This window comes from Sabethes cyaneus, chromosome 3 (assembly GCF_943734655.1).
Source record: "Sabethes cyaneus chromosome 3, idSabCyanKW18_F2, whole genome shotgun sequence".
NCBI classification, from domain to species: Eukaryota; Metazoa; Arthropoda; class Insecta; order Diptera; family Culicidae; genus Sabethes; species Sabethes cyaneus.
Window position 1 is genome coordinate 217462120 of NC_071355.1, and position 144179 is coordinate 217606298.

The 144179-nt window shown below is 40.1% G+C and overlaps 4 protein-coding genes across 5 annotated transcripts; 2 read left to right on the forward strand and 2 right to left on the reverse strand.

Annotated features, from left to right (window-relative positions):
• Positions 1-5139: 5139 nt before the first annotated feature.
• Positions 5140-46356, reverse strand: LOC128744320 (protein Star). Of its 2 annotated transcripts, none has more exons than XM_053841214.1 (5): positions 45937-46356; positions 27865-28301; positions 7260-7693; positions 6972-7145; positions 5140-6701 (listed from the first exon to the last, which is right to left on the reverse strand). In XM_053841214.1, the coding sequence occupies exons 2-5, from the start codon at positions 28292-28294 to the stop codon at positions 6132-6134; spliced, it is 1608 nt and encodes a 535-aa protein (XP_053697189.1). In that variant the 5' UTR covers positions 28295-28301; positions 45937-46356; the 3' UTR covers positions 5140-6131. The 2 variants fall into 2 exon arrangements, with proteins under 2 accessions (XP_053697189.1, XP_053697188.1); XM_053841213.1 differs by lacking the exon at positions 45937-46356 and adding an exon at positions 40685-41472.
• Positions 46357-55494: 9138 nt separating this feature from the next.
• On the reverse strand, positions 55495-56625 carry LOC128740724 (WD repeat domain-containing protein 83). Its single transcript, XM_053836288.1, has 2 exons — positions 56389-56625; positions 55495-56330 (listed from the first exon to the last, which is right to left on the reverse strand). The coding sequence occupies exons 1-2, from the start codon at positions 56453-56455 to the stop codon at positions 55495-55497; spliced, it is 903 nt and encodes a 300-aa protein (XP_053692263.1). The 5' UTR covers positions 56456-56625.
• Positions 56626-57127: 502 nt separating this feature from the next.
• Positions 57128-59767, forward strand: LOC128744319 (zinc finger protein 808-like). The gene is made up of 4 exons (XM_053841212.1): positions 57128-57327; positions 57384-58572; positions 58630-58715; positions 58777-59767. Exons 1-4 carry the CDS (start codon positions 57196-57198, stop codon positions 59074-59076), a joined length of 1707 nt encoding a protein of 568 aa, XP_053697187.1. The 5' UTR covers positions 57128-57195; the 3' UTR covers positions 59077-59767.
• Positions 59768-110791: 51024 nt separating this feature from the next.
• LOC128740726 (uncharacterized) lies at positions 110792-116755 on the forward strand. Its single transcript, XM_053836290.1, has 2 exons — positions 110792-112958; positions 113031-116755. The coding sequence occupies exons 1-2, from the start codon at positions 110792-110794 to the stop codon at positions 116753-116755; spliced, it is 5892 nt and encodes a 1963-aa protein (XP_053692265.1).
• The last annotated feature ends 27424 nt before the right edge of the window (positions 116756-144179 follow it).

Here is a 144179-nt window from a genome sequence, read left to right on the forward strand (position 1 = left end):
GTACAGGAGCCCCTCCTCTTAAAGTGGGGAGGGGTCCTAATTCACCATAGAAAATTTTCTTGCTCTCGAAAACCTTCACATGCCAAATTTGGTTGCATTTGCTTGATTAGTTCTCGAGTTATGAGGAAATTTGTATGGAAGCCCCCCCTCTTAAAGGGGAGAGGAGTTATAATTCCTCTTATAAAGAGGGGATGGGTCTCAATTCACCATAGAATAAATTCTTGTCACCGAAAACACCCACATGCCAAATTTGGTTCTATTTGCTTGATTAGTTCTCGAGTTATGAGGAAATTTGTATTTCATTTGTATAGGAGCCCCCTCTCCTAAAGTGGGGAGAGGTTCTTATTCATCATAGAAAAAATTCTTGCCTCCAAAAACACCTACATGCCAAATTTGGTTCCATTTGCTGGATTAGCTCTCGAGTTATAAGGAAATTTGTATTTCGTTTGTATAGGAGCCCTCCCCCCCACTTAAAGTGGGGAGGGGTCCCAATTCATCATAGAAAAAAAAATTGTCTCCAAAAACACACACATGCCAATTTTGGTTCCATTTGCTTGATTAGTTCTCGAGTTATGAGGAAATTGGAATTTCATTTGTACAGGAGCCCCCCCTCTTAAAGTGAGGAGGGGTCCTAATTCAACATAGAAAATTTTCTTGCCCTCGAAAACTTTCACATGCCAAATTTGGTTCCATTTGCTTGATTAGTTCTCGAGTTATGAGGAAATTTGTATGGAAACCCCCCCTCTTAAAGGGGAGAGGAGTTATAATTCCCCTTATAAAGAGGGGAGGGGTCTCAAATTACCCTAGAATAAATTCTTGTCACCGAAAACACCCACATGCCAAATTTGGTTCTATTTGCTTGATTAGTTCTCGAGTTATGCAGAAATTTGTGTTTCATTTGTATGGGAGCCCCCCCTCTTAGTGGGGGGAGGGGTCTCTAACCATCACTAAAACCTTTCCTGGCCCCAAAAACCTCTACATGCAAATTTTCACGCCGATTGGTTCAGTAGTTTTTGATTCTATAAGGAACACAGGACAGACAGACAGACAGACAGACAGACAGAAATCCTTCTTTATAGGTATAGATTAACGTGCACAGTGCATGTGTGTGATATTCCCTAAATGTTCAATAAAACATATAACAAATGGTAAGGTTCTGTAAAGAAGAAAAACAGGGAATCCAAATAGAGTAATTAAAAATTTTGGCGGCCATCTTGGATTTGGTCGCCATATTGGATTTTATCAAAAAACGCCCAACCGATTTTCACAAGACCATCATTGGAAAGCTAAGAAAAAATGCTACAAGAAACGCTTTTAAAATTAGGTGTGCATTGGCATTAACTTAATGAAACAACCAATTATCTGTAGCAAGGTTCACAGTTTTCATATTATTATTGTGACATTTCCAAAATTTTCTATGAAATATTGTTGTTTACGATACGGTTTTGTAAAAAGGAAGGGTAGGACTTTCAAACGAAGTGAAATAAAATTGGCGGTCATCCTGGATTTGGCCGCCATGTTGGATTTGTTTTGTTTTAAAAATCGCCGTCTTCGCCATGACCTATTTTAATTTTAAACCCATCATCGGAAAACTGAAAAAAAATCCTAAAACAACTATTAACAGCGGAGAACGTCTTAGATTTTATGGTACCGAAATGAATACGAATGGGATGACGAGGAATGCCAGCAGATATTGGATAAGAAGAACGCCATGCGGGTCCCAGAATGCACTACGGCAGCTACCCGACTCTTCCAGGAGAAGGAGTACGAGGAACTAGTGAAGTTGTACCGTTTTCATGATATGCCGAAGTTCTGCCAAAGATAACTTGCAAGGGCTGTGTGCCGCGGGGAGAAATGTACAGAGATAGGATAGAAGTAAATATTCTGACAGATGACCGCGCGGTAATCGAAAGATGGAGGCAGTAATACGATGAACACCTGAATGGCGTGCACGCGAAGACCGTGATAGTAAAGCAAGTGGTGCAGAAAGCAACGAAGATATGGCATCTCCATCGATAAGCGACATTAAAGAACCCATTCAGCGACTGAAGAACAACAAAGTTGCAGGAAAGAATGGTATTGGAGCGGAACTTATCAAAATCGGCTTAAACAAGTTGGTCAGATGTTTACTTCAATTGATTGTTAAGATTTACGATACGGAACGATTACCGGAGGAGTGAAAAGACGGGATCTACACGAAAGGCGAAAAGCTGGATTGTGAGGGCTACCTTGTGATTACTATCCTGAATACCGCCTGCAAAGTGCTCTACCAAGTCATCTTTCATCAACTGTTACCAGTAGCCAATAGATTCATAGGAAGTCATCTTTAGCCGGGTTCATGGATGCTACAACGGACCAAATTTTCACTCTTACTTACTTACTAGGTGGCTTTCCGTCCTAAGACAAAGCCTGTAGCACAAAGTTTCTCCATGTAACTCGGTTGAGGGCTATCGCTCTTCAATTCCTCGGACACCGAGTACTCTCCGCCAGATCTCGCTTGCTCGCTGCGCTCCTGGTCCTCTTGTTCCTTCCGGATTTGAGGCGAACACCATCTTTGCAGGGTAGTTGTCCGGCATTCTTGCAACATGCCCTGCCCATCGTATCCGTCCAGCTTTAGCCACCTTCAGGATATTGGGTTCGCCATAGAGCTGTGCGAATTCATGGTTCATCCTCCGCCTCCATACTCCGTTCTCCTGTACGCCGCCGAAGACCGTTCTTAGCACTCGTCGTTTGAAAACTCCGAGCACTCGCAGGTCGTCCTCGAGCATTGTCCATGTTTCATGCCCGTGGAGAACAATCGAACTAATAAGCGTCTTGTACAGGGTGCACTTTATACGGGGACTTAGTCTGCTCGACCGTAATTGCTTGTGAAGCCCATAGCAAGCACGGCTTCCGCTAATAATACGCCTCCTTTTCACTCTGCGGCCTTCAAAATTTCCCCGAAATCCGCGAATCGGAGTCTCTACGCATCACCTGTTCATTGATTTCAAAGCCGCCTATGATAATGTAAATTGACAAGAGTTATAAAAAATCCTGGACAAAAGTCGCTTCCGGGGTATCTTATCAGATTTATCTTAGCTGCGATAGATGGGATCGAGTTCTGTGTGAAAATTTCGGGCGAATTGTCGGACCCATTTCGCAGGGGACTTCGACAAGGATATGCACTTTTCTGCCTGCTATTCAACATTATGTGGACCAGGTGGAGCACTTGATGTCCGTGGAATTACAGACAAACTGCCATGGACTGAATTAGATGGAGGTATTACGATATGCTGGCCTTGTCATGAGACGTAAAGTCAGCTAAGTAAGTAGGGTTTTCGGGAGGATGTTTTCAGCCTAAAAGACGTTTATAACTCACGTATTGGCTTTGTTTTGTGTTTGACAGATAACGAACACACGATCCCAATAACTCGAAGAAAACGAATGTTGCATTAATACTAACAGATACTTTGTTTATTAAAGTGGAATGGCATCTCGGGCCCTATTCTCACAGTCACCTCACCTAATTTTTTACGGTACGGATAAATTGTTACAGTCATGTGGACGTTACTCCGTTTATGTTAGCAACCGGTCATCAGCTCCCTTTTTTGTCCCACCATCACGTATGAAAGAACCGTCCAAATATTTCGGAGCCTCTTATTATCAATTGTCAACTCTCGGTGCTGATTCCCAGCAACATGTGTGCCAAGTTTGATAAAGAACGGTAAAGGCGTTTCGGAGTTATGACCTCCCCTCTATTAGGGACCCTTCCTTGTCCTTTTTGTTAACTTCCCAGTACTGATTCTCTTATATCAAGGAACATGTGTGCCAAGTTTGGTCAAGATCGGTCAAGGCGTTCTGGAGCTATGGAGGAACATACAAACGACCATACAAACATACTCACGCTCACTTTTATATAGGTTACGGGAGGGTATTTTACCAGGTTTCTAAATTCAGCCTATTTGCCTTTTCTTTCGCTAATAAACATACTTTGCCGACATACAATTTTAATATGTTATAACGATTTTTTAAAGGCTGTAAGTAATCTACTATTTTTTATTCAAAGAAAGTCAAAACCACCTGTTCTTCCACTAGAACTAGGCCATAGGCCGAAAAAATAGATGCAATCGCTTAATGGGACCCAAATCACCCTCCCGTGCCCTATATCGATATGCTCCGCCACTTTTGATCTAAGATGGTGCGACAGATCCTTTCCCGCACCCCTGGATACGTCGTCTGACCGATGAAAACCTTATCGCAGTGTAGGCAACTGATTTCATAAATCCTCAAGTTCCTCCCTTTCTCAATCGGATCCTCAGTTCATTCCAACTTGCCCTTCAGTTGTTTTTAGGGTTGGTGTAGACGAGTTCAATTCCAATTACAAAAATATGTCCTTGGATATTGGGCTTACAATTGCTAGAATTATTTCCTTTTTTTCTTTTACCACCTTTTTTCTCTTTCACCACCATCTTATTGGAAGAAACTGTTTTTGCTTCAATTTATTTTGAATATTTGCCTTAAATAGTTTGCACAGGGACGGACATAGCAAATAGCGGACTGCTGATTGGTGGTTGTTAAAAGTTACCGCGGAAAATGAAGTAGTTCTCCATAAACAATCGTGTCAGCTTTATATATACTCTTACTGTTTTCTTCTATGCTTTGTCATCATGTTATTTCAATAGCCAATCTTCTAAGATGCTTACGATTCTGGAAACTTATTAACCATTTTTGGAACTCGATTACCAACCATTTGGCAGTTTATACCATGAGTGATCCAATGAGTTTCCGCATTTCGATTGTTTTTTTGTTTGTTTTTTAACTATGGGTAGTGTCCCGAGATTGACTGCAGTTACTAGGGGATCCATTTTCTAAAATCTGTATGGGCCTTTGTTGATTTTCGCTGCATCCATCGGTGCGTCACAGTCCTTTTTGAGTATTATGGCCACCTTACTTTCTTTGACTACCTCTGTATAGCACGTTGACTCTTCTTTCAATTCCTTGACGACCCGGACTTCGGGGTTAATTTTAAGGCGATAATCTCTCATCTTAATGGTATCGGCGACCCATTCTCTGTGATGGTTCACATGGAATGGCTTTATATTGCTTTAGGTTGAAGAGAAAAGAAAACATTATAAAATATTCAAGAAAAACGTTCTTCATTATCCGTGCTTTAGATTTCTTACAAATTAATTTTCAACAGCAGTAAATTGATAAGTAGTTATTCAGTATAAAGGGCATGGTTGCCTACTCGTTTACAGATTACAATACGTTTTCTTCTTATTGATAAATGTATAAAACTACATTCATTCGAATTATCTATCAGGAATTTAATTCATTCGCGTTTCTATTAAGTAAAGTTTGCTGTTTCTCTATTGTAACCACTACATCTTAATATCTACTTGTTCGATGATGCTCGATAAGAAATATAATAATACTATTTGCGCTTTCATGTTCACATTTCAGTAAGTATAGAAAATTTACTTCTAGTAAAACAAATGCAAATGATTTTTGAACAGGACCTATCCGGTCCCGGCCCGTTTCTATCAGAATCCTAAAATGTCATCCTGCCAACAACAGACACGTTTTTTGTCATTACTGTCTGTTCCGTAAGACGAAAATACATTTACTCACTCAGTATGAAACCATACGTTATTTATTTTGTTTTTGTTTGGTTGAGCAATCGTTCTATCAAAATCAAGACAAATGACAATTTTGAAACTTCTCGAGTGTGTGTCTCATAAAAAAAATCAAATCGTGATCAGAATCAATCTGATGTATACTCCTGAATTCTATGATAGATTAATAAATATGAATATTCCTTCGTTTCTACTAGAGTTTCTTAACTTCTTTTTTCAAATCGCCTAACATTTCATAATTGACGCAGAGAGCTATGATAAAACTACAAATATGATAAAAAATTGATCATGTAATTCAGACTATTGTGAGGATACAGAGTATCAGTTTCTTTGCTTGTTTAAATGCTTCCTATTTGTTTCGTTTTGATATCTACATTTACCAAATGCACCTGCTGAGCTAATGTTTAAAGAAAGCAAATGATGAAAACATAAATTTACTGGAATGATGAGTTGGTAGCTTTAGTTTCATTGTAAAAAAAGTGTCGCAGGACTTGTTTTGCTACTGTCTACTGGAGATTACAAAGAGGTAACCATCGGCGGTGAACTGGTTGAACTGGTGCTATGTTCTTTCAAGTTTGTTATGTCGAAATCTTCTGCCACAATTGCTGCCCGATCTTTGCCGATGGCATCCGACACTAGCTCGGAAGCTGCGACGGATTTTACAGTCGAAATACTGCTGATAGGTTGCTGGGTTGGGGCGGCAGTAGTTCCGACATTCTTTCGCATAGCTTCGCCTTTCTCACTGGTGCTAATTTTGTTATTGGTTGGTTTGAGATTGTTCGAGTTCATGGTGCTTCCGCTACCTTCGTGCGCAGCAGAACTGATTGCGTCTGTCGGTCCAATTACGCTATTGACACGACTGAGACTGCCACCCAGACCGAGGCCGCTGTTGGCGTTAACGTACTGATATATAAAGTTCCGATCGTAGCTTCGAACCATTTTGTACGACTTGCTCAGCAGGAAGCGTGTGATGTTCTGGACGTACTCTTCCACGTCTATGATTAGTTCATCCTCTTCGTAGTAATGTACCAGGTGGATGGATATTACCTTGACATGGACACGATCGAATGGTATTGTTTGAAGGATCTGAAACGAGAGAATGACACTAAATTGTAGGATCTATACGGTTGGTGGCTTGATTAAGTAAGGCAACTTACGATGCACACAATTCGAATTTAATTAGTCAATAATCACAAAAGTAATAAGAATCTACCTTTACAATAATATAAAGCAGAACGCAAAAATTGTCTACAATTGACGGGTGATTACAGCAAAATGGAGCATAATAGATATGACTAGCGCGAGCTGAATCATTGTCCTCCTTTCGCTATGGTAGTACCATTTTGTACAACTTACCTGCAGTTCTTGTCCCTGGCAGCCAAGGCTGAGCAAATCGATTGAAGTCCTGTTGACAGCCAACATAAGCGTGTACACCGGAAAACACTTGACACGTGGGTGGAACCACTCTGTCTCCTCGTCCAACACGCTGTTAATTCGTACTTCGCTGTCGTCATCGTGGTGAAGCGTGACCTACAAATAAATAAACGGTTGTTAACCGGTTCATGCTCTAGCCAAACCTTTCCCCCGTGTAGAGTTCTGGCATGAAAAATGGCAGTCAATCAATGAAACCGAGTTGCAACTTACCTCTTTCGGGTAGGTGTTTGGCGATAGGCAAGCGTGAATAACCTGAACATTGGGGCGGAAAGCGTTTTGCTTTCGCAGAGAAAAATATTTCCTTGGGTCCGGTTCGACAAGATATCCGCCCCAGTTCATGGTTTCCGCCAGCCAGGGAGCCGTCATCATCGAATCACTGATACCGGTAAGCGACTGGAAGAACGTTCCGAATCGCTTTTTGCCCAGCAAATCCGATACAAAGCGAGCCATTTCCGGTGTCAGTTCGTGGCGGTTTGTGAAGTTTAAATGGTCCACTGGAGCGTTAGCATTTCGCATGAACGTCATCGGGTACTTTTTCATGTGGATATCACGGACGTATTTCACCAACGCTGGGTTATCCTGGGGAACGCCCATTAAATCATAGTCACGGGACATGTTCAAACGAAACTGTTGATGCCGGATTTCTGAAATGAAGTAACAGGAAGAATGGGTTTAGTCGAAAGATTTGAAGTTTTTTGATTCGCAATTTGTAAGCTGTGATTCGAAACAAAAGGTCAACTTTATCGGCCCATTGACATCGAAAGCTAGCTGCCTTAGCACCAGAAACAGGAATATATTAATCACTAGAGTTCGTGCTTATTTGCAGTCAGTTGCGGTCCGACTTGGCTTGACTGTGGATGCTGAATTAAATACATATTAATGTAATTACGTTAGGCACGAACGAGTGGGTTGCGAAACGTATTCGCTGCTAAGCCGGTCAAGCGTATCTAAAGCGCTAATCTAACCTTAATAAATGGCGCCGGTGAACTCCACGCTCCGGCAGTGGAAACGACAGCGAAAGCTAGCTCTATATAGATTGCCCCCACGCGTAATTAAAGCCGGTGCTCTGCTGGGCCAGCCTGTTTAAGAAAGTAACCCGTGGATATTACCAGTGTGGCTGTTCAGTAACGAAATCAATGAGAAATCAATTGAGATCGAATCTGCATTGGAACCGACTTTCAATGGAATTTAACCGAAGCAACACGATAGGCAAGATCAAAATTATATTTCAGGGAAATATACTATTTGACATAGGTAAAGTCATTTAAGATGTGCTCTAAACAGCTAGCTGTAAAATTTCATGCTTGAAAGTGCTGAACAAATTTTCTTCGGGGGGGTTGCTTTGGAATTGACTCCCATTGCAGGTTGGTTCGATCACCGGATTCCCCAGCTTGGGTAGGTGTTGTTCGCATTATAGTTTAGTTTCTGCGAATCTCCCAGTTTAGTAAAACGAAACGAGCTGCGAAACTATTAGTGTTGCTTTAATGATCCTTCCCCGAGGGCAAGACACTGTTGAAAATATATTCCTTTTCCCTATGGACATATATTTTCAACCTTAATATATTTATACCGTTCCCACCTTAATATAACCTAAAGCCCTATAAAGATATACATTTATAGGGCTTTAATATAGTGGCAAAATAAAATAATACTAAAATATTTGCCTAATATATTAATACCTATATCATGATAATATCGCCTAGAGTTCGCCTAGAGTTCTGAAGGGATGATCGCGAATATCGAGTGAAGTGTTATCACTGTGATTCTACGTTAAAATCTCGGTTCATTCCTATTCTCGCGATGCTGAGTTACTATCGAAAATTTCTTTAAGTGGTACTCTCTTGGATAAAAGTGATAGTCTATTGATTATTCGTCAGCAGTGTGCTAAAAATCGCTCGACAGTTAACTGATTATTCGCAAATTATCTATTGTGTGGCTACCATCTTGCTTATATCTGTGGCTGCTGTGGAACTCACCTACTCATCTGCACTATTTCGTGATCCACAAATGTACACTCGCTCAACTAGCACCAAAGTACCACTCACGCAGGCAGCACAAGCAATGGGTAAAAACAAAACAACATTACCGGTGTCTGTTAGTGCTGATGGAAATGCATTGAAACGCTCCAGAGAAGAACTGAATAGAAGCAACGACCATGTAGATTCGTTAGACGATTTGCTGCATCGTATGCAGCTAATGTTCGATGATACAAACGTGAAGATTGAGGTGAATATCGAGAGCAGTAAATGTGAGCTACAAAAAGAGATCGGAATTCTACGGGATGATATGCAGCAAATTAAGAATGAATTGTCATCTCAAGTTAAGCTGCTGAATGAATCTGTTTCAAGTATCCGTGATAATGTTCGTGCCAATGAAGAACGTATTTCTGTTGTCGAGAGGAGAAATGATTTATTGCTTTCGGGTGTTCCATTTCAACCAGCGGAGAGCCTGACGGATTACTTTATCAAAATTGCAATGGCTCTGGGCTACCGTGAAGAAAATATTCCTCAAATCTACGCTAAAAGACTGGCTAGAACGCCTATAGCTGTCGGAACTACTCCCCTGATCGCTTTACAATTTGGATTTAAATTTGCCCGTGACGATTTTTACAATCGATATTTGTTTTCCCGCAACCTTACGCTTGCACACTTGGGCTTCGATGTTAATAGCAGGATCTTCCTCAATGAAAGTTTGTCAGAGGAGGTTCGCAAAATTAAATCATTAGCGGTCAAGCTGAAAAAAGCTGGTAAACTGTTCTCCGTTTACACAAGGGATGGTGCTGTTTTCGTGAAGTCTAGTTCAGACGCTGCTGTTCAACGAATTACATCTTTGGGCCAACTGATGGAAAAATAAACCTTTCCTTTTTTCTCTTTTTTTTCCTTCATCATTGTTCCATGTATCCTTCCTACAATTTCCGTGATTAGTCCCCTCCTGAAAGTTATGATATATCAACCTCATCCATGAAGCTTTTCTTTATTCCTTTCAAGTCATTCCATGATTCCGATCATTATAAATTCCGTGATTCCTTCGTTCCTAAAAGTTATGCTGTTCGACGTTTGGACCACTCTGCTGTTGCTGCTGCTGCATTGATGATGTTGATGGGTGATATCGTTGCTGCTGCTGATCGCTATATACGGAAGTTTATTATCGCATTTTTTGCATATTCTCAGTTTCTAAATGAACCATTGTACTATCTAAATACGTGACGTAGATTCACACACTCAGTATAGAAATAAGACATCTTTAAAGTAATGTATTATAATTTTTTGCATATGTATCTTCACTCAATATTCGATTTTGCTGCTGATATTCTCATTTGGGTCTGGGTTACGCTGTCTTGCTTTTGTCCTCTGATTTATCTACCTTCTGATGTCGGCTAATAATACAAGTGTTCCACCAAATACTAGTATTGCATGTATACCGCGAGTAGTTATGAATTGCGCATTACGTTCTGACAGACTGAATATCTGTCACATTAATGTTCAAAGCTTATGCGCTCGCAACATGAGTAAATTCAATGAGTTAAAATTTATTATTAATGACAGCAAGCTAGATATAATTTGTATCTCCGAAACATGGCTTTCGGGCTGTGTTTCCGACGATGTAGTGTCTATTGATGGTTATAATTTGATAAGGAATGATCGTTCATATAATCAAGGTGGCGGACTCTGTGTTTATTACAAGAATTACCTGAATTGTAAAATTTTATCCCATTCAAAATTTGCTGGTGATGTTGAGGTTGCTAACAAAACAGAATATATGTTCATAGAAGTTCAACATAACCATGCCAAATTTTTATTGGGAGCAGTATACAATCCCCCACGTAATGATTGCTCTGAAATTTTATACGATCAACTAACTGTGTTGGCACTACATTATACGAATATTGTAGTGGTTGGAGATTTAAATACCGACTTACGTTATTCTACAACTCGTGCTATTGAATTAAATAGTGCATTGAACGCTTTGGGTTTAACATGCGTCAATTTTGAACCTACACATTTTTATACTGGAGGAAGCTCGCTGCTTGACTTGGTATTAACGAATGATACTGAATTTATTTTGAATTTCAACCAAGTATCAGCGCCCGGTTTCTCTAAACATGACATTATATTTGCATCATTAGGCGTACACCGTAATGAGATTACTCACCACCCTTTGCAATATTTCAGAGATTACAATAGTATAGACTTGGTTGCGCTGCGTATCGCTTTTGAATCAATCAACTGGTCTCTATTGTATTCTATTTCTGACCCCGATGTTGCCCTGGACTTCCTTAACCATAAAATTACTGAGCTCTATGATTCATTCGTACCCACAAAGGTTCTAAAACCCAAGAAAAACAACTGGTTTAATAGTGAAATACAACTTGCCATGATTGAGAGGAACATTGCGTATCGTTTATGGATTTCTAGCAGAAATGATTCAAATTTCAATCAATATAAGCGTTTGCGTAATACAGTAACTCAACTGATTTCCACTGCTAAAGCGAATTATATGTCTTCTCGAATAAATACTTCAAGTTCCACTAATGATCTGTGGAAAAAACTGAAGCACTTAAATATAGTAAAATCTGCCAACAATAATGTACAGTTTGAAAACTCAAGCGACGAAATCAATGAATACTTCGGATCAAATTTCATTATAGACGATAGCAGGTTACCGAATCCTTATCGAAATGAAAATGGATTTATTTTTTATACAATTAGAGAACATGATGTTTTTTACGCCATAAACTCGATTAAATCGAATGCTATCGGTGTGGATGGAATTCCACTCCGTTTCATTAAAATAATACTACCGTTCGTTGCTTCACAAATAACTTTTGTATTTAATCTATGCTTACAATGTTCCAAATTTCCCAGCGCATGGAAAGCTGCCAGAGTTATTCCGATTAAAAAGAAACAGAAAAATACAAATTTGAGCAACTTGAGACCTATTAGCATATTATGCGGTCTATCAAAAGCTTTTGAAAAAATTCTTAAAAGCCAAATTCAAGTCTTTATTAACTCTGTAGGGATTTTGAGCGAATTTCAATCAGGATTTCGATCCAATCACAGTTCTACAACCGCTTTTCTTAAGGTGCATGACGACATCAATAAAACAATTGACAGCAAAGGTACTGCACTTCTCTTGTTAATAGATTTCTCAAAAGCATTTGATCGTGTATCTCATAACAAATTATTACGAAAATTGTCGGAACAGTTTTACTTTTCTAGTCGCTCCTTCCGTCTTATTCAATCTTATTTATCCAATCGATCTCAAGTTGTTTCAGTCAATGGGATTAACTCTCGTTCTGTTAATATAACATCTGGAGTACCTCAGGGCTCCATATTGGGTCCATTACTATTTTCACTGTATATTAACGATTTACCGGCTATGTTAAAGTTTTGTAAAATACATATGTACGCTGATGATGTCCAAATATATTTATGCTCTATTGATTCTCCTATTGAAGAGATGGTGAGACTGTTGAATCACGACTTACAAAGGATAAATAGTTGGTCACTAGATAACCTATTACCTATTAATGTTGAAAAAACTAAGGCGATGTTTATTTCTAGGAATAGGAATCGTAATCTGTTACCGACCATATATCTTGGCCCGAGCACTGTTGAATATATTGACAAGTGTTCTAACCTCGGTTTCATTCTAACCTCTGATCTCGATTGGGACAGTCACCTTTACACTATGTGTTCCAAGGTGTACAATGTTCTAAGGCACCTATGGCTAACGTCTAGTATGCTTAAATCAGATGTGAAACTGAAACTATTCAAGTCATTAATTTTTCCACATTTTATTTACGGTGCCGAGTTCCTCTTGAATGTTTCCGCAAGAGCTTTCAATAAATTACGCGTTGCACTGAATAGCTGTGTCAGGTACGTTTATAATCTTAGTAGATATTCCCGAGTTAGCCACCTCCAAAAGCACTTACTTGGATGTCCATTTGAAGAGTTTTATAAGCTACGTGCATGTTTGACTATATATAAAATCAAAAACTTTCCTTCTCCTCAATATTTAAAAAATAAGTTGCATGCGTTTCGAAGCTCTCGAACAAGAAATTTTTTAATTCCGCAGTACAATACAGCGCATTACGGCAATACTATATTTGTTAGGGGCATTGCTTATTGGAATCTACTTCCAAACGAAATTAAAAACAGTTTCACATTCATTGCATTTCGGCGAGATTGCATGGCCTGGTTCAATAGAGAATATCAGCAAAATTAAAATTAGTTTTTACGTATAAAGTGTACAAATAGGAAGAACTGATTTAAAAACTAGTTGTAGTAATTTAAAAGGTTTACCTTACTCTGCAACAATTAAAGATAATAAAGATAATAATATTACGAAGTGTCTTACCCCTTGCCATCCCCTTATCGAATTTTTCGTTTTTCCCCTTCACGTTTTGTCTTGCCCTGGAGACACTTTTCACACCTATGTTTCATTGCTTTCTTCCTCCATTTCGGTAGTCTCTTGGCGACTTCGGTTTCTTGACCGATTTTACAGACCATGCGAGACAATCACTTTATGCTGGCTGTTTTTGGTATTCTGATTATATTTCGTCCAAAGCTCGGTTCAAATTGATCATTTGTGGTCGGTAGCGTCCATTACTGATAGTTTCACTAGGTTTGAGACGGTCATAGTACATCGAATCCGTCTGACCCTACTAAAAACAAAGTATCGTCTTTCGTTCATAGCGATTTGGCCATGCAACCGATGTTGATGTTCCCCTGGACTTATCCAAGACCTTTGACGCTGAGGCTTCTCGAAATAAATCCACTTTTCATCGTTAATCACAATCGGTCGAAGAAATGGAGATTTTTCCGTTTTCATATTGTCTTACATACAGCACATTTTCCGATCTTCTGGGTCCCTCCCATAGACTTCAAAAACATATGGAGATGGTTTCTTGAGCCACATTCAATTCATCCACGAGTTGTTGAGTTTGAGTGTCATCTTAGTCCAAAAGTGCTTGCAGTTGCAGTTTTCCGCGCACTTTTTCGTTTACGTTAAAATCATCATTTTTAAATTGTTTGAATCACCGAAAACGAATTTTCAAAAGCATGTTCGACAAGAATTCGGTCCGATTTTGCATCCTTTTTTTTAGAAAAAAAAACGGAAATAAAATACAGTTTTTGATGAAGTTTTAATTGTCAGTTTAGGTGTCAGTTTGCTAAGGTAATTGAAAATATTCGAATTAGGTAAATAACTTTATGGCAGAAAAATGTTAATGTTGGGTTTTGTTCCAGATAAAACAAAAGTACATAGAATCAGTTGTATAGTGAACACATCCTGGATAGAAAATCACCAATTATTTTCAGTCTGCAATGTAATCCAATGTGTTTTCAAAAGTTATCGGATTTATTTTCGTGATTAGCATTATCAGCGCCTATAGTTCTAAATATATAACCTATCAGTTCGTAAACATAAATACACTTGCAAAGCTCTAATAATCTCCCGAAACAGAAACAATATATATCAAATGAAAATAATTCTTTTTCTTATCTTTATTATCCATTTTCATCATTGCCACTGTTGTTAATACTAAAAAATATAACTTTTAAAGTTGAGCTTCATATAATTGGTGCCATCAAACATTTTGGCAATTATCACTTTTTTGCAGTTCCAATAATCACAACCAGGTAGCGAACGGTTGTTATTAGCTTTGCTCGAATTGGCCTATTGCATTGATTATTATGGTTTTTTGCAAAGTCAGGAGCACTGAAGAGCTTGTCAGTATAAGTCGATTACCCAGATTTTTTGTATTTTCTGTTGAAACATTGGAATTTCTGATTCTGCCAAAAAATGCCAGATGTGGATGCGAGCCCCACCTGCCATTAGATCTTATCTGAGATGAGCTTATGCTGAGTTAATGAGATTATTTAAGATTAATAGCATCGGAAGAAACACGTAAAGACGTTCAACGTGGTTGCTTTAATTCAGATACAAGCATTTGTAACAAAAATTTTTGAATTATTTTTTCCTTGATTTAGATCCCTTTGATGACCTTTGATGCCCGCCCAGTTAGCTTCAAGGTACGATGCTGGTCTAACAAGCTAGTCGTCGTATGTTTGATTCTCGGCTAGGCGGTGCTTGCTAGTTAGAGTCAATAGGATCGTTGCACTGGCTCCGTAAATTTCCTGTACTCTAACAGCCGACTGCAAAGTCTTTCGATAAAGAAGGGTAATGTCTAAAGACGGTATAAACCCATGGCTTTGCTTTTTACCTTTGTTATACTATAACAAAGGTTTAGGAATTGGTCGAAAAACACGAAATTGATCCGAGGCCCGGAGGGCCGAGCCACATATACCAATCGACAGGGTTCGACGAACTGAGCAATGTCTGTGTGTGTGTGTGTGTATGTGTGTATGTATGTGCGGGGCGCAACTTTTATATCGCCTGTTTCTCGAAGATGGCTGAACCGATTTGTTCGCTATTACTTTTGTTTGAAAGCTATTATTGCCTAGTATATCACTATTGAATTAGTTCGAGGTCCGACATTTCGTTTAAAAGTTATAAGTAAAAACGTGAAAATTACGTGACACGATTTTCTCCGGAACCAAATGACCGATTTCAACGATCTTGGTATCGAATGAAAGCTCTTGTTAACGCTAAATTTTTCGGGTAAATTTTATTGAAAACAAACGAGTAGTTTAAAAGTTATCCTAAAAAAACCTGTTTTGACAAGGTAATAATTATCGCCTGTTTCTTAGAGATGGCTAAACCGACTTAGGCGCTATTAGTCTCATTTGAAAGGTAACATAGCCTAATAGATCACTATTGATTTGTTTTTTGATTGGACGTTCAATTTGAAAGTTACGAGCAATTGAATACAACACATTAAAATTTATAATAATTTATAACCATTTCATCTAAGATGATTTATCTAGTTTGAATTATTTTGACATCAGATTAGAGATTTTAATGCTGCAAATATATCTGCAAAATTTCAGTAGAATTGGTTTTGCCGATCAAAAGATATTAACCCTCCAACACTCGCGCCAACTTTTGTAATACGGGTTATTCGCGCGCACAATGGCCCAAAGCCAAAAAGACATGCGCATTAGAGTTTTGACTGGGAAAACTTGGTTTTAGGTTTATGGAACCTTTGGAAGAATTTCTTGAAATTGAAAGTTCTATCGTCTGGTGCAATTTAAATTTTAATTAATCCCCCTAAAAGTGGAATAAAAAAATTATTTTTCTTCAGTTTCAATATAACACATTGATGTGTTCTGCAAAGTTTTAGAGTATATTATTACAAGAAATTTTGCTGAAGACAGTAACCCCCTATCTCCTCAGCGAAGCTAGAAAAATATTATTTATTGTATATGAATTAGTGAAATCAGTTTTTTATTTTAGCTCTTTTCGTAATTGTTGTATGAGTTTTTCATGTATTACAAAGTTGCACAAATAGTAAAAATACACAGCTTTGCTGAATATAGTATACCTCTATGTTTGCTTGTTTAGGAACTGTAGAACTTTGATTATAAAAAATACCCTAATTTTGACCCCGAATTACTCGACTACCAACAGACGGATTTTTAAACATTTTACATTATTGCTGATTGTTTTGATGCATACAGACACCATTTTTCCATATGAAGAAACGAGAGAAAATTCCAGGCCAATTCCGGTACACCTCATATGCTGATTGCTTCATTTCTGTGATGTCAGTTTATGCTGATCAATTTTCCCAACAATTTAAAGTATTAATGCATTGAATAATTATGGCATTTTGCCCATAACAAGTTTATTGAAGAATATACGTTAGTTACACAACGATTTGTAACTTTATAACAATATGGCGTTCAAAAACCTACACGTGTTATACAAAATACAACAGCGTGAGTAACCGAAGGTTAATAAAAATTGATGAAATTTATTCTAGAAAACTTTATTGGTGTGAATCAAATAGGCATTACAGGAAATTATGCATAGTTCAAAAATCTATAAACTAGACCTTTACTACGCAATGTATATGAATAATATTTGCTCTTACAACCTACTTTTACTTGCACTTACTCAAATTATTAACAACTTACTTATCCTTATCCAGCAATTTCATGAAAAAAGGATCTATCAAAATTTATAAGTGGTCATATTTTGTTCAAATTTTGTAAACGTCTTCAATTTTCAAAAATTTTATGTAAACCAACGCACTACGCAACGTTAACCAATAGATGGATTATACTCCAAAGACGTGTCGGTTTCTATCTCAAATAGCAAGTAAGACCGTATAACAAAGGTTCCTTTCACCACTAGGTGGATTAAATCGGGTTTTTTTACCTTTGATGGGTTTAATTGATTATTAGTATTTCCAACAACAATTCTTGAACTACTTACGACGCAAAACTGAAACAATTATGCCAGTAACTTGAAAGGTTGATAGAAAGATCATACAAGTAGTAACTCTTTTCAGTCGATTATGCCTTTCTAGAACTAAACTTCTAAAACTAAGTAGCAATACGAATTACTGGAAATGTTGAGGTATCGAGATGTGCACTGATATTTCCAGAGATAGCTTTTCTGGAACGTAGTATTAGTGTTATATTAAATACGTACACTTAGGACAAAATCCCTTTATATCCGTTATTTTACGTCTCGCCACGTGTAACCACTTTACTTGCAAAAAAATGCGCCAAATATAAAAATCGTTGAACGCTTCAAATTTATATTCTAAAAATAGAAACCACAACAGACTTTATCTCCACATGAGCGCTATTATATATTGATAGCACAAAATATACGAAACACCCCGCGGCAATTGCCTAAAGGTCGGCTCGATTTGAATGGAACCTAGTAATGAATTGTAAAATTTGCCATAGTCTGCGATTTGTCCATTATCTGTTTCTCATGCCGGCCGTCCTCATTTTGGAAGGCTGATTCGTTCAAACCGGAGGCTTCAACAGGTTGTTGCCACCACACCTCGCTGTACCGGGGCGATCCAGGGCGGTCACTTTGTACATAGAAAACGAAAAAAACAGCGGCGTCCTCGATTAAATAAAAAACAACGAAGCCGCAAAGGAAAGTATAGAAATCGTCTGGTTTACATCAGGAGAGCGAATTTCGAGGGCTTCCCCGTCACTCCAGGGGGCAGCAAAAAATACTGCTCGCTGCCAATAAGTGGCCGGATTTCATTAATGGCGCTTTTGACAGTTTCACACAAACTGGTGAACTGCCAGGGACAGACAGAGGAAGAAAACGGGAACCTGATGGAAGGAACTGATAAAATAGTTAACACCGGTAGTGAATTATAGTGATGGCCTCGGACCTCTATCAATTTTCCGATCTTTTGCTTTTTCAAGTGCTTCTCTTGATTCCGAATTTGATTAAATTAATTTTTGTTTCGTTAACGATATGATTCAGTATATTCGGAAGATGAAAAATAAAAGCTAGATATTATTGACGGACATAACGAATCAAACAATTGAAATTGAAACAATAACGTATTAAATGCGCACTAACTCACCAATTGTGCACGCTAAAATTGCTGACGATAAAGATAGAATTACCCTCTGCACAGTACTGATTCGTTGTCTGTTCTGAAATCCAATCACGTTTCGGACATTGAGACCGAATAATTATTGTAATAAATGCATTGTTTTAATTTTTGGCTACTCAGCTAGCACCAATTTTTTTTATTTCGAGCAACTGTATGCATAAATGTCTGCCAAAGATTATTCAAATATCTAATCAATCAACTTGTGCTCCAATAATCTAAACTTACAAGACTCCCAAGATGCCCAATCAATATTTGTGGACGCCTCCAAAGCATCCACATCTACTTGCCCATCCTTAAAACCTTCATTGACTGTAACGTGACTGCTCGAAGTCACACATCAATATTTCACCGTAAGCGAACTGACCGAAAGGGCACTGTCCTCAGTGTCCGAGGCTACGAGTGAAGGTTCATTCAAGAATTACGAAAACAAAAAAAAACGCTTCCCTTAGCCAATATTCCCGTACGATGAGTATGTAACTTTAAACTGAACCGGAAGAAGGCACAAGTCGTCGAGGCACACAAAAACAACCATCAAACTGAAACGACAAATGAGCTCGTCGGTTTGCTTTTTCGTTCGGTTTCAGTACTGCAAGTACGCGATGTAGAAATGTTAAAGTGGGAATTTTAAATGGAGAGACAGTGGGCACAAACAAAAACCGATACGCTCTGCAGCAGGTAATACCTTTAATGCTGACCCCGAAGTTTTTTTTGTGTGTGCTCTACCGGGCAATGATTAAATGCAATTCAAGCACATACACTTCTTTGATGCATTACCATAAACATAAAGAAGTTACGATTCGTTCAAACGATGTTGAAAACGGAACGAACTTTTGTATACACCGGAAACTACGCAGCGAAAAAGAAACGTACCTACGTTCAGTTTCCTTACTTCGGTTGGTTGTTCTATACAGTAACCAAATTTGATGTCATAATAAAATAAAAGGTAAAAACTACGTTTGCTAAACAATCCGCACGTTGGAAACCTTTCGTTTATTTTTTTTCATGTGGAAAATACACCGGATTAGGTGAAGTTGTGTTCAGTTAACGACAAGGAGCTGAGCCAGTAAACTGAGGTACAATTTACAGTCCTGTAAATGAATAATTTACTAATCTAAAGTTAGAAGCCCAAATTGCAGTAATATAAAACTTAAATTGCCCAACAGTAGGGTTTGTCGGATTCATTGTGTTTTGATTTTACTCATTTAAGTATGCCGCTTCAGTCTTCCAGGCGTCGTATTTAAAAATATTACCGGGCTCTAAATATCACAGTCCCGCATCATCATCGAGTACTTGTTCACTTGATTTTTTTGTTCTAAAAACGGTACCGAAAACGGCAATCTTATTAAAAAACTAGTTTTCAGGAAATTATTAAAAATTCGAGCACCGGATTAATCTGGAATACTGTGAGCAGAAAAGTTGACTTTTAAGAGCGATTTCGGGTTTTTTAAACAATAATTGCGTAAAATAAATTTTCCTAAAGCTTGTCGCGGAACCGAGCGGACTCAAACAACATGTCCAGCAGACAGCAGTGTACACGCATAATCTAAAAGGTCGTTTGTTTGGGTACCCCGCTAATTAAATTCTCAAAGATGATGTTCAACGCCCCAAAGCTTAGATAATCTAGAAAAGGCGCATTTAATTTTGGCAATAGCGGTGCTTCCAGTTGTCGGATATGCAAGCTTTTCTGTACAGCAAAGCCTTGGGCTTAAACCTCTTTCTAAGACTTGACCCTTCTTTATCGACAGACTTCACGGCCGGCTGTTAGAGTACGGGGCTAGTGCAAAAATCCTACTCACTCTATCTAGCAGCACCGTCTAGCCGAGATCGTACTTCGAAGCTAACTGGGCGGTCAGCTTTCCTGATAGACTACGAAAAAGTTACAGAAATGCTCACGAAGCACATGATTTGTAGCTCTGTTCATTTGTCAAATAATGCGGAAATCCGTACTAGTGCAAATTTTCACACTCAAGTACTTCAGAAATGTCGGGAATACAATATGCCCAAGCATCATGGCAGCATCATATTTTCATGGATTTTAGGGCAGCATACGATACAATCGAGATATTCAATAAATCTAGCCAATTTATCTGTTTCGCTGACGACGTGGACATTGTCGGAAGGATGTTCCAGGCGGTTGCCGATCAGTATACCAAATTGAAATGCGAAGCAGTAAAAGTTGGATTAGTGGTGCATACGTTCCAAACCAAATATCTGTTAGCAGCAGCAACCGAGCGCGATCGAGCTCGCATAGACAATAGTGTGGTATCGCCGGCAACGATACGAGTAAGGAGATTCAATGACGCATTCAAGCTAAAAGTCGGGTCTATTTTTCCTTTCGCAAGACATTTCTGTCAAAAAGCATACGCTACCGCAAAGTTGACGATGTTCAAAATGTTAATCAGATCGGTACTCCTTTACTGACTCTAGACCGTAGCTTTGCTTACGGAAGTGTACCTGTAATGTGTAAAATCAGTTTTTGAACGAAAGTTGTTGCGGATTATTTTTGGAGTATAAAGGAAAATGGAGTTTATGGACTTTAAGGCGGCGTACGATTCAGTCAAACGAAATGAGCTGTGGCAGGCAATGCTAGAACATGGTTTTCCGACGATTACGCTGATTTTTGTAACGATTGGTGTGTCAAAATCATGCATCAGAATAGGGAATGAGACTTCAGCCGCTTTTGTAATGTTGGATGGACTGAAGCAAGGGGATGCACTCTCTAACCTATTATCCAACATTGCCTTGGAAGGTGCAATATGAAGAGCAAATTTGTCAAGGAACAGGACTATCGTCACGAAATCTTACATGATCCTTGGTTTTGCGGATGGCATCGATATCATATTCAGGCCTTCTAAACGGGAAACAGCGAGATTGGGACTTACCACGAACACCGCTAAAACGAAGTACGTGGTTGCTGGCACGAAACGTGAGAGTCCAAATGGCGTTGGTGTCGAGATGGATATGACGCTATGTAGTAGTTGAGGAATTCATATGCCTTGGTACGCTCGTGACATGTGACAATGTAAGCTGCGAAGTGAAACGACGATTTTTTTTGTTTGATTATAGTCACTTTAACAGCTTAGGCCATTCGTGACTTCTGCGGGGTTGGGATTTGAACCCGGTTCCTCGGCGTGAGAGGCGTGAATGCTAACCACTACGCCGGGCTGACCCCAAAACGACGAATTACAGACCCATATATCCGGATTCCTAACAAGAATTCCGCAGTCAGCTCAAGTCCCGTAGTTTGCAAATTTGCAGAAAACTGGCACATCATGGACGCTAAGGGAAGCTGACTGACCAGTGTTTGGGGTTTTTGAGCGTAAAATTCTGCGATGGAAAACGGAATGTGGAGCAGACGCATGAACCACTAGCTATAACAAGTTTACAAATATCCTGATATACAGAAGGTAGTACAATGAGCAGGAAGCGGTGGGCTGAGTACGTGGCCATAATGTTCGACGAAAGAGTAGCCAAAACTATTTTCAGCAGAGAACCAGGAAGAGGCCGTAGGCAGTCGGGGACCGACAGTACTGGACGATCATAATCCATTCGGCGTAAGATCGATGATGGACTGTTGCCAATAAAGTAAAGTAAAGTAACTACAAAGGGAAAGTGCAGAGTGGCGCAAGCGTATAAACCACGATTTGCAGGCACTACTTGGAGAGATTATTGGTGAAACTCGCTAACAACATGCTACCGTGGGCGTGTTCTCTTCAAGGACACCTCCAAGGACCAGGAATAGAGAGGCCTAACGTGATCGATGTTCCGATCAAGTTGAAGTTCTCTTGCGAGTGTCGAGACGTTTAACCAATTAGCAATGAGTAACCCAGGACCGAGTACAATGGAGACAAATTCTTGATACTGCACGAGCTATCCCTAGCTTTAAGCTGCTAGAGGAGGAGAAGGAGAATTATACTATCTACCATGGTTGCTCTTGAGGAACTGTATCGTACGCTGCTTCAAAATCGATAACGGTAAGATGTATTTGCACGCTTCTCTGTAGACACTGCTGGAGCCATGAAGTCCGCTTGGTACAGTCTTACTTGACTTCGGTAAAATCTGAAAGAATACTTCGCAGACAGTACGATAACCAACGTTATGACGCGATAATTTACACCAGTTTTTACGTATATTCCAGAGTTTCCAAGTCATGAAAACGATCCGCTGCATGTGATAATCATATTTGTGTAAAAGTGTTGTTCTTTTCGGCGGTTTTTGAAAGTTTAGAACGGGCGGTCATTGACAAAAACTTGATTAATTTGGTTCGTTGTTCATTGGTCAACGTATCTCTAAATGGTTTACTGAATATCTCAGCGGAAAAGAAAGTACTTTTGAACATAGAGTACGGAAAAGCTGCGAAATTAGTGTATCGCTAATCGTTAAAACTCTTATCGACGTGTCAACCTGATGTCGAGATGACGCGAAACCGTCAGGTGTTTCTTTCAGCTGCGCATAAAATACCTGTTTATTTTCGACAGTATCGTCTTGATGAGGACAGGTCATATTTACGATGTTGTAATCGAACAAACAGTTTTCAATGTCTCTCGACAGTTGCCTGTTTTTCATTGGATGTACCTGCTGGTGCATTTCTAGTAAAATCAAGATTTCCTGCAATGACATAACGTCGGAATCGCCGGTCTCGAGCTGTTCAAGCTTACTTTTACCTTCAACCATAAAATTTCCATGCTTGTTTCGTAGCGCAAATCGTTACTGAAAGTTACGACCCGTAATTAGCTGATTGATCGCATATAGATGATTTGGATACGTAGCCTTACTAGGACCATGCTGGCGAGTCTAGTAATGAGCCTATGGTTTAAGTTTCAGTGTTCCAGACAGCGATTTTTTTCATTTATTCAAAAGTTTTTTTTTAATTTTATAGTGTCACTAAAATAGGATTTCTGCATAAAATGCAAGTTTACAGTTTCTTAAGCTCGTTATGATCAATTTGGTTATTTTAGTGCCAATAACTTCAGTACAATTTCTTTCAACAGTTTAATGTTGAGGTACAGACATTTTTTTTTAACTGTTTTCAAAATTCTTTACTAATCAAAAGCTGCAATAACAAAAATGACAAATGTTTCGCAGCTTCACTTGTTACAGGTGCTATCGAGCACATCGCCATCGATTCACCTTGAACTCATTATTCTCCATCTGATCCAACACATCATTAAACAAGCTTTCATTACGTATGGCGTGCGATAGCGCAAACTTCATCATACCCAAGTGTACTACCGCACGGTATCTGGCCAGACACACCAGAATAATAGAGTGAGCCACACGTCCATTCACTTTATGCCGTGTCATTTCACTAGACTATACCGAAGCAAATTGTTCCCGCAATGGTTTGATCGATTCTTCAGGAAAGTCCATAACAAGCAAAACGGCGCAACAGCTATAGCGAGGAAGAGTTCACCAACAGTTTTACCACGTGAAGAAAAATCTCTAATCAGTTCTGCTGAATTTTCCTACCCGCCAGATTTGCTCTTTTCAATTACGCAGCAAGAACTGAATTCTCCGTGAAGGAGTTCATTTAATAAGTAAACTGGTTTCTCGGTCTCCCTATCGAAGTTTCCCCCAGCGAACGAGTTTGCAGACTCATTGCGGACTAATCAGAGGGCTCGCGACGGGTGTCTAATTAACCGAAGGGCAGAACTAACACTTGTTGTTTCTTTCCTCGCCGTCTCGACCTGGTCGGGTTCCACCTTCGAGGCGGTATCTCCAGCCGGAGCAATCAACCAATTCTCCTGCTACACACGGGTATAATCTACCAAAACCAACCACGTCCGGGTCGTGTAATCTATAGGGCAATCGCAACAAGCTGCAAGGGAAGGGAACGCAGTTTAGGCCAGCCGGCGAAAATTACACCCAGAATTTGACCCGGATAACCACAAGGTGGAAACCAAACAACAGACCGAAGGCCAGTCAGTCGGACCGAAATAGACGCGGACAGAAAACACGAAAACCACAGAACATATAATTTTATAACTCAAGGATGCGGTATTTAAATTAATTTATTGGGCTTCTTTGCGCTTTCGATACGGATCTGGAACCAGACGAGTGCTGCGAACGTTGACCATGGAGCAAGTCTGGCGCAATGACGTAAGAGAGTGCTCGCACCCCGAGCCTGGTTTTTTTTTGTTATCAACTATTTTGCTCGATTTACACGCACGCAGACGCTACAGACATACGAATTAGGCAGAAAATGGTTTAACATATTTGTATGGTTTTTGAATTTTCTTCGTTAGATGTGAAAGTAATTAATTAAATTGGTTATTAGAAACTGAATTGAATAGTAAAAGTCACCTCGACTATGTTCTTCTCATTCATTCACATTGAAATGTAAAATTTTAATACTGGAACAAACACCAATTGGGCTTTTTAAAAAATGAAATGCATTTTAAACTTTCCATTTCCATTTCCTGCATAATGCGAGCTACAAAATAGAACAATCATCAGCGATCCGGTGGCAATCAAACACATAACCAAGCAATACGCTTTCCATTCGAGTATCAAGTTTTCTTACGTATTTGCACTGACCATCATAATCAGGTTGCAGAGCAACAGAGAAAAAAAAGAAATTTGCTTCGCGTCCGCTCTTTTCTACCTGCACACAATTTTTTCGATGACTCTAATTAGTCTTCGACCTGACAGGAAAAGTTTTGTTCCAAATTTATTCCCATCGCGTCATGATGACCACCGGCTGTGGCATGGCGGCTACTGTGTAACGCTGTGCAGCTACACGAAATTGTAATTTAGCGATTCTGTCCGTTAAGATCGTTAAGCATTTAGTGAAGATGAATAGCCGCTGGATAATTATAGGTTTCAATGAAAACATATTACTTTTCGCCACGAAACCTGTGCGTATCATGTTGTTTAATTTCGTAACTGTACTTGATACGACACTGGATGATGATGATGATAGTTTCCCACAAAACGAAACATCAAACCCGCCCAGGCCAGCACCGCGCCAGCGTGTTACAATCTTGCTGAGCTGCTGCTGCAAGTGACACCGGACATCGCTAAATTGCTGACCGCGGTCCAATTGCCTCCAGTGCTACAGCAGTCAGTGCAAAATAGGGTTGATCGATCGAATTTCGCTTCGACCTCAAGAACACCGCCAGCCAGCACAATTTACGGCATGTTGGCAGCAGACTATCGACCAACCGACCGACCGACCGATGCGGTGTGGTCCGAGCCGCTAGGTCGAGTCGTGTACCTACACTGTTTTGTACGTGGATGTGGAACGCGAGAAGTGATTTGAATAATGACCACATCCGGTCTTGCGGTTACACGGTGTGCTATTTTTCAACTACACTGTGCCAACGACGGACCGCACTACTGTTGTAGGGTTGGCTGGTTGGTTGACTGGCTGGCAGGTCGACGAGATGCAACCGAATTGGCCGATGGATAATTGAAGTCATTTTGGGCGATTATGCCCCTGTGGTTGGGATGCAGCAGCAGCCAATTTCTTTTATATGTTCAGTAATTTTGCAAAATTGGTTCAATGAAGTTGTTAAAATGTTCTCGAAATTGAGAAACATTTGCCCGTTACGTGGTGAATCCAAAAACGCATCTTTATTTTTGTTGGACTAGAGAACATAATAATTAAAACTGACCGACTAAATAAGTTTTACTACTTTATTTCTCTGAACATAGAGCGAAATAAGAAAATATATTAGGGTACATAAAGCCACATGTGTACACTCCAGGATGACAATGGTTTTATGAGAAAAAGTTAAACCATTTAAAATTTATACGAAATCAAAATTGTGAAAGCTTTTAATAAAAAGCTCTATTTGGACTCCTCGGAACGGAATGTTAACGATTCTAGTACGAAACAGAAGTGAAAATTAAAACAACGTAATAACTGAAAAGCAGAGAAAAAATATGCTTTCGAAATTTTCTTTTGATTTTCACAAAAGTAGGAAAGTGCTTAAAGTAGAAATACTAAAATATTTAGGTTTTAAAGTTTTCTTAAGCATTTTTTTAGATACTTGTATCATTTTTGAATCATTGTTGCGTCACTTTTGTGTGTTTTTGTGCCCAATTCCGTGTTATTTATGCCTACCTAATATTTTTGTATATTTTCTATTATTTTGTGTCACTGCAATGTCGAGATGTTGTCACTTTCGCGTCATTTTTGTGTAATTTTGGTATTAAGTTTTGCGGAAAATCACTTTGGATTGGTTTTGGATCCTGTGTTAAAATTTAATGCTTTTCTTAGAAATAACACCATATTTTGTCATTTTATATTCTGTGGAAAAAATATAACAAATTAAGGCAATAACATTTAAAATACATTTCTGAAATTCGGATTTTCAAAATTATCGTAAGAATTGTTTCAAAGGTACTCAGAATCCTAAAGTTTCTTTTCTTCATAGGCATAGTTTATGGACATTTCTAGGTAAAAATTCCCATTGGATCCAGAAGAAAATCAACGATCTTCTTCAGCAGCAAGATCTCATGCTTGTCTGATCACGACGGATCGTATTATAATGAAGCCAAGTCATAAATTCCACATTTTTTCTGGTGCTTATGGATTTCGAAAAAATCTTCGGCCGACTTAACCACCAAAACATCTGAGATGCATTAAGGTGTAAAAGAGCTCAATTCTTCGAGGTTCAGTATAAGGCGTTCCCGTGCATAGTGTTGCAGGACGGCGTCTAATCGGACCCTATTAGGGTCACTGTGGGAGTGAGACAAGGCTGTATACTTTCATCGCTACTGCTCTTCATTTTTATGGACAACATATCAATTATCTTAAATATTGATGTTCACCTGCAGTTGTTTTGCATGAAATTTGTATCAACTTGCATACACCTAATAAATAGAAAAGTATTGTCCATGCTGCAGGTGACTGTTATGCTCGGAATATAATTGAATTGCGGTCACACTCCAGTGTGAAATATTTTCCTCTTGCGATTCTATACTTTGATCTGTCACAACAGAAAACACTCGCCTTGCTAATTCATAGCACAAGCAAATTACGGACAGAGGGGCTTTTAGAGAGATCTTCGCTTACAATTCGCCCACTTGCAGGCCTCTCCTATCCCAGTTTACACGACAGCCGTTTTTCTACCGCTTCTGCTGCAGCATCGTCGCCGTCGTACTCAACCAAATAAAGCATCATTTTTTATTACTTTTTCCTTCTTCTCATACCGATCTCCGACGTACACCAATCCGTGCCGTGATAATTCATGGAAATTGCGCTAAACCGCGCAGGAATGCCAAGAATGTTCGAAACATCAGTCGGAATGCGTTAATTGACATCACACCGGATGCCTTCTCGGCCAGTCAGAGTCACTCACTAACCTGTTGTGTCCATGTAGATGACCAGTATGCTGAGCACCGTGGCGAACGAAATGATGCATAGTGCCACCGGAAGCAGCTGCCGAAAGGGGGACGGTCCAAGGGGTGAAATTTTGGCAGGCAGTTTAGTTCCGCCGGTCAGGGTGGACGGTGTCGAACCACCGCCAGTGCTGGTGAGCAATCCAGTGCTACCTCCGCTTACCGACGACGAAAACGGATGCAGCTGAGGTAGATGTGCGTGCTGATGATGCAATTGATAATGCTGCTGCTGGTGATTGGGCAGATATTGCGCGAGCTGCTTGTGACTGGCATCGATGATCGTTCCAGCAATGTTCGGAATCGGCTGCTGGTGTTGGTTGCTGTGTGTGTCCTCCAGGTTCTGCTGCTGGTCTGGTGTCATTTTATCCTTCTGCTTTGGGACCTTTGTCCTCATTCCATAACTGTAACACAAGAGAAAAATCGAAAAGAACGTTAGATAACTGCGACAGTCGGAATATCAAATTACAACTCCCGTTTCGGAAGGCATATGTTTTGTTGAAGATCCTATTGAGTCGATTTCAACCCTTTCGGGATGTTGCTACTTGATATCAAGAGAATATTTTTTTTTGTGTAAGGAATTCAACCTTCAAGCAACAAAAGAATCCTTAGAACATGTGAACTGAAAACGATGCATTTTATGCAGATGTCCTCTTGAGAAATATTCTCCGTGCACACAAAACGATGCATCAGCTGAAGAGGATGCCACTCAAGATAATGCCAGTGTTGATGGGTCGATACTTGCATCACAGCCGACAGATGACACTAATGAATGGTGACGGGACAAAGACGTGCTGTTAGGAGCGTATTTTTCACCTAATAAGATACCGGGCCAGGTGTTGATCGTACCTACGAGCCCGATAGAAACGAATGGCTTCTCAATGGTTTATTTAATGAACAACGACATCATGAGAATGCTTAAAATTGATGATCACTGTCAGACATGTTTTTCAGCACATGAAGACCAGAACAATTAACATCTATTAAAGTAATCAATCTACAGCGTAATAATGACCTGTTTCCTTTACCATTTTGCTCAGAGCAGTCATTTCGAATAACATGAAATTGCGTCTGTTTGTAATAAACAACCAGTTTCGTCACTCGATAGAGTGTTCATAAATAATTTCAGTGCAGAGAAATAATCATTAATGGCTGGTCGAAAATAATCACACACGAAAGCATGGGGTATCAATTTCATTTCATAATCATCTAATCATTTTCATCTCCTACCATCGTTAGTAGAGTTTTTTTTCTCTTATTTCTTACATATTACACGAACGTTCTACAACCATTCTTCCTTCCGGTTTTAATTCCGGCTGTCTGTTAAAATTATTCGAAGCAGTTTATGCCTTCCTCTGATTTTTTTTACATTCGAACCTGCCAGCAGCGGTTCTCTCTGTCTTGCTTCCCTCACACTGCCGCCGGTGTGATTAAGCCATGCCCAAACCCAGCGGCTTTTCATTCTCATTCGAGCTGTTGTGTTATTGTTTGCTGCTGTACACTTCCTCCGGAGAGGTGCAGAACCACACATTTGACCTTTTGGTTCCGGTTTTTTTTTCGCCTTTCGCCTCATCTACACCACCAACCGCCGAAGCGTTGGTGTTTATATATCCATTCCCGTGTGTGCATCGTCGGTTGCCGGTTTCAGATTTCATTGTTTTAGAACTGGACAAATTTGTTACGTTGAAATGTATGTATATTTCTTGTTCACTGTCTTACTTTCTTTGCCACGTATTACGTACGCAGCTGAAAGTACGCCAAATATACCATTTCCCGGTAGAACATCATTGCAGCTGTGACGACGTACCTAACGTAACAAACACACAATGATGCAGTGTAAGTGTGGTCATATATTTGGAGTGCGGCCTGACTAAACATATTATTAACGTGGCAGGAAAATGTGTCTTTTGTTTTTGTGACTCTGTTTATTAGGTCATTTTGAATAGCTTGAAACTTGGCATCTTGAAAAATAATCCAAAGTTTTTTTTGAGTGTCCTTAGTAGAATCTAAAATATGAGAAAATAATATTTTTCCATTTAGTTTTATGATGATAATCACAAGTCTGAAATTATAGCTGCAATACATTGGTACTAGTACAGTAAACTTATCTCTTTAATTCTAACGCTAATTAGGTACAAGTTTAGTAGTACGATATTGGATATACCTTCCAAATTACGATCAATAGTAAATATAGTATAATAGTACAAAAGTACGAAGAAACTAAAGCAACGGTGTTTGAGTACAGGCTAAATTCGCCCGTAGTCTGCATGTAAATCTGATTGTTTTGCCTTTTACCGAGTTTAGATTTCAATTATAGATAATAATATAATAATTATATAGCAATTATTGCTGAAATGCTTTAGGCAAAACATATTCAAAAACTGCTAAGGGTACAGTCACCGATGTGGCTTCAGCCTTACGTTAGTCTCGAAACAAAACCACTATTGATTTCACATAAAAACTTTAGGTTTAACTTTATTTAAGGCCCGAGAACCTGGCTGGTCATTTTCGAGCACTAGGTAAAAGCAGAACTTCTACCTCAAGAAAATTAGGGCCGACACGCTAGAATCCGTGTGTCGTAAACCAACTTAATTAACGTCTTGTCAGCCTTTATGCAGCCAATAAATAATCTTAAAAATTGATAAAATGGAATATATAATGGGATAGTTTTGATTTCGAATAACTTTCATTCATGGAAGTAACGCAAGTAGCACACTATAGGTCCATTTAGATGAAGCAACCGAATTACGACTGAAATTAGTCATATTTCGGTTATCACAACAACTTTATAACAACCGTGCTAGTAGGGAAGCTACTTAATAATATATATGTGTTCTTTCGGGAATTGAACTGCCATCTTTTGATCCATAAACACTCACTCGGGCAGCTCATACCCAATTTGTATCTGCAGGGCAGACAGTGAGAATTTCTTTACATCAGCAGTCGCTGGTTTGCAAAGCAGTCGATAACACAGGTCTGCAAAAAAAATTTTTTTTTCAGATGCATGAGATATTTTAGCTGAATTATATGTTTTTTGGGGTGCTGAATCCAAAACTGATTTCCGTTTTTCTCCATCACGAACAGATTTTTTGCAAATTATGCTTCTTATATGGAAAAGTCACAAATTAAGTGGAAAATTATTATCACAGATTCGTCATAAAAAACCTAAATAAGATCTGTTTTGTTTAGTTTTGTAAATTTTTACCTAATAAACACAGAAAAAATACTACTGGGCTGAAATATTTTATCTTTACTATTTATTTTTGTCTTCAACACAGGGTTACTGTACTCACGTACGCTCACTTACGCACATTCAACTGCAGTGCCTCACAGAAGCAAAATCTGTAAAAAACATGTATGAAGCATTTGTAGAACTGAATGTAATCTACAATTTTGCTGAATAGAGTAGTGCATTATTTGTTCCATTTATAATAGAAACGGCCTTAAATCTTGTTACATAAATAGAACGTTTGTTTGCGTTATGGATAAAGTTGCAACATTATTACTGCGTAAATACAAAAAATAATGGAATACTCAATTCAGAAAAATTGTAGATTGCATTCAGCTCTACAAATGTTTCATATATAACTTTTACCGAATTTGCTTCTTTAAGGCAATACAGTCGACTGAGCGCAAGTGGGTGTATTTGAGCGCACCAAATCTGCTTTAAAATAATATTCTCCGTAGTTTCTCCATCATATACGGTTTTCTTCCAAAACATGGAAGGGTTTAGATTAATAAATACAATTCTGATGTAAAAATTAGTTGTTTAATATAAATTACATCCGGGATATTTCTACTGCTTTATGTCTAAAACCAGCTTTCAAGAATATTCAACAAGTATTGCATGAAAACGTGACGTGATGGACAATTTTTATTATTATTTCTGAATTTAGCGGACAAAAATCTATAAGAATCAGTTGAAAAATCCTATGCAGTTTTTTTGATGCAGACCTGTGTAATGGCAATAATAGTCATAGATTGTGGTCGAAGAATTTGTTTGCCTTGGTACGCTAGTGACATGTGACAACGATGTGAGCCGTAAAGTAAAAAGGCGGATAGCGGTTGCCAACGGGACCTTCTTTGGATTACGTAGCCAGCTGAGGTCCCGTAGCCTGCAACTCCGTACAAAACTCGCGCTCTATAAGACGCTAATTCTCCCGGTGGAACTCTACGGCCACGAAGCGTGGATGTTGAAAGAGAGCGACCGACGAGCTCTTGGCGTTTTTGAGCATAAGATCCTGCGATAAATTCTTGCGGAATATTAGATCCTAGAATACAGAGGTGTGGATATTGTGAAGCGACTAAAACACGGCAGACTACAACGGGCTGGCCACGTAGCTAGGTTGCCGGATGGAAATATTTAGCAGAGAACCCGACAGAGACCGACGACTTCGAGGGAGATCCCGTACCCGTTGGATGAGCGCTGTTGACGTGGATGCTAGAGCAGCGGATGTTAGGGGCGACTGCAGAGCGACAGCCCAAAATCGAAAAATGTGGAGACGGCTTCTGGATTCAGCATGGATTTGATAAGCGAATCTACGGCGGAGTGCAGATGGAAGACGGAACGTGGAGGAGGCGAATGAACCATGAATTGCATCAGCTGCTTAGGGAACCACCCATCGCTTACACCGCAAAAATCGGTCGCCTGCGATGGGCTGGGCATGTCGTGAGGATGTCGGACGACTGCCCGGTTAAAAAAGTTCTCAATAACGATCCGACTGGAACGAGGCGGCGGGGCGTGCAGCGAGCAAGACGGATCGATCAAGTGGAAGGCAACCTGCGGACCCTACGTAGACTACGTGGCTGGCGAATTGCGGCCATGGAGCGAGTGGAATGGAGACGACTTCTTCGTACAGCAGAGGAAATCAAGGCCTGGAGCTGATTAAGTAAGTTGATAAGCGAATTTTCGCCGAAAAAGTAATGTAAAAAGTAAGTCATAGATTGTTGCTACCAACCGAATTGCGAAATTCTAAGCTTTGACAGTATCTCTGTGATGTGAGTCTAGTAGCCAGAAGTCGAAGTCGTAGCTTATTTGTTTATATTGAAAGAATACAAAAATTGGGCCACGGATGATTCGTTGTTTTGTCTACATGGTGCTTTTTATTAATTAGTACCACCATCAAATTAAGTAAACAGTACTTATTATTGGAGGGGTTTACTAAGTATCCTCACCGTAAGATCATCGCGAGACTAGGAAAGTTTTGTGTTTGATTTTGTGCACCACAGAATCTGAAATTTTTAATTTCAGTCATCGAACCGGCTGTTGATGTTCACTGTAAGAAAACTAGCAACCGTGGCTGCCACCATTTGTTACAGCTGAAAATGATTTTTGCTGGTACTAATCGTAGTTCTCGGACCGGTTACTGATGTTTGATGACATGGAACCAGCGACTGTGGTTGTCAACCACAGGGTTCGAAGGGTTAGCAGTAAAGTAGCCATATATTTTGCAAAAGTAGTTTTTAAGTAGCGTTCAAACCCAATTTGTCCAGTTTGGCTAGCAAAATATCATGATCGAGACGATCGAATGCCTCATGCAGATCAGTGTAAATAGCGTCGATCTGGTTATCGTGTTCTATGGCACGCAGAGATAATGAGGTTAACTACAGTAAGTTGGTTGAAACTGATCGTCCTTCGTGTGATCACACGACATGCCGGAGCGGCGGCAATGTAGCTTTTCACAGAAAACAACAGATAAGACAGTAGCTTCAAATAACTTTAGAGCAAGCAGACAGTGAAATATATTCTAAACATGGTTTATTTGATCCAAATGTTGTCTTCGACAAAGTTGTAGATAATAATTTGCTAAGAACACCATATCAATTCCACAAGCTGTTTTAGTAATCAAGCTTTACGTAGTGAAACTTTACAAACGAAATGATACAGCTCATTCCGCTCCGAATGCTCGTTAGAGTTGGACGTGTTTCGTGATCACTTCATCGCATGTACGAGTGATATCGTTACGATTTCTATACCTTGTATCCAATTCATCTTAAAGATCAACGCTTTAGTGTGATTAAGTTTTAGCTGAGCGCAAAGACCAATGGTTTTTCTTGCTTCCCCGTGCTAGAGATGGTCTAGTTTCATATTTGTCAAACACAAGTCCGACCCAAGCTCGAATATTTTTTTTTGCACACCCGAGTCCTGCCCAAACACCACGGCAATCTTTATCCTTTTGTTTGAACAATAGCCATTTCTGATAATCTGTAACCGTTACTCATCACTTTTTCCGCGCTTTTTGTGTTGTTGTACAAGATTGGTGCTGATATCTTGTGCTGATGTGATCTTCAGTTGAATAGTATTTTTTACCATTACCGATCCATGGGAAATATCTGATGGTCCCCTATACAAATCTCTTCTCCCGACTTTGCTAGTCCTTTGAAAAAACCTCGTGAAGAAATAAAGCTTCCGGCACAGTCACAGTCAAAGGGGAGGGCTGAACAGTGGGTTGTATTTTTCCAGGCCCAAAATGAAACCTTTCAGTGTTTTACAAATATGTCGTGCATCTAGCAAGCAAACGAAATTGCTGTTTATGAGCTCTTTTCACGGGTGAACCACGAATACACTCTTACACGCGTAGTGGAGATTAATGATGATAGTTAGCGATTCTAGTCTGACCGTTAAGAACATGCTAAACTTTAGAATTGATCAATTCGAGGATTTCAATGTCCAGCAGGTAAAGGTAGTGCAAAACAAGCATTGCATGAATGAAATATCATTTGACAACAATAAGGTAATAAGGTTAACAGTGTGTTACATTTGTACCGGATGACTTTCGCATAGTCTACTCTACATAGTCTACAAAACTACTTTCATAGTCTACTAAATGGATTAAATGTAAATTTGCTATGGTTTAATTTAGTGTGATAACGGACACTGATGAAACTAGCAAGTAAGCGAAATGGGTTTCAGACGTGAAAAAAATTAATAGTGAAATTTTATCGTTAAAGTTTTCTTTTATTTAGTTTTGTCTTCCACTAGGGCGCTCATAAAAAACGTTAGTCAACATTCTTTGTGCCAATTCCAATCTAAAATTCTACAAGTTTCTATGGGATTTTGATTTAAAAAAAAACTATTTTCTCATACGCTCCTTTGTCCACTTGTTTCCGGCAGCAATGGCGGTAAATTACACGATACAATTTCAAGCTACAAACTCGGTAACATCATAAGATTTGTGCTACATACCGGTACCTTCCTTTAACGACTTATGGAAGAGAAACAACCTAGCAAGCGGAAGAGATATAACAAGACAAGCGGAAGGGCACAAGAGTTAATAATTATCGCTCGCGGACGTGTTCCACCAAGCCTGTCTGGTTCTTACGGCGTCGATAGTGTCGTATCATTATTCCATTCACAAGAAGTGATCTCACTATTTCTTCGCAGGCGTTCGCAACGTAGTTGAAGTAATGTGCCGCAAATTCCCGCGTCCGATCGTATGGCGATCGTTGGCGCCTCACTGGAGCCAGTTCCAGACCGGACTTAGCCGTTCAGTAGGGCTGGCGGTCCGAGTCCGGGCCCCGTGCCTACGCTACGTATGGATATTATACCACAGTACGGTGCGTACACGCAACAAAATAACACAGCTTGAAGACTATGCGTCCCGATTTGACGATTTCTATTCCGGATGTGAAGACAGAACACAAAATGAGAACCGGATTCCATCCTATAAACACCGGAGGAGGATAGTCTCCATAGCGACAGTCGGCGGAGAAGACAGTTATAATGGCTGTTGTCGTTGCCGCCGCTGCTCAATGTTTTTCGAATAGTCCCGCACAGCAAGCGCAAGCGGCGCGTTGATCCCTTGATGAGTAGTTTGAGCACGCTCAGTGGGATCGAGCAGTGTGTGTTTTTTTGTTATTAATTACGAGGGATATAAGAGAATAATTAGCCGCTTCATGCTTTGAACGACCCGGCATGGCATTAGGGAATGCGCTATGAATTAACGTAAGCACACATAAAGCTCTAACCACCACCGAGATCGTTCAATGGTTCAAACGTTATTTTAATAAACAGAAATGAACCAATAAATGAGTAGCGATCGTAGATAGCGCTCTCATATGTTTTTTTGTGTGTCAAGTCGGGTTGAATCTGCCCAAACAGGAAACTTGTTTTCACGCAAAACTTCTTCATTATGAGAAATTCCAAAAACTATTCATTAAGAATAGTTGCCTTTTAACTAAGTTTTGTTAAGTTAAATAATATTTGCAAATTGTACCTAATAACAATTTTTTTGCTAGCTTTCTGTAATACAATAAACATTTGACGGAAATCAAAAATTTTATTACATCGGAAGCCGAAAGAGTCTAATCAGAGTGAGAACTCGTGCAGAGACAATGAAAGCGATGACGAAACATGTATAGTTAATCCAAATAGCTTTTTTCCTAATAATGCTTGTATACTGCAAGCATTTTTGATGGGATGTTTGCATGTCCAAATGTATCATTGTCAAAACCCGACCGTTTTCATAACATTTTATGATACAAATAGCATTAGTCAAGTGTCTATTGGCAGCGTATTTAATTTTCGCATCCGACGACAAACGATGGCTGCTTGCTAACTTGGTCCGATGCCAAACTGGAGTTGTCTATACGATCGACGTAAGCATTTTCAACAAATACACAAAACATCAACAGCTCAAAGCTCTGCTACAGCCGTCACTGACTGGCTTCTTTGGCAATCCACACCGCCATTCACTATTGAATTGTGTTCTCATTTCTTCAACTTTCAATTTTTACTGCCCTGCTCTTGTTGTTCGAAAACCTATAAAAAACATCCATCCTCCGATCATGCTGCCTCGTACTACAATGTTTATCTCTCGATTCTGTCTTCCACGTGTTTCTTCTCTTTTTTCTCTGCATTCGATGCACCATATGGTTCCCGATTACTACGGTCAGGCAACGAAAAAAAAGAATCAGACCTCTCAAATACACATTCCCGATGCCATACGCGACGATCATTAGTTGAGAAAAAGAAATACAAAAAGCCAAATCCTGAACGTTGCACGGCTCAACCAATGGCACTGCATTCCCTGTCCTCTCGTGGCCTGCGATGCATATAGGACGGACGCACAGACCAGGGCATAGATTTTTGTTCTTCGATAACATCCACGCAGCCGAGCAGCAGCATAAACCCGACAGGTGTTACGAAACCGTATGGTATGGTTGGTGGCACGAATTACGTTCTGGTTCTATGCCGCAGAAGCCAGGCGGCCGGTAGTGGAAGGTTTACCCCAACCGTGCATTAGAAGAAAAGGTCGTTTTTGGGTATATCCATGATTTGTTGATGACGATTCCATCTCGTGGGGTACGAAAGGAAAATCGACCAAAGCAGCGATTCACTACTGTGAGAAAAAAAAATGCAACAGATGTGTTAGAGCCATATTAGTAGAAATCTTACTATGTTCAAATTATTTTTTAGTCAGCTTTTTTTGATAAGGATGCTTTAATCCTATCTCGTAAACCATAAAATAAGCATATCTAAATAACCAATGGGACACTGTCATTGAGACCAGTTTAAGGATCCGCTTCTAGCTTCTACTAAAATTCAAACTTTCTATTTACAATTTACTAAAATTCAACCAAACAAATTAAATTGCGTTAACATATATTGACAGAAAACATTCGCAAAAATACACCGTACATGATTAACGTCCCCTGATTATAATTTAGATTCTTTAAAATTTTTATTTGGTCTAATATTAACGTAAACCCATTGAAAATTAATCAGTAGCAAACCGTATAGAATTTGTGTAAACATTTTTCCCGCGCAGGCAAAGGAAGAAAGTGCTCATACCGGCAATTACCGGATGTCTTTCAACCATCCTCTATGCGGCCGCATGTGTAACTATAAGTGTTCCAGGTGCATGATAAGAAAACAGGAATGCACACATTATGAGGTATACAAGCATCGCTGTAGTTACAGGCTTATTACAAATTGGTTGACTGCGACCGAAGTGCTTCTGACGTTTTTTCCCGCGTGCAGTAAATGATTGTCGTTTCCGGCACTTCGGAGAAAATGTGGGATTTTAAACGGATTTTATCAACCGGATAACCGTTTTGACGTATTTATAGAGTAATATTTTCTACATACAATGTTAAAAATATTAAATGTTTGAGAGTACGTTCTGAAAAACGTTCCTTTGATTATGACGTAATTCGTTATGAAAACAGAGGTAAAATAAAAGTATAAAATCTTAAGACCTAGAAGAGTTCAAATCTTTTTTCATTCAATAGAGAATTTCATATTTCAGTACAATATTTATATTTAACATAAGCTTTGAATCGGAGTTTGTTATCATACAGTATCACGCGGACGTGTCACATCCCATACTAATAAAAATATGTTAATTATATAGGAATTATTATGAAATTGAGTTTCTACCATTTATTCAACGAACTGAAATCTTCATTTGGTTGTACTATTACATTACACTCAAGTACTTTTTTTACACGGTTTAGTTTTTTGAGTATTAAGAACGGGGTAACTTAGAGACCATTCATTTATTTCTCAATACATTTGGGAGTAGCTCGACATTCCTCACGTAGATTGTAAATAGTTCCTTAGCTGTACCGTTTTCGAGTAATCGAAAAAAACAAACCGTGTAAAAAAAAGACTTGAGTGTATCGAATTTTTTGCTACAATAATCAATACAGTACTATCAGAAAAAAATACTCACAGAACCGTAAAACCCATTTCATGTCAATAGTATGTCAATAGTATAGTAATTAAATAGGTTCTAACAAACTTCCTCGAGCGACACCGATCAAGCGAACCTGGCAAAAATGTTACAATATTGTAACTCCAGCGCTATTGCTGTGTATTTGACAGGATTCCCCACATGACAATGCTCTAGTCGGAAAATAGTGGCTGAAAAGTTTTCCTCCACTCACCATATTTCCTACCTAGTACCCTCCTACTACCATTGCTTTCGATTGATGCTAAGCACACTCACCGGAATACATTTGATATCTGATCGAAAAACAGACTTGATTTGTTCTTGGAAAATCGACGTGTACCTATATGTAAAAGAAATTTAAGGAAGGTGGCGCAAAACTGCATATCAAACAATCTGAAGTTAAATAGAAGAAAACCTTTTCCAAATTAAATTCTACTACGTAGAATTAAATTCTACGGCAGTGAAGTTCGAAAACAGATACTGATGAAGCCTGCAAGTCGTAGGCGAAATACGTATCTGTCGTGAATAAATAAAAATAGTAGAATTTGATTTGGAAAAGGTTTTCTTTTATTTAATTTCCAGTTTCGTGTTCTACTAAGACGCTCCAAAAAACTTCAGTCATATCAAATAATGTTATTTCGTCGGTTGCTCGCTGACTTGATGTCCTCAGATTAAGATGATTGTCGATTCGATGATCCGATTGGCGAATGTCAATGGATCGTTCGGGGACATCACGGGAACTAGTGATGCGGTTGTTTCTCAACGAACGTTCTCTTTTTCCTATTCAACTGAATATTGAATCCATACTTTTTACAAAAAAATATAAATATAAGTGGATTATTAGACTAAAACAAGATGCAGACGATGCTTTTGGGGGTGACGAAAACTGGATCTTGGGGGCCGAAAACTGGTGCCTCAGCATGCATCGCAAATTGTACGTGTACATTGACTTTTCTGTTTATTGTAAAACTGAAAGCTAAAAACTGCTAATCGATATAGAACTACAAGGCAATGAATGTCGGTTGATTTGTTTTCTCACTATAAAAATTGGCTTGTTCTGGTGCCGGTACCCTTTCATGTGCACCAATTGTACAGAGTAGGGGTACCATTTCACACTTTGTCAGTACGATTTACTTTCAGGACATCATGCTAGTCTAGGTTGAAAAGAAACAAAGACCTATTGGTACATGAAGACTCAGTTAAAAGAGTGAGAAAATGGTTGTGAGTTCAAATTTTAGTGCTCAGCAATCCCTGAATAGGTCAGAAAGTCGAGAATAAGGTTGAGATACCAGGAGTAACGGTACTGGTAATAACGATACTACCGGTCGATTCTCCAGTTTACTGAATGGATATACCGTGGACCCCCGCTCGTTTGACCGTTTTTAAACTGGACACTTTTTAATTTGAACCCCGCTGGTTTGCACGGCGGGCAAATTAAAAATGGTTCAAATGTCAATCTCAACATGTCATCATTTGCTTATGCAGACAATGTACATAAACACAATTTATTTGTACGATAGACGATAGAAATACGATCGGAGAGTGAAATATTCGCTGTTTGCAACTGCCTACTGAATCGAACTACCAAAACAATAACAAAGAGCAGAGCGGCCGGTTCACACAAGTTCCAGCATATTTAGGGTTGCCAGTTGTTCAAATTAAAAAGTAACCCCGTTAATTTGCATGAGGAATTGTTCAAACGAACGGGGGTCCACTGTACATCACCATCGCAACTTAGCAGTTTGTTTTACCAAAGAAATTCCATATCATTTGAATTTTGATAAAATGATTCCTTCTGATGATTGAAAACGTTTAAATATAAGTTTCATTGAAAAAAATAGCGCAGTAGTAAGAAAACATCAACTTCTAATGCACAAATAAGAAGGGATGTCAAGCCAATTGATGTTAATTTTCGTTAATCTATCTCGGGAGACTGTTAATTTACTGACTTGCTCGTGTTTTTGTCGAAATTCAGCTTTTGTGGTTCGAGGCAAGCTGGTGAAGGCACCAATCTTGCAGCCATTTTGCGAAACGTGTTGTCCGAATCAAAAAAAAGCTGATACCTGCAGACACATCGCTTAAAGAATAACTATGTTATCACTAAAACTTACAAACTGAATATCGTCATCCTGGCTGCGGTTTCGGGACAGCTGTTTCCTCTCCAAAAAGCAATTAAATCTACCGAGATGAGGTAAGGCAGCCCGGAGCACTTTGTGGCGGCTACTGTTGGTGTTTGGAGGTAAACAAATAAACCACCGCCAATATCACTCTCGCTGCTACAAGCTGCAAACACTGGCCATGCGCCAGTTGCCAGATATCACCCCTTCACTTCTACTGCCCACTGGTACTTTTTAACGATCTACGCCGTTGGTTCGTGCGATCTTATGCATGCTATCTATACAGTAGCCACCACTGCGTAGGTACGTTTCAACTTTTAAATGAATGAATCAGTTCGTTAGTGCTAATGATGAAATAGGTATGGATCTGGTGTTACCAGTACCGCAGTACACAGTTTCAGTCCCACCGAACCGCCGACGTCACGTTATATAACGTTACGGCGCTCACTACGAACTTCTATTTGCAACCGTCGATAAGCAAAGCTATTAGCAGTTTTCGATCACTTGCCACACTATTAAACTTTCAATCGAAACTGTTTCACTTTTCGTTGACCCAAAACAATTTTGGAGTAAACACACTTGATAAACGATATCCAATCATGCAAATCAACACGAACGTAATTGTTCCCATTAGGGAATGCTGTAGATTCTAAACGGGAAAACGACACGATTGAAATTGTCCTACAACACAACAGCTAATAGTATCTCACACAGTTCATATGCTAATCGAAGAAGGGACCTTCGAACGGTCGAAAGGAACGACAAAATGCGCGCGTCTTAACTCGACGGAAGTAGAAGTGCTACTAAATATGTTCAGTGTTACCTCCGAGAAGCAAGAGAGAACGACGCGCGCGAGCGACACAATAAATGCCTCGAGACGACGGCGACTGTTGTTGTTACCCGTGTAGGTTGACTGAAAAGTAACTGAAGTCGAGAAGAGACGCGTCAACGATAGTGTATGTGTGTGTATGTGTTTGACTTAATCTGAGACAGGCCCCTGCATTCAAAGTTTCCAAGCCTATGTACTGAATTGGAGTACCCGCTGCCTGACGAATGTATATTGTAGCAAAATAAAACCGATTGGGAGAGTGAGCAAAGAAGAGCAGACAGGAAAGGTGGACGAAAAACTAAGCGGAGACCTCAATTAATGCGTCCCAAGAAAGCGAGATGCCCAACTCATCGGTTGGACTGCAAGAATGTCTGCTATGAAATAGGGTGATTCACGCATTTTTGGGCGTGTTGTAACAAAACATTGGAGTGAATTTGTTTATTTAATCCGGGTTGGAACTGGATGAATTTTATCTGAACATATCCGAAGTGATTCGCGATTAGGACGCAACTAGCAAAATGTAAACAAATCGTTTTATCACACCATCATCCTTAAAAAGACTGATAATATCCATAGCAAGAATCCTTTCTTCTTGTTTAATCGATAGAATTATTTAAAACAAGTTTTTAGTGATGGGCGATAGAAGTGTTTAATCAAAACACAAGACAATTTGCAGTCTAGCCCCTTTCATTGTTATGAAGTAACAGGCTTATTTGCAAATCGTTTTGTAAACAGGCGATAGTAAAGAGCGAAACTGCGTTGTATCAAAGCACAGGCGCATGTAAACAGGCGAAACTAAATAAAATAACCAAAACAAGGCGAAACAGGGCTGGGTGAATCTCATTGTCAATATGTTTTGAGGTTCATTTCAAGGGGTTAAACTGAAAAACTTAGATTTTGAGCTTGAATGCACAGATTTAATGCAGTATTGCTGTGAAATTATAAGATTGCTTTATTCTACACCAACTTATGTCTTTAAACTCGTCACTTTGTCACTTTTATTTAAATTACGACTTGAAAATTTACTTACAAATGGTCGCAAAAGTTACTTTTTTCGTAGCTGCATTTTTTTGAAACTGTTGTTCACTATTTTCGATCATTTAAACCTAAATTACACTACGTGAGTTGGTTAGATTATTGTAAACTTGCTCAGTATCATCATTTCTACTCGCTAACTAGCTAGCTAGCAGATATAAAGACAATGGGTGACTAGATAATCAGCTCCAAAGCTCACTTGCTGGTAGCAAGTGAACTCGCCTAGCGTAGTTGAAACTTTAACAAAAGTAACAAAAGGGGTCGCAGTAGTCTCGTCTCCTATAAACAAAAAAACTACAAAGTATACAGTTCTAAGGGTTGTACGAAAGGGTGACGTATAGGACTATATCAGATCATTAGATCAAAGACTAATGTAAACTGCATTTCTGGCATATGTATGTTTATCTGTGAGTGCCATTGTTTAAGTGAATGTTTAAAAGAGAGGAGCAAAATATTCAGATTCAATTCATCATTGAATGCAATGGTGGTTTTGAAAATACGTGGACGGGGGTTCATAAGTACAACGCCTGCAACCACCTGCAAAGGTTGAAATAGTAATGAATGACCAGCCCACAGATTATTGAATTAAATACCATTATGCGTAGTTTGACATGTTTTAATAATCTTACTTTAACTCGATTGTAGCCTTTAAAAGGGTTATTGATTACAAATAACATTAAAGCTAAAGCACGTTCATCGCAAATATGACGTGCCATTCGGATGTCTTTCTCTTTTGACACGAATGGCAACAGGCACGTAAGTTAGCGGCGTCGATTCACTGTCTTTTGTTCCGAGAAGATTTTACTAGTTTACTAGTTTACAGCTTACCGCTTGTTACATAGCAAAAAATATGGCACATACGCAACAATGTCTCTTTTGTTTGTATGAGAGTCCTTATCCTCCTACCACAGAGGTGAGGGGTTTCACACCAACATAAAATAAATTCATGTATCCAAAAACCCACATACCAAATTTGGTTCCATTTGCTTGATTAATTCTCGAGTTATGAGGAAATTTGTATTTCATGTGTATGGGAGTCTCCCCTCTGAAAGAGGAGAGGGGTCTCAATTTACTATAGAAAACAATCCTGCCTTCTAATCCTGCCGGACCCCCACATGACAGATTTGGTTCCATTTACTTGATAAGTTCTAGAGTTTTGAGGAAATTTGTGTTTCAATTGTATAGGAGCCCCCCTCTTAAACCCCCTATAAAATTGCCCAAAAAATTGGTCATTTTATCTATCTAACGACATATAAATTGTTCAGTTTCGTTCAGTAGTTTAGTAGTTAATAGCATTTGAAAGATTTCATTCAAACGTTACACTTCTATTTTCGTTTTCACAAAATGCTAGCCAATCCCAGTATAGTAAACAAAGACGCAGTCCTACGTCAAAAAATAAAAGGGGTATCAGCCCTGAATTTATAAATTTAGTTAAACTGTGTTTGTTTACTAAGTTCAAAAGTTATAAAGGTCTTTGTCAAGCATCCACCAATAAAACAAAAAAAAATTATAATTTCACTGAAAAAATCAAGAAACTCAAATTTTAAAAGTGAACGGTGACTAACTCAACCAATAAAAACAAAAAATGTTTGTTCCAATACGTTGTATAATTCCTGAGAAAAAGTTACATGAAATTTGAAAATCGTGGTTTTGCAGGAGCGGCCTTTTATTCCGTTGAGGTTGTTCAACGCTGCACTGGAATGCGTATGTGTATGATCATTTTTCGGCCACTTCCCGTGGTTGGATCATTACAAAATTAACATCAAAACAAACGAAAAAACCTATAGAACCAAAAGTTGAAATAAAAAATATTTAAAAAATTCTTAGTCGTTTAAGTCTCTTTAAGGCTTGACCTCTACGGATCTTCTTGGTTTCATGTAGGTAGTTTACAGGCAATCATGGATTTCTTAATATTTTTTGAAACGGTGGTTCTCATGGGGCTAATCACATCAAATTTATTATATATATTTATACATATTACATATTTTTACTCGGGTGCTAAATATATTTATCCGTATTATAATAAATAACGAAAGTTTCCACCTTCTTCTACCCGATCTTGAAGCTGTCAAAGCATGTGACAAGAGTTGTATGACGACGAGGTGAACACATTTAAAATAGTAAAAATATTTATTACATATTGAATATTTATGCAGGAAGTGATTGGGGAAAGTAATGAACAATTTTCAAATGGAGAGAAAAGAGTGGAAATGTGCTCGCTTAAACTAATCATTTAAAAATCGGATACTTTAATTGAGTGATCGGAATTAGAAACTGATCGGAATTACCTGAGTTTGATTAAAACTGTAACTGAGTGCTAATCGACCTGAGCCAAGTTATTTTATGGATTCGCTATGAAACACTAATCGCCATGACGGAACCGCACGACCTCTCTTTTCTATTCTCCAGAGTCACAGAGCTGACCATACCTAAGACCCCGTATAGAGTAAACGCGACAAGATTTCGCTGACATTCGTTTAAATACGCAGCCCTGCTTCCGGCGAAAAAACGGTATGTGAGCGAAGTCGCATCGCGTCGCTGTCGCGTTTACCCTGGCGGTACCCTAAATGTGTAAAAATTATTTTCAGGATTGAAGTTTTTGGAGCGTCTTAGTAGAATACGAAACCTAAAATTAAATAAAAAGAAGAAAACTTATCCAATTTCATTCTACTATGCATATTTTATTCACGACAGATACGTATTTCGCCTGCGATTTGCAGGCTTCCAGGGTTCGAAAACAGACACTGAGGAAGCCTGCAAGTCGTAGGCGAAATACGTATCTGACGTGAATAAAATAGACAGAATTAAATTGGATAAGTTTTCTTTTTATTATTTATATTTTCAGGATGTTTCTATCTTTTGGCACTCTTCTCTATCACAAACAACTATTCGCTATGACGGAGTTGTTATTTTTCTGATTTTTGTATGAGAAAAAGAGGGAGAGAAATATTCTTTTTGCTTTTCTTTTCACGCACGCGTTGACAGTTCGGCATTGGATTTCATATAAATGCGAACAGGCCTTTAAATCTTTTTCAGCTCCGTCATAGCGAATTCTGCTTCAAACAAGCTCAAAAACAATATAGGTGTCTCCACTGCTAAGCATAGCGAAATGTAAATGCAACAATCGATGGTCACATACCTGTAATATTTCAATGTACTTTGATAGCAGAGTAGCGTAAAAGCAAAAACATTACATTTTTCGTAAATTGACGTGATGTTTTAGGCAAAAGACAACGCTTATTGCTTGCTATTAACTACACTATGTATTGTGATTGTCTATATGAGGATCGTACAAAAGAAACAAATTTTGTAACACAATCTTTTACATTAAGTACTCGATATTCGTTTGTGAATGATCCACAAATTACATGTTTTAACTTACCTCTAAGATTATCCAAAACAATATTGTATTCTGCTTCAAATATTAACAATATTGTACAACTTTCGCGTTTCAAATTAATGAATTGATTAGCACCATCCGCTTATTTTTGTTACTTGCAATTTCGTCTAGGTCACTGAATACTTACTGGTACAAAAATAACCAAACGTATCAAGCCTAAAGATTACTTGCACTTATTCTTTTTATTCCAAGCACTGAACAATGGTGTACACCATGTACTCCATTTCAAATTCTATGAACTTGCAAATTGAGAGCCGCAGTTTTCGAGCATGATTCAACTAAACTGGCTTTACCGAAATGAGTTTGTGAACCGAGTTATTAACTGAACACAGCGTTTTCGTATTTATTTGTTACCCTAGTGAATAGGAACTGAGTGTACTTTTAATAAAACTGAAAAAATAATTTCTGTAACAATAAGTGCGTGCGTCTAGTTCAATTCAGTCTGCACGCAAATAAATTTCGTAGGGAAGGAGGAAACGACAGAAACAGTCCAAAACGAAAACAACTAAAATGAACCAAATTGGCCAAGAACAGTGATGCCAACAAATTTTTGAATAAAATTCGGAAACTGCTATAAAATGTTTAGAAAAGCGACAGTGGGATTATCCAAGGGGTTTCCTGTAAGGCGTATAAGTGCGTAGTAATCAGAGATTACTTTTGTAATCATTTAAGAATTAATTATTGTCAATTGCAAGGAAAATTGTACCATCCAAAGTGCGAAATCGTCCATAAAAGTGCTATTTTGCATTAAATCGTTTCGGTATCTTCGGTGCACTTTTTCGTTATCTTCCAAGCAATAAGTGCGCCAAAGATACCGAAACGATTTAATGCAAAATAGCACTTTTATGAGCGATTTCGCACTTTGGATGGTACAATTTTCCTTGCAATTGACAATAGGTAATCAATGGTAATCAGTAGAGTAATCAATGATAATCTTAAGTAATCATTGGGAATCATGATTAATTTATAGTAATCACAAGAGATTGATTACTGGTAATCAGAGGTAATCAGTAAAGTAATAAACAGTAATTTTTTTCAAAGGTGCATATTAATCATTGCTGTTGGAAACCCCTTGGAATTATCCAAGGATTACCCCGATTATCCAGCACTTTACGAGCTGTGTGACTGTATTGGTGGTTTGTGTGCATCGCGAAACGATTTCGCTATGGAAAAAAGTCTGATGAATATAAACCATGTACATGAATCCAGCTTTTTACGCGCTATAGTGGTGGCCGCTATAAATTGTGTTCGTAATATGCGAATAATCTTTTTAACAACTCTGAATACATCAAATCTGGCACTCTTCTCTTGCAACACTACCGTGCTCTTTCTTTCGTTTACGCCAAAGAAGGAGAGCAAAAATGTGCGAAATGTAAACAAAACCATTGCTCTCCTTCTTTTGCGTGACTGCGCGAAGACTGCACCAGGTGATGCTATTTAGTGTTTTTTCCAAGTTTTAGGAGTGTCAATAAAACGATGTTTTGTTAGAAAATTTGTTCGAAGTGTTACGCCTGTTAGTCTGTGCATACCGTTTTTGTTTTACCTTTGTTATACTATATAACAAAGGTTTAGAAATTGGTCGAAAAACACGAAATTGATCCGAGGCCCGTAGGGCCGAATCACATATACCAATCGATAGAGCTCGACGAACTGAGCAATGTCTGTGTGTGTGTGTGTGTATGCGTGTATGTGTGTATGTGCAGCTCATTTTCTATCGCCTGTTTCTCGAAGATGGCTGAACCGATTTGATCGCTTTTACTTTTGTTTGAAAGGTATTATTGTCTAGTATATAACTGTTGAATTGCTTTGCGGTCCGACGTTTCGTTTAAAAATTATAAGCAAAAATGTGAAAACTACGTGACACGCGTTTCTCCTGAACTACGCAACCAATTTTAATGATCTTACTACCAAACGAAAGCTCTTGCTGTTACTAAACTTTTTATCAAGTTTTATTGAAAACGGACAAGCAGTTTGAAAGTTAGCCTTAGAAAACCATTTTTAATAAGGTTCAAATGATCGCCTGTTTCTCAGAGATGGCCAAACCGATTTATGCGCTATTAGTTTTATTTGGCAGGTAATATAGCCGGATAGATCACTATTGAATGGTTTTTGGATTGGACGTTTAATTTGAAAGTTAGAAGCAATCGTATACACCACACCAAAATTAACAATAATTTATAATGATTTTAACCAAGATAATTTACCTAATTTCAATTATTTTAATATCAAACGAGAGGTTTTGACACTACAAATATATATGCAAAATTTCATAAGAATTGGTTTTACCGGTCAAAAGATACTACAGCCTGAATTCGTTAATTGGGCCACGACTGCACTCTAGCTGATTCGCTAATTGGGTATTTGGGCTAATTGGGGTCAAATTTGTCTGAATGATTTTGTCTGAAAATGTCTAAAATTGTCGCTGCTGTCTTATGTTTCCATCTTAGGTTCCTGTATATGATGAAATTGATTGTATACAGTGGACCCCCGTTCGTTTGAACGATTCCTCATGCAAACTAACGGGGTTAGTTTTTAATTTGAACAACTGGTAACCCTAAATATGCTGGAACTTGTGTGAACTGGGTGTCCTGTTCTTTGTTATTGTTTTGGTGGTTTGATTCAGTTGGCAGTTGCAAGCAGCGAATATTTCATTCTCTGATTGGATTTCTACACTAATCATTGGGAAAACGCAATGTGAAACAGATTAAACACGCTAGATCAGTACAAACAAACTTGTTTATGTGCATTGTCTGCATAAGCAAATGATGTCATATTGAGAATGACATTTGAACCATTTTTAATTTGCACGTCGTGCAAACCAACGGGGTTCAAATTAAAAAGTGTTCAGATTAAAAACGGTCAAACGAACGGGGGCCCACGGTATTTTGTCAGACAACGGACAGACTAGTTAGTGAGTAACAAACAAATACTAAAAATTGTCATATATTTAAAATACCAATGTTTATAGCGATTCCTTGAAAAAGCTTTAAAAATAAAAGCGAAACGTCGGAGAGTAACTAAAAATTTGTTACGATTTTGGTTTGACTATATACGCCATTTCCCAAAAAAAGCTACAAACAAATACAAGTCGACACCATACCACAGAGAACAGATTAACAGGCTCGAAGGAAGTAATCGATTTTTTGTGTGTAAAATCTGTCGGTAGCGCCCTCCAGAAATAGTTTGCCAAACGCATCAAAAAATATCCATGTACCTTTATCAATATTTCTTTGTGCTGGAGTTGCATAGCAGCGATGGCAGCGACTTCAAGATTTAGTTTGCCACTTACTGCTCGAGGGGTGCTCTATTGAAAAATTACTCGTAGATTACATAAAAACCTTTTACACACTTTTTGTCAATTACCTGGTAGTCTGTTCTCTGTGACCATACTACATAATATTTTACATTTTAGCAATACATAGCACGTTTTCTTTCCGTACGTTCCTTTGGTTTTACCGTGAACGTGCGGAAACAAAACGTGCAATGTATTAAGGAAATGTCAAATATTGTAGCTCGTAAAAAGCTGGATATTTAACATTTCAATAATACATCGCACGTTTTCTTTCCGTACGTTCCTTTGGTTTAACCGTGAACATGCGGAAACGAAACGTGCGATGTATTACTGAAATGTCAAATATTATGGCTTGTAAAAGCTGGATAAATTTGATTAATTTGTAACAAATTTAGGATACCTGTAGCACAGAGAACAGACATCCTTTCCTTTTAAATTTCAAATCAAAATCACCACCTTTTTGACAACTCTGCATCCATCAAAACTGGGCACTCTTCTCCTGTACGGCAGTGTTGCTCTTTCTTTCGTTTACGCAAAAGAAGGAGAGCAATAGTTTTGTTTACATTTCGCACATTTTTGCTCTCCTTCTTTGACGTAAACGAAAGAAAGAGCACGGTAGTGTTGCAAGAGAAGAGTGCCAGATTTGATGTATGCAGAGTTGTCAAAAAGATTGTTCGCATATTACGATTAATTTATAGCGGCCACCATTATCCAGCTTTTTACGCGCTATAATGGCGAACGCTATAAATTGTGTTCGTAATATTCGAACAATCTTTTTGACAACTCTGCATCCATCAAAACTGGGCACTCTTCTCATGTACGGCAGTGTTGCTCTTTCTTTCGTTTACGAAAAAGAAGGAGAGCAATAGTTTTGTTTACATTTCGCACATTTTTGCCCTTCTTTGGCGTAAACGAAAGAAAGAGCACGGTAGTGTTGCAAGAGAAGAGTGACAGATTTGATGTATGCAGAGTTGTCAAAAAGATTGTTCGCATATTACGAACACGCTTTATAGCGGCCACCATTATAGCGCGTAAAAAGCTGGATAGCGGCCATCATTATAGCGCGTAAAAAGCTGGATAATGGCTATAATGGATAATAATGGACGCTATAAATTGTGTTCGTAATATGCGAACAATCTTTTTGACAACTTTGCATCCATCAAATCTGGCACTCTTCTCCTGCACGGCAGTGTTGCTCTTTCTTTCGTTTAGGCCAAAGGAGAGCAAAAATGTGCGAAATGAAAATAAAACCACAGACTAACAGACGTAACACTGAAGCTCCATTCCATCGTCAATGAAAACGATCATTTCAAATTTTCGCCTTAACCAAGACTCAAACAACAGTCGCTGCGCGAGAACGCCGTTTGCCTGTGCTGGCGCTGTTGTCAGATAATATACAAGTAAATTTATAGCATTGCTATATTTATAGCAAACTGCTCTGCGTTGCGTGAAGACTGCACCAGTTGAGGCTAATGTTTTTTCCAAGTTTTAGGGGTGTCATTGAAACGATGTTTTGTTAGAAAATTTGTTCGAAGTGTTACGTCTGTGACAAAACTATTGTGTAAATATTAAATATTTAAAACGTTATTTTAAATATTCATAACTTTTGAAGCAACATTGTAGAACAAAAAAATTTCGGAGTTCGCTTCGAAGTGGGAGCCAGTGCGGTCGTGTTTTATGTACAGGTTTTCTGTTCGCTTGTGCAGATCCTTGTGTACCGCGGAATTGAATGTGTTATTCGGCGAAGTTATCTGATTTCTTAATAAAGAAAAGACTAGGCTGCAAAAAAGTGCTTGTGTTTTTGCAGCTAGTTTGTTGTTTGTGAGCGAATCGGCGTTGTTAAATTACATGGCGTCAGCCGCTGCAACTCGAGAGGCCCTGGATGACGGAGACGGAGTGTAACAAAATATCAGCTAAGTTATTGTCTCAAATAAATGTTTAGATCGAGTGCCGTTGGTAGGGGTTTATTGCCCCTTGGTTGAATGGGAATAGTTTCCTTTAATCAAAGCATTAAGATTTTTGCATGCTGTGAAGGTGGCGTAGCGCCAGTTTTTTCGGCTATCATAGAAAAAGGCTGTATTGGCACGAGGCCTAGGATAAGTGTGTGAGTGATAGCAGTTTTTTTAACGTTTTGCGGGAACAGTGAGAACGCACATAGGAAAGCGAAATTTTGACGGTGACTTCTTTCATAGCAGACGGTTGCGCTGGGGGCAGCCGGTGTGTGTGCTATGTACGGGATTTTGGTTTGGTTGCGGCGCGTACCGTTGTGCAAATTACAAATAGGTTTGTCTGATTGAATAAAGCTAACATCGGCATAGTGACAGTGAATCTCAAAGCATAATCATTAGATTTGAATAACTCTATCGAAAGTATTCTCTCCTCTCGGCCAAAGCCCAAGGCCTATGATTTTACATTCGGGAAGTGCGTCGCTCAAAATCCAAGTTAATCTTCTGCTGTAATTTGTCAACACAACTACTGGTGTACCGTATATACGCAAGTAGTTATGGCAGTGTAACCAATTTGACTAAATTCCCAATATGTTTATATTATTGCATATTATTACCCAAGTAACAATTTCAGGCTGATCAAACGCTTTTATAGCTGATTTTATTCAACCTGTGGCTGATCTATGGTTTAGGTTTAGAAATGAAAACCTTTTTTCAGCTCTTAAACATCTAAATCTGGTGATTTTATCAAGCTTCAGGCTAATTAATAGCTGCTTTCGAAGCTGCAATGAAGCTTAATAGAAACTTTTTTGCACTTTTAAATAGCCAATTTGCGCAATGCTGTCAATTCTATTTTTAGAACGAGAAATACTTTTGCAATCTACTTTTCCAGTTGCTTAATCAACGCTTCATCAACCTTTATGCAGCCAAAAAAATCTATTTTTAAATTTAAAAAAAATGGAACGCGTCATTTTTATTTCGCCGTCAACGCGATGCGATATTTTTAGTTTCGAATAACTTTAATTCGAACAAGTAAGCTAGCTAATTAAAAATGCATGTCTTTTTCCGGGAATTGAACCCGCCATCTTTTGATTCATAAGCATTTACCGTATGACCCGCCCCATTTGCATCTGCAGAACAAACAGTGAGAATATCTTTACACCTGAAGCCTAGCCCGTCTAGCGTGAAGCAGTCGATAATGTCGATAACTGACAAACTTTTGCTGTCGGCCGAATTGCGAAATTCTATGATCTGACAGTATGTGTGCTGTGAGCCGAATGAAAACTTGGTCGAAGTTTGTAAAGCCACTTTAACACCCTTAAGCAGACTTAAAGTAGTTTGAAAGCTGTGAGCCTAATGAAAGCTTCCACTCTACATTTTAACACCTTTAAGCAGCCGTAAAACGGTTTGATGTTTATGGCTTTTTAGAAGCAGATTGTTTAGCAGAAAAATCCGCTTTTAAGCTTTTTTATCAGCTTTTGGGAGAGAACTGGTTTGAAAAACTTAAAGTAGCTTAAACATCGCTTATTTAAACACCATTTGAGTGCTTACTTTATGCAGCTTTGATCGCCTTAAACCAACTCGTAAACAGCCATTGCTCTTGCAATTCAGCTACCGTTGTTACTTGCCCAAGTAACAATTTCAGGCTGATCAAACGCTTTTATAGCTGATTTTATTCAACCTGTGGCTGATCTATGGATTAGGTTTAGAAATGAAAACCTTTTTTCAGCTCTTAAACATCTAAATCTGGTGATTTTATCAAGCTTCAGGCTAATTAATAGCTGCTTTCGAAGCTGCAATGAAGCTTAATAGAAACTTTTTTGCACTTTTAAATAGCCAATTTGCGCAATGCTGTCAATTCTATTTTTAGAACGAGAAATACTTTTGCAATCTACTTTTCCAGTTGCTTAATCAACGCTTCATCAACCTTTATGCAGCCAAAAAAATCTATTTTTAAATTTAAAAAAAATGGAACGCGTCATTTTTATTTCGCCGTCAACGCGATGCGATATTTTTAGTTTCGAATAACTTTAATTCGAACAAGTAAGCTAGCTAATTAAAAATGCATGTCTTTTTCCGGGAATTGAACCCGCCATCTTTTGATTCATAAGCATTTACCGTATGACCCGCCCCATTTGCATCTGCAGAACAGACAGTGAGAATATCTTTACACCTGAAGCCTAGCCCGTCTAGCGTGAAGCAGTCGATAATGTCGATAACTGACAAACTTTTGCTGTCGGCCGAATTGCGAAATTCTATGATCTGACAGTATGTGTGCTGTGAGCCGAATGAAAACTTGGTCGAAGTTTGTAAAGCCACTTTAACACCCTTAAGCAGACTTAAAGTAGTTTGAAAGCTGTGAGCCTAATGAAAGCTTCCACTCTACATTTTAACACCTTTAAGCAGCCGTAAAACGGTTTGATGTTTATGGCTTTTTAGAAGCAGATTGTTTAGCAGAAAAATCCGCTTTTAAGCTTTTTTATCAGCTTTTGGGAGAGAACTGGTTTGAAAAACTTAAAGTAGCTTAAACATCGCTTATTTAAACACCATTTGAGTGCTTACTTTATGCAGCTTTGATCGCCTTAAACCAACTCGTAAACAGCCATTGCTCTTGCAATTCAGCTACCGTTGTTACTTGGGTGGGTATACATTATATATAATATTTATTATTTGTAATTAAAACAAAATAACATTCAAATAATAAAAAAAGAGGAGGGACAGAGAGTTGTTTGTATCCTTTAATTCTACTACTGTGTACTAATGCTTGATCCACAGAAGGGATTATAATCATCCAACATATTCATTGTTTAACGGTTTAGGAGTATGATTGCGATACATTGATATAAGCGAAGACTCCAGAACTCAGTCTTCGAAATAAGCAGCGGTTGGGCTGGACATAGTGATGCTCAATTTTCAAGTAGATCAATTGATAGGTGGTCAAGTCATTGAGTATACTAATTTATTCGCAGAGTCTTTGGAGTGAACTGATTAGCAAAGTAATCGATAACCAACATTCTTTTCCTTTTGTGCTGATTGAAGTTTAAGATACCCGATAGTCAATCTTTTTCATACATATTGACTATATACTATTAAAACACGCGGATCCAATATCAGTACATCATGCTCATTCTCTGTAGTAAACGAAACGATTAATGTATACACCATAACTCATACGCGCGATGTCCTCAAAAAACTTCTATTTATAGAAACAAATCATAATCGCGGATACCTTATAGCAAAACTTCCTACGACCAGCGGTTTGGAATTTATTTCGCTACAAATAATGATAACATATTTTACTCGGTACCTTGATCCAACAATTCTCTGCCTGTTGTTTACACTATTTTCAAGCAAAGCTAAAAAAATTTTCTGGTATAAATCTGTTCGCAAAACTAAAATATCTTAAACAGGCTTATCTTGACTGTCGACTTAAAAATATTTAAATATGTAATAATTCTACTAATCGTTTTAAAAAATAAATAAATTTAAAGAATAACGATCACATCACTTATCAAGGTGAATCCCGATCCAACGAAACCTGCCTTACTAACAAGTCGCAACTCCTTCCTGTAATTTTTGCAGGGATGCAGAGGTTAACACGGTCCCAAAAACAGCAAAGATTACACTAACACTCCTTCCCCAATCCCATCTGATTGCAAGGACGTGGCCGGCGCAGTTATTGACCCTTTATATATCGAGTCACTGAATTTTGCACAGTGAGGATGATCGGTCACTCCCAACCTCATTCACTTGATTCATTGTGCAATTTCACTGGTTCGGGTCAATCACTGAGTGCAACCATTGATATGTGCAATCAGTCTAAGCTAAGCTAAGCTAAGCTAAGCTAAGCTAACATTGTAGAACAAAAAAATTTCAGCAATCCAAAAAATAACAAATTAAAAGATTTATTTAATGTGCTTATATCCTGGATTTAATTTAAAAGCTTTTAATCATGCGATCCGAACCGAACTAGAAAACATAAACACCTTTATTCTGCGAGTCACGTGACTCAATACAATTTATTGTCAGTCGGCGTGACGTCGGATTGAGTGCTATCACCTAGTAACAAACTCCCGTCAGCTAAGTGACGAACCGTGTCACCTAGGTGACGAAACGAGTCACCTCATTCGCAGTGACTCCAAATTAGTCACGTCATTCGCCTCGCAGAATAAGGGCGTTAATGTGCTATGCGTGTCTTTACACCTATACACCTAACTCTGTTGAACTTCGTAAAAGTATCGTGAAATCAAATTTCGGATATAGTAAAAGACCGTGCTAGAAAAAACTTTTAGAAGTAATTCATTACCCTTCTTCCATTACCTCTGGACATCCCCATACCTCAACATGCCTTTTGATCGCAAAAAGAATGTCACTACCAGTAGGATGTGGGGCTAACGAATGGACAACACCGGATTTCATTTGCAACCTTCGTAGCTCGGTGCCTTCCAGTAAATCCCACATGATTGCACAACCTTCCGATGAACCAGAAATAATAGTAGAATCGCTCTGTATGACGGCACATTCAATGTGATAGTCTTCCGTTTTGTGCCCTCTATATTCAGACAGTAGATCGCCACTGTCGGTGTCTATCAGGCGGATGGTACTATCTAAACATGCCGCCAAAATGCACTGACCGTCTTTGGTCTGCACAATATGGGTAATTGGGATACCAATTGTGTCACAGGTCAGCTCCCCCTTTCTAAGGTCGTACTGTCGAATTGATCCATCGATAGAACTACTGATAATCTTGTGCTCAGATACGATAAGGGAAGTAATGCAATCCTTAGCCTCACGCATAGTCTGAATAGGGTCCAATTTCCGCGTACGGATATCCCAGCACATGACTGTATTATCGGTTGATCCGGAAACAGCTATCGAGGATTCTTCATTAAATTTAATACATTGCACAGATCCTGCATGACCTCGCAAACGACGTACCGGTAATCCAGTCGTAACATCCCAGTAGATCACACTTTTGTCTGCCGAGGCCGATACGATGAAGCTGCTGTCGCAGCTTCCAGCGGCGTCCATCACTTCGCCGGCATGGCCACCGTAGGTTTTCAGTAACAAGCCTGAGTGAGGGTTCCAAAGCTTGATTTTTTTATCTGCGCCACATGTTAAACAATAAGAGCCATCAACTTTAAAGAAGAGAATTATTTGATTATTTATTTGGTAAAAGAGTTTGCTTGCGTTTACCGTTGTAACGAACAGCTCTTATAGCACCTTGGTTGCAATCTAAAGTACTTTTACAAACTATATCCATTATATGGGTAAGATTTGAGACGTGTCCTATTTAGTGAAGTGTACATAAAATGTTTGGCACTGATGCTCAGACAGATTTACACAAATCGATTCGCGAGAATTCTGAATTCGACGAATATGTATGCACTTTTTTGTTTTTGTTTATTATTTCCAGAGTGACTCTGTCAACGATCAACGCTCAACAAAATACATAAATCAAAAGTTAAAGGGACGAGGCAGTTATTGATATTCTCTCAATATTGATCTCAATATAATATCGATAATAGCTTTTGCCTTATCGATTATAGTGTTCTCGGAACAAGGGGTTTCTAGAAAATTGCTTCGAAACCAAGGGGTTCCCAACAGCTATGATTACTACGCACCTCTGAAAAAGTTTCCTTGGATTAATACTTCACTGAATATGTACCATTAATTTTTGGCATCGTGATTACCAATGATTATTTAAGATTATCATTTAATACTGTGTTGATTACTATTGAAGACTTAATTAATTCCTAAATTACTACAAAAGAAATCTACAACAGAAACTCCTTCGGATTTTCCGATAAAATTGGCAACTGTGCTTAATTGTCAAAATGGTCAAAAGAACCGTCCAAACAGATGTTCATCATCCATCATATTCATCATGATATTCATTAGAAAAGCATAAACATTAGATACGATTTAAGATTATGCTATAACATTGAACAAGCCAGTTTGTTTTTTGGGTGTTTATTGGACATAATTCAAATTTAAACCACTATGGAGGACCGGAAAGATTTTACAAAGTTGTGTAGATTGTGCTTGAAGGAGTCTGATCGTTCGGATTGCATACTGGGAACAGGTGATAACAATGCCATGGTCCTGCGAATAATGTTCAGTGTTTCATTGGAGGTAATGTTTTATAATATCGAGCACTATTTTTTCAACTTTATAAATAATTTCTCTAGATTCATCCAAATGATAGCTTACCGAAGATGATTTGCTCTCAATGCCAGTATCAATTAGAAAAGACGTATGTTTTCCGCAGTAAATGTCGCGATAACAATACTAAACTTAGGAGACATTTAAAGCTTATAGCCACCGGTAAAGCAAGTTCCTTGTTGGACGATATAGATGAGGAGGATGACGAAGATGAGTTTGGACAAAGTTTGCAATTCATACGGACGTATGAGCAGAATATTGAATTGAAAAAACTGCGTGAATGGGATGCAAGAGAAGCCGCATTGAGAGAAGAATTTCAAATCGAAAAAAATGCTATCTTAGAGGCAGTAAAAAAGAAACATCCTGTTCGGCAAATGTTAGATGCCAGTACTAATACGGAAAGTATTGAAAATAACGGTTCGAGTATAAATGCCGACAATAGTGAGATACTGGAGAATCTTCGAGGCACGGAAGAGCATGTTGATGCATCTGAAATTAGCATTGCCCCTCAAGATTCCGCGTCTAATTCAAATTCCATTGAAATTAGCTTAAATACTGACTTAACAGAAGAAATGCAATCTAAAAATGAGGAACATGTTCAATATTTGGAGGAAGAAGAAGAAGAAGCAGAATTAATGGAAGTGGAGGATGTCGATGACGAGGTGGTTTCTGGTTTTAAGCAAGAATTACAGTCAAATACTGATGTTGCTACGTTGCATGAGTTTGCGGGCGGTGATCGATTTGTTATTACGAATGTATCCGATTCAGAAACATATGTACTAGAATCAGAGTTGGCACAAGAGGAGCAAAATCTGTATGGAAATGATTCCGATGAAGATTTGGAAGCAGTTACTAATGCAGTAAAAGCAGAGCTGGCAGAACAACCTGGATTTAATATAGGTGAAAATTGTGTTATGAAGGTCGAAAAAGATCGGGACCTGACCAAAGTTGAAGTCCGGGCAAATGACGGATCGATTATTTGCATGGAATTCAGTACGGAACCAGCACAAAAGTCACCGACAAACTCTCTTACTGCGGAAGTGCAGAGTGTGTTCAAGTGCTCGTATTGTAGGCTTACCTTCAAGGACCTTAACCTGTTGCAGAGTCACACTGAAACAGCGCATTCAAAAATGTCAAAGGGACATAGTTGTGATATCTGCGAAAAATGGTGCCCCACTAAAAGTTCATTTGAGCGTCATTTTCGAATACATACAGGTATTTGTTAAATTTTCTTTTGATTTTATTCCAAAATCTAGTTTCTACATTTTATAGGAGAGAAGCCATTTCTCTGTGGAGAGTGTGGTAGAGGATTTGTTCAAAAGGAAGTTTTGAAACGTCACACGTTGGTGCATACGAACGTAAAACTAACAAAATATAACGCTTTGAATTTTGTTTCCGTTAACTATTTATCTTTGACAGGAAAGACCGTTCTCCTGTGATCATTGTCCGAAGCGCTACAATCAGAAGGATCAACTTTTACACCATATCAACGCCTTTCATACGGAGAATCCGATTGTAACGATACGCAAATGCGGCATATGCGCCAAAGAGTTCAAGTATGCTTCGGGGTTGAGCCGACATCTGGCAACGCACTATGGTCGTACATTTCCTTGCTTCTGCGGCCGCGTGTTTAACGATAAAAGTGCGTTAAAGCGTCACGAAATTACGATTCATGGCAAAAGTGGTAGCAAAAATGGTAAGGAAAAAACTGGCAATTAGTATTGTTGGTTTATGCTATGGTGATATCACAGAACAAAAGTGGAAGCTGAAATCTAAACACCTACACGCCACCTTCTATAGATACAAAAGCAAAGCAGAGCCTAGGTGCTACATTCCGTTTTTCGAAACTTGACCTTCTGTTTTTATTCGACAGACTTCGCAGCCAGCTGTGAGACGACTGGCTTACTTTCTACAGATACAGGACGTTTTTTCCAAAACACGAACGCACAGGAATGCATATAAAGGCATGACACGATGACGGAGTTCCACGATTTCTTTTACTCTCATGCAGTTCGCATATGGTGTATGAGTGCAAATCTGTGCATTTTTGGCAATACCGTAACTTCGCCAATGCGAAATGCTGTTGTTCCTTTCTATGCGAATAGCTTCCCAAATCGAAAGAGACTGTTACAACTCTTGATCGCCGCATCGTTCGAACTTCCACTTTTGTTCTGTGGTGATATGTTCATGCATACATCATCGCTAGTTTTAGTTTTGGTTTTATCACAATTATTTAAGAATATAAATATGTATTCATCAACTGTAACAATCCTATAAAGTTAGTTACCTACTTGGTATACGTTAAGGTCGAATGAAAGAAAGTCAATAGTTTTCATGACGATTGGTTGCAGTGGTTTAGTAGCTAGTTATGCATTGTAAAGCCATTTAATTTTATTTGTAAAAATAAATACAGTGGGTTAATCACAGAAAATTGACTTTTTGACAAAATGAGGTAAAAATCCTTTATGTTAATCCTCTCCAACGGGTAATGTTGTCCATAGACTTCGCTTTTGGAGCTTTAGGGCCACATAAATGGAAAGTTTTCTGGATATTTCAATATTAATATGACAACATTCTGACCATGCGTATAATCTTTCAAAAACAAGGTTACAGGAAAATTACGAAAATAAATATTTTGAGAATTTTCCCTTTTATACTGATAAGGAAAAAGTTTAGAACAAAATGCGGACCGTCAATTCTAGGTATCTCAACAGGAATTTCCCGTCAGTTTCTTACCGAGGGAAGGAAGAGCTGACATGGGAAAAGCTATAGAAATAGCTTTTACTTGGAACCACATACAGAGTTGTAGACAAGCTAAACAGTTTATCTACCCAAATCCTGCATCAGCTGAAAAACTACTCAACTTAAGTAATGATGAATTATACGCGCAATCACGACACTCCTAACTGGACACTGTCTTGCTCTTATCATTGAAAAAATATCGGCAAGGTATTATCCGTATTATAACTGCCGCTTTTACAACTCTGAACCTGAAAGTTGGTAGGCATAACTTCTTCGGAAGTTTTCATCTCACTGTATATCGAGTATAGAACCCAGGTTTTCGGTTTTATGAACCATGTTGTACGGAATTGTGGCACTGGATTACAACTATCTAATCTTGCCCAACAACTCCCTCAATAGGTATGAGCAGTCCGTAAACTGTGATCTGCAGTGGGATGGCTTGATAACACAACAATGTGGTAAAATCTATGCTAGCCTCCGAACGCTTTACTGTTGTACTTCCTCTGCATCGATTGCCGTTAAGCTGACGCTTTTTAAATCCTTGATCCTGCCGCATTTTCTAATTGGCGATGTGCTCCTCATCCGGCCCAGCGCAAGCTCCTTCGATCGATTACGTGTGGCACTAAACTGCTGTGTGAGATACGTGTATGGACTGAGCCGCTACGATCACGTGAGCCACCTGCAACAGAGCCTCATTGGATGTCCGATAAAAAACTTCTACGCTCATAGATCGTGCGTCTTTCTGTGGAATCTGCTAAAAACTCAGGCCCCCAGTATTCTTCATCAGAAACTGATCCAAACTCGTGGACGCCGATTGCAAAACCTTGTGGTACCAGCCAACAACACTGCATGTTACGCTGCTTCACTGTTCGTTCGAGGTGTGGTAAGCTGGAACTCGCTACCGCCCGAAGTAAAACGTTCATCGTCGGAGGCAATGTTCAAGAGAGGCTGCATAAATTTTTGGAACCGTATAAACTAAAATATGATAAGACAATTATTCAATTTCAATTAAGACAATGTATAAGAAAATTATCGTGAATTAGTGTTAATTAGTTAATTAAATTATTATAATGATGTACCTTTTATTAGAACCGGAAGTAGCAATTTTAAAAAAGATATTAATCTTACGCTACTGGACAATAAACAAGTAAACAAGCAAGCGAGGCCTGCCGAAAAAGACGATCATTGAGACTGTCACAGTGGCCTTTTTTAACTCAATGCCCTGCTGGCATACAAAAAAGGCTTCGTTGCTTAATCTGCATAAAGCCTCGTGCGCTGCAACGCCGGAACTGCTGAAAGGGCTAAAGGGTACGTACGTTTAGAGATTGACATACCATCTACCAGACACACACGAGCTGGGTACAGCTTACATAGTGATGGGCGAGATGCGGAAATGGATGATTCAGTGGTGCCTCGAATGTGCAGCTTGAGCATGAAGGGCCGGTTCTTCAACATAAGCAGTTCTACGCGAGGTCGGCCACGAGGAGGAATACAAACAGGTAATTGAAGAATTCAGCGCAGATCCTAAGACAACTTTGCCGCTTCCAAGAACATGCCCGCCTCCAAGAAAAAGGCCATACGCAGTACCTTCTTCCAGCATAGACTCCTACACAAGTACACCTGGAGGCCACCAAATCAGTCAAAATCACAGGTCGACCAAGTTTTGGTCGACTATTGGCGCTTCTCAGACATAATTGACGTCAGATCCTATCGAAGCGCTAACGTTGACTCGGATCACTGTCTAGTGATGGTTATGATGCGCCTAAAACTCTTCGTACTACTTACTTTTACTTAAAGCTGCGCTGCCGGTACAGGATGAGCTGGACGACGCTGTTCTCAAGCACTGTTGGAGTTCTATAAAATAGCTATTAGCAGGGTAGCAGGGAGCATCATCGGGCTCACGGTACGAAATCATTGGAACGACTGGTATGACAATGAGTGGATGAGGAGAACACTGCGTGGATGGCCAAGATGCGCATTATTGCCACCCGTTAGAACGTGGTAAAACATATTAAGAAGCGAACCCAAATCTTTCAGAAGAAAAAGCGCTGCCTCGAAGAGCAGGAGTATGCGGATTTGTGCGCAGGGAATTTATCAAGCCGGCTTCATTAAACGAAACTGCGGCAGATCCTCCAAAAAGGCCGAAATCTCGCGCACTCACGTTGACTTCAAAGATATAAAGAGTTATGAAAAATCATGGACGAGAACAGCTTCCCCAGGAAGCTCATCAAACTGATTCAATCTACGATGGATGGTGCATAGTGCTGTGCTCGGATTTCGGGTAGATTATTGAATCCCATAGTAGCCTGATGGTCTCTCATGTCTGATCTTCAGCATAGTGCTACAAGGTGTTATAAACTGAGTGGACTCGTCTGCTTTAGCATTATCATTATCGGCAGACCATCTGTGGTGGTGGTTGAGTGGTCCACCAGACTAAAGCACGAAGCAGAAAAGATTGGGTTAAAGGTAAGTACCTACGTCTAAAACAAAGTACATGCTGGCCGGTGGAATCGAGGTCGACCGACGCTGTTTGGGCAGTTGTGAAATAACCGACGACGATGAGTTTGAGATAGTGACGAGTTCGTCTATCTTGCCTGAACTGTTGACAGTGGACAATGACACCAGTTATAAGATTCAGAGTCATATTATCAGTGGAAGTTGCGTTGACTATAGGATTCACAAGCAAATACGGTCGAATTAAGCTCCCGTACAAAGTGTACTTTGTATTGGACGCTCATTAAACTGGTTGTTTTCTATGAGCACGAAACGTGGACAATGCTTGAGAAGATGCTGTAAGTGCTCGGAGTTTTTGAAAGACGAGTGTTAAGAACGCTCTTCGGCGGCGTACAGGAGAACAGAATACAGAGGCGGTGTTCAAGAGTTTGGAGACCAGTAGCCCACAACCGATTAATATCCAGAAATTTTATTCATCAGACTATGTTTTAAGGTGGTAATCTAATAACAAAAAAGTTCCATTTCCGTCGCATCTTGGATAACCACTCATTTGGCATAAACAGACTCCTACCAGTCGTTACTCAAATTCAATCCCTTCTCAATTTTCGTCCCTTCTCACCGCTTTTAGACTCTTTTGATGACCTTTCTTATTTGCGAACTCCCGATTGCCCTAATTAACAGATCCAGGTTTGACCAGTCTGAATCGTAATCGATTCTCACGATTATTACAAGAGATGAATATGTCACTGGAAAACCTCTGGAACTGCTGGTAGCTGGACTACCTTAGCCATTTGCAACAAAGAGCGAATGGGAAGCGACCAAATCCCAACGTGACCATAATTGAACAGTTAGTACTCATGAAGCAGAGCAACTCGACGACACTTCAATGGCCATCAGGACGAATCGTTGAAACCGTAGCTGGCAAGGTTGGGTGAGTTCGAGTTGTCATCCAGGTCGCAAGTGGACGGTATAAAAGGACAGTTACGGAGATTGCCATACTACCGACCAATCTTGCTAAAGGCGACGAGATGAAGGAAACAACTGGAGTTGAATCAGATCCCAATGACTAAGGTCGCTGACAAAGGCTGATGCCTTGCTGCCGAAATCAATGCAATAATTGCAATTATATCGCACATCTCAATGATACCTACCGCTATGACAACCTTGATTAATCATTTATCGACCTATATCAGTTTATCTCTAGCATCGTTGTGCTTTATCGATCGATTATATTGGTCGTATCCCGAATTGAGCATTAAACAATCGATAAGAAACCATCAAACAGTACAACACTGATAATCCCACCAACTTCACAGCAGTGCAGCGGTACAACAGGTTGAGCTGGTGGAAGCTTTTCAATATCTTGGTAGCCTGGCAACGACCGATGGTGGTACTAAGCCTGATATAGCCACACGGATCAGGAAGGCCAGGGGTGCCTTGCTGGTTCGAGAAACATTTGGCGCTCAAACCAAATCACTCTACATACCGAAACACGAATTTTCAACTCAAACGTTAAACTAGTGTTGCGAAACCCACACTCGTGTGGTCTAATTTTTTCACACACGCGTACTCATTCTAACGAACACGCCGACATAAGCATCCTTCTCGGACTCTCGGTCTTATTCATTCATGCACTGCAATGAGATTTTGTGAGTGTGCGTTTAGCTAACTGGTACAGTTGTCGCTCTCGTTCGTTATTGCAGCCCGGGCTGCTGATACTGATTACACGTGAGGGCTCTCACTCCCGCTTGTGAGTAGATTCAAGGGCGAAGCTGAAGAAGAAAAGAAAAAGTAATGCAAAATTTGTATCCCAGTGCGCCACTAGCCTTACGGACAGCTAATTTCTCACAAGTTATTTGACTCTCGAATAAGCTATGCAGGAAGACGATGTGAGGATGTGCGTGCGCGAGTGTGTGTGGTAGCAGAATATCTGCACACAGCAACGTCGGCTGTTTTTTTGCGCCTGCGTGAGCGGTATAAGTGTTGAATGCTATGCTTCTCATAGTCTCCCGCGTGTGAGCAGGCATCGCTGACTTCTCGCTCGATTCGCAACATTGCGTTGAATTCGTATTCCTGTACGCCTGCGACATGCGGTGCGTCTCAGCGGAAACAACGCAAAAACTGCAGGTATTTATTGACCGCTATCTGCGACATATCATTCATGCCTGGTGGCCTGAAAACTAGATATCCAACGAGGAACTCCATCGCCGATGTCATCGATGGGTGATAGCAACAGAAATTCGACATCGTAGGTAGAAGTGGCTTGAACACACCTTGAGGAAAGGAGTGAAGGAGATCTACCGAGAAGCACTCGACTGGAATCCGCAAGGACAATATACGGGTAACGAAATAGAGGCCGGCCCAGAGGCTTATGGCGACGCAGCTTTGTCAACGACATCCGGGTTGTGTTTTCTCCGTACTCCAACATCTTCGAGATTTTGATAAAACAAATCCAGAGCCAATACCGTGTATTCCCTAATAAACTGAAAAACTGATAAACGGATCTTATTTCACTTTTCATAGCTCTAGGATATACTGTTTTCCCAAAATACTTTTTTTTGCCCACTTTCACAGTCGGTTAATTGTTGCACGGTACGGGTGCAACGTTTTATCTAATTAGCGGTACTCTAGATTAAATACGATTATTCTAATTTTCGTCGTAAACCTCACGAAAGCAAACAACTGAGCTTTTCATCAATTAGAAAACTTTTCCAATTTAGGTGGATTAACCGCTTTTAACGAGCACTATTTTCGCCTTACCACCACTGCTTGCTCCCTTCCCTAATGCGAAACGAACACGTCCGGACGCAGGGAGTTTGTGCAGCATATGGCAAGTAATTCTAATTTCATTAGCACTAACTGCAGACGGAAGTACCACACCTGTCGAGCGATGCTATAAGATATTTCGCATTAAAATTCCAAGGTGAAACAGAATGTTTGCTGGTGTGTCTGTCGATGGTGTTTTCAACCCGCTTCAAGACAGCCTGAAAAAATGGCTGGTTTTTCTCCGTGTGGATAAGGCTGAAACTGCGAACCCACCGGAAGAGGAAGGGATGCAGAAATGGTGCAAAAATCACATCTCATATCTCAGCGACGCGCGGTGCGCCTTCTACCGACCAACCGACCGACCGACCAGCTGTGGATAAGGATTGTGGAAATGGAAATTTTCATACAAACAAAGCGTTTCTCAGTGGGGTTTTTAGGGGTTGAGTGAAGAAAGATGCGATACAAAGTTGAATTCTATTATATTTTTTGCCCCAGAATTGCACCATTTTGCGCAAGTTTTTTTTTACTACTTGCTGTTGCGTGTTTGAACTTCCTGGAATATTGTTTGCGCTTCTTGCAGTGTTTTGCTTTTGCAACTGCTCTGTTGCAAATTGCCGTTTGGAAACTGTCATTAAGGCTGATTGAATTGCGTGATGCCATTTAGCTGTAACTGATTAGTTTGAAAGGTACTTGATGGTGCATAAAGTGGCTTGTGTTAACGACCGGCTGAGTTTGCAGACTATGTATTTATTAAACAAAAGTATGCACCAGTTGAATCGTCCTTACTTTAGCTGTCAGGGATTTCGTAATAAATCCACGGAACACGGAAAGAACCCAATCGATCGCACTTGTCGTTATCAATTCGTTCCATTTTCTTTCATTCAGAATTCAGGTAAATCTCGAATCAGTGATCGCTTTTAGGGACCGCTGAAAATGCATTTCAAATGAATATTTAAACTTCTACTCTTTGGGTTTCATCTAGTGGCAAGCCTAGAGCAGTTCGCGGAGAAGATGTTGAAAATGGATGGGGCGGGTTAAGGTTGGTGTTGAATTGGCTTGCACTCGACAAATTTCCTCTTTCGCCGGTACCGCTCTGCTGCGGGCCAAAGTGCAAACGATTGCCAAGGCAATGAACGGCACACGAGAAGGCAGCATCGCCAACAGCAGCAGCAGCAGCAGCAGCAGCAGCAGCGGAAAGCGATTCGCCAAAGACCAGATTTACTCAATAGAGATTTCTCCATTATTAAATTCAATTTTCCTCCAACGAGTCCCGCCGGGGGAAAACTACTAACGCCGTTTCCGGTTGATGGTGAGTCACAGTTATTCGGGTGCGGCGAGAGTAAGCGCACGGATTCGTTTGATTTTGCTCCATCCGAAGCATTTGGTTGTTTTCAATTTGCTTTCGGTTCGTTTGAGCTTGGATTTTTTTTTCCTGCAAGCACCTTCCTGTTATTTGGCGTACTTGTTTCCTTTTGTGTTCGGTTATGTAACAACTGGATGGCTCTTGCTCTCCGCCACACCGTGCTTTGATTTTGATGGTTATTGGATATACAATTTTTATGGCTGCAAATGAAAGCTATGACTGCCGGAGGTTTTGGAGGTAAGGAGATGACTTCCATCTCTAATATTGCAGCAAAAATGCAAAATGCAGTTAAAAGTAAGTCGAAGTGAGTTAACTTGGCGGGCGGAACAATTATGTCAATAAACTGCTTTGATGAGAATTTTCTTGTCCTTGAATCTTAATACGTTACAAAGTTGTTTATTATAACAGATTGATTTTAGGTAAAATTATCATTATTATGCAAAGATGGATGCATTGCGTCACATCACTTGCATGAATATTCCTAGTTTTCATACAAGACTTAAGTTTTGAGTATATTTTTACAATTATCGAAATGATCGGTTGTTTCTCTCGGCATCGGTACTCCGGAACTTTGACGTCCTGAACATGAAAATGCTGCGGAAAAGTGTGGGGCGAACAGAGTGAGGAAGCATTGCAAACGTTTCCAACGATCTTTAGTTTCAGGATATCAACCTAACCTGGTTTCAAAGCAAGTGAAAGTTGCTAATCAAATAGATATCGGGAATACCGTAGAAATCTTAGATCTAACCAAAGATGCCAAATATCCTGATATTTGTTCCTGCATAAATTTAGTAACCTGTGATTTTCCTTGGAGTATTTTATTGATGTAGCATGTAGGACTACGTCTTACCTGAGGGTGTATTCCATAATTTAGATTCTAGTTACCGTCACGAAAATATGAAAGATTTTGAACGATAACAGCGTTCCTAATTATGAATGGATTTTCATGGTTTAGAATCCGATTGAGTCATAACAGATGTAGCACAATTATGTGGTTTCTATTATAATTTTCTTTGTCAATCACGAATGAGTTAAAATTAGAGATAAGTTCCAAGGTCAAACATCCTCATACATTTTCTACGTGATCGCCTTGCTTCACAGGCAGGGACGACAGTCAAACACACCATCTGTTTACTGTAATTACTTTATTTTTAGAAAAAATTGCCCTTGTCACAACAGGTCGAAGATTCTTTACAATATTCAAACTTATTCTAATTTGATGTCTGTGATTGGAAAGCACGCCAGGAAAAGTGATAAAGTCCTCTCGTCCTATCAACATTTCTTAGGGCCGCTATAAACCTAGACCGATTTGATGTCTCTGTTAGAGAAGTACGCCAGAAAAAGTGATAAGTCTTCTCATCCCAACAAGATTTCTTTGAACCGCGAGAAACCTAGTCCAATATGATGGAACTGAAAGTGAACAGTTATAAAAAAAGTGAACGACAGGCTCTATCACTCGCTCAATTGTACTGCAAGAATTTATTCAAAACTGATGTCTCATATGAAAAACGGGTTGACAGAATATTCATGCCTGTGCTGTGTCGCAATTTTCAAAGTGAGAAAAAATTGGCGATTAGGTTTTAGGCGTTTAATTTGTTGCTTCAGAATTGGTTGCATGTAATTGTTTACATGCATTCGATTGTTTTGCTATATATCAATTTTATCCGTTTCCTAGAGTTTGTAGTTCCACTAAGAGTTTCAGCCCATAATCACACTTTTTCTGTGTTGATTTTGGCGACGACGACGAATTTTGAACAATTTTGTTTGACTTGTAGCACTAGTCAACTCTAGGTAACGGGTTTGAAACTAATGTTAACTGGTTTAACAATCTTGCTCAATACATAAATAATTTATCATTTGACGCACTGCCTACGGTTGACCGAAAAAAATAATTAAATAAGCGGGGTTATTATTTACCACTGGTTCACATTCGTTGCAAATAGTTGATATATAGCAACATTTATTGTTACAGGTTGATTTGAAATATAATTGCTTTTCAACTAACATACAAACAACGAGTTTAAATTATGACAGTTGAAATATCATCAATTAGCTAAAGTCCTCTGCACATTACTAGTTCTTTTTGACACTCTGTTTATCAGTTATTTCATGCTTGACTCAAGTAACTTGAGTATGACATAACTGATAAACAGAAAAAATGACTCAAGCTAAACTCGATGTGCAGGCATATTATTTACCTGAAAAATGACTATCCATTTAATTGTCATTTGGTTTTATTCATTGTATTGCAAAATTGTTTTTTTTTTCATTCAAAGCATCAAAGTAGCAATTCATAAGAATCAGAATGACAAAATAAACCGAGAAAACATCGTTTTGGACGATACTGTAGGATAAATAAATCGAACTAAAATATATAAACCATCATCATCGTGAACTTCGTTTTATTGCTGCGATTACTGGCGACGAGTACTACCGGAGAAATCCTAGATAGGTAATCTTTTTCCACCGATTGCAGTTCACAGATGCAGAGGCAACGGATGCAGCTCGAGAGTAAAGGTATTATAAAGTTGTTGAATCAGGTTGCTTATTTTTATCGGGAAGCACACCGAGAAACGGGATATAAAGCCAATAAGTCATAACTTTTACCTTTTGAACAAGGTGATTTATGATCAAAACTTAAGATTGATTGTAAGTTCGATGCGGTTGTTCGAGCCACAGACTAACGCTGGAAACGAAAGAGGCCAATTAGGATGGTTATGAAAGAGAAATTCACTGGGGAAAATACTACTTTGTGGGGTAGAGAAATATTTAACCCTCTAACGGGTAAGACCGTCTAGAGACGGCCTTCGCTTTTGGAGCTCCAGAGCCGCATACGAAATTTGTTTTTAATTGGCAATATGTAAAATGCGTTCAGAACAGATTTCTTGACATTTTGAAACTAATATCATAACATTCTGACCATGCATTCAAAAGTTATCATTTTTCAAAAACAAAAATTCCGAAAAATTACGAAAATAATTAATGCGCGAATATTCCCTTTTTTACTTTTGAAGGAAAAGGACATCTAGAACAAAATGATTGACCTAAACAATTTTTCTATGAGTAAATCTCATGCATTATTTTAATTTTGTAATATATCTGAATTGAAAGAATATCTGGGCAGAGTGTTAGACATGAAAAAAGAAAAGAAGAAATTGGACTTTTTCTTACCTGGCGCTCCTCCAGATAATTATTTTTGCATGAAAATCAGAACGTAAGGCTTATTTGTGTGTACTTTCATGATAAAATAGTCATTAGCTTGATCGCATCGTTTTTACGGTGTTGCCCGTTAGAGGGTTAAGCATTTTGTGGGGAATTTATAATCGCTCTACAAATTTTCAGCCCAGAGTTGGTGCACTTTTTGTTGGTTTTCTTTTGTTTTGTTGGATAGCCGGCTTTCCGCAGTATTTGCGTTAGTCCTTAGCAGCATTCGTAATCCCAATTTAAAAAGGTGAATCGAAAGCACCTTTCCGAGTTTCGTCACTTCCATGAAGGAAAATTTAAATATTTGCCAATCTTTTGCCACATCAAGACAAAGACTGGTAGATGGAAAAATCAATCCAATTTGAAAGTTACACGGGAAGCCACTTGGTAAATAATTTACATAATTTTCTAGACCATCTGGTTCAATTTGTCTCTTTGTATCCACCGCCATGCATACCGTCCCAGGAGGTTTTCGATCGGTCTGTCTCTATGCTTAAAGTGGTTGATAATAATCGTGTCTAACACACTGAACTGAAACCGAAACTGAATAGTCTTCGTCAATGTTGTTTCGTTTTTCACTTTTCCAGTGTGAAACTTTCCCTACGAACGGATAAGGAGGTGGTATGGAAATAGCTGGATTAACGCTAATAGTTTGGATCCAATTAATATGGCTAATTCAAGAGATAGTTAATTTGATTGAATTTAATTGTTTGTCTTTAGTTTATTACACTAATTTCACATTCTATTTCAAGGCTCATTAATAACAGTTACTGCACTAAATCAATCCGTATTTACGTAAAAAATAACACGAATCCATATTGTGGTGACATTTTATTGCTTACCCTCTTTAGGATTCAAATTTCTCCGCGTTCGGCATTCCGCTTTACTATCTGTTGCCCTGATTGGTGGTACACTAGCACACAACGCTTTTATTGAATAGAAAGAAATTTGGTTCCTCGTAGACGTTTTTCCCAACATAACAATGCTCGCTGGGATATATGTAGGATGGATTGCGAATCTGGGCCACCGCCACCGCACCGCCATCGTTTCCCTTCGGTGTTAATTCGAATGTCTGATCCCAAGAGGAATGATGTCAAGCATATTTTGCCTCTTGGTACCCTTATCTTGCTGCTATATACGAGTTGTTTACGCACGCAAAATATTTCAGGATTTTGCACGTCTGCCTTCTCTATTGAAGGACTTTGGTAAACGATCGAGTTTATGTGGATTTAGGAATGGTAAACTGAAAAATGGGTCGTGTGTTGCATGTGTCTGCAATTGATTTTTTTCTTTTACTTGATTCTTGGCTAATTAATTCACCAAACAAAGTCGAGCTTTGAAGTGAAATGGTTTTAGGTGAATTCCGAACCAAGCGTATGTGCAAATCGTGAATCGGATAGATAAATGCTATTAAAATGCAAGTTAGTACGCATTTAAGCCGCCTTAATGCTCCTTAAAAACTACTTTGGCAAAATATACAGCTGCTTTAGTGCTAATCCTTTTATCGCACTGACAATGCTTATTTACAACTGATTACCGACAGGAAAAATTTGAATACAATTTCGAATGTCGTATTAATGCGAATAGACTGGCAAAAAGCTAGTAAACAACAACAAGCAGTATAAAATGCCAGATATGTTCATAAGCAGCTGATATAGTGCCTATATGTTAATGCTAATTGTTTACCTGGGTAATGCTCTATTTCTTGGCACTGGAAATGTAAAGTTCTTGTTATAAACTTAGCAAAGATCAAGTTCTAGTAACACAGTAGTTAAATTGATTATAACACACTAGTCACCCTAATTCTACAACAGCATAGTGAAAAGTCGAAGAGAAATCTTACTTTATGGCATCGATGTGCGATTAACTTCTGATACTGCTACTATCTTCGTTCGTGCCAGTTTCATCTATACTATTTATGCGTGAGCGCATATGAAGATGGTGTTATCGCACAGCGAAGTCAGCTGAAACAGCTGAAGGAGAAAGCGCATCCTTCTCCACTGCTTGCGATAAGTATCATCACTGCAGCATATATGTACCTACATTACCGTAGCATTATACTTCTCGGGGAAAACGAGCACATTCTACTTTTCAGAAAATGTTTAGTTAACGGTGAGCTAACGGCATGAGTAGCGATGTGTTGCAAGTGATTTTATCAAATGGCAATTCTAATAAACTGAATGTAGTCAGGTGAGTTGAAAATATATTACTGATATGAAAATGTATTGGTAATCTAATGTTTCTAAGAATTGTGCGCGTGGTCGGAATTTGATAGCATAACTTACTGCATACGATATGGATATACACGTTCAGCAATACTTAAATGTTAGCATATTAACTGCAGCTTTTCGAATACCTTCACCAGAGTAAAAATAAAATTCGGGTTATTGAGCACAGTGGTTTCGGCGGGTACGGAGAACTAAGTAGTCCATTGAATTCTTTTAACAACTTTATTTTTGAGTTAAGAAGCTCTGGAATCATATTGCTATACAATACAGTTACAATAAATTGCTATATGACTTACAATTTTCAGTGAATTGATTAAAAAGTTAATAGCTTTAGGTTATAATCGTGTGTTTTTCTTGGCTATTAAATGACACGAATTCACGTTATATTAAGTATAACTTTATATAATTTTAAAACTCACGAGTCAAGCGAATCAGGATTTTAGATGTAGATAAGCAAATAGAATAACAAATCTAATTAATCTGTTTAGTAGAATAACAAATACTGTAAATACTCTGAACAATACTCTACGTCATATCCGATCTAGATTGTCACTTTGACGGATTACTGATCACAACGGCAATGCGGCGCGTCTGGATCTGTTGCGTACGGTGCCTAGCCACAACATCCTCCCCCTGTAACACTGGCCATATGATCCAGTTTTACTTGCTGTCTCGACGTCCAACACAGTAATCTTATATACTGGCCTATGTAACATCCCTCTCGCAGTTTTAACTGACGAATTCTACTATCCTTGCCTTTAATAACCTCTTGTACTCGACAACGAATCCAACTGTTTCGTCGAGTTTCATCTACGAAGAGTACTACGTCTCCTACAGCTACAGCTTTTATTTCGTCGAACTTCTACGTTCGCTTTATCAGTATTGGTGAGTATTCCAGCGTCCATCGTCTCCAGAAAACATTCAATAGGATTTGAATTTGGTTCCAAGCGTTTCTCGTAGCTGCTGGAGGATCGATTTGCATTTAACTTGACTGTTCTACGTCACTGGAGCTTCCCAAAACGATTCTAGGGGCAGATATGTAGGAGGCCTAGCATTGACGATCCCCTCGGCTTCAACTACCAGTTTCTGTAACTCTTCATCATCCAGTTGTCGATTGTTACTGTATGCGATTCACCTTGCCGATTTTATCGGTCGCACCATCCTCTTCCAGGTGCCCCCCATGTGAGTGGCTTCGGGTGGTATAAAAACCCGTTTTGTTTATAGATTAGTAAAGATGGCAGCCAACTCTTCATATATATTTGCAATTATTTCTTGTAATAAGCGCACAGCGTCTTGAAAGTTGGTGCCATTGTCTGCATAAATCTTCGCCGGGGAACCGTGATGGCAGACAAAGCGTCGAATTGACTTCACGCATCAGGGCGTAGAGATACTATGATACCATGCATGCGTAGTCAAGCAAGTCAATAAACAAACCCAACGTTTTACAGTACTACTTCTTACTTTCATCAGCAACGAACCGAGCAGGTCTATACCGGTGTACGTGAAAGGTCGTGTGAATGACGACAAGCGCGGGCTAATGACAAGCGTGCCATTCGGGGAAATTTCGGTGTGGCTTTTTTCATCTTGTAGATCTTGTACCATTGACACGCAATGGCTACTTGCTTTACCACCGTCCTTAGCCTAGAAATATGAAATATGATAGTCTCGACAACCTCATCCACCACTGTTTCTGAGTTACCATGACGAAAATCTTGGTGAAATTCATCTAATATCAACTTAGTTACAGTATGTTCTTGGAAGGATTACCGGGTACTTTGTGTCAAATGGTACATTAGGGGAGGCTCCAATTCCTCCGTCAACGCGCATCACTTCGTGCTCGTCAACAGTTGGTAACAATTTGTATAACCATTTCTTCAGGGTACATCTGCCACTGTACAATTCGCATAACAGTATTCTTTGCTGTAAGTAGCTCATCTTGGATTATATGGGCTATTTCTTGCTCATCCCCCCTACATCGACGTCTAACGTTATCAACGAATTGGTGCACACACGCAGTTGCCCTCAATAAACGTCGCCATTTGGAGAAACTATCAAAGTATCTGGGATTGGCGGCAGAGTCGCAATTCCTCTTCTGGATAAATGTGATGCTCTGCTTGCTTTGGCCAGTTTTTCTCAGAGTGACGAAGATACTCTGGTCCTGTGAACCAGGCGTCGGTAATTTCAGGGCATGCATTCCTTTCCCATTTCGTTGCAGCATCTGCAGGATTTAATTTGCTAGGAACCCATCGCCATTCACTCACATCAGTCGTTGACAGCAATTCTCCGATCTTGTACGCCACTTATTTCTTATATCGCCGATGGTCTGCTCGCAGCCATGCAAGTACTGTTGCTGAATCACTCCAGATGTAACGTTGTTTCACTCTGATGGTATGGCTTTCTATTACAAACGTTATTGAGCGGTTACCAAGGGCTGCTGCCTGTAGTTCCAAGCGTACGATTATAAGCGGTTTCAATGGAGCAACCTTTGTTTTGGCGGCGACTAGACAGCATTCAGCTCCACCATCCCGCTTGGTCACTCGGAAGTAACTTACTTGTGTGTCCATGTCCACCGGTCCGGCAGAACAATGGGATGAAATCAGAGATCTCCACTGTTAACAGTTGCCCACCGTAGCTTTTGCCTGTCGCCAGGACAGGTTCTCGTCTACAGCCTGGATGTCGTTGGCTAAGCTACGTCACCATGAGCCTCTGGGTTTGCCTCTTCACTCGGAAGTAAGCTGGAGCGGGAAATGCGGCTTCGGTTGCATCAACAAAAACATAGAGTTGTAATTTTCCATATGTGTCCGCTGTTGCATCTCGGAACTAGCACGGAGGGATTCGCAGGTCACTGATTTTGGCAGATAGCCCCGTCCACCTGATCCATGACTCAAAGATCTCGTCCGATACCATTTTGTCCCACTGCAATATTGCTTGCCAAACGTTCTGCAGAAGAACTTTCCCATTAAACAGAAACACGCTTAGAAGACCCAGCGGATCAAAAATATCCAACAAACACTTCAGAATCTGTCGTTTGGATGGATGTTCTTCATTGTCTATCACTTGCTGAATTTCTTCCTTTAAGTTGATGGAAATATGGTATAGTTAGCCACTGCATTCCTAGCACACGATCACTGTTTTCCAAAGGGTTTAGAGAGAAATAACTGCTCGCGGAAACCAGTCGGCAAACTCCTCGGCGTTTTTGTTTTTCACGTGTTGAGCCAAAGCTGGCGAACATGTGGAACCAAATGTCGCACCGTCCATCGAAAATGTCTCGATCATTTCTGCATAAGAATAGCTGAAAATGGCGGTCCGATTCTCGTATGGATTTCTGGTGGAACATCTCTTTTATATCTGAAGAAACACTCACTTTGTATTGTCGGAATCAAGATAACACGCCGGGTGATGATGCAAGTTGATCTGGTCCTGCTGCTTACAGCATGGTGTTCAAGGAAATTCCGTCTACATTTGCTGCAGTGTCCCAAGTTAGACGAACTTTACCTGGCTTTCGTGGATTCGTCACTTTGGATTCCAAAAGTAGCAGCAGTTTTACACCTGCCTCTTCCATCGCAACATGATCCCTTAGTACTTCGTGGAGTTTTTGGTTGTTTACACCCTCGCACATATGATAACTGGGTGTATGTGTAGCTCCAAAGATACACCACCCCAGCCTGGTTTGCACGGCTATACGTTCATTGCTCTTGCCTTCCTTCACCTGCAATGGCACTGTCAGGTTTACATTGTTTACTTAAATCAGCAAACGAGGAATTGCCTTTTCAAAACTACTAACGGGTAGGCCCTGGAGATGTCGGAAGCGTTGAGAGACTTCTTCATAGTAGACACTTTGTTCCGGTAGAGTATGCAGTGCGAACGTTATTAAGCTTAAACTGTTTTCGTTAATTCATCCCTCTGATTTTCATTTGTACTCATTTTGACTCCAACTCCGACTCTTGTAACATTTCTGGTCCATTTCAGGCACAAAGGCTTCATCCAACCATCGATGTCCGATTGCTGTACCAGATTGTCCACTATTAATGAAAGAGATGATCCGTCATCCAGAAAAGCAGACGTTTACACAGTAACTTGAGGTCCGCAAATAGTAACCGAAATGACACGAAACAAAAGAGTCTTCTCATAGGATGTATATGATTCTTCGCTGTGGATGGGCCATGTATTGACTGATCATTTGGACGATTAGAATGCAACATTGGATGATGACGGTACTGACATCCTTCAATACTGTATTGTGTAGCATTCCTACAACTTCTACTATCGTGCATGTTTAGATAACTTCGACAAAATCCATTGTTTTGTACGAATTTCGAGCGATTGTCCACGTAAGTCCAAGTCCAAGTCCAAGTCCAAGTCCAAGTCCAAGTCCAAGTCCAAGTCCAAGTCCAAGTCCAAGTCCAAGTCCAAGTCCAAGTCCAAGTCCAAGTCCAAGTCCAAGTCCAAGTCCAAGTCCAAGTCCAAGTCCAAGTCCAAGTCCAAGTCCAAGTCCAAGTCCAAGTCCAAGTCCAAGTCCAAGTCCAAGTCCAAGTCCAAGTCCAAGTCCAAGTCCAAGTCCAAGTCCAAGTCCAAGTCCAAGTCCAAGTCCAAGTCCAAGTCCAAGTCCAAGTCCAAGTCCAAGTCCAAGTCCAAGTCCAAGTCCAAGTCCAAGTCCAAGTCCAAGTCCAAGTCCAAGTCCAAGTCCAAGTCCAAGTCCAAGTCCAAGTCCAAGTCCAAGTCCAAGTCCAAGTCCAAGTCCAAGTCCAAGTCCAAGTCCAAGTCCAAGTCCAAGTCCAAGTCCAAGTCCAAGTCCAAGTCCAAGTCCAAGTCCAAGTCCAAGTCCAAGTCCAAGTCCAAGTCCAAGTCCAAGTCCAAGTCCAAGTCCAAGTCCAAGTCCAAGTCCAAGTCCAAGTCCAAGTCCAAGTCCAAGTCCAAGTCCAAGTCCAAGTCCAAGTCCAAGTCCAAGTCCAAGTCCAAGTCCAAGTCCAAGTCCAAGTCCAAGTCCAAGTCCAAGTCCAAGTCCAAGTCCAAGTCCAAGTCCAAGTCCAAGTCCAAGTCCAAGTCCAAGTCCAAGTCCAAGTCCAAGTCCAAGTCCAAGTCCAAGTCCAAGTCCAAGTCCAAGTCCAAGTCCAAGTCCAAGTCCAAATCCAAGTCCAAGTCCAAGTCCAAGTCCGAGTCCGAGTCCGAGTCCGAGTCCGAGTCCGAGTCCGAGTCCGAGTCAGAGTCCGAGTCCGAGCCCGAGTCCGAGTCCGAGCCCGAGTCCGAGTCCGAGTCCGAGTCCGAGTCCGAGTCCGAGTCCGAGTCCGAGTCCGAGTCCGAGTCCGAGTCCAAGTCCAAGTCCGAGTCCAAGTCCAAGTCCAAGTCCAAGTCCAGGTAGTCCAACTCCAAGTAATCCAAGTCCTACATGTCCATGTAGTCCGAGTCCAAGTAATTGAGGTCCAAGTAATCCAAATCCAAGTAGTACAAGTCCTGGTCCAAGTCCAAGTACAAGTCCGAGTACAAGTCCAAGTACGAGTCCAAGTCCCATTTCCGTGCAAAACTCAAGTTTTACAGACATAGTTAATTTAAAAACCTGAATTAAAGTATGAATCGTATTTAGGCGTGTCGAAGGGGGTCTGTCACTCTACTATGAATGAATCATTCATAGCGAAGTCAATATTCGTAACGTATAAAATAAATATGTAAAAGGAAATTTTCAATAGCTATTTATATAAATAACATTTCTTTGAACTCCTTTAGTACATAAGTCGACAATCTGCTTTAATTTAGTAGCTCTCCGGTTCATGTTAAAATCATGAACCCATAATACTGTGTTCTGTTGCACTCTTAGTCCTAGGTCTTTATAACAATCAATGCTAAGCTCACTCACTGCCACAACAAAAATACCAACATTCAGTATTTCAGCATCTAACCGAAGAAAACTAATGCATAACTAGCGGCCTATCGACGCCAACAGGAACACGGCTGCACACATAAACTAACATCAAGTTCCTTATTCCTGTCACGGAACCAACTGCTGCCAATGAGCTCTCCATAATTATGCACCTATTAGGCAAACACGCTAACAAAAGCCTTTTACGTGAAGTAATTAAAAGGCACAATCACGTCATATTTTACGTTCACACTACTTGAATAGACTTACAAACATTTGCTATTAGAGAGTGTAAGTCCTTCGACGAAGAGAACGGTTTCGGATCAGTTGAAATTTGGGAAATTTAATTGAAGTTGTGATTACCGAACGACATAATTTAAAGTTATTGTTGTCCAGAGTTAATACAAATATCCTACCGTACAAATTAATTTTGTAGGAACCCATGTAAGAAGGATCACAATAGAACTCGAGGCAATATGTTGAATTTTCCTTTTTTTTTAATTTCTGGAAAAATTCGTTTAAAAATCAGAATTGGAATCCAATTATTTGCGTCTAAACATTCTCGTCTGCCAAACAACCGAACCACTAAACTAAATTTCCAGCATATAATTGAAATGATGAAGTGCAAACCACAAAACAAATTAGCTGCCAGCTGGATTGCTTTCCGGAAAAAACACTAACCATGGTGCGCGCATCGAACATGTTAGTCAGGAGATCCGCGTTCAAATCGAAAATTCCCGGTGGTTTGCTGACCGCAACATTCACTCATCTATTATAGTTGGAAAATACATCAATACATAGTAATTGCTTGCCATAGTCGCTGCTGCCTGGCGAAACGCCCTTGGCATGCGCCGGGTTAACCGGGGGAAATCTACAGCAGATCCGACCGTGGAAATAACTTTCAACCCATCCAGAATCAGAATAGAAACACATTGGACGTGCCGCGGAATAATTAAATTGCAACCAAGCGACGGATGGATTTATTCGGATTGCGCGCTTGGCGAAATTTTGGGCCGCAATTAGTGGACTCTCTGTCGATTGTCGAATATCGTCCAAAACCAAAATTTCAGTGGCCTCGGATGCATGATTTAATTTTGAAATGCAATTATTCCAATTTGAACAAGTTCGAAGTGTGATTTTTGTATAAAATCCTGCAAAAAAAAACTCGAATTTCTTATCGTATCAAAAAAAATTCTACTCTTTATCAGTTTTTTATTCAACATGAGTTTGTTTGCTGTATACTGTAAGCAAGCATTCTTAAAATGTCTTATTTGCGACTGACATTCCACTGTTCCAATTTTTCCGGTTTCTATCGCCAGACACGTAACCATATTTTCCAGAAACAGTTCATCTACCACTGTGAATTGTATCTTATCTACACTTTTCTCTGAATAGTTGGAAATTCTGAACGATTCCAATGAAAATAAAAACATTTCCGATGTCCTTCTCTGCCCTCGGCTGGCTGGCATCGTACCATACCCCTACCTACAGTACCAGTAGTAGTAGTAGTAGCTAGCTGACAAATCTCAATTTTCCGCTTGTGTTTCGTCGCAACGCTCAAACACTTTTCCAGCAAGTCATTGGAGCTTTTCTTCTCACAATAGCAATCAACGACACAATTGTTTTCTTCAGTTCTGCCGCGCAGCTATTTATACATCCTGTGGAAAAGTTTCCTTACTCGACGAGGTACATGATCAGGAATATGAAATACCGACCTTTCTTCTAGTGTAGAGAAACCAACAACAGCGCGAAATATTATAAATTTTCTATTCTCCACTCTATTTGCGGAAAGGATTTTGATCTGACGCTGTGCGCTTGTCAAGCATTTCATTTCAGCTTTCCATATTCCCTTGAAGTGGATTTTTTTATTCCAGCTAGTCTTTTTATCTCCAAACGGAAAGTATTTCTATCGAATGATGGATGCTGCCGGTTAGTGGCAAAGAGAAGCCAGCGTGAAAAATGCAGGGCAGCAGAAACAATTGACGAAATTTTCTCGCTGTTCATAGCGGAAGAAAAAGTCACGTCGGATGGAGCGCATGAAGTTATTCGTTTGTACGTTCGTTCCTTCGTTTGTTGGAAAAACGACTTTGGAATGCAAGTGCAATTACCGAACGATTGAAGTAGTACCTACATACCAGCAGATATGTGTTCTCCTAGATCAATTGGTTTAGCGTTTGCAGTTTCCAATCCGTACGGATTAATCTTCCAGCGACATTTTGTCACGAAATTCATGTCAATATTGGCGATGTACACCTGTAGTCGTGATAATATTGACTGAAACCTAAAACCGTTTGGCAGGGGAGTTAGATAAACGACTGCACGGAACTGCGAAACTATTTTTCACAATTTTATGGTTTCTTATTTCGCACGGCCAGGAATTTTTCCGATGAAAAAGCTAACACTAAAATCCAACTAAAATGGTATGGTATTGACCAGGATGGATGCTTGTGGTACAAGCTTCACTCTCCAACTGGTCTGGATTTGGTCCTACTCAAGGATAGTAATATTTTAGGAAGCAAAAAAATACTGCGTTCTGCTTTCTCAAAGTTGTTTGAAGTTTATTCATTTATCTAGTATTTGTTTGGAAACTGATCAATTTTCGAAGCGTGTTTTCTCCTAAAGGACAGACGCTTACAACGCTCATCAGTTGCACACATTTTTATTCAAAAGTTGGCGCGAATCGAAATGTCTCGCAAACAGCGAATATCATACTAAGCTCTGGTGAATAAATATGCAAATTTTCATCCCAATCGGACAAACGGTATTCGAAAATTTATATTCGATATTCATTGCGATACCTGCTGGAACAATAATATCTGAGGCAGCTAATCTAAACATCGTTCTTCAACATTTATATCGAAATATTTTCCCACCCAGTGAACGTATTACTAATATTTTCCAATGAAGTGCCAGCTAACTCGTTTACGTAAATATAAAACACAACTGGATATAGCTGGATGCCAAATTCTATTTGTACTATCGCTTAAACAGATTCGTGAACCCAAATGTCGCAGCATCGTGGATCACCCATGTTCACATTTATTGAGCCCGAACTAAGCTCGCTTGCTCGTTCGCTTCCGCGAAGTTGTTTGTTGCCAAAGCTCTGGATAACTGTCGCAGCTATATTTGATCCTGCCTGCCTGCTTGCCTGCCATACACTACGCCAACACCGGAACGGAAACGGTGAGTGAAAACTAATTTCCCCGTTTTCATGCATACATTACCGAACGCGCTGCTCCCGATGCCGGTATGAATTATAATTTTATTATGAACGTTTATTATTCAAATTACAGTTTCATATTTTCGTTCAAAATATTTTGCCCCCCGGGATGGCTCTAGTTTTCACGCGGGGATGCTACAAACAAGCATCTCTGCAAGTGTGAAATCTGGACTCCAAGCAGCTTACCCACGTACATACACGGTTTTGGCAAAGTAACTTTATGCGAGTACTTTTAGTGGAATATCGGCGTTTCAGTTTCTATCTTGGTATGGTGAAAGAGTGTAGTTCTTCAGGTTACACGACATTTGTGTCTCTTTTGCAGAGCGATTCCTGGTACTACTATTTAGTATAAGATTTAATAACACCTTGCCATGGAGTAACACGTACATGAAAAATCTATACCTATAAAGAAGGATTTCTGTCTGTCTGTCTGTCTGTCTGTCTGTCTGTCTGTCTGTCTGTCTGTCTGTCTGTCTGTCTGTCTGTCTGTCTGTCTGTCTGTCTGTCTGTCTGTCTGTCTGTCTGTCTGTCTGTCTGTCTGTCTGTCTGTCTGTCTGTCTGTCTGTCTGTCTGTCTGTCTGTCTGTCTGTCTGTCTGTCTGTCTGTCTGTCTGTCTGTCTGTCTGTCTGTCTGTCTGTCTGTCTGTCTGTCTGTCTGTCTGTCTGTCTGTCTGTCTGTCTGTCTGTCTGTCTGTCTGTCTGTCTGTCTGTCTGTCTGTCTGTCTGTCTGTCTGTCTGTCTGTCTGTCTGTCTGTCTGTCTGTCTGTCTGTCTGTCTGTCTGTCTGTCTGTCTGTCTGTCTGTCTGTCTGTCTGTCTGTCTGTCTGTCTGTCTGTCTGTCTGTCTGTCTGTCTGTCTGTCTGTCTGTCTGTCTGTCTGTCTGTCTGTCTGTCTGTCTGTCTGTCTGTCTGTCTGTCTGTCTGTCTGTCTGTCTGTCTGTCTGTCTGTCTGTCTGTCTGTCTGTCTGTCTGTCTGTCTGTCTGTCTGTCTGTCTGTCTGTCTGTCTGTCTGTCTGTCTGTCTGTCTGTCTGTCTGTCTGTCTGTCTGTCTGTCTGTCTGTCTGTCTGTCTGTCTGTCTGTCTGTCTGTCTGTCTGTCTGTCTGTCTGTCTGTCTGTCTGTCTGTCTGTCTGTCTGTCTGTCTGTCTGTCTGTCTGTCTGTCTGTCTGTCTGTCTGTCTGTCTGTCTGTCTGTCTGTCTGTCTGTCTGTCTGTCTGTCTGTCTGTCTGTCTGTCTGTCTGTCTGTCTGTCTGTCTGTCTGTCTGTCTGTCTGTCTGTCTGTCTGTCTGTCTGTCTGTCTGTCTGTCTGTCTGTCTGTCTGTCTGTCTGTCTGTCTGTCTGTCTGTCTGTCTGTCTGTCTGTCTGTCTGTCTGTCTGTCTGTCTGTCTGTCTGTCTGTCTGTCTGTCTGTCTGTCTGTCTGTCTGTCTGTCTGTCTGTCTGTCTGTCTGTCTGTCTGTCTGTCTGTCTGTCTGTCTGTCTGTCTGTCTGTCTGTCTGTCTGTCTGTCTGTCTGTCTGTCTGTCTGTCTGTCTGTCTGTCTGTCTGTCTGTCTGTCTGTCTGTCTGTCTGTCTGTCTGTCTGTCTGTCTGTCTGTCTGTCTGTCTGTCTGTCTGTCTGTCTGTCTGTCTGTCTGTCTGTCTGTCTGTCTGTCTGTCTGTCTGTCTGTCTGTCTGTCTGTCTGTCTGTCTGTCTGTCTGTCTGTCTGTCTGTCTGTCTGTCTGTCTGTCTGTCTGTCTGTCTGTCTGTCTGTCTGTCTGTCTGTCTGTCTGTCTGTCTGTCTGTCTGTCTGTCTGTCTGTCTGTCTGTCTGTCTGTCTGTCTGTCTGTCTGTCTGTCTGTCTGTCTGTCTGTCTGTCTGTCTGTCTGTCTGTCTGTCTGTCTGTCTGTCTGTCTGTCTGTCTGTCTGTCTGTCTGTCTGTCTGTCTGTCTGTCTGTCTGTCTGTCTGTCTGTCTGTCTGTCTGTCTGTCTGTCTGTCTGTCTGTCTGTCTGTCTGTCTGTCTGTCTGTCTGTCTGTCTGTCTGTCTGTCTGTCTGTCTGTCTGTCTGTCTGTCTGTCTGTCTGTCTGTCTGTCTGTCTGTCTGTCTGTCTGTCTGTCTGTCTGTCTGTCTGTCTGTCTGTCTGTCTGTCTGTCTGTCTGTCTGTCTGTCTGTCTGTCTGTCTGTCTGTCTGTCTGTCTGTCTGTCTGTCTGTCTGTCTGTCTGTCTGTCTGTCTGTCTGTCTGTCTGTCTGTCTGTCTGTCTGTCTGTCTGTCTGTCTGTCTGTCTGTCTGTCTGTCTGTCTGTCTGTCTGTCTGTCTGTCTGTCTGTCTGTCTGTCTGTCTGTCTGTCTGTCTGTCTGTCTGTCTGTCTGTCTGTCTGTCTGTCTGTCTGTCTGTCTGTCTGTCTGTCTGTCTGTCTGTCTGTCTGTCTGTCTGTCTGTCTGTCTGTCTGTCTGTCTGTCTGTCTGTCTGTCTGTCTGTCTGTCTGTCTGTCTGTCTGTCTGTCTGTCTGTCTGTCTGTCTGTCTGTCTGTCTGTCTGTCTGTCTGTCTGTCTGTCTGTCTGTCTGTCTGTCTGTCTGTCTGTCTGTCTGTCTGTCTGTCTGTCTGTCTGTCTGTCTGTCTGTCTGTCTGTCTGTCTGTCTGTCTGTCTGTCTGTCTGTCTGTCTGTCTGTCTGTCTGTCTGTCTGTCTGTCTGTCTGTCTGTCTGTCTGTCTGTCTGTCTGTCTGTCTGTCTGTCTGTCTGTCTGTCTGTCTGTCTGTCTGTCTGTCTGTCTGTCTGTCTGTCTGTCTGTCTGTCTGTCTGTCTGTCTGTCTGTCTGTCTGTCTGTCTGTCTGTCTGTCTGTCTGTCTGTCTGTCTGTCTGTCTGTCTGTCTGTCTGTCTGTCTGTCTGTCTGTCTGTCTGTCTGTCTGTCTGTCTGTCTGTCTGTCTGTCTGTCTGTCTGTCTGTCTGTCTGTCTGTCTGTCTGTCTGTCTGTCTGTCTGTCTGTCTGTCTGTCTGTCTGTCTGTCTGTCTGTCTGTCTGTCTGTCTGTCTGTCTGTCTGTCTGTCTGTCTGTCTGTCTGTCTGTCTGTCTGTCTGTCTGTCTGTCTGTCTGTCTGTCTGTCTGTCTGTCTGTCTGTCTGTCTGTCTGTCTGTCTGTCTGTCTGTCTGTCTGTCTGTCTGTCTGTCTGTCTGTCTGTCTGTCTGTCTGTCTGTCTGTCTGTCTGTCTGTCTGTCTGTCTGTCTGTCTGTCTGTCTGTCTGTCTGTCTGTCTGTCTGTCTGTCTGTCTGTCTGTCTGTCTGTCTGTCTGTCTGTCTGTCTGTCTGTCTGTCTGTCTGTCTGTCCTGTGTTCCTTACAGAATCAAAAACTACTGAACCAATCGGCGTGAAAATTTGCATGTAGAGGTTTTTGGGGCCAGGAAAGGTTTTAGTGATGGTTAGAGACCCCTCCCCCCACTAAGAGGGGGGGCTCCCATACAAATGAAACACAAATTTCTGCATAACTCGAGAACTAATCAAGCAAATAGAACCAAATTTGGCATGTGGGTGTTTTCGGTGACAAGAATTTATTCTAGGGTGATTTGAGACCCCTCCCCTATTTATAAGGGGAATTATAACTCCTCTCCCCTTTAAGAGGGGGGGTTTCCATACAAATTTCCTCATAACTCGAGAACTAATCAAGCAAATGGAACCAAATTTGGCATGTGAAGGTTTTCGAGGGCAAGAAAATTTTCTATGTTGAATTAGGACCCCTCCTCACTTTAAGAGGGGGGGCTCCTGTACAAATGAAATACCAATTTCCTCATAACTCGAGAACTAATCAAGCAAATGGAACCAAATTTGGCATGTGTGTGTTTTTGAAGACAAAATTTTTTTCTATGATGAATTGGGACCCCTCCCCACTTTAAGAGGGGGGAGACTCCTATACAAACGAAATACAAATTTCCTTATAACTCGAGAGCTAATCCAGCAAATGGAACCAAATTTGGCATGTAGGTGTTTTTGGAGGCAAGAATGTTTTCTATGATGAATAAGAACCTCTCCCCACTTTAGGAGGGGGGGGGCTCCTATACAAATGAAATACAAATTTCCTCATAACTCGAGAACTAATCCAGCAAATAGAACCAAATTTGGCATGTGGGTGTTTTCGGTGACAAGAATTTATTCTATGGTAAATTGAGACCCCTCCCTCTTTATAAGGGGAATTGTAACTCCTCTCCCCTTTAAGAGGGGGGGCTTCCATACAAATTTCCTCATAACTCGAGAACTAATCAAGCAAATGGCACCAACTTTGGCATGTGAAGGTTTTCGAGGGCAAGAAAATTTTCTACGGTGAATTAGGACCCCTCCCCACTCTAAGAGGGGGGGCTCCTGTAGAAATGAAATACAAATTTCCTCCTAACTCGAGAACTAATCAAGCAAATAGAACAACATTTGGCATGTGGGTGTTTTTTTGGTGACAAGAATTTATTCTATGGTGAATTGAGACCCCTCCCCTCTTTATAAGAGGAATTATAACTCCTCTCCCCTTTAAGAGGGGGGACTTCCATACAAATTTCCTCATAACTCGAGAACTAATCAAGCAAATGCAACCAAATTTGGCATGTGAAGGTTTTCGAGAGCAAGAAAATTTTCTATGGTGAATTAGGACCCCTCCCCACTTTAAGAGGAGGGGCTCCTGTACAAATGAAATACAAATTTCCTCATAACTCGAGAACTAATCAAGCGAATTGAACCAAATTTGGCATGTGTGTGTTTTTGGAGACAATTTTTTTTTCAATGATGAATTGGGACCCCTCCCCACTTTAGGAGGGGGGGTCCTATACAAACGAAATACAAATTTCTTCATAACTCGAGAACTAATCCAGCAAATGGAACCAAATTTGGCGTGTAGGTGTTTTTGGAGGCAAGAATTTTTTCTGTGATGAATTAGGACCTCTTCCCACATTAGGAGGGGGGGCTCCTGTACAAATGAAATACAAATTTCCCCATAACTCGAGAACTAATCAAGCAAATAGGACCAAATTCGGCATGTGGAGGTTTTTGGAGGCAAAAATATTTTCTACGGTGAATTAGGATCCTTCCACACTTCAAGAGGGGGGGCTTCTACACAAATGAAATACAAATTTCCTCATAATTCGAGAACTAATCAAGCAAATGGATATTTGGCATGTGGGTGTTTTTGGAGGCAACCATTTTTCCCATGATGAATTAGGACTTCTTACCTTTTTAGGAGGGGGGGGGGGCTCCCATTCAAACGAAATACAAATTTGCTCATAACTTTAGAACTAATCAAGCAAATGGAACCAAATTTGGCAAGTGAGAGTTTTAGATGGCAGAATTTTTTTTCTGTGGTGTATTACGACCCCTTTCCCTTTTAAGAGGGTGGGCTCCCATACAAATGAAATACAAATTTCCTTATAATTTGAGTACTAATCAAGCAAATGGAACCAAATTTAGCATGTAGGAGATTTTTGAGTCTTGAATTTATTTTATGATAGTTAGAGACCTCTCACCCCTGTGGTAGGGGGATATGGACTCTCATACAAATAAAACAGAAATTTTTGCGAAACTCAAAAACTAATCCAACTCGAGAAATTCGAGACTCTTCCATAAAACATTAATCAATAACAAGACCACAAAAACTATCTATAGTAACACTAGATCATTCAGGACGAGCCGGTCGCGAGTGTTGCCGGTGACCCGCCGTCGGAAGCGCCGCCCACTGGGGGGCTTGCAAAACTCGAGAAGTGACAAAGATCATCCGAGATTCATGATTTATGTACAACACAGGTTAATTTGTGGCAATACGAAGTTTGTCGGGTCAGCTAGTCTATAAATAAACCTAAAATAGATCAATAAGTAGGTGATATATAATAGGAATGAACTTTTGGGTTAAGGCTTGGTGCTACTCTTTGAAAAACAACAAAATTGTTCGATCCCACTACCCTACTTTGTTTGATGCTTCCAGCCTTCTCCACTTGCAAGTATGTAAAACCAGAGTATGGAAAACTGTTTTTGTTTAGAACTCCACCTTCCTACCGGGCGGCCTGCCAGTATTGCTTCGCAGCGGAAATATTGTCCGAGTTTAACCGGGTTTAACTTTCAACTTGCTACATCTGGACGGAGAGCATCATATGTTGGTAAAACTAGTGATGCATGATGCAGCAAGCAAAATAATTCCGTAAGGTAATTATTTATTAACAAATTAAAACTTAGTGAATATAGGTGGGGGTTATAGCTGCAAAGGTGGCTGTTTTTGTTCGAAAGCTTAGCTTTGTCCGTACAGTTTTTGGATGCAACGCATTATGTGCCTAACAGGTTATACTTTTATTCAAATTCAAATTTGAAAATTATACAAATATACGTTACATGCCTTTAAAAAAGTTTACTGTGATTGAGTGATTACACCTGGCGGGGATTCCACCTATACATCGCCTATCGTAGCCACCCTGATGTGTACAGAAAAAAATGACTACACTATCAGTTAATTTGCAGCAGCTATGGCGAAAACAATCAAACAACTACGCTCACTGCTTTGTTCGTACTGCCAGCTCCACCCTGTAATCGTTGTTACAAAATTGTTTTTAGATTTTTTAATTGTGCTTTTCTGTTAACAACTATTGTGTTTCATAGTTAGTAATAGTTAATTAGTGAGTGGAGATAGAAGAAGTCAAACTGAAGACAAAGGAGTGCGTAACTGAAAGAGTTATTCAGGTAACTAATTCCGTTACCCATGCCATATGCGGCTTATTAATTTTACGATGTCCTGTTAGAACCTTTTGGTATTTTATTGGTTTTGTTAATCCGTCGTCGATCCCTCACTCCACACGAATCGGCCTAGGTGATGAATTCCGCCTACGCCTAACCGTAAAAGAGACAGGGTTAAACCTTCGACCCCGTTAAACCCTCGCCCTTCTCGGTGAAGCCAACACGGTCTCATCCGTGGCCCGCCGATATCGCCAAAGAAGGAAGACGCCGAATCCGTTTACCGCCACGCCACCCACTCCGCTCCGCCATTGCGTTTTGTTGGGACGCCAGTAAACTGCAGTAACTTGTCGAACCGAAGCCTGCAGCAGCCATCTAGTATCTAATTTGCAGCCGAGAAATCCATCATCGAACCCGTTTAGTGTCCGATACGTATCGCAAAGTGAAACCCAACTCAATTGCCAAAAATAAACTACACACACACACACACACACACACACACACACACACACACACACACACACACACACACACACACACACACACACACACACACACACACACACACACACACACACACACACACACACACACACACACACACACACACACACACACACACACACACACACACACACACACACACACACACACACACACACACACACACACACACACACACACACACACACACACACACACACACACACACACACACACACACACACACACACACACACATACATATCCAATTTTTCCTAAAAACAAAAACCGAAAGATCCAAGGAATCCAATAGTGGTTGCACATTCTGGCCTGGCATTCTGGTTGTCTCCATTCAACTCGATCTTGAACCACTCGTCGCAAATTTACCAATCGTCTCAAAAGTCGCAAATCACTTTCAACCTGGTCGAGCCATCTAGCACGTTGAGCCCTCTTGTTCCTGGTACCAGAGGGATTGTTTAAGAGAACTGTTTTCGTCTCACTGTCGTCCAGCATTCTTACAACGTGCCTGGCCTATCGTAGCATATTGGCTTTTGCCAGACGAACAATGGGAATCTCTCCAAGCAGTACCTGTAGCTCGTGATTCATAGGTTTCCTCTACTACTCCGCTTGTAGTAAGTTTGTACTCCGTCAAATATCGTCCGCAGTGCCTTCCGCTCAAATGCGGCAAGGAAGCTAGGAAGCGTATGTCCTCCATGAGCAGCGTCACGGCTTCAGAAGAATTACTGGTCCAACAAGGGTTTAGTACATCGTCAGCTTCGTACGGTGGTGTATGCTTCTTGATCGCAGCGTTTTGCGAAGGGCAAAGTAGGCCTGATTTCTCGCTAAAATGCGCCGCTGAATCTTCTTACTAGTGTTGTTGTCCACGGTCACCAGCGATCCCAAATACACGGGCTTATCTACCACTTCTAGTTCGTCGCCGTCAACGGTTACCGTTCGTAGGAGGCCCGCGGACGTTTGTTTCCTTTGAGCCTCCTTCTTCCATGTATTTGGTATCCGATGCATTTATTTTTAGCTCAATCCTCCTTGATTCCGTTTACAGTCTGGCGTAGATTGCCTCCGTCATCGTAAAGTTCTTGGTTATGACATTAAAGTCATCTGGCAAGCCTTAAAGTTGGCCATCCTTGTTGTCGGATCACCTCTTCAAGAGTAATGTTGCACAGCGTAAACGTTAAGTCGTCCCCTTGTCGTAACTGTTCGTGCATTATCTGCCATAGCTGATCTCGATCGACTGTATCGTATGCTGCTTTGAAATCAACAAAGATGTAATGTGATATGATGATTCCTGCAAGACCTCTCGCAAGCACCCGTGAAGGCCCCCTGGTAATTTCCTACGAAACCTAGAGCTATAGGTGACAGTCCAGTTAGCTCCGGGGTACGATGCTGGCCTAGCAAGAAAGTCGTCGTATGTTTGAATCTCGAACGGCGCCGCCACTACAGAGTTGATAGGATCTTTTCACTAGCTCCGTAATTTTCCTGTACTCTAATAAACGGCTGTGAAGTCTGTCGATAAAGAAGGGTCAAGTTATGAAGGACGCCCATGGCTTTACTTTGCTACGTTGTAAGCGGTGTTTACCAGCGTTATGCCACGATACTTGCAGCACTCGAGCCGATCACCCATTTTTGCTGTTGGGACAATCCACTCCTTCCATTCATTCCTCCGGCAGCTTTTCCTCCTCCAAAATCTTAGAAATAACCCAATGTAGATCATCGTTACCATCGTTCTTCGGCCATGTTTATAAAGCTCTGCCGATAGGCGGTCCTTACCAGCGGCTTTGTTGGTATTCAGTCCCCCGATCTCTCGTTTGACTTCTTTTTTTTTTGACGTAGGACTACGTCTTACGGCAATTTTGTTTAGATTATAGTCATTTTAACCAGTTTTAGGTCATTCGTGACTTCTGCGTGGTTGGGATTTGAACCCAGGTCCTCGGCGTGAGAGGCGTGAATGCTAACCACTACGCCGGGACTGACCCACTGTTTCACTTCTTGGCGATCAGCTGCTAGGACATTATTCTCTTCCATTGGTACTGCTAGGTCCGTTAATCTAACTTTACCGTGAAAAATTAAAATTTGTATTAACAGAATGGCATTAACGTAAATATTGCCTTTTCTAATTCACTAATCATTAGAGTAACCTATTTTGTTTGCTTCTTTCTCCTAAAAAAATCTCCAAAGCACCTTTCATTTTTCGGCTATCTATTTATCTATTTATATAAAATTGAACTTCTGTCTGTCTGTATGTATGTACCTTATAAACTCGGAAACTACTGAACCAATCGGCGTGAAAATTGGTACGCAGAGGTTTTTGGGGCCAGCGAAGGTTCTCATGATGGTTACTGACTCCTCTCCCCTCTAAAAGGGTGAGGTCCCACACAAATGAAACACAAATTTCTGCATAACCTGAGAACTAATCAAACAAATGGAACCAAATTTGGCATGTGTGGGTTTTTGGAGGTAGGAGTTTTTCCTATAGTGGTTGGGGACTCCTCCCTCCTTTAGAAGGGGGCTTCTATACAAATGAAACACAAGATTCTGCATAACTCGAGAACTAATCAAACAAAGGATCAAATTTGGCATGTGGGGTTTTTGGAAGTAGGATTTTTTTCTATGGTGGTTCGAGACCCCTAACGCCTCTGGAAAGGGGGGCTCCCATGCAAATGAAATACGAATTTCTACATAATATGAGAACTAATCAAACAAAGGGAACCAAATTTGGCATGTGGCAGTTTTTGGAAGCAGGATTTTTTCTATGGTGGTTTGAGACAAACCTACAAATGCAAATGAAACCCAAATTTCTGCATGAATCGAGAACTATTCAAGCAAATACCATCAATACGTTATCCACGATTACTTTATATTTTGAAGCCAAAACATGTTTTTAAAAGATCGGTGTTTTCCACTGGCAAAAAATTGAATACTTATTAGTAACACAGGATAATTATAAGCACGCTGGTTCGAATTTAGAGCCGCGTCAACTCGAGGATTCTACTCCTTGAGCAAAAGTTTGAAACTGTTTTAAGCTCTTTTCTTTTTCTAATCATAATCGAATAAAAGCCGTTTGATAGTCTCTATTCCCAAGTGCCTACGGTAGGATGAAATTTTCTTCCACAGAACTGTTCGCAGCTGAATTATTTTACCGCGTCCGGTCGGTCTACCCTTTGGAGTGGATAATTTTGTTAAAAGTTATTCCTATGATTTCAAGTAATAAAACAATATTCGAATTCGAACTTTTCCCGCCGTGAGCCAAGCCAACCGACCAGATGATGATCGGGAAAGGCGCATGACGAAAGCCTAACAAAGTTACTCCCGGAAATTTTTCGTTGATTCCGGAGAAAAACGAATCATTCAGGGCTCGTTTCACCAACGGAACTCCGGTGGGTTGGCAGGTTGGCTAGGATAGGAGGCTGCTATGGCTGAATGGATGGATGGATGGTATGCGGATTGGCTGCTGCAACCTGCGATGGCGACGGCGACGACGGTGGCGAATATTTCTAATCTAATTTGAAACGCTCAACCGTACCCGATGTCATCACTTTTCTATCAATCGACAATTTCAATGTGCTGCAGACTGCCTGTCGGTTTGCCTGCTTGCCAGAGAGCAGAGAGCAAATAGGCTGCAGACTCGATATGCTGGATGGAGCTCGTCGTGACCGAAGGAATGTGGGCGTGATGGTATTAGGAATTGTGTTAATGGTTACCATACGAAATGACATCCGCGGTCGTGCCTAATTCGGGACGCTAGCCTTGCAATCGGAGGCGGATAAAATTTAAAATATGTTTCGGTTCTATGGTAAGTGGTAAGTGAATAACTACCCCAATATCATACTAGACTGTATTCTGCTGTATCGAAAGTGAAGTGTAATTGTGATTAGTTAGTATTCTAGTATATTTATAGTGACAGATATAAAAGTGATTTTATGATATTGGGGTATAACCGTTACTCAATTGATAAATAAAAAAAATTCTGAATGCCTAATCTTAAAATTTGTTTATCCATCTTTCTAAAGTTTTTTGAACATCGATTGACGAGTAAAGTGTTGTCTGAGGATTCATGGCCTTGTTTGATGCGGTTTTTGTATGGTAGATTGAAAAGGAACCAGAAAAATGAAAATACGTCTTCCTTTTTATTGAGAGATAGATATTTTACGACATCGAAGACATCTTTTATGGTGGTTCAGATAAATTCTCGGGATCAATTCCTAAATTTATTACTGATGTTAACATGAATTCAGTGGGTTTCACCACACCACCACAAATACCGTAAGTTGATGCCAACCTATTCAAAAAATATTGCTATGTTTCTTAGATAGAAGAGTTTCTACATAGGCTCCAGCCAGACATGAAGTGGCATACTTCTGCAAGTTTAAGTCAAGCTTGACTTATTGACGGGTTGATTAGTAGCCAGTGAGAATGTGAAGCATAATTGTTGATATATTCTCTGTCTCCGGTAGTAGCGTACCTAGATCTCATCCTGTCAAGTACGATGTTGATAGATAGACAGATGCTCTCCGTTTGATCTCGTGTTAACTATCGAGCAGCCCCTAGTACAGCATGAACTGTCCGGACAACTGATGCTGGCAGCTTGTTTTCAACTTGAACTTTTTCCCAGCACCCTAAGCATTGCTACTGTCGCCGTCCATTGATGCTGGTAAATGTAAATAATTGTAACAAAGGAACGAGCTGGTCGAGCTAATTTCGTCTTCTTGCTCCATCAGATGATTTATGATCCGTAAAGAAATTACTTTTCTGTTTACTTTTCCGATGCTTCCACAGCGGCGAAATGTAGGTCCAGTTGTGTTTGGCTTTCTTTTCAGTTGAAACGCGGGTGGAGCTTAAAATGGACGATAGGCGCCACGACGCGACGTTTTGCTGGACTCGTCTGTTTATGTTTTGGATCTACGGCCATTCCACTTGTCTGCCTGGGGTGCAGAAATGGCGTCAATTGGAGACTATTGTCATCGGCGAAACGATTTCTTTTTACAAAGACAATCAAAATGTTTGCCCTTGGATGGAACTTCGAAGCAAGTGACGCTTCCGCGATTGGTTGCTATTTCCGGAATGTTGTTATTACAAATGTCACAATTTTTATTAAAGACACGCATTTGTCTTTCCCTTAAATACGACTATTAATGTTAATATGGATGCAACAGTATATTAAAAATGAATAATCCTGTAAATATGAATTACATAAATTTTCCAGCCTAAGTGTTCAATGCTGAAAGTTGCCGTCGGATCGAGATACATGTTGAAACTTATTATAATCGATCATTTTTCAAACAACAGTAAGTCAGATGAATGACTGTTTTTAATGCATTCCACTGACAGAAATTCTAATTTTGAATATTCTATTCACGTCCAAGCATTCAACAGCGTCTGATATGTTCTATTGTCTTTTGAAAAATTATGGTGTGAATTAATGAATCAAATGTATTACACAACCATGATTACGGCATTAAGCTTATTACGTCTGAGTTGACTATTATATTATGCTTGCGAAAACATATTTAAACACAATACAATATTTCTCAACTAATTTCCCTGCACATCTACTGCTTGCCTCCTTGGGACTCCGTTCATTCCATCTGATTCCATTGTGTCGCGCAACTTATTCTGCTGTTTGCTGACTTTAATTGTGTGTAAAGACTGAAAGCAATTTTCAGCTTGAGAAGTTCGACATTAGCCGCGAGTTGTGTCTTCGTTAGTTGCTGTTGGGATTCGCGATTGTGCTTTCTCTATCGTTCTTGCACCACGACGGACGAGAGAGAGAAAGAGAGACAGTGGAAAGAAATTGGGATTAAACTTTCAGCTTACACTTCTTGTGTACTTCTTTGTAAATATTTTCCTTTCCGTTCGCCTTAATAATGCGCCACAAATTGGCACGATGATCAGAGCTCTCGACGTGGAGTGTCTTTAAGAATAAGCGAAAAATTTTTGTTTTTCGTTAGAGTTTATTTTGTCAGAAAACTGAGGACGTAATTATTTTGTAGTCCAATGATTAATTGATGTAAAAAATTACATGAATATAATGAACCGATTCGGAAGCTTTGATCTCTTTCATCAGTAAAAATTACACCCGTTTTCAAGCGCCAACAGTACAATCGTCGGAAATAACCATTCCTTCAATCCGGTAATCAGATTGCACATTCATGTCACTGTTCATTCTACCGTGCGCTGCTCGAAGTTCTTTTCGTTTTCAATTAAAACGGTGACTTGCAATCAGGGCACCGGAAAATTAATGAGGACTAAATGAACGAGCTGACGATGAGGATGCAATTTTCCGCGTCGCCCATTTATGCATCATAGAGCCTAGTGTTCTCCGTTGTACCTATGTATCATACACATAGTGGCGCGACGACGGTGAGTTGCGGAAGGCGAAGACGATCACATTGAGAAGAAGGTGCCAGGTTTGCTCGGGGAATCGTTACCATTGAGTGTTGTCTCCCTGCCCAGTGCCAGCTGCCAGCTGCCTCCTGCCGCTGCCTGATACTGTTTATGTGTGCGTGTCAGTGTTTCAGTTGGACCATAAATAACCCAGCACACAATGGTTAACTAATTGTATAGTGAAGAAAGGACGTAATGTGAGCAGGGCCGCTGAGCCGTGGTGAACTGGCGAGAAATGTATTTGGGGAGCTAATCATACTTTGAAGCATCTTTTGAAAAAAGTTTAAAAATTTAAAATAAAAAAATATATTAATAAAGAATGATAAATTTTTTAGAGTTTATATCAGGAATGGAATGGAAGAGTTGCGAAATATAGTAAAGATTTAAAATTTACAGTAAATCAAAAGTAGAGGTCCATTTGGTAACATTCTCTGGCTTTGCCTTTGGAAGATTTAGATTTTCTCTAGAAAAGTATGAAAAATGTCATTATAGTCGATGGCAATCGGCCAATCCCAAAATCTAGAAGGTCCTTGATGGCCAGACTAGGATCACTGATTATCATTGGCAATCTCCACTAGGTGAGTAAGAATGTAAAAGTTCACAAGCAGCAGTTTCATTTGCCTGTTTGAGGACTAAAACAGCAACACGCAGCTTATTTGAACGAACTCTTCAAATTTTGTCCAGAGATGCTTGGCCAGAGCCCGAGAAATTTGCATCCTTGCCTGACCATTACGGACTTTTTTTGCATTATGTTCTATTGAGTCTGATTTTTATTTGAGTCGGAAGCACACAATGGTTATGGTCAATCCTTCAGATAGAGTTGGACTCATGTGGTTGGTTCCTGCACTGTTGTTTAATTTTTTCTTAGCCCTTTTATCAATCGACAAGGACGGTATGGAGTGGAGATAGGTAAGGGAACATCGGGAACTTTTGGTGTGTCGGATCCAATTGACGTTCCATCGAATCAAATCACCTATAGTTTTCTACTATGAAATTAACGACCCGGTGTTGAAAAGGGTTGAGAATGTGAATGAGCTTGTTGTGATTCTCGATCCGAAACTGCCTTTCGATCGTACCGTACAACGATAATCTCAAAAGCGACTCGCCAGTTGGGATTTATTGCAAAAATATGACGAGATTTCGAAGACCCGCACTGCTTTAAATCCCTGAATTGCGCCTTAGTTCGTCCCCTTCTCGGAAATGCGTGCCTAATTTGGAATTGCATCAACTTTATTGGAACCTTTGAATTGAACGAGTGCAGCGGAGGTTCATAAGATTGGCCTTGCGTTCCAATCCAATACGTTGAATTCGGTGAACCTTTGCACAAGCGTTAGAGCTAAGCGAGCGTAGTTCATTAGGAGTGACATATCAGATGAATTGTGAAATAACGAAAATAAAGGAAAATAAAGGAACCATTTGGATATTTGAAACAAACAATCATGCTACACAAACCAGTACAAGGAAAACCCCAATCTTAAAAAAACTACTTAATTAAGCACTCGCTGGAATGTGCTTTATCGACACTTCACACCTAAACGCAGTTCACACTAAGTTTGGTTGTTAGCATCAGGCTAGTGTATCAGAAAAACTGGTCGGCAAAGTGACACACTATAAACATATCACATTGAATACGGTCTGCTATGGCCTAATAGCACTGAAATATAGGCCAGTCCAGTAGAGTCAACATTTATTCCGCCAAAACGGTATGGGAAAGCATATCACGTCGCAAGCAGAACTTAGCTGAAGCACTACTCCATCATTTCATAAGCGAGGCTAGATTTTGTTGAAGAAATTCCTCAGTTTTTACCATCCTTATTTTGAAGACCGAAAGAGCTATTTTTAAGAAAGTTTGTAGAATCTCAAATATCAGTAAAAGTAAATTATGCAGAAATAACAGAAATGTTATAATATAGGGTGATTTATCCATTTTGGACAGGCGTTACGCGTACTCTATTTTGGTCATTTACAGCAAAATCAAATGAAAATGTTCAAAATAGAGTGCGCGTAACGCCTGTCCAAAATTTATAAAAGAAACTATGGATAAATTCATAGATCAGGCATCGCTGTATACCGTTGACCTTGGAAGCGGATTGGATACAGCCTGTAGCAATCGTAATGCTATCAACTATACAAGCAGTGCAGCGGAAATAAATTACGTCCGTCGCAGACGAGTACTCGTTAGAGAATGAGTTAAAAGAGGATCTGGATCTGGAGCCATCAAAGCAAGCGGTGGGAGCATTTTCGTCGAGGAATGGTATGGATTGGTATGAGAATCATGTACAATATGAAGGCATCGTTGGGCCTATGTGAGATATAATTAAAAAACAGAGCATTTACATAAACCAATTCGAGAAACTATTTTACCTTACATCGCTAAAAATTCAATACTGAAAAGTTAAATACATAATTATAAACTGGGAAGCTAAATTAGTTAACTTATATTAAAAGCAGAAAATTCATTTCATTTTTTCGAAGTCCATTCTTGTCATTATAAGACAAATATGAACATAAAAAATGCTTCAACGAATATCATGATCCTTGTACAGTTTTGCATATTAATATTGAACAATAATGTTCAAAATTCACTTGAAATATATAAAGGAAATAAAACGCACGATGTTTCTAGGCGATGAAGCATTATGAGATGCAAACATTTAATAGATAAAGATTTTCCTTTTGATTCTACTGTATATTTACTATTCTAAAAGATCTGTATATGGCGTCCGTTCGTATGAGCTCCACCAGTGTCTGTTCCGTAATTCATGTGGCGACAGATTTAAAGAAAGAACAAGCGAGACATGAATGCATACGATGCAGGATCGCCGTATGAGTGTTTGACTCTGTGTCTGAATATAAATGAGTAGGTAGTTGCTAGCAGTTGACAGGTCTGACAAATCAGTCATCTTTTGTTCAAATCTTGGCTCGGAGACACTGTTGGAGTCATCAGGATCGTATCATTAGCCTAGCTATTTTTCTGTATCACTAACAGTTGGTTGCGAACTGTATCGAATAAAAATCAGGTACAAGTTCCGAAAACCGATGTAGCATCTAGCCTGATCTGTTTTGTAAGAAGTGAGTAGTAAAAAAAGTAGTGAAAAATTAAAAGTGAGATGTGAGAAAAGACAAATGAAACGCGAAAATTAAGAACTAATAAGCGCAAAGCGAGAAGCGGGAAGCCGAGAAGTTGAGAAGTCGAAAGGTTGAGAAGTTGAGATGTTGAGAAGCTGGAAGTGTAAAATGAGCAGTTGAGTAATAGAGAAATTGAAAAGCAGGAAGTGTGAAGTGAGAAGTGACAAGTCGATAAGTTGAGAAGTTAAAAAGCGTGATGTGTGAAATGAGAAGTAGTGACAAGTAGCAAGTGAAAAGTGAAAAATGAAAAGTGAGAAGTGAAAAGTGACAAGTGACAAGTGATAAGTGACAACTTATCAGTGACAAGTGGAAGTGAAAAGTGAGAAGTGAGAAGTGAAACGTGAAAAATGAAAAATGAGAAGTGACAAGTAACAATTGACAGGGGAGAAGTGAGATGTGAGAAGCGAGACGCGAGAAGTTAGTTATGTGTCCATGTCCGCCGGTCCGGCAGAACAAAGGTGTTCGGATTCTTTTAACCGTTTAATGAAAAATCAGCGTATTCCTTAACGACTGATCAAACTGTAAATACAATTTTATTCTTAATTTAAATCTAGCTTTTTAACTTGTATTAAACTTACAAATTTAGTCTTCAGATCCGTTTTTATCTTCCTCTTGCAGATTAAATCCGATCTCTCTAATATGTCGATACCGCAAATCAACTGAATTGTACATAATTTTGTAATTAGTTTCACTTAGGGTTAGATTTTTTATTTTAATTACTTACTAGTGTAATATTTTAGGTAAAATCATTCACCACTAACTCCTACAGCACAAATTGTAACCTGTTCGGTGACTCTGCAAGTTTGTATTTATTTTACCACTTTCAATTAGATATTTTACCACATTCTACTCACATAGTTACCAAATTAGCTTTAAGATAGGTGTAATTAGATTTAATAAACAATTTTAGCCTTTTAATATTTACTTCACACGGTATAATTAACAAATTAAACTATATGTCGCTTCACTTTGCTGCTGAAACTTGCAAACGGTTTGTTTACTTTTTCGTTTCTGCTTTCCTGACGTGTTGCGAGACGCAGCGAAACTTTCATTCAGCTAAGTTGTGTTGCAAAAAACAGCAAACTGCTCGCTTTTCGTTTTTCTGCGACAGAGTTGCCTGCTCGGCGATTTCCATCGCAACATGCCCCGGCCCGTGAACCTGGTCTGGTGGCTACGCTCGGTCCAGCGTCACCCTTACTGATCTCCAGCATCTCTGTCGCTCTCTTAAATAAACCATTGCACTGTTGGTACGAACCCAGGCTTGCCGTACTCTACCATCTTCTACAACAATCGGCTTTTCAACGGCCTCTCGCACCCAACGTTTCCGCCTATCATCATGTATCCCTATCACCATTATTAAATCGCCCGCTGCCAAATTCTTTGCAGCTCGACCTTCCATGCGCAGAAGACTGCTTTCGTCGATTAACGGAGTTAATTTATACAACGAACTAGATTTTTCAATCTCCAACCACTGCCCGACAGGAAGCTTTGAATTCTTCCACAGAATTTTTAGTTCACCGTCAAACGCAGCCACCTGTGCCATTCGAATTAGCCAGATTTCCACCCACTCAAACTCGTTCTGCTTCGATGGTGTATGAGACGTTGGATGGTTGATTGGAAAGAAGATTCGTCTTTGCCTTTTAGTCGGTTTCAGCGTCTCTAACGGTAGACCCTTTAACCTTGTCTTGCTGGTCGATATGAACCTAAACACGCACGCCATCATCCTCACTACGACCATCCACTTGACTATTCTTCTTTTACTGAGCTCCCTTCGGCAGCCCAAATGTTTCATCCGCTGAACCACCTCGGGATAACTGTCCGAGAACCTTCGTACATCTCCACGCCACAGTAGGTCTGTTTTGAATCGGTCGTCAACCCGCTTCGTCGTCGCTTGCAGAATCTCATGAGCGCGTAGTTTTTCCGCCGACTCTAATACTGCGTCACAAGGAGTACCGGTGTCCTCCAGCAAGTGCTGGATTCGCGGCGTCTCATCAAGGTCCTCGTTGCTGACTGGTTCAACGGTATGAACGTTTACGAAACTCTCCGCAGTAGCAGCGCAGTTTTCCGGTCCGTAAATGGTCCACCCCAGCTTCGACCTGACTGCGATCGGTTGACCAGGTCCATCCACGCGTGTTTCTAATGGAGCGAACAAGTGCAGGTTATCTAAACCTATAATCATACGAGGTTCTTCTAACGCGTAACTAACCACCGGCAGGTTCTTCAGATGCGCGTAGCGATCCGCAATATCCTCGTACGGCATGGCCTGACTCGGCAACTTCAACGTTGCCACCGAACGAGCGTTCTTCAATGGCAGCATTTCTCGGGATCCTCTAGCAGAGAGCTTAAGATCAAACTTCTTCGACCGACTCTCATAACGTTTCACGTTACCTGTCCATGTAACGACCAGAGGCTCAGTAATTCCCTCCGCGTTCAACTCGTTGACGATAAACTCCTCTACGAGCGTCGTGGACGACCCTTCGTCCAAAAATGCGAGCACATCCATCGCATAGTTTCGAAAATAGAGCGTAACAGGTACTACACGGAAAATTACGGCACGATTCAAACGTCCATGGGTATGACACTCTACGTTTAGCAGCTGAACAACTCCTTCAACCCGATGTAGCAGGGGATGGTGCTGACCGTGGCATCCAACGACGTTGCAACGTACTTTAAAATGGCAAAGACTTTTGCCGTGACTATTTAAACACAGCATGCAGAGTTTATGTTGCTCCACTATTTTCAATCGATCCGTAATGCGAAGCTTTTTAAAATCCTCACAAAAGCGCAACTTGTGGTCTGTCCGTTTACAAACCCAGCATGGCTTACGAATTTTCGACCCTTTCGAACTTTCTTCTGTATTTGGTACGAAATTATGAATATGGACGAATTCTTTTTTATTCGGCTTACCTTCGCCATAAAATTCGGTGGAACCTCCAGCATCGCTCAAAGTGAGCGTTGAAAACTCAGATACCTCCGACACGTCCGATACGATCTCGTTCATGAAGTCGGCAAACACATGCAGCGGCGTTCCTCTCTTCACTCGTTTGAAGCGGACCCAATCCAATTTATAATTGGGCGGAAGTTTTTCAACCAACTCGTTCACCAACATTGGATTGTTGAGATGATCTGTCAGATGGGCCGCCTCAAGATGATCACAAAGTTGCTTCACCGTGATTCCAAACTGAATAAAGGATTCAAGGCGATCGGCTCTCGGAGCTGGAGCGCTACGTACCTTCAACAGCAGCATCTTCAGGAGCTTTTCGGGTTTTCCGAAGAGACGACGGAGGTCATCAATGACGTCAGGAACGGAATCTGGAAGAACTAATCGGCTTCTGACCGCCTCGAGTGCACTACCTTGCAGACTATCTTGGAGCCGCTTCAAGTTGTCCAAATTTGAGAAACCACACGCCTGCGTAGAATACTCATAGCTGCTGATGAAGATAGGCCACAGCTCCGGTTCACCCTTGAAAATGGGTAGATTATTGGAGAGAGCTTGTCTAGCTGCTATTTGTTCCTTGGACAACGTATGTCGCTTCTTTTCCGACGGTTGTTTATTTAGTGGCAGCCGCTGCTTTTTCGATAACCACTGCTTCTGTTGCTTACAAGCCAACAGACGAGAGAGCACTTCTTGATCCTTTCGAGACAGCTTAAACTTCCCGCGCGCATCTACCTCACTAACCGAATCACACTGGGCATCTTCAGATTCATATTCGCTAGCTTCATCGGACGAACTGTCGTCTTCATTCTTCTCTTCGCTTATCTGCAAACACGGGACCTTTCTTGCCGACCTTTGCCTAGACGGGCCTGCCACCTGCTGTTCTGTAACAGGTACAGATGTCTTCCCACTTGTCTGCTTCTTCAACCAAACTTTGACTTTCTGCTCGAAGGAAGGTTCAGCTTCTTCCGCTTCTTTTCTGCCATCCCCAAGCACGCGACCTTCAACAGCTTCCGCAACAGCTTTTTTCGCCTCTGCGAACTCATCGAGCATCTCTATGCGTCTATCTTGATATGCTTTCTCTTGAGCCAATTCTCGTTCCAGCATTTCGCGTTCCTCCTGCAACAAATGATCTTTCATCTCCTGTTCTTGCCGTAACCTTTTTTCTCGAAATGCCTTCTCCTGAAGTCGTCGCTTTTCATTCAGAGCTCTCTCCATTTCCAGTCGCTTTTCCCGGAGTATCATTTCCTCCTCTATGGCCTTTTCTCTGGCTCGCTGCTCCTTTTCCAGCTCTTTCAGGGCATCCTCCAACGTTCCGCCATTCCCAGATGTAGATCCACCATCGCTTTTCCATTTTCGTTGGGCCGTTTTTCGATTACCACTCTTCACGGTTTTTTGCCCTCTCGGAACTTGAAGCCTGTTGGCACACTTGCCGCAACTCCAATCCTGGTCGTTCACCGCTTCAGTAACGCCAGCACATGAATAGTGAGCCCATTGCTCACACGAATCGCACTGCACCATGTCGCAGACTAAGTTGGAAGCATCACACAGTTGGCAATCGTATCCTTCGGTATCCATCTTTTGAGGTTAAATCACGATAAATTTTTTGATTTTGTTCGGATTCTTTTAACCGTTTAATGAAAAATCAGCGTATTCCTTAACGACTGATCAAACTGTAAATACAATTTTATTCTTAATTTAAATCTAGCTTTTTAACTTGTATTAAACTTACAAATTTAGTCTTCAGATCCGTTTTTATCTTTCTCTTGCAGATTAAATCCGATCTCTCTAATATGTCGATACCGCAAATCAACTGAATTGTACATAATTTTGTAATTAGTTTCACTTAGGGTTAGATTTTTTATTTTAATTACTTACTAGTGTAATATTTTAGGTAAAATCATTCACCACTAACTCCTACAGCACAAATTGTAACCTGTTCGGTGACTCTGCAAGTTTGTATTTATTTTACCACTTTCAATTAGATATTTTACCACATTCTACTCACATAGTTACCAAATTAGCTTTAAGATAGGTGTAATTAGATTTAATAAACAATTTTAGCCTTTTAATATTTACTTCACACGGTATAATTAACAAATTAAACTATATGTCGCTTCACTTTGCTGCTGAAACTTGCAAACGGTTTGTTTACTTTTTCGTTTCTGCTTTCCTGACGTGTTGCGAGACGCAGCGAAACTTTCATTCAGCTAAGTTGTGTTGCAAAAAACAGCAAACTGCTCGCTTTTCGTTTTTCTGCGACAGAGTTGCCTGCTCGGCGATTTCCATCGCAACAAAAGGGATGAAATCAGAGATCTCCACTGCTGACGCTTACCCGCCATGGCTTTTATCTGTTGTCAGGACAGGTTCTCGTCTACAGCCCTGGATGTCGTTGGCTAAGCTGCGTCGCCATGAGCCTCTGGGTCGCCTCCTCTACGCTGTCCTTGTGGATTCCAGTCGAGTGCTTCTCTGCAGGCGTGAGAAGTAAGAGGTGGAAATTGAGAAATAAGAAATGAGAAGTGAGAAATGAGAAATGAGAAATGAGAAATGAGAAATGAGAAATGATAAATGAGAAATGAGAAATGAGAAATGAGAAATGAGAAATGAGAAATGAGAAATGAGAAATGAGAAATGAGAAATGTGAAATGAGAAATGAGAAATGAAAAATGAGAAATGAGAAATGAGAAATGAGAAATGAGAAACGAGAAATGAGAAATGAGAAATGAGAAATGAGAAATGAGAAATGAGAAATGAGAAATGAGAAATGACAATCTGATACAGACATAAGTTTAATGATGTATGACTTCGTTCTAAATCTCGGAGCACGGAGTACCATCATCGGTACTCTACTACACTGTTATACAGAAATCAACATTAAAACAACCTGATAAAATACAATAATAAAAATTTAAGAAACTTTTGGCAGTTTACTGAGTTCAAATTCACTGCAAACATTATTCGGAACAGCTGTTGAAACTAAGCATTTTACCCTCCACTACCCCGCAATGGCGGTTGTTCTCATCGTTCACGAGGGAAAGTAAATCATTACATTTAATGGTGTGAATAGTAAATGATGGAGAATAATGATTGTGGATGATTAAGCTTCACATTGGCTGGGTTAAATGAGCTTCACGAAGGCAAATGAAGTCGCTGCTTCCGGCGCGGCCGAGGATGGATGGATTGGCAAAGAGAGACAGAGAGAGAACGAGACAGACAGAGAGCGTCGTGTGCTGGTTTGGGAACAGTGTCCGATAACGGCACATCATCGTGCTGTTATTAGTGTGTGGCAGCAAGATAATGATCAAATTAATGAATACAAATGAAGCTCGAGTGGATTCGCGAGTGGATGAACAATGTGTAAATTGTTATACATGTTTATACGGAGCCTGCGGGAGCCCCGTGTTTGCGTCGAAATTCGAAATTGCGGTTATATTAAAACGAAGATGCATGGCTAGCCCAGTAGGACAATTCTGGGGTCGCAAGTCTCCGAGCTGTCGTTTGTTAAACTTTACAGCAAATATTTATATATTTGCGTAATACATAGATATATTCATACTGTTTGGGTTATTTATTCCGTTAGGAAAATTAATAGCAACATTTTTGATGTAGATAAAACGACCAGGAAAATAAGCTCTGTGGATTGATATTGTGCCCTACCGGAGTAGCCTTGATTTCTCTCGTTCGTTATCCACTTCATAAGCAGCTTAAAGCAACTATCCTATGCTACATTTGTTTTGTTCTAATCGCTGTAATCCTCCATCAACGTTTAGATTCCAGCAGAAAGTAAGCGACACGAATTGCAATTAATTTTAATTCATTTCGACCGTTGCTCAGTCCTACGGATGCGAAGGCTACCCTTGTTAAGAACGGTCGTATCTCCGCTGGCCGGTTGACCCAAAAACAAATAGCCTGGCCATTTATTACATAACGATGCTCAATCTTCGCCTTAACGCGCTGCACGAGCCTAATATCTTTATTTCGTTCATCGTGCGGAATGAGTCGGGGCTTGAAAAAATACGTCACATTCACTTGCCGCCACAACCGTCGGTTCGGTCCCGGTTCTCCCGGTCTGCGCTCGCTTTTGCAGGATGACGTACGATTATTGGCAATACAGTAATGGTCTGTCTGTGTGCACGAAAGGCTCGGACGCGAAGGTTTCATTGCGTTCCGGTTTGTTCTATAAAAAATCGCCGTGCCGTACCGTACTTCTTTCTTCGTCTTCTCCCTACTGGAAGGTTGATAGAAACGAAACGAATGATGACCCGAACCGTTGCGCGTCCCGGGAAGTTTTAGAGTTTGATGCGACAATTTAGATAAGAGGGTTGTGGCCAGCACGTGGTCGTGATCAGTTCCCGAATGAATCTGTAATCGGTGCATTTTTACGTTTCAGACAAGGTTGAGGTTTTTATTTTTCAACAATAGTTTGCTCGACTCAGTAAAACAGGTCATGCAAATGCTAACAATAATTTAGATTTTTTAAAAATATATACCATTTTATCACTTCGTCAAGTCTTGATTACACCAACAAGAGTGTTAATGAATGTCTGAGACCTGGTATAGGTATCGCTGAAACAGACAACGTGATACAGACTCGAGTAAGGCCACAACGCTGGTTACATTAACTGCAGAGCTAGAATGAGCAAAACGAAAACGATGCAATTTTAATAAACTTGTTCTGTCACGTACTGTTATCGGACAATTAATTAAATCCCATTAGGAGTATAGGTACAGGTGGGATCAACATTATTTCTTGACTGACTTGAAAGGTCATGGCAGAGGGCTGCAATTATTTCTGTGAATTTTATTAGATTTACGTTATAAATAATTGTCTCTGTTTATACTGTTCTGTTGAACACTTTGTCGTTGTACAGTATGAAGTAAAAGATAAAATTAAATAATTAACTAAATAGTAAGTTAAATAGCACGAAAATTATTCATATCTTTACGCAACTTGTACATGATGTGATGACGAACCAAATGTGTACTATAGAATGCATACATGTGGTGGCAGACCAAATGTGTTTGGCAGACCAAAATTCCTTGGCAGTCAGGAGTAAACTAGAAGGAATAAAAAATTTGTGGTATAATAAAGTTCAATAGGCAGATAGTTGGTCAGTTTTTTAAAATTATCCTACGGGTTTGAGCCGAAGGATCCTAAGATTCCATGAAATGTTGTATGTAGGCATTAATTAATTCAAAAAAATTGAAGTCTCCTATTTGCTTGGACAGATCAAAGGAAAATTTTCCGATTTTCTCGGACATCGCTATAGGGGAAAGACGTCTACAGTAAGATCCTATTTTACAAAAATTTAATTTTTTTCCTTTTCTTTCCTTTTGTCGACTATATGTCACTCTACTTTTCTTTTTCGGTATGATGTCTTAGTTTTGAGATATAATTTTTTAAACAAATTATGTTTCGATAGTGCAATGGATACACATGGCGTTTTGTATTTCGAAAGTTTTTTAAAAAAGGACTAAAGATAAAAATGATAATTTATTGCACCACCCCAACTCAAAAGGGGACACCCCAATGCTAAAACTAAAAAAAACGTACCGAGGATAATTAGCACTAACCGGCAGAAACGCAATCATTCCGTGGACTCTGTGTGAACCCGCCAGTCGGGCGTAATATCAACAAAGGCCATTTTACTGCCCTGCTCCAACAAAAAGCGGCAGAACCGTTCCATCATTGTGAGTGAAACAAACGAGCAGTTGACAGCAAATGAGATCTGCAAAATAAAAATTCGAAATATTTCATTTCGCTTTATGCAGGGGCCGTCATTGGGAAGGAATAACTTGAAAAACAAAAACTCATAAAATGCTTTATAAATTTATGAAATTCATTCCAACGTGCTTTGCAACAATTCTGCCACGGAGCTGATTGCGTGCACAGCACTAGTGGCCGAGAAGGTTGAGTTGAAAAATTGTGAACATAGTGTGGAAGCTCATTGCTCTGTTGCCACTCATTTTCTGTGACATCCAAGGAGCAGAAAATAGCTTACACGCTCTGGCAGCAAACCGCGCCATGCAATGTGGCCCCGACACTCTCGGACGAAACCGGAGCCGGAGTTACAGGCAGAGAATCTGCCTGTTGCCACCTACCGTGGTTGCTGTCTCCGAGAAATGGGAACAAACGGTTCGAGTGACGGCAAACCACGAGCAGCCGCCCGGGGCGTGCTTTTATGTGTCACGATGGAATGAAATTTGTCATCCCAGAATTTTTCATTTTATTAACAATTAATTTATCGGCTAATGGCTTGTCATGTTTTGGAGTAGAGTATCCAACTTTGGTTCATCTAAAATTTTATTTGTCCTCAGGGGGAGATGAATGTTAGAAAAAACTAAAACGAGAAGGTTACACTCGTTGCTGTACAAAGTCATCATGCGCCTCCATGATTCTGATAACAGTGGAGGTGCTCTGTTTTTCGTGCAATTAGCAAAACATTATAACAGGAAATATTATGATAATTTGGTTTTTGCTACGATTTTACTTTGTCAATATTACAGCTTCCATGATGTTTAATTTTCGAAAAGTTATTAAATGGTTTTTATGAATATTTTTTGTAACTGGGCTATTACTAAAGTCCTACATTTCCAAAGATTACCATGAAAGAGGGCATCCAAGAATCTACATAAAGTTGAAAAAAAAAATCTAATAAATTGCCATCACCTAGCATTGCAAACCTTCATTCATTTGGATTTTTTTGTTTTGTTAGATAAATTTTCCAGCCAGCTTCAGGCGTATCTTCGACAAAAACGCCACAATTCTACTGATGCCAAAAGCCTTTTTTAGTCTAGACTGGCTGGTACACAGCACGACGAATGGTTTGTGAGACAGTATCTCAATTCAAGACCAAAATAGCATTTGAAGCAATCGTTCGGTTCTATTTTTGGCTTTCATCTGTGATTCGGACAATTTTCGTCTACCTTGTCAGCAAGGGTAAATGTTTTTGTGTATCAATAGAAAAAGCCACCACTTTTTCTGGTCACCTTTAGCAATATTTTTGGAGACTATGGTTCAAGTACATGTCAATGAACTCCAACGTATACTGAAATTCACGAGTTTTAGTGCTACATAATAAACGAGGTCGTTTACTTAGAAAAAAAAAATGTTCATGTTCTGTGTTTGTTCTACATGGTTTGCTCATTGAAGTTTGGTCTGGCAAACTTTTTATCTAACATTGAGTCCAACATAAATCAATATAAATCTCAATGATTGTTCAAGCGAAATGTAAATATATCATCAGTCACACCCATTATGATAATTTTATTAAGGTGAAATTAGTCGTCATCGATTCTGCCAATTTCAAAAGCAGTTTTTTTGTTCGAAACAAAAATTCTGATTATGAAAATATATTCTCTGTGTTCAGATTGGCAAGAAGAATGCAGTATTTACATTTTTATAAACAGAATCCCGCTTTTGGGCCGAAAACTGCTTCCGAAGTTGGGTTTTCCGACGAAAAGTTAATGACTGCTAGTTTCCCGTTAAACAAATAAAAAAACTAAACGAATAAATTCGATTTTTTAAATTTCTACCCTTGATTTGTCTGTAGTTGATTAATGTCCCCACAATTCACCTATAAAAGGCGATATTCCTATCACTTGGTCTGTTTATGGACAGGAAATTCTACGCGTCAGCAGAAATCTTTTACACAGAAAAAAATTCTGATCTGTGGATTGGAAAGCTGCGAAGCTGAGAGAAAAAAAGTTTACTCGTGGTTTTCGTTTCGCATGGTCGATGGGTCCAAAATATCGATATGCTGCCGCATGATATATGATGCGCTTCTGTCGTGGTTTATGTGCGGTCACAGCTGAAATCTACAGCTGCCCGAGCGAGATAACGGATTTCATCCGAATTTGGAATCGAAGCTCACTTCGAAAAATATGCGCACTTTATATTTGCTTGGGAGATTGAATTATGCGGTGGCGATTTTTCCCCGAGCGGGAGCGGGAGCAGGATGGACCGGTCGAGTAGACAATGCATTTGTTGGGAGTTATTGGCAATATTTCAGAATTACTGCTGGCCGCGATCCGTCCGTCTGTCCGCCGACTGTTCGGTCCACTGTGGATGATATAAATTGATATACGAGTAAATCGCTTTGACTAGCAGTTCGTTGGTGGAAGCGATATCCTTTACGAAATTAGCACCCTGGAATCATTGTGATATACTTATCACGCCTTTGTCATTATCTATCCCGCATACATGTATGCTGCACTAAATCGTGGGCCTGTACTATTTTCTTCTACATGATTAAAAACCGAAAAGTGTCATTACCATACTCGAAACGTTATGAAACTCGTTTTCACATCGTAATTATAACCAAAAACAATTAAGGTTTTAATCGTTCTTATTTTTGGCACCTTTTTCAAGTGGCTTCACAATAGAAAGAAAAAAATTACGTAATACGTAGCAGTAATCCAAAATTTTAAATATTTGCGTTGGTATTTTCCAATTATTGAAATATGCTCTCGGCTATGGGCGGAGGCGGGTGATGGTGCGCTTCCGCTGTTGTCAATGCCATCAGCAGTTGTGATGGTGTTTCGGTCCCCAAAATAAACCATATCTCCTACGTATGAGAAAGCGAGAAATTGCACATCTATTGACTGTTTCAGACTATATGACTACTACAGGATTATAAATCGGATAACCCGTCGGGCACACGGCGTGCAGAACCGGCGACTGAAGCGTTGGCAAATATTATGCAGTCGTAAACAAAACATGCGCTGCTGAAGTAAGCGGGAAATTTTATACGCTATGCAAATGTCACTGCATCTGCTCTGGGAAGAATGCGTTGGTCGGAATGGTGTCGGGACAAAAAGTCGCCCTCTACCCGTGACAACTGACACCAACTAACGAAAACATTCGCGAAGCGACATCCCGAGATACCGATCAAGTTGCAGTTGTTTCTTCGCAATTTATCAATTTCTACAGTAAAAATTGTATCAGCATAAAAATATCCACCCGCTAGACTAAAAAAATATTTATTTCATAGCAATAAACCGCTGACGATGCATCTGACATCTTTTTGATAGAGTTTTGGATTTTTTAAAGATGTTAGCATTTTGTATCAAATTAGTTGCTTTTAAAAATTAAAATATAAGTTGCTCTATTCAAAATAACGCTTTGCTCATTGTTGGCAAGTTCATGCCAGCGCGCCTTACCCTATTAACCTAGCAAGCTAATTGCCGGCAGTTAGCAGCACGAAGGAACCATCACACTTACGTTTCCAGCCCTGCCGTCGGTGAGTGGATAGTGAAGAGAGCTGTCTGACAGAAACATGACAGACGATATGTTTATACCTAATCTAGCTAAACCAAAATTGCAAGTCATCATATAGCTAACCTAAACCTTAATTGCAAGTCATCATATACCTTATTCAAGTCTTATCTATATTATCTAAAGCCTATCTAAATTGATACATATCTATTGGAATTCTACAAGTTTATAGTTCTAAAAATCATACTAAACTTAAGAGTGCTAGTTTATAATTCTAAAAGGTAATCCTATAACATGAAATTACATCTAAAGTTATTAATGTGAATTCTAACGAATAGAAAGTGCATCTTTAGCGATTCGATCGTACTACAGCTAACTAACATAACGCTTGGAAAACCAAGGTAAATCAAGTTGGAATAAGTGTAGATGTGTAATACATTAATCTTAAACTTAACATAAATAGTACGGATAAAGAGTACGGATCGAATACGAAGTAGTACAGTAAACCGTATCGTAGGAGCATACCGGAGGAATCAGTACTAAACGCGAAACTAAACGTGAGTCTGCTTACCGAAATTACCAAATGACTAGACCCATTCTTTGCTACTGTTATAAGTTTATGATATTATGTACACCTTTTAGGAAAATAATAATCCCCCTACCAGTAAATCCCAAGTCGCGGTCGTTTTATTTGGGGATTATTGTTTCGGAATACGTTCCAGTTGTTGGCAATCTCCAACATATTATTATTTTCGTTTATACACGAGCAATCCGGTCATGTCAGCTCCGATACATTCTAAAAAGTCGGAAAAATCGAGTGAAGTGGTTGGTGAAAATTGTGCAGATTGTGGTGCGCGATCGGTGGTCACGGAAGATCCGGATATGTCCCATCCTGGGCGAGCCTGCCAGGTGTGTCGAGAAGAAGACACTGATGAAATGGTACAGTGTGACAGTTGCTCTAAATGGCATCATTTCCAATGTGTTGGAGTCACGCAAGAGATCGAGAATTTCCCGTGGAGTTGCGCTAAATGCGAAAAAGCGAACGGCATTCAGGAAAATAGCTCGTCGACATGTGTGCTATTGCAACGAAGTGATGGTCATCCGAAGCAGTCGTCCCAGGCCAATATGCCCACCATACGGGAGCGGCCATCGAAACATCAACCAAAAGCTCCATCGGTAGCATCCTCAAGATCGTCACAAGCTCTCGCGAGGCTGGAGCTCGAAAAGCTGGAAGCTTTAAGAGATGTCGAACGACGTGAAGCGGAGAAGCAACGTGCAATCGCGGTAGAAGAGGCGGCGAGGGAAAAGGCTTTCGTAGAGGAAAAGTTCAAGCTGCTGGCACTAGCGGTGAGCGAGGGTGGTTCTATGAAAAGCGCTCCAGTGGACAGAACAGCAAATTGGGTTGCCACTACGAGTGGAATGCAGAAAGGTGCAATAGGTTTGGCACCCAATATAAAAGTTCACCATTCTGGGAACCGGATGGATGAGCAGCCGAGGAAAACAGCGCTCGAACGGACCAGAAAACAGGATTTTCCGGAGCCGATTCAAACTTCGAAGTCAGCTTGTCCCAACACAGTTTCACGCCACTCGCGTCCGGATAATCAACTGTCGCATAACCCCGCAGATGCGAAAACTAATCGGTCTGATCTGAATCAACACCATTCGGTCACTCATCTCCCACGAAATTCACAGCAGGACCAATGCCCTTTACCTACGATCCAGGCTAGCCGCATGCAAGATCAAGAAGATTCAGACCTTTACCCGATCACCCGTAAGCAATTAGCCGCGCGGCAAGCTGTTTCGAAAGATCTCCCAGTATTCTCCGGTAGCCCGGAAGAATGGCCCCTATTTTTCTCCACTTTCAACAGTACGACAGCCATGTGTGGGTTCACCGATGAAGAAAATGTAGTGCGTCTACAACGCTGTCTTAGCGGCCGAGCATATGAGGCAGTGAAAAGCAGGTTGCTCCATCCATCTAATGTCGACGGAATTATGTCCACCCTCAGAATGCTGTTCGGACAACCGGAAGTGATAGTGAACTCGATGATAGCGAAGATTAATTCGCTTCCTTCGCTGAAAGAGGATAAGCTAGAAAGCCTTATAGACTTCGCCGTCAGCATCGAAAACTTTTGCGCCATTGTGGATGCTTGTGGTGTCAAAGAATATTTCTATAATGTAACGTTTCTCCATCAACTTGTTAACAAGCTGCCTCCGTCACTAAAACTAAGCTGGGCACAACATAAGCGATCGCTTCCTACGGTTAATCTACCATCCTTCAGCAGTTGGTTGTATTCTTTGGCGGAAGCTGCCAGCTCCGTAACCTTCCCTAGCGTCGCATTCGAATCCAAACCCGTACGTAGTGACTCTTATACAACCAAACGCGGGACGTCGTTTGTTAACGCTCATTCTGAGGAGTCAGCTTCAGAGTATCCATCCACTTCACAGTCTGACATGACAGTTGCCGAAGGAACTTGCTTAGTATGCAAAGGAAATTGCAAGTCGCTGACTAAATGCAAGCGTTTCTTAGAGTTTGCTCGTGACTCGCGCTGGGCAACAGTTCGAGATTTAGGCCTGTGTCGCAGATGTCTACGCCGACATAGTGGAGGATGTCAAGCCAAGGCTTGCGGGAAGAACGGGTGCGAATTAAAGCACCATGAGTTGCTGCACAATGATCAGAAAAACACTCCTTCGAACACATACAGAAATTATACAGATAATACGCTGCCGACTAACCGTGTTGAACGCAATCTGCCTGGACCAAACTCGTCTGAGCACGGTTGCAACATCCATCAAGTTTCCTCCAGTGAAGTTTTATTCCGCTACTTACCGATAGTGCTGTATGGCAAGCACACTTCCATCCCGACTTTTGCTTTCCTTGATAACGGATCGGAGCTCACACTTCTTGATAAAGCGTTGGCGAGTGAGCTGCAGCTTGAAGGAGAAAGTATGCCTCTGTGACTACATTGGACGGGAGGAGCGAAGCGTAGAGAAGAAAATTCTAAAACCGTCAAACTAGAGCTGGCCGCGAAACATAACCCTTTCAAAAAATACACCCTCAACGGGGTACGCACAGTGGATGAATTGCTATTGCCACCCCAAACGTTAAACGTCGAGGAGCTCAAGGTCCTGTATCCACATCTCAAAAATCTGCCCATTGAGTCCTACCACGATATCCGCCCTAGGATCCTTATCGGAATGAAGGATCAGCACCTTAGTTTGGTTCGGAAGAGTCGTGAGGGAGCCTGGCATCAGCCAATAGCTGTCAAAACCCGTCTTGGATGGACAGTGTGCGGGGGAGGGAAACCTGACGATGATACTAACCTTGTACACTCTGTTTTCCATGTATGCGCTCGTGAACCGTCAACGGATGAAGATTTACATTCGATCGTGAAACAATACTTCGCCATAGAAAGCTTGGGCATTGCACAACCGAGGAAGAACCTGCTCTCTTCCGAAGAAGAACGAGCCCAGTCTCTTCTCGCAACCCGCACGGTATTCAAAAGAAACCGATACGAAACCGGACTATTGTGGCGCTATGATAACGTCCGCCTACCAGATAGTCGTCCAATGGCTGTCCGGCGACTGGAATATCTTAGAAAGCGAATGGACAAAGATCCGGAGCTAGCTAAAGCCGTCAACCAAAAGATGATTGATTTGATCGCGAAGGGCTATGTCAGAAAACTTACCGACGAAGAACTCAAGCAATCGTTTTCCAGGGTATGGTACCTGCCGATGTTCCCAGTAACAAATGTCAACAAGCCTGGGAAGATTCGGATGGTATGGGACGCTGCTGCCGCCTCCCACGGAATAACACTAAATTCAGTCCTCTTGAAAGGCCCAGACCAGCTTTGCGACCTGTTTACAATATTAATTCAGTTCCGTGTAGGTCGGATTGGCTTGACTGGTGACGTGCGGGAGATGTTTCTGCAGGTGCTGATGCGAGCCGAGGACCAGCAATGTCAACGTTTCCTTTGGTATGACGAAGATGGAACCATAGCTGCCTACGTTCTGCAGGTCATGTCTTTTGGAGCATGCTGTTCGCCTAGTAGCGCCCAGTTCGTGAAGAACTTGAACGCCGAACGATTCAGGAAAGAATATCCTGACGCTGTGGAGGTAATACAGAAGCGTCATTACGTCGATGATATGCTGGTGAGTGTGTCGACGGAACAGGAGGCGATCCAACTTGCGCAACAGGTAAAGCGAATACATGCTGCGGGTGGATTCGAGATTCGAAACTGGGTCAGCAATTCAACACATGTAGTAAGAGCGCTACAAGCGGAGCATACGGCAGAGAAGAGTCTCGATCTGTCGCCTGAATTAGCCACCGAAAAAGTGTTGGGAATGTGGTGGTGTACAAAAGAAGATACGTTCACCTACAAAGTTGGATGGTATCGCTACGGTCGAGCATTATTGGAAGGGCAACACAATCCAACCAAGAGGGAAATGCTACGGATTTTAATGTCCGTGTTCGATCCACTTGGATTAATCGCTCATTTCCTTATGTACCTTAAGGTACTGCTTCAAGACGTTTGGCGCGCCGGAATTGATTGGGACGAACGAATAGACGGCGTTCTGTTTGAAAAGTGGCAAACATGGCTTAAAGTTCTACCACAAATTGAACGAATCAGTATACCACGGTGCTATGGCGGACAAACTACAGCTGAGACTAACATTGCGCAGCTGCATACATTTGTAGATGCAGGCGAAAATGGAATTGCTGCTGCATGCTATCTACGCTTCACTCAGGGAGAAATCGCACGATGTAGTTTAGTAGCCGCAAAGACGAAAGTTGCCCCATTGAAATTTGTTTCAACTCCAAGATTGGAACTCCAGGCAGCGCTAGTGGGAGCTAGGCTGTCTCGATCAGTATCTGAAGCCCTCACGTTCCGTATTTTTCGTCATGTGTACTGGTCTGATTCACAAGATGTGCTGTATTGGATCAATTCCGATCACCGGCGATACTCACCGTACGTTGCCTGTCGGGTTAGTGAGATCCTTGATACGACGGAGATGGATGAATGGAGATATGTTCCTAGCGATCTAAACGTAGCGGATGACGGCACGAAGTGGAAGCGACTTCCGGATTTGAGCCCTCAAGCACGATGGTTCAATGGACCCGACTTCCTTAGACGCTCGGAAGATCATTGGCCACGCTCGACGATAAAACGAAATGCTACCGATCTGGAACTTCGACCGAGTGTGTTAACTCATTTTGCTACACCAGCTCGAGTAATCTGCGTAGGTAACTTTTCAAATTGGACCCGATTACTAAGAGTTGTCGCCATGGTCTATCGTTTCTTCACTAACTGCAAGTCAAAACTCCAGAAAAAACCCCTCGCCCTCGGACATCTTTCCAGTACCGAATTGTCGCACGCCGAGTCCTACATTATCCGCCAAGCGCAGCACGAAGGGTATTCACATGAAGTAGCGCTTTTACAAAGGACACAGCTGAGTACAGACCGACCGGTAACGCCGCTTCCCAAAACGAGCCCACTCTACCAAAAATCGCCATGGTTGGACAACCGCGGAATAATGAGGATGCGAGGACGTATATCCGCATGCCACTTTGCAACCGAAGATGCCAAACAGCCTATAATACTTCCTCGTGACCACCACGCTACCTCGTTAATCATAGCACACTACCACGATAAATACCACCACCAGAACCATGAGACCGTGATCAATGAGATCCGGCAGAAATATAGTATACCGAAACTTCGCATAGCCTTCGCAAAGGTACGGAGCAACTGCCAACGTTGCAAGAACAACCGCGCAATGCCAACTGTACCTATTATGGCTGAACTACCGGCAGCACGCCTAGATGCCTTCTCTTGCCCATTCTCTCATGTTGGAGTCGATTTTTTTGGGCCATACGAAGTTGTCCTCGGTCGCCGAACTGAAAAACGATGGGGCATGCTTGCTACCTGCCTCACCATCCGGGCGATACACATTGAGATCGTCCACTCTCTTAACACCGATTCCTGCGTTATGGCCCTTCGAAACTTCATTTGCCGAAGAGGCAAGCCACTGGTGTTCTATAGCGATCGAGGCACGAATTTTATCGGGGCGAATAAAGAGCTCCAAACAGCGGAACAGTCGTTTCGCCAAGAAGAGCTAATGAAGGAATTTGAAGACTCAGAAACCAGCTGGCAGTTCCTGCCACCGGCTTCCCCCCACATGGGTGGTAGCTGGGAACGATTGATCGGAAGTGTTAAGAAAAATTTGATGGCAATCTTACTAACGCGGAAGCCGACCGACGAAGTCCTGCGGAATCTGTTTGCCGAGGTTGAAAACACTATCAACGCCCGACCTTTGACTCATGTCCCTACTGATGATGACTCCGCACCCGCTCTGACACCCAACGATTTCCTACTGGGGTCATCTAACGGAGTAAAACCATTGTGCACGATCGACGGCAGTGGCGTAGCCTTGCGTCAGGGCTGGCGACTGTCGCAAGCTCAAGCCAACTGCTTCTGGAAACGTTGGGTGAGCGACTACCTACCGGAAATAACACGCCGAACCAAGTGGTTCGTCGACACGAAGCCCATCGAGAGTGGAGATATAGTGGTTATCGTCGACCCGAAACTACCCCGAAACTGTTGGCCTAAAGGAAGAATCCTCTGCACTCATCCTGGAAGAGACGGTCAACCCAGATCAGCGACGGTGAGAACAGCTTCCGGCATCTACGAGCGTCCGGTAGCAAAATTGGCCGTGCTAGACGTGAGGCGCGAAGCGAAGTAAGCTGGCCGGGCGGCCATCGTACTGTGGGGGAGTGTTGGCAAGTTCATGCCAGCGCGCCTTACCCTATTAACCTAGCAAGCTAATTGCCGGCAGTTAGCAGCACGAAGGAACCATCACACTTACGTTTCCAGCCCTGCCGTCGGTGAGTGGATAGTGAAGAGAGCTGTCTGACAGAAACATGACAGACGATATGTTTATACCTAATCTAGCTAAACCTAAATTGCAAGTCATCATATAGCTAACCTAAACCTTAATTGCAAGTCATCATATACCTTATTCAAGTCTTATCTATATTATCTAAAGCCTATCTAAATTGATACATATCTATTGGAATTCTACAAGTTTATAGTTCTAAAAATCATACTAAACTTAAGAGTGCTAGTTTATAATTCTAAAAGGTAATCCTATAACATGAAATTACATCTAAAGTTATTAATGTGAATTCTAACGAATAGAAAGTGCATCTTTAGCGATTCGATCGTACTACAGCTAACTAACATAACGCTTGGAAAACCAAGGTAAATCAAGTTGGAATAAGTGTAGATGTGTAATACATTAATCTTAAACTTAACATAAATAGTACGGATAAAGAGTACGGATCGAATACGAAGTAGTACAGTAAACCGTATCGTAGGAGCATACCGGAGGAATCAGTACTAAACGCGAAACTAGACGTGAGTCTGCTTACCGAAATTACCAAATGACTAGACCCATTCTTTGCTACTGTTATAAGTTTATGATATTATGTACACCTTTTAGGAAAATAATAATCCCCCTACCAGTAAATCCCAAGTCGCGGTCGTTTTATTTGGGGATTATTGTTTCGGAATACGTTCCAGTTGTTGGCAATCTCCAACACTCATCGTTTATTTTCACTATGAAATGAACAATGACGTAGAACAATAAATGTTTTGGGACGGCTGCTGATGTTTGGATAAAGGTTCCCAGTGAACGTCGCTATATGAACTACTCTTCAGGGCAAAAAACGTTGTATAAAACGAAATTTCCAGCTTCTTGGTAAATGGTAAAAATAACGAAAATTTAACCTTTAAATTTATTTAATTATTTTCTTCCTGACTACTAGAGACGACAATTAAATACACTTTCTGCTTCCAATGATTTCAATTATCTATTTCTGTTTCTGAAACAAATGGCAGAATCCCTTCATGGTCATGGATGTTCTTTTCGTCTAAACCTACCTCATCTTGATGTCCTGAAAGTAAACCGTTTCGTTAAATTGTGCAACAATCCAACTGAAACCGGAAGTACCAAGCTGGTTTTCGTGAGAGTCGATCCATGATGGATCAAACGTTAGCCCTACGTTAGTTACTAGACAAGTTCCGGGAATACATCTTACAGCAGTGCTGTAATGCAAAAAAATATCCACATGAATGGAGTGTTTGCAGAATCTACCATTGATTCATGCCAATTATTTGCCAAGCATTTCGCATCTGTTTTTGCGCTAGATACCGCTTCAATCCGTGATGTTCATATTGACTAAGTAGATGCTGGAGTATCCAAAAATGGTCACGTTGGCCGCAAAACAGTTGCTCCTGGTCCTGATGGTCTGCCCGCAACCTTAATATGCCGTTGTGTAGCATTGTTAGCAAGACCTTTGAGTGACATATTCAACCGCTCGCTCCAGCAAGCAAAATTTCTTCGACTCTGGAAGCAATCTTTTATGACACCTCTTTTCAAATGAGGTGACCGCTATGACGTCATAAATTATAGTGATATTATGAGCCTTTTGGCCGTTTCTAAATTGTTCGAAATAGTGTGTAAGCAGTTTCTCAATACTACAAAAAAATATACCTCCAACGTCCAACACCCCAAGTAACAATTCTGGTTTTATTACACTCTTATGATGGCATTACAGACCAAAATTGGTCTAGAAGACCACCATAAGAGTACAATAAAACTCACATTGTTGCTTGGGACGGTTTTATGCCCAGACGAACGCTTACTACAAATCTGATGAATTTTACGACAAAAATAATACATGGCATGGGAAAGAGAGCACAAGGCGCCGTAATTTATGTGGATTTGAAGGCGGCTTCCGAAAAAATTGACCCCAAAATACTAATTTTTTTAATACTGCTACAGAAGATATTGCGTATTGGAATCTCCGCATAACTGACAACTTGGTTGGAATCTTATTTAACGGAGTGTGAATTTAGGGTGAAGATTGATGGATACGAGTCACAACCTTTCTCAAACAAATCCGGAATCCCGCAAGGCAGCAACTTCGGGCCGCTACTGTTTGTTTTATTTTCTAACGATGTTGCTCTGGCTCTGGATGGAAGTTTCGGGTTAGTTTATGGAGATGATTTGAAGCTGTACGTAACAGTGCGCACACTAGAGGATTGTTGGCGTCTACAAAACTCGGTACTAACATTTGCGCAGTGGTGCCGAAGAAATAAAATGATTATTAGCGTGGAAAAATGCCAAGCGATCACGTTCCACCGTATCGTTCAGCCAATATTATTTGATTACTACATTGATGGAGTCACGCTTACGAAAATTACTAAAGTGTCTGACTTTGGAGTTATCCATTCACAGTGATGGTTGGTTATCACCTGAACGGGATGTGAGAACGAGAAAAATGAGAATTGAATTCGATGTCGGCGGTGTGATGGGTGAATTCGTCGGATTGAAAGATCGAAAATTATTCATCATGGTATAAAGAGTATGATATGAGGTTTATTTTCAATTTTTTCTTTTCGCATCGCAATACAATGATGGGGTGCTGCGATAAAATATGTGAAATTATTTTGACACCATTTTTCTTTTGGCTTTGTTGCCATTGCATTGTTTTGCAATTAAGCATTTTATTACTCGAAACCCTGTAAAACGCTATAAGCTCTCGAAAATTTAAAAAAGTAGGTATATATTTTCAGTCGTTACTCCGAATATCCTGCATTTAAATTATTTTGTACCAAAATTCCATAGCTATCGAATGTTGCACCTAGTTTTTAAAATAATGACGCGTTAATTATCTCAATCATTTTCATCTGACAGAAGCTTATCAAATTTCCGACGGCTAAATATCAATTTACAGTTTGATCATGATTGTTATTTTTAAAATTAAAACCCAGATATTGCCTTCGTCCAGATCCTTCTCGTAACAGTCGGCGTGCTGACGGCCTTCAACAAGCGTGCACGCGCACACACGCATGGCAATTTCTCATTTCGTTTTGATATGTTCCATCCAATTTTTGCCGTTGAGCTTGAACCGTTTAAATCGGACGCATATTTGCCATTGATTGGCATGCTGACAAAATTTATATTACTAGTCACAGATTACAGGCGTCAGAGCTAGTCTTCAAATATAAATAGGTTTTTCGGTTCGAAAACGAACTGTTTCCCTTCTACCCCGATGGGCAATATATGTAGGAGTGACCGGATGACGACGCACGGTGGAAATGAATGTGAAAGATTGCTGCTCGACAGCTTGATCCTGGCAATTTCATCGGTATACGCTCGATCCATGAGTCGTGGGCTGTGCGGAACGTTGCTGGCTGGTGGGAGCTTATGCTGTGTCATGCGGCCCGGTTAAAATTGATTGACCAGCGGAAAATGGGAGCTCACGTCTGTATTTGGATATCGTTTCCGTTCTCAATCCGGGCGGTACGCGGTTGCAATTGGAAATGCTACGAATCCTGCGCTTAGCTTGATTGGATTAGGATTCGCGTTAGAATGTTGGCGAGAATAGTCGGTGTCCAATTGCTAAAGAAAATTATATTTGAGTGGGAGAGCTTATTTGATGTGACGCCCTTAGCCAGTGCCTGCCATTGGTTAAATTCCTGCAGTTTTTGCTCTGATGGTTTTTTAACTTTGTTTCTATGTTGCTGGATAACTGAGGATTGCCGTCTGTTTATGACTAAAGCGACCTCTATTTTCTAATTTAAAATGACAAAGTTTTTTCGAGTTTGCAGAGTTGGTATCAATTGAGATACAACACATTTTGTGAGACCCTCTTTTCGATTGAATAAATTGACATGCCGTTGAAATGTTCCAAAGCAGAAGTCTGGTAAAACACTGCATTTTAAACCAACATTTCTTAACGTGATTCTGAAAGTTTGGCAAAATAGTATGCAGCAACTAAACCATTTTCAATAACAGATAATATTTAATAGAATGCCACTATGGACACCATTCTCGCCAAAACCAAATTCTGCGAGCAACAATCAGTCTCACTTCCTCGATCATAATCAGTTCAAGAACATCATACAGCTAGCCTGGTCGGTTTGCATTATCTGTTGACGACGGCGGGCGTCTTGTTTGCTGAAGAAATTAATCAAGAAAACATATTCTCATGCATGTAAATCTACTACGTAACATGAAATACATAATTCATATGCTAGCTGCTTTCTTACCCATCATCGGTGTAATGTGGGTAAATGTCAGAAGACAACATCTTCTCGTTGGCCCAAGTCTATTAGATTTTAGCAACTTTTAGCTGTAGTGTGGCTGTAAGACGCTGCTTACGATGCGGTGTCGAGAATATGCTCTTTCCTTCCGCGTTTGTAAAGTGCACGTTCCAAACACAAAACATCCAGCTTGTATCTAAATTGCTAGTCTGAAGCCTGCCACTCATACGCACCTCCTGGCCAAAGGTTTTGCGATTGTTTGTGTTTAAGATTCATTGGCAGTGGAGTTGTGGGGAGCCGTCCTTCCTCACGCTCTCCTTTCTCATTCAGCAAATATTTGCCAACTGGAAAGAAACATTGATCAACTTTCTACCGAGCTGTGAGGATTAACTTTTCCTTCGCTGAAGAGCGACATAAAACGTGTGCAAGGTGATGTATGCAGGATGTATTCGGAAGTGGATGACCTCAGCCAGCACACTACCCTGTACGATTGTCTGCAAATTGTAAAGCTCGGAAAATGTTGGCTTAGCAATGGACTGATGAAGTCACGTCGTATGTACTGCATTTTGGAATGTTCCGGTTCTTTTCCGCTTTCATTAGTCGAGTTCTGGGAAGCAATTTTAAATTGCTCAATTAAGTCCGACCCAGTTAGAGTTGAAAAAGTAAAAAGTTTTGGCATTTTATTTATTGAAAAACAACCGTGCATAGTTAAACGGAAATAAATGAGTAAAGTTTAAGCCATTAGTCGGGGAAACTGTTTTCTCTCCAACTAAAATGCGAGTAATTTCGGTGCCGAGGTGTTTCTAGTTGACAATTGGTTACCAAGTTTATTCGTTTGGTAGTTGCTGGTCGTTCGTATTAATGGTGGCTTAATAGCTGATTAATGATTTTATTACGGACTGTGTTATGTGCTGTCGTGGTTGCAATTTTTGGTTGTTTCCTTTCCAATAATTTACGTAGGACTAACGGGCAACGGTTGGCAATGGCCTCCCAGTTGGCCTCGAGGTATGATGCTGGTGTAATAAGCCAGTCGTCGTATGTTCGAATTAAGACTGGGAGAGGCTATAAGAGTCAAAAGGATCGTAGCAACTGGCCTCGCAATTGTCCTGCAGTCTAACAGCTGTCTACGAAGTCTGTCGTATAAAAAAAAACAGAAGGTCAAGTTTCGATAACGGAATGTAGCACCCAGGCTTTGCTTTTTTAACGGGCAATGGTTAAAATCAACATAATGACCTAATTTTGTATCGCAATTTTCTTTACGGATATTACGGCTGAAAAAAGTATTCCTCAAAAGGTTAACGATTTAAAATATGTTTCCTTTTATAAATCCATCAATCTACTACATTAATGTTCCTTTTTTCGGCTTCTTGGGTAATCTAAGCTAAAATCACTTTGAGTAAGTGTACTCAAATCGTACGCGGGTTCGCACTGGAGGCCTGACGGATGCGAAGAGATTAGCTGTAATCCTTCAACTAAGTGCACTGATGATGATGATGACGATGATGCTGATGCGTAGCAGCTTGCAACCGCGAGGCTTTCTGCTCAGAAACCGCTGGACCATCAGAACGGATGCACCGAAGCGCGAATAACAGCTCAAATTTCGCTAATGGCGATTGCGAAAGCACCGTTTTGCTTCCGGGCACTTTTCGGTTGTCTATTGCCGGAATAGAATGTGAAATTCTCGTCAATTTGAAAGATAGATAATGTAAACCTAGCCTGATGCGACGTGCGAGTGTGCCAGTGACGATATCAGTCGCTACAGCCATCGTAGTGCAGTGGGAAATGTTTCACGGGGGTAGGAAACGGGGGTGGATGTTTCCCGAGTTCTGTTATAGCTGTTGCATTATTTGAGTTTTAACAGTTCCTGATGTTCATTGAGATTAATAGCTCCTGGCGACGGCAGACACACTGTGGCGTACTGATGGACAGAATACATGTTTGCAATTGAATATGTTTAAATCCGACAATAACGGTTATATAAAATACTAGCTGAGTGCCCGATCTTACTCGGGGAGCCTTTGTCTTACATCCACTTGTACATCGGTTATTGTAACCAAAATGCTTACAATGCAAAAATACAACGCTTGTTTCTCTTTCGGACGTTCCTCCCCATATGTCAGCTCCCCCTCTTTTGTCTACCCGGCCACCTGCACACCTGTTTTCTTTACGGAAATCCCTATAAAGAAAGAAAAACAAAGCCATTTTTTCCTATTTGCACCTTCCGCTTTTAACAATGGCCGCCCCACCCATAGGAAATGAATAGTTTTGTTATTGTACTTTTCTAAGCACAGCTTTTTATTTATTTATTAGTTAAGTATTACATGCTATCTTAATAAAAAAAAGTAGAAGGTGCAACAGTGTTTCTTCCATGGATACAACAAACCTGTCATTCCTTTCATCTCACTTCATGACAAAACTTGTTTGTAAACAATGTTTTTAGTGTCACCACCAGGAGCAAGTATGCACAAATTATTGGCTGAGCCCACTCTGCAGCATGCCACATAAAGTTTACCAAGGGAAAAACATGGTGTTCTCACTGAAGTTTTTGGAGCGTCTTAGTAGAATACGAAACCTAAAAATAAAAAAGAAGAAAACTAATCCAATTTAATTCTACTATGTGTATTTTATTCACGACAGATACGTATTTCGCCTACGACTTGCAGGCTTCCTCAGTGTCTGTTTTCGAACTCAGACGGTTCGAAAACAGACACTAAGGAAGCCTGCAAGTCGTAGGCGAAATACGTATCTGTCGTGAATAAAATACACATAGTAGAATTAAATTGGATAAGTTTTCTTCTTTTTTATTTTTATGGTGTTCTCAGATGAACTCCACGCTGTTTGAATGATTGCCCCTGGGACTCAAACAGAGTCGGTCAACAACAATTAGCACTAATGATCGAACACTTTTTATACAGGTCACTTTGATTCGGAGCATAATTACACTTGACAAATCTACAGCTGCAAGCATTGCACTTTAGTGTTGCGTATTCTGATTTTTTCTATTGTACGGATAAATTGTTACAGTCATATGGGCGTTACTCCCCCCTTCTCGTCAGCAACCTCCGGTCATCAGCTCCTCCTTTTGTCCGGTCCTTATGGGAGAACATTTCGGTCCCCCTGTTGTCAACCCCTTCAGTGCTGTCTCTTATATCAAGGAACATGTGTGCCAAGTTTGGTGGAGATCGGTCAAGGCGTTCTGGAGTTATGGTGGAACATACAAACATACAAACATACTCACGCTCACTTTATATATATATATAAATTATGCTATAAAGTTTCACGTTAGCATAAAAAAAATTTATTCACTATACTTTTAACACTTGATCGTTCCTAACTACACACAAGACTGAATTGAAAATTAATTCTATAAGGCTTATATCTACTGAATCTGCTGATGCGTCGTTTCCTCGGGTGGTTCGATTCTGATTCAACCTTTGTCCGCGTGGTTCGATCGGGTCTTGCAGTCGTCATCGGTTGTTGATCGATGGTTGCGTTGATGGTTTGGTTCCTCGGTTTGTTGCTATGGGTCCCGGCTGGGTTTTCGCTGACGTCTTGACTTCGGGTGCGCTTTGGTCGGGTAGTTGTGGTGTAACGCCTCCCCTCTTAGATTGTCGTCCGTCCTCGGGCGATTTACCGAAAAGGATGAGACTTGATAATGGTGTCGGTTTAATTTGCTTGATAGGGTCTTTAGGTTCCGTGGTGGTTCCAGCATGGTTATGGACTTCTAGAAAGGATTCTTCCTTTGATTTGATTTTTCTGTTGATAATATAAATAGTAAGAGAGCAGATCATGATTAGTATGAGGAGGATTCCTCCTCCGATGGTTGTTCTTCTTTTAGAACGATGCAAATCCAGTTTTACGTCCTGGAGGCTGTTCAAATTTTCCAATTTGAGGTGAGAGAACTCGTTTTGTTCTTCCGTGTAGTTTAGTTGTATCATCTTGCTTCCGAACACTGGAAGGAGGTATTCTTCGTTATTTTCCAGAGAGACTTGGCTATTGTATGTAATGTTCATCACTTTTATTGTGCAATTGTTTGCTTCTATGATTGTCGGAGTGTTGATCAATCTAGAGCTGTTGCATGAATCGGAAATCAGTACTTTTTCGTTTGTGTCAATAAGTATGATTCCTTTCTTGATTTCTTCTACACGGGTAGTTTGTCTTACGGGTTTTATGTCGCATTTTGGTGTGCGGTGATTTAAGAGGTTATAGATGCATTCGTCCTCGAGAAGAGTTGTCTTTTCACATATGTCGCAATGTTCAGTCTGTTTGTAAATGGAGTCTCCATGCTTTGCCACCAGCTTTATGTTTGTGTGGATTCGTGTGTTATTTATGTTGAGCGGTTGAATGTTGATCAGATCGAACTCGTTGTCGTCCAGAATGGGTATTTTCACCAGTATTAGAATTTCGCCTCGGCCTACAATTACGCTTCCTGAGCTATACTGAAATATTTGGTCTAAGTAATCTAATTTTAGTTTCTGTGCATTTAGTCTGTTAAAAATATATTTTTTCTCTTCAAATGAGAATAAATTCCTGTTTAAAACGCTAAATTTGGCAAATTCTATTTGTTCTTCTATATTACTAAGAATTTGGATTATTAAGTCAAGGTTTATGATCAGGTTGATGTATTCCAAATCGGCCCTAACAGTTAACGAACTGTTCCTTTGCTCTACGATGTGTTTGTTAATCTTTTTGAGAATATCCGTAATATTATTGATTTTGTTTTGTATTTTTTCATTGATGATTATTTGTCTTGATAGAGATTTCGAGATTGAATTTTCCTGTTTTGCTAGGGTACCTAAACTCTGATTTATGATTTCTAGATCGTCATTGTCTGGATTGCCTGCTAACAATTTTATCACTGATCCTAATGCATTGACTAGTGCTCTTCTGGTTCTGTGGGAATACAAACTCATCAATTTTCCTCTAGCATTTTGGATTTTGAAATCTAGTGTGTTACGTAAATGGTCAATGATTTTCAGGTTTTCAGCTGTTCTTTCGATATAGTCTATGTTATTCTCGATAGATTGGATGTTAATTTTATGTATAATCCTCTCAAATCCTAACCTTATCCTGACTTGTTTTAGCTTTATGGCTATTATGCCATTGTTATGGGATACATCTTTAAATTTGGTACTGTTTATTAAGGCGATGAATGGTAAACTGTAACGAGAATTAAATGATTGGTTTATTGGTTAGTTTTTTATTCTGTTTTTATGTATTTTGATGTCGTTGACATCTTCAAATGTTAGTTCATTGTTGGTTTTAACGGTTGTAGTTTTAAATGGGTCTTTATCTTTTGTTAGGCGTTGTGAGTTTTTAATATACTTAATGTCGCCAGGGTAAAGATTTGTGGGTTTTTTGTTAGTTTCGTGCTGTTGTTCATATTCGTTTTTTCGCCTATTTAGTTCGATTTTTACCGCTGACTGTAATTTTTTTGCTGTTTCCGATATCTCTTCCATATTTGTTGTTCCTGAGTTATTGAATATTAAGTTTCGCGGTTGGTTTTTGATGGCTGAATGGAAGCTATTGTTGTAGATGTCTATTACGATGTTTATTTGTTCGTTTATCGTCAGATTGTTAAACTTCGCCTTATTCGTGCGGAAAATTTCTATTAGTGTCGAGTGGAACCGTTCCACTATACCGTTCGAGTTCGATCCACTCGCGAAGTGTATTTCGATTCCGAGATCGTTAAGGAATCCTACGAAGTCTATAGACCTAAAAGATGGCTCTTGGTCACATACTATAGTCTTCGGTCTTCCGAACTGTCGAATGTGCTCGGTAATCGCGGTTTTTATGTCAATGATAGTTCTAGTGGTTAATGGGATGATGTTTGCGAATTTGGAAAAGGAGTCGACTATAGTGAGCCATTTTTGCCCTTTTAAAAAGAAAATGTCTATATGAACTCGATCGAAAGGTTTTTCTCCAAATATACTCTTTCTTATTAGTTTCGGTGGTTTTCTGTCATATTTAGCTTTTTTGCAAATATCACATGAATTGATAAAAATTTTGAGTTTTCGGTCGAGTTGTGGGAAAAAATGGGTTTGCATTATTTGGTTCTTATTTTCCTTTATGCCACGATGCCCATAGTGGTGTATGTTTCTTATGGTTTCATCCTGCTCTTCTTCCATTCTTATGTCATCCAGTAAGGTTTCTGAAATGAAAACTTTGTATATATTATTACTTGAGAAGTGTTTTTTGTAAGTTTCTTGGACCAATTGTGCTAGTGACACGGGGACTTTTAAGCAATTTACACCCTTCGGGTTGAGGGTTCGTTTTAATATTTCTACCACGTTTTCTTCGGTGTATTCTTTTCTGACAATTGTGTGTCTATGGAATTTTGGAAAGACTTGCTCGTACGCTGATAACTCTATATTACCAATTTTAAATAAAACTTGCGTTCTGAAAACATTGATTGGCTTTTCGGTATATCTGATAAAATAATCTTCGCTTGTGTCTGCCGAGTGTACCGTCATTATGTCGCTTTCATCATCCGAATCTTCTGCTGCTCGCTCAGACGGTTCAACGTTTAAAGATAGCGATGATTGCGAATGCATGTTTAAATGGTTTTTCAAATTTACGCGTGACAATGCGTCGGCGACTACGTTTTGTTTGCCTGGTTTATAGATAAGTTCATAATCAAATTCTTCTAAAGCCAATTTTCCTCTAATAATTCTATGGTTTGCGTTACTAAGTGAGAAAGTTAGTGGTTGGTGGTCTGTGAACATTTTAAACTTCCTTCCATAAAGATAAGGTCTGAAGTGTTTCACTGCCCATACAATTGCCAGGAATTCTTTCTCTGTCGTTGAGTAGCGCTCTTCTGTTTGGTTTAATGTCCTTGAAGCATATGCGATAGGTCTGTCACGCCCTATCGGTCCTTGTGACAACACAGCGCCTATGGCATAGTCGCTTGCGTCTGTTGTCAGTAAAAATTCTTTATTGAAATCTGGGTAAGCTAATACCGGGTCAAGCATTAAAAGTTCTTTACATTTTTCAAAACACCTTTTTATTTCGGGTGTAATTTCAAATTCAGTTTCTTTCCTGAGGAGTGCTGTTAGTGGTTTAACGATTTTTGCGAAATCCTTGATAAATCGCCTGTAGTAACCGAGCATTCCTAAAAATTGCCTTATTTCTTTTTCACTTGAAGGTAGTGGCCATTGTTTAATAGCTTCTATTTTGTCGCTATTTGGTCGTACTCCGTCTTCAGAGACTGTATGACCTAAAAACTGAGTTTCTTTTCTAAAAAACTCGCATTTGTCAAGTTGAATTTTTAATCTCGCGTCCTTTAATTTTTCAAGCATTTGAGATAGATTTTTTGCGTGTTCTTGAAGGGAGCTGGAGAAGACAATTATATCGTCCATGTAGACGAAGCAGCATACTCCGATTAAGTCTCTTAGAATGCAGTCCATGACTCTTTGAAACGTCGCTGGGGCGTTCTTTAATCCGAATGGCATACGAGTGAATTCGTATTTGCCACCGTTTACCGAAAAAGCGGTTTTTTCTGTATCTTCCTTTGCCAACTGAATTTGGTGGAAGCCAGAAACCAAATCGATCGTTGAGAAGTATTTTGCTTTACCTAATTTATCCAGAATATCCGTAATTTCTGGTATGGGATATTTATCATTGATTGTTTTTTCATTAAGTTTTCTATAATCAATGACTAAACGAAATTTCTTTTTGCCAGACGCATCAGGTTTCTTTGGGACTACCCATACAGGAGAGGTGTATGGTGATATAGATTCCTTGATTATTCCGTCCGCAAGCATTTTCTTTATTTGGTCTTGTACCTCACTTTCGTATACGTAAGGATATTTGTACGATTTGGAGTGTACTGGCACATTGTCGACCGTTCTGACGTTGTGCTTTATTTTGTGGGTGAACGACAGTTTATCTGTCTCCACGTAAAGAACGTCTCTATAGTTGTTGATCACTTTCTTGAGGGCATGCTTCTCTTCATCATTCATGTGATCGTCTCTAAATGTGTATTTCGCAGGGTCGACCGTTTTTGGTAAATCCATCAGGTCGAACGGGTCATTTTCAATTTCTTTATCTAAGTCATTAGAAAGTTTGAGTTCGTTTGCGTTAATTTCGATCGATGTTTCTGAGTGATTTTGCACTGCTATAAAAGCTACGTTGTTTGTGCTTCTGTAGAGGCCTGGTAATATTGAAAAATTGTCGAAAGGTTTTTCTTCTTTTACGAGAAAATCTCCATCATTTTTTGTTCTGATTTTTACAAATTGAAATTTTTGTTCTGTTAAGTTTATTTTATGTTTTTCGGGGAATCTCTTTTTCATATGGAAGGTCTTTCTACCAATTTTCAAAATGTTTTTGCTAACATCGATTTTCGCATTAAGATCTCGTAGTGACTCGTATCCAATGAGTCCATCAAAAAATTTATGAAATTCGAAAATGAAAAATTTTAATTTTTTGTTAATTTGAAATGGGTCAAATGATGCCGATTTATCTATGATGTGTGTGCCTTTTATATTGGCCACTTTTGATGTTGGCTCTATCTTACAGTTTTCAATATTTACGTGTGCTGGCGATATGTAATTTTTGTTCGCTCCTGTGTCGATCAAAAATTTCATTTCACCTTTTGAAGTTTGGATAGTTATGTACGGAACGAAATTGTTGTCATTTTTTGTTATTTTTTTCTTTGTGGTGCTTCTTCCACGTGAAAATTTAATTCCTCGTCGACAAAGTAATCGTCGTCGTCCGAGTTAAGCACGTTTTCGTCTTGTTGCTGTGAGGTGTCAAATTCGTCCTCGCAGTTTTTGCGTTCGGTTTAATGGTTGTTAACCTCTGTATGAGACCTTGCCGTTCTCATCGAAACGTCGTCGTCCGGTGGGGCGGCTCTTGTTTTAAATTTTCCGGACCCATAAGATTTTGTATGTGGGTTATTGAAATTTGAGGTGGACGGTTTTGCGATGAATTGGTTACTATTGTTATTAAAATTTGTAGGCGGTTTTGAAATATTAACGAGAGGTACATTTGGATTATTAAAGTTAGAATTTGTTTGTCTAACGTTTTTGTTGATATGGTCGGATGGCGGTCTTTTATTAAATTTTTGTCTGTATGCAGCATTCGCGTATTGGGTTGTGATGGCATAAGCCTCCTCCAGGCTTTTTGGCCTGTAGCTTCTGACATGCATTGGTAAATCATCCGTCAGTCCGTCTATAAATCTGGTGAGCGTTATTAAGCTCACTAGGCTATTTATTGCTTTTGTTGAGTTAACGTAGTCCTCCATCATTGCTGCTGTTGATTTGATAGCAGTATCGATGGTCTTTATTTTGTTATAATATTCAGTTAACGTCTTTTTTCCTTGGGTAATGTAGAACAAGGATTGAATATGCGACGTTAGATCGCGTCTGTCTCCGTAGGAGTTTAAAATTACTTCCTTGATTTCTGCCCAACCGTTCGGGTTACCAGCAGCAATCAAAATTTCTTTTGCTTCTCCCGTAATTTTATTTTTCACTGCCCTGACCAGTTGACTATACACCGGTTCGTCTTGATAGCTTTTAAAAAGATCAAGAGTATTTTCGGCGTCCTCTAGCCAAGCGTGTGTCTCTTTTTTATTACCCGCAAATGTTGCTAAGTTTTTAATGGGGTCTGGGGTCCTAAATTGTAAGAAGGGATCCTCAGCTTTTGCTTTCAAGTGTCTAATCTGACCGATTAGTTCGTTTTGGTTGTTGGTTAGGCTCTTAATGTGCTGGAGCAAACTTTCAACTGTAATTTGTGGAATCGGAACTGGTTGAACATCGTCCAGTTCCGTATCCGAAAGGTCTGATTTAAATTCAGCCATGCTTGAGTACGAGTACGATATTCACTTTATTCACTTACACTGCGCTTTCGCGATTAGTGGTTAGTTAGTTTTATTTTTTCTTTTGTGATATATCAGGTGTCTGCTTACCGCTGGTGGGGGCTCGCACCTCTGAATTAGTATGGTTTTTGATTAAAAGTCGTGGATTACTTACAGGTAGATTATTCTCATCTCCTGGAGCCTGGGTAGATAGTGTCGGGTTCCAAGTGGCGGGATTAATCCTCCTTTGTAGACTTGGTGATTGTGCTACTAGATGTTCGCTCTGTTAACACTGTTCACTTCGTTTAACCACTTGCCTTAAGACTGCGCCAATTATGCTATAAAGTTTCACGTTAGCATAAAAAAAATTTATTCACTATACTTTTAACACTTGATCGTTCCTAACTACACACAAGACTGAATTGAAAATTAATTCTATACTGAATCTGCTGATGCGTCGTTTCCTCGGGTGGTTCGATTCTGATTCAACCTTTGTCCGCGTGGTTCGATCGGGTCTTGCAGTCGTCATCGGTTGTTGATCGATGGTTGCGTTGATGGTTTGGTTCCTCGGTTTGTTGCTATGGGTCCCGGCTGGGTTTTCGCTGACGTCTTCGGGTGCGCTTTGGTCGGGTAGTTGTGGTGTAACGTATATATATATATATATATATATATATATATATATATATATATATATATATATATATATATATATATATATATATATATATATATATATATATATATATATATATATATATCTATACCTATAAAGAAGGATTTCTGTCTGTCTGTCTGTCTGTCTGTCTGTCTGTCTGTCTGTCTGTCTGTCTGTCTGTCTGTCTGTCTGTCTGTCTGTCCTGTGTTCCTTATAGAATCAAAAACTACTGAACCAATCGGCGTGAAAATTTGCATGTAGAGGTTTTTGGGGCCAGGAAAGGTTTTAGTGATGGTTAGAGACCCCTCCCCCCACTAAGAGGGGGGGCTCCCATACAAATGAAACACAAATTTCTGCATAACTCGAGAACTAATCAAGCAAATAGAACCAAATTTGGCATGTGGGTGTTTTCGGTGACAAGAATTTATTCTAGGGTAATTTGAGACGCCTCCCCTCTTTATAAGGGGAATTATAACTCCTCTCCCCTTTAAGAGGGAAAGTTTCCATACAAATTTCCTCATCACTCGAGAACTAATCAAGCAAATGGAACCAAATCTGGCATGTGAAAGTTTTCGAGGGCAAGAAAATGTTCTATGTTGAATTAGGACCCCTCCTCACTTTAAGAGGGGGGGCTCCTGTACAAATGAAATACCAATTTCCTCATAACTCGAGTACTAATCAAGCAAATGGAACCAAATTTGGCATGTGTGTGTTTTTGGAGACAAAATTTTTTTCTATGATGAATTGGGACCCCTCCCCACTTTAAGTGGGGGGGGGCTCCTATACAAACGAAATACAAATTTCCTTATAACTCGAGAGCTAATCCAGCAAATGGAACCAAATTTGGCATGTAGGTGTTTTGGAGGCAAGAATTTTTTCCATGATGAATAAGAACCTCTCCCCACTTTAGGAGGGGGGGCTCCTATACAAATGAAATACAAATTTCCTCATAACTCGAGAACTAATCAAGCAAATAGAACCAAATTTGGCATGTGGGTGTTTTCGGTGACAAGAATTTATTCTATGGTAAATTGAGACCCCTCCCTCTTTATAAGGGGAATTGTAACTCCTCTCCCCTTTAAGAGGGGGGGCTTCCATACAAATTTCCTCATAACTCGAGAACTAATCAAGCAAATGGAACCAAATTTGGCATGTGAAGGTTTTCGAGGGCAGGAAAATTTTCTACGGTGAATCAGGACCCCTCCCCACTCTAAGAGGGGGGGCTCCTGTACAAATGAAATACAAATTTCCTCCTAACTCGAGAACTAATCAAGCAAATAGAACAACATTTGGCATGTGGGTGTTTTTTTTGGTGACAAGAATTTATTGTATGGTGAATTGAGACCCCTCCCCTCTTTATAAGAGGAATTATAACTCCTCTCCCCTTTAAGAGGGGGGGCTTCCATACAAATTTCCTCATAACTCGAGAACTAATCAAGCAAATGCAACCAAATTTGGCATGTGAAGGTTTTCGAGAGCAAGAAAATTTTCTATGGTGAATTAGGACCCCTCCCCACTTTAAGAGGAGGGGCTCCTGTACAAATGAAATACAAATTTTCTCATAACTCGAGAACTCATCAAGCGAATTGAACCAAATTTGGCATATGTGTGTTTTTGGAGACAATTTTTTTTTCAATGATGAATTGGGACCCCTCCCCACTTTAGGAGGGGGGGTTCTATACAAACGAAATACAAATTTCCTCATAACTCGAGAACTAATCCAGCAAATGGAACCAAATTTGGAGTGTAGGTGTTTTTGGAGGCAAGAATTTTTTCTGTGATGAATTAGGACCTCTTCCCACATTATGAGGGGGGGCTCCAATACAAATGAAATACAAATTTCCCCATAACTCGAGAACTAATCAAGCAAATAGAACCAAATTCGGCATGTGGAGGTTTTTGGAGGCAAAAATATTTTCTACGGTGAATTAGGATCCTTCCACACTTCAAGAGGGGGGGCTTCTACACAAATGAAATACAAATTTCCTCATAATTCGAGAACTAATCAAGCAAATGGAACCATATTTGGCATGTGGGTGTTTTTGGAGGCAACCATCTTTCCCATTATGAATTAGGACTTCTTACCTTTTTAGGAGGGGGGGGGGGGCTTCCATTCAAACGAAATACAAATTTGCTCATAACTTTAGAACTAATCAAGCAAATGGAACCAAATTTGGCATGTGAGAGTTTTAGATGGCAGAATTTTTTTTCTGTGGTGTATTACGACCCCTTTCCCTTTTAAGAGGGTGGGCTCCCATACAAATGAAATACAAATTTCCTTATAATTTGAGTACTAATCAAGCAAATGGAACCAAATTTAGCATGTAGGAGATTTTTGAGTCTTGAATTTATTTTCTGATAGTTAGAGACCTCTCACCCCTGTGGTAGGGGGATATGGACTCTCATACAAATAAAACAGAAATTTTTGCGAAACTCAAAAACTAATCCAACTCGAGAAATTCGAGACTCTTCCATAAAACATTAATCAATAACAAGACCACAAAAACTATCTATAGTAACACTAGATCATTCAGGACGAGCCGGTCGCGAGTGTTGCCGGTGACCCGCCGTCGGAAGCGCCGCCCACTGGGGGGCTTGCAAAACACGAGATAGCGACAAAGATCATCCGAGGTTCATGATTTATGTACAACACTGGTTAATTTGTGGCAATACGAAGTTTGTCGGGTCAGCTAGTATATATATATATATATATATATATATATATATATATATATATATATCTATACCTATAAAGAAGGATTTCTGTCTGTCTGTCTGTCTGTCTGTCTGTCTGTCTGTCTGTCTGTCTGTCTGTCTGTCTGTCTGTCTGTCTGTCTGTCTGTCTGTCTGTCTGTCTGTCTGTCTGTCTGTCTGTCTGTCTGTCTGTCTGTCTGTCTGTCTGTCTGTCCTTTGTTCCTTATAGAATCGAAAACTACTGAACCAATCGGCGTGAAAATTTGCATGTAGAGGTTTTTGGGGCCAGGAAAGGTTTTAGTGATGGTTAGAGACCCCTCCCCCCACTAAGAGAGGGGGCTCCCATACAAATGAAACAAATTTCTGCATAACTCGAGAACTAATCAAGCAAATAGAACCAAATTTGGCATGTGGGTGTTTTCGGTGACAAGAATTTATTCTAGGGTAATTTGAGATCCCTCCCCTCTTTATAAGGGGAATTATAACTCCTCTTCCCTTTAAGAGGGGGGGCTTCCATACAAATTTCCTCATAATTCGAGAACTAATCAAGCAAATGGAACCAAATTTGGCATGTGGAGGTTTCGAGGGCAAGAAAATTTTCTATGTTGAATTAGGACCCCTCCTCACTTTAAGAGGGGGGCTCCTGTACAAATGAAATACCAATTTTCTCATAACTCGAGAACTAATCAAGCAAATGGAACCAAATTTGGCATGTGTGTGTTTTTGGAGACAATTTTTTTTTCTATGATGAATTGGGACCCCTTCCCACTTTAGGAGGGGGGGCTCCTATACAAACGAAATACAAATTTCCTCATAACTCGAGAGCTAATCCAGCAAATGAAACCAAATTTGGCATGTAGGTGTTTTTGGAGGCAAGAATTTTTTCTATGATGAATAAGAACCTCTCCCCACTTTAGGAGGGGGGGCTCCTATACAAATGAAATACAAATTTCCTCATAACTCGAGAACTAATCAAGCAAATAGAACCAAATTTGGCATGTGGGGGTTTTCGGTGACAAGAATTTATTCTATGGTAAATTGAGACCCCTCTCTCTTTATAAGGGGAATTATAACTCCTCTCCCCTTTAAGAGGGGGGGCTTCCATACAAAGTTCCTCATAACTCGAGAACTAATCAAGCAAATGGAACCAAATTTGGCATGTGAAGGTTTTCGAGGGCAAGAAAATTTTCTATGGTGAATTAGGACCCCTTTCCACTTTAAGAGGAGGGGCTCCTGTACAAATGAAATACAAATTTCCTCATAACTCGAGAACTAATTAAGCGAATTGAACCAAATTTGGCATGTGTGTGTTTTTGGAGACAAATTTTTTTTCAATGATGAATTGGGACCCCTCCCCACTTTATGAGGGGGGGTCCTATAAAACGAAATACAAATTTCCTCATAACTCGAGAGCTAATCAAGCAAATGGAACCAAATTTGGCGTGTAGGTGTTTTTGGAGGCAAGAATTTTTTCTATGATGAATAAGAACCTCTCCCCACTTTAGGAGGGGGGGGCTCCTATACAAATGAAATACAAATTTCCTCATAACTCGCGAACTAATCAAGCAAATGGAACCAAATTTGGCATGTGGGGGTTTTCGGTGACAAGAATTTATTCTATGGTAATTTGAGACCCCTCCCCTCTTTATAAGGGGAATTATAACTCCTCTTCCCTTTAAGAGGGGGGGCTTCCATACAAATTTCCTCATAATTCGAGAACTAATCAAGCAAATGGAACCAAATTTGGCATGTGGAGGTTTTCGAGGGCAAGAAAATTTTCTATGTTGAATTAGGACCCCTCCTCACTTTAAGAGGGGGGCTCCTGTACAAATGAAATACCAATTTTCTCATAACTCGAGAACTAATCAAGCAAATGGAACCAAATTTGGCATGTGTGTGTTTTTGGAGACAATTTTTTTCTATGATGAATTGGGACCCCTCCCCACTTTAGGAAGGGGGGCTCCTATACAAACGAAATACAAATTTTCTCATAACTCGAGAGCTAATCCAGCAAATGAAACCAAATTTGGCATGTAGGTGTTTTTGGAGGCAAGAATTTTTTCTATGATGAATAAGAACCTCTCCCCACTTTAGGAGGGGGGGGGGCTCCTATACAAATGAAATACAAATTTCCTCATAACTCGAGAACTAATCAAGCAAATAGAACCAAATTTGGCATGTGGGGGTTTTCGGTGACAAGAATTTATTCTATGGTAAATTGAGACCCCTCTCTCTTTATAAGGGGAATTATAACTCCTCTCCCCTTTAAGAGGGGGGGCTTCCATACAAAGTTCCTCATAACTCGAGAACTAATCAAGCAAATGGAACCAAATTTGGCATGTGAAGGTTTTCGAGGGCAAGAAAATTTTCTATGGTGAATTAGGACCCCTTTCCACTTTAAGAGGAGGGGCTCCTGTACAAATGAAATACAAATTTTCTCATAACTCGAGAGCTAATCAAGCAAATGGAACCAAATTTGGCATGTGTGTGTTTTTGGAGACAAATTTTTTTTCAATGATGAATTGGGACCCCTCCCCACTTTATGAGGGGGGGTCCTATAAAACGAAATACAAATTTCCTCATAACTCGAGAACTAATCAAGCAAATAGAACCAAATTTGGCATGTGGAGGTTTTTGGAGGGAAAAATATTTTCTATGGTGAATTCGGATCCCTCCACACTTCAAGAGGGGGGGCTTCTACACAAATGAAATACAAATTTCCTCATAATTCGAGAACTAATCAAGTAAATGGAACCATATTTGGCATGTGAGAGTTTTAGATGGCAGAATTTTTTTCTGTGGTGTATTACGACCCCTTCCCCTTTTAAGAGGGTGGGCTCCCATACAAATGAAATACAGATTTTCTCATAATTTGAGTACTAATCAAGCAAATGGAACCAAATTTAGCATGTAGGAGATTTTTGAGTCTTGAATTTATTTTATGATAGTTAGAGACCTCTCACCCCTGTGGTAGGGGGATATGGACTCTCATACAAATAAAACAGAAATTTTTGCGAAACTCAAAAACTAATCCAACTCGAGAAATTCGAGACTCTTCCATAAAACGTTAATCAATAACAAGACCACAAAAACTATCTATAGTAACACTAGATCATTCAGGACGAGCCGGTCGCGAATGTTGCCGGTGACCCGCCGTCGGAAGCGCCGCACACTGGGGGGCTTGCAAAACTCGAGATTGTGACAAAGATCATCCGAGATTCATGATTTATGTACAACACAGGTTAATTTGTGGCAATACGAAGTTTGTCGGGTCAGCTAGTATATATATATATATATATATATATATATATATATATATATATATATATATATATATATATATATATATATATATATATATATATATATAGATTCGAGTTCTCTACATATAAGATGTTAACTGTCTCCTGTCTATCTGTGATATTTATCTACTATGCAAATTACAGGTTACAAATTGAGGACACTGAAGCATTACCATACAATTTTACTCGATTTGATTCTTGAAATAGATCTCTCCTTGAACAAACGGTTGCATAATTTATCATTTGAATATTATGGCCGACCATTAATAGGTATTGCATTCATGAACATTGAGACGAATGTTCAATTTGATTCGGCTTGACGGATGAGTCACATACATACATTCACACTACTTCATATCAATATTTTTGGTACTATTCTTCACACCTCGGGGCAACCAATTCACTTGCATGTAAAGAGTTTGCTAATAGGGATATAGCTAAGGGGATTTATCATCGGTATGTTTGCAAATTGTCCAAATATTCTATTAAAATTCAAAAAGTTTTTTCAATACTGAAGGAACATATTATGTAAAATACGGTCAGCATGGAACATTATCTCGGATAATTGGTAAGTAAATAGGAAAGTTAATTTTTATTATACGATATTCGGCCACTTACAAGACTGTGTACAGGCCGTAGTGAAGAGAATATTGCTGTTGTATCGAAGAGGGTCGAAGAAAATGATAATGTTTCCATTTCATGCCATTTTCAAGAAGTGGAACTTTCCACAATTACCTACTAGCATCCATATTTTGCGATTTAATGTTTCGCAACCCCCACTCAACTAGGTCTTACTAGGATAAAAAAATGCAGCATTTTGTTCATATTTTCAGAATCTTTTGATGAGAACATTATCTCTTAACCGAAGATTTAATTTATACAAACACAATTTACTGTGTTTTAGACAAGAAATCTGATGACATAAAAATTGTTTTCAAACAACTTGCATTTTTTCAACTGCTGAAGGGAATCGTCACCTCGCTACTTTGAACACTGATTACAGTATTTCTAAAAGTCAAGCACTCAATTTAAGGTGAAATTAGTCGTCATCGATTCTGTAAATTTTAAAAGCAGCTTTACCTAAAAATAACAAATAAGAAAACTTATCCACTACTCTACTAAGACGCTTCAAAAACTTCAGTAAAACCAGCTTTGTTAAAAACAAAAAATAAGTTCATAAAAATATATTCGCCGTGTTCAGATTAGCAAGAAGAATGCAGTGAATACATTTCTATAAACAGAACCCCGCTTTTGGGCCCAAAAACTGCTTCCCAAATTGGGCTCTCCGACGAAAAGTTAATAACCGCCCATTAAACATACCATATTGTAGCAGACATGTGGGCGCTTGCGTGATTTGACGTCATTGTCGCAAGCTTATAACAGTGATAATTTGGGACAAGTCAGCAGAATTCAAGATTGCTTAAGAAAGTACCTGGGTGATTAAAAAGCATTCGGGTGATTAAAATTAGTGCCGGTGCCACAATTTTTAATGCAAAAAATCAGTAGTTTAGCTTAAAAATAGCAACTTTCAGTGGTAACAGCTTGAAGAATTAAAGTTAACAATAACAAGCATTTTTGAATTATTTTGCTATGACGGTGTTGCTGATATTGTTTATGGTTTTGCATAAGAAGAGAGAGAGAGAGAGAAGTATTTTTGCTTTTGTTATCATGCACACATTGACAGTTCGGTATGAAAGTTTCTGTCAGAGCGAGCAGCCTACGAAATCTCTTTTAATGCCGTCATCGCCATTTTTTTTGTGTGTGTGGATATTATCACTATGACCACCATTTTGATCTATTGTGATCTTATCCAGGTGTTGTTCCGCACTTCGTTCTTATTGCAGTATCGCTATAGAGTGAGCGAACTGCTTATCATCCGTGCTTAAAGTGTCGGTGTGTTTTCACCTCTTTTTCTCTCTACGCTTCTTACTACTTTTCAACCAATCTAGCTCTAGAACCAGGAAGTGCGGAGACTAGTTACAATTTGACCTTGGATAAGAGGCTTCATTCACACTTCGAGCAAGTATCATTCTTATAACCAGTCCCGGCTAAAGGCTTCATGGTCGGTAAAGCAGAGTGCAGCACAGAGTGAGGGTGTGTATGTGTGTATGTATGTGTTCCTTACTACTTATGCATTACCAATCTCGTTCCTATAACCAGGAAGCGGAACAAGCTATAATTTGCCCTTGAACAAGAGGCTTCATTCGCACCTCAAGCAAGTACCACTCTTATAACTTGCCCTGGCAAGAAGCCATCACCAATATCCATCCTATTAGCATCGCTTTATCGAGCTGTAATGTGTGACAGAGTGAGGATGTCTCGGGCTCAAATTTTGACAGCGGGTCCAAATCAGACTGCTGGCAGTTGAGTGAAACGCAGTGGTGAAATGCTATTTCATTTTCGCACACACGAGATGTTGGCGGCGAAAACATGGTTGTTTGCCGATGGGGTGCCAATATCTAATACCTACAATAAATCAGAAACCGTGAAGACAAAACAAAAGATTTACATCAGATTTGACCATATTCATAAAATTGTTTAAAGTCAGGATGTCGTTGCTTACTTTTCCAAACCGGTTTACTTTCAGGTCATCATATTCGGTTCGGTTCAAGCGATAAAAATAACTTCTGCCCTGTTGGAACGAGGAAGCTGTGATTTTTCCAATGGTCCAATGGTCGTCTGTTCCTGAGAAGTTTGACAGGATCACACTTATAACTGATCAGGGATTTATACATATATTTCTGTCCTGATTAATTTATAAGGCAATTTATTTTTTATTTTATTACGAGCAAATACAGAGCTAGCAACGAGATGACATGTGCTGAATGAAATAATTTGTTTTGTTATTATCATTCTCTGCTAGTGCGAAATCATTCTCAGGAATTTCTAGAGTCAAATATTCTGACATTTCAAAATGATTGTCGTTTGCAACTGGGTCAGGAATTAGGTTCAGGTTTCGTTAGATCAGTTATGTCGTTTCAGAGAAGAGAACGAGGATAAATCTGGAGAAAAACCATTTCTTGGCTCGCTGGGCCACATGACTTTCAGCATTGTTGAATTGTACCTGCTTTCGTAGTTCTACGTGAGCCCCTCGTTTGTGCTGCTAGGCACAGATCTTCATTCTACAATAGTTAATCAGTAGTTTCTCTCTTTTGTAAATTCAGTTGAAATCACGATTTCTTAACTTCCCAAGCACGAACGACATAACTGTATACGATCTGACTACTGTGAAATAATTTTTGTGCCTTGACGGTTGCAACTCAGGAAACAGAACAAAATATGCGCAGTCGGAATGGAACAACATTGGTGGACTGTTGGAGAGCAGCTTGATTGAACCCTCAAACTCCCCCACCCCTTGCTACGCACATGATTTTTGCTATTATCTTGTTTTCAATTTGAATTTTCCGAATTTTTCTTTGGCTGAGCAATTGTGAATCAAAAATGCGTATTGTTATCGATTTTCAATTCATTAGTATCCTGTAACGAATATAAGTATTTACTTATTTACTTTGTAGAATCAGCTAAAGTGTTCAAGGTAATTTCCGTTTAATTTTCTTTTCGATCAAATGTCAATAGTGAGGAAATTGTTTTTCTGTCAGTCTACCAACCAAAACCGCACGATACCCACTGTGTCGTGTTTGTTGTTAGTCATGGTAATGGAATAGCGCTGAAGCAGGCTCGCGGATCCTATATTAAATGGGAGAGCCTGCGTTGGCGTAGGTACTAGAGAGGAACTCCCGGTTATGCAAGCAGCGGGATATTTACTACAAAACTGGTTGAACACAAACAGCATCCCGTGAGCGACGAGCGGGCCGTCATACGTTTGATACTATATTCGGTATGTGCAGAAGGTGGACACTGCAATAGGCTAAAGTTACGCCATGGCTGTTGCATATCGGCGGATTGCTGCTTCTGCTGCTGCTGATGCTGGTGGCGACAACTCGTGCCTTCTGCTGTTAATATTGCCGGCCCTTCGAGGCTGACGTGTGCAAGCTGGAATGCGTTCCGGATGGACCCGGCCGGAGAGTGTGATGTTAATGGCATTTGAGACAAGTTGAAAATTTATGATCATAATCCTTGTACAAACTATGAATGATGCCTGCCTGCCAGACCAAAGTTGTTATATTGGGCGACGAGGTTACATTGCAGAGATTCGAGGTTAGTGCGGTCAGATAGGGATATGTTTGGTTTGGAGTGACCATTATGTCTGGTCAATCATAGATAGTATTTTGCTGAATTGGCATGATGGTAACGAAAACAGACATTACTGGTGTCGTATATCATGCCAGGTGGACCAGTACATGATCCATAAATAACGAATAATAAATGATGATAAAAGCATGTGTAATATTTATTTTCCGTCAGAAGTGGGAATCGGTAAAAAATCAATACTGATATTTTAGATTAGACTAGTAGATTCTTTACTCCAGAGACTTTCTTCATGTGGGCGAATACCTTGGTTTAGTAAGGGATTGGATGCTAGTCGTTTTTTTATTATATCAATTCCAACTGATATGAAAATTCTGTGAAACTTGGTTTATTTGGTGGACAGACAAAATGAAAATTAGTTACATCTTTTGAACTGGTTTTAAAAAATAGTGAATTGTTGAAACGTAACCTAGAATTTTTTCTTAAATTTTCAAATATTATAAAAAATTTCATGCCAAGTATCAATTTTGAACAATTTTAACATGACAGATTATTCAATAGGCTTAAAAAAACTTAATTTTCCCATGTCTGGCTGGCATGATTGCGTTCGTAATTGTCGGAGCGCTTTTTGACGTTGCTGTAAAAAATCGGCTGGATCGTTTGTGTTTCACGTTTTACGAGAAGCAATGAGAGGTTGTTTAAATTAAAAAAAAAAAACGGAAGACAAAAAATGACGGTTGGTAACGGGCCAGGACATGTAGTTTGTATGAAGAGCAACGAGCAGCGATTGTCGAGGACGATGATGAGGTGTGGTTTGGCTGAATATCGTCTTTTTATGACACTGCGCTGGTAGTTCTGAAAAACTTGTTTGCCGTTCTGTACATACATAGACTGCTGCCAGCCAGCCACCACCCGGTGCGCGATACGATGAAGTGGGTGTTTGCGGGTAGCTGGTCCTGGTATACGTGATTAAATCGTGGGTGGAAGTACCTTGGTGTATAAACCACATCGTTGGCGGCCGTTGCCTTGCTTTGTTTGTTCCAACCGGTACCCACATGATGCTTTCCATGCAACACGTAGCACTGCGATTAACATGTTTCCATAGTTTCTCGATGGCATCTTCATTATGGTTTTGCCTGGCTCGGTGTGGGCTCTGACAGAGTTGTAGTTTTTTTCAGCAGGAAAATATTTTGTATGCTTTTTTTTCATTCGCTTTACACGGCAGCCATGTGGTTAATAGCTCCCAATAATGGTGAAACAGCATTGTTGTTTGTAAAAGTGATTTTCAGTTCTCATTGAAAACCTATTTAACCAAAGCTAGGGCTGGAACGCAATATGTAATTAGTGCCAGCAAGGTAGAAGGAGAGGAAGGAGGCATTCAATTGCTGATCTGACGGTTGATTTATCACTTTGAAAGGCTTTAGCATTTTATTTCATGCTTAACTAGTTGAGTGAATACAGCCATTATCGTTGGTCTAATTCAATTTCTATTATAACTCCTGAAGTGAAATTTTTAAATTGAGCTATGTATAGCAATTTCATGTTTCAAGTATTCATAAGTGCTTTAAGCTTTAACCAAAAGTGCTTGGACTGTCAATCTAAAAATCACCATCTTTTGTAAATTCAACTTATTATTCACTAGGTTGATTTTAGCTGTGTGAGCTTAGCTTAGTTTAGGTTAGATAAATTCAGTAACTTTGTTAGTATTCATTTTTTGGCAATTTTTCTATTGGAAATTAGTGCTCGAAAATTCTAACAAAAAACTCAACCTGAAAACCGCGCGATAAAGAAAAAACATACGTATACAGATATTATGTGCTGCAGCTGCTTAGCCAGAGGCTCCAAACACCAGTAGTTCTAAACGAAAAAATATGGCTATAAATCAATTTGAGTCAAAATAGGGCACGGGAAAACTGAGATCGAGTAGTGGCAGCAATCGAGGGCGGTAAACTTTGCGGCTCAGAAGTTTGACGAAAAACTTTGCCTGTTGAATTTTCCGGCCTCTGGTACAAGTGTTAGGGTTGATTAGTTCGCAGTGTTCGCGATAAGGCAGATGGTTCTAAGGGTCACGTCTCGGCAAATTGCGTAGAACAATGCGGATTAATCGTTTTTAAATCCTTGCAATTCTTAGGTCTCATGTCAGTTGATCTGGAAGCCGCACAAGACTGCATTTCCCAGGAGCCATTGAACGATCTAAAACTATAAAGTTGTAAGGGTCGTTGAAGTCTTTGGCAATTTTCGTTAGGAAACTTAATTGTTGTATAGCTTTAGTAGCAGATAGCAGATCAATGTTACCAGTTATTTTTTATAGCTTAGAACTACTAAGTCGCTAATTTATTTGACCATGTCGAACTTATCTCATGTGTAATAGTGGAAAATAATTGGACGACACGTCACATTAGAATATTTTGAGACGCGAAAATATTAGTTTACAACCTTTTTCGAGATTCTGAATAAC

Bases quoted from the DNA above. Each gene is read 5' to 3' on its own strand.
- LOC128744320 (XM_053841213.1), bottom strand. The intron at 7,694-27,864 runs GTTAGTGAGTGA...ACTTCATTTCAG, and splicing joins CATCTACATGGACACAACAG to AAATCCGGCATCAACAGTTT. The intron at 6,702-6,971 runs GTAAGTTGTACA...CTCTCGTTTCAG, and splicing joins GCCAGGGACAAGAACTGCAG to ATCCTTCAAACAATACCATT.
- LOC128740724 (XM_053836288.1), bottom strand. From the start codon at position 56,455: ATGGATATAGTTTGTAAAAGTACTTTAGATTGCAACCAAGGTGCTATA. The intron at 56,331-56,388 runs GTAAACGCAAGC...TCTTCTTTAAAG, and splicing joins AAGAGCTGTTCGTTACAACG to TTGATGGCTCTTATTGTTTA.
- LOC128744319 (XM_053841212.1), top strand. From the start codon at position 57,196: ATGGAGGACCGGAAAGATTTTACAAAGTTGTGTAGATTGTGCTTGAAG. The intron at 57,328-57,383 runs GTAATGTTTTAT...TAATTTCTCTAG, and splicing joins TGTTCAGTGTTTCATTGGAG to ATTCATCCAAATGATAGCTT. The intron at 58,573-58,629 runs GTATTTGTTAAA...TACATTTTATAG, and splicing joins TCATTTTCGAATACATACAG to GAGAGAAGCCATTTCTCTGT.
- LOC128740726 (XM_053836290.1), top strand. From the start codon at position 110,792: ATGTCAGCTCCGATACATTCTAAAAAGTCGGAAAAATCGAGTGAAGTG. The intron at 112,959-113,030 runs GTATGCCTCTGT...CCGTCAAACTAG, and splicing joins GCTGCAGCTTGAAGGAGAAA to AGCTGGCCGCGAAACATAAC.